Source organism: Xyrauchen texanus, chromosome 3 (assembly GCF_025860055.1).
Source record: "Xyrauchen texanus isolate HMW12.3.18 chromosome 3, RBS_HiC_50CHRs, whole genome shotgun sequence".
Taxonomy (NCBI): Eukaryota; Metazoa; Chordata; class Actinopteri; order Cypriniformes; family Catostomidae; genus Xyrauchen; species Xyrauchen texanus.
This window is the reverse complement of record NC_068278.1, coordinates 12,595,416-12,724,238: the sequence shown is the minus strand read 5'-3', so window position 1 is coordinate 12,724,238 and position 128,823 is coordinate 12,595,416. Positions and strand designations below refer to the sequence as shown.

At 38.4% G+C, this 128,823-nt stretch overlaps 7 protein-coding genes across 8 annotated transcripts; 3 read left to right on the top strand and 4 right to left on the bottom strand.

Moving 5' to 3' along the window:
• Positions 1–1,661: 1,661 nt before the first annotated feature.
• On the bottom strand, positions 1,662–23,059 carry LOC127629802 (serine/threonine-protein phosphatase 2A 65 kDa regulatory subunit A beta isoform-like). The gene is made up of 15 exons (XM_052107055.1): positions 22,923–23,059; positions 21,957–22,047; positions 21,706–21,806; positions 21,378–21,610; positions 19,067–19,214; positions 17,333–17,488; positions 16,777–16,891; positions 14,968–15,038; positions 11,298–11,432; positions 10,510–10,683; positions 10,250–10,310; positions 8,366–8,520; positions 6,955–7,097; positions 6,728–6,819; positions 1,662–2,856 (listed from the first exon to the last, which is right to left on the bottom strand). Exons 1-15 carry the CDS (start codon positions 22,998–23,000, stop codon positions 2,840–2,842), a joined length of 1,770 nt encoding a protein of 589 aa, XP_051963015.1. The 5' UTR covers positions 23,001–23,059; the 3' UTR covers positions 1,662–2,839.
• An 11,704-nt stretch (positions 23,060–34,763) lies between these two features.
• On the bottom strand, positions 34,764–49,515 carry alg9 (ALG9 alpha-1,2-mannosyltransferase). The gene is given in 16 exon segments (XM_052104450.1): positions 34,764–35,926; positions 37,460–37,590; positions 39,738–39,867; positions 39,955–40,102; positions 42,470–42,599; positions 43,123–43,277; positions 43,394–43,516; positions 43,660–43,765; positions 43,904–43,991; positions 44,354–44,420; positions 44,423–44,488; positions 46,224–46,312; positions 46,416–46,486; positions 46,749–46,883; positions 48,463–48,598; positions 49,329–49,515. Coding segments are annotated over 16 exon segments (1,845 nt in total). The 5' UTR covers positions 49,475–49,515; the 3' UTR covers positions 34,764–35,802.
• A 9,748-nt stretch (positions 49,516–59,263) lies between these two features.
• On the top strand, positions 59,264–67,910 carry LOC127631079 (mitochondrial import receptor subunit TOM40B-like). 2 transcript variants are annotated; one of them, XM_052109049.1, is made up of 10 exons: positions 59,264–59,418; positions 59,825–60,024; positions 61,277–61,344; positions 61,512–61,604; positions 61,988–62,089; positions 62,165–62,270; positions 63,578–63,700; positions 63,824–63,900; positions 64,006–64,108; positions 66,802–67,910. In XM_052109049.1, exons 2-10 carry the CDS (start codon positions 59,880–59,882, stop codon positions 66,939–66,941), a joined length of 957 nt encoding a protein of 318 aa, XP_051965009.1. In that variant the 5' UTR covers positions 59,264–59,418; positions 59,825–59,879; the 3' UTR covers positions 66,942–67,910. The 2 variants fall into 2 exon arrangements, with proteins under 2 accessions (XP_051965009.1, XP_051965019.1); XM_052109059.1 differs by lacking the exons at positions 59,264–59,418; positions 61,277–61,344 and having other exon boundaries at positions 59,848–60,024.
• Positions 67,911–68,436: 526 nt separating this feature from the next.
• On the top strand, positions 68,437–75,796 carry crfb12 (cytokine receptor family member B12). Its single transcript, XM_052094154.1, has 8 exons — positions 68,437–68,512; positions 68,765–68,899; positions 69,749–69,878; positions 70,358–70,542; positions 70,672–70,823; positions 71,050–71,197; positions 71,303–71,445; positions 72,446–75,796. The coding sequence occupies exons 2-8, from the start codon at positions 68,839–68,841 to the stop codon at positions 73,037–73,039; spliced, it is 1,413 nt and encodes a 470-aa protein (XP_051950114.1). The 5' UTR covers positions 68,437–68,512; positions 68,765–68,838; the 3' UTR covers positions 73,040–75,796.
• Positions 75,797–75,978: 182 nt separating this feature from the next.
• Positions 75,979–88,272, bottom strand: LOC127620855 (BICD family-like cargo adapter 2). Its single transcript, XM_052094169.1, has 10 exons — positions 88,210–88,272; positions 86,737–87,374; positions 81,921–82,136; positions 81,570–81,686; positions 80,914–81,060; positions 78,240–78,386; positions 77,764–77,838; positions 77,589–77,671; positions 77,247–77,361; positions 75,979–76,373 (listed from the first exon to the last, which is right to left on the bottom strand). The coding sequence occupies exons 2-10, from the start codon at positions 86,995–86,997 to the stop codon at positions 76,191–76,193; spliced, it is 1,344 nt and encodes a 447-aa protein (XP_051950129.1). The 5' UTR covers positions 86,998–87,374; positions 88,210–88,272; the 3' UTR covers positions 75,979–76,190.
• Positions 88,273–97,709: 9,437 nt separating this feature from the next.
• On the bottom strand, positions 97,710–103,256 carry cryabb (crystallin, alpha B, b). Its single transcript, XM_052093496.1, has 3 exons — positions 102,947–103,256; positions 100,211–100,333; positions 97,710–99,686 (listed from the first exon to the last, which is right to left on the bottom strand). The coding sequence occupies exons 1-3, from the start codon at positions 103,127–103,129 to the stop codon at positions 99,483–99,485; spliced, it is 510 nt and encodes a 169-aa protein (XP_051949456.1). The 5' UTR covers positions 103,130–103,256; the 3' UTR covers positions 97,710–99,482.
• Positions 103,257–111,786: 8,530 nt separating this feature from the next.
• On the top strand, positions 111,787–116,240 carry hspb2 (heat shock protein, alpha-crystallin-related, b2). Its single transcript, XM_052109695.1, has 2 exons — positions 111,787–112,056; positions 114,630–116,240. Exons 1-2 carry the CDS (start codon positions 111,963–111,965, stop codon positions 115,043–115,045), a joined length of 510 nt encoding a protein of 169 aa, XP_051965655.1. The 5' UTR covers positions 111,787–111,962; the 3' UTR covers positions 115,046–116,240.
• Positions 116,241–128,823: the final 12,583 nt, after the last annotated feature.

Here is a 128,823-nt window from a genome sequence, read left to right as displayed (position 1 = left end):
CGGCTCTCGGTGTAAACAGGTCATTAAGCAGCATCACTTTTGGGTTAATCCTGCTATGATATTGTCATTTTTTACCAAAATATTTGTTATATTTGTCAAATATAACCAATCAGCCACACTGCTAAACATACATACTCAGAAATGAAGGGTTGAGATGATAACACACTCACAATCCAGAACACACGCAGAACCTGGGCATTAATAAATGGAGCTCTACGGTCATCTTTTGGTCTTTGTTGGCATTAAAAGTAATCTGTTTTGCAGCTGATGACAGCAGTCTGACACACTCAGACATTTGCAAAATAAGTGTTTTCTACAGAAAGTTTGAAATTGCTAAATGTTTACTCTGATTCTTCTGTTTATACTCTACTTGAATTTTCAGGTTTTTGCGGTTCATTACGGTTTCTTGATGATCATTTCTCACATTCTTATGCATTTACTTTGAGTTATTACATTTTTATGTTTTTAATTAATTAGATAAATGCTTATTCTTTGTCTTCTCTTTGTAACACCATGGTCAGGTTTGATGACAAGTATAATGATATAAACTGCAAAAACTGACACATTTTAAAATGTTAAACTTTGACAAAACATAGTTTGATAATGTCTAAATATATATATCAAAATGCATATCTTGTGATTAAATATCAAATTAGGTTACAAGTCCTCAGTCTAGTCCTGGGCATTTTACAGCCCATGGGCCAGACCGGTCCTCCACATGATTTAATGTGGCCTGAGGCTCATTTGCGTCAACCTAATGTGCCTCCACAAGCGTTTAACATGCTCACGGTTGCCAAATAAGAGACGCAACACCCCCAGTTTGAGATATATACAAATTAGAAATATTCCACCTAATGTTATACTTATATTGCTTACCCCTTTGAACAAACTTAGCGATATGTAGTGCAATATTCTGCTCAATGAAAAGTGATATACGGCGACACTGTGTCCATTCTTGAGGCTGCTTGTGATGTTTGGTGCTACTAAGTTTGCAGGAAATCCTTCTCAATGATGAAATTAGATATAAAAGTATATCTCGACATTGACACGCAAGCAAAAGCAAGCCAGAGACGAATATGTATATGTATTTTTTTATTTGTGCAATTTAGAAATGTTGACGTCCCCTCACACCTGGATATTAAACTCTAATCTAACTCTTGCGGTAATCATTTATCATAGTCATGCAGCCTGTTTTTTTGCAGTTCATGCATCATGACCCTTTTAGTGTGTAAAAGGGTAATATTTTGAGAATAAAATAAGTACATTCGCTTTGTGACAAACATAATGTCTATAATTTTTGTATTTTTTATTAAAACAGGCCCCTGATGTAGTGTTAAATTGAATAATAAATTAACAGGGAAGTAGTAGATGCTAAATCAATTATAATAAGCTCAGACTTTATTCAGTTTTTAATGCCTGATAGAAAATTATGTATCTTTGTAGAGCAATACAATACTTTAGGCAATTGCAGAATTCACATTTACACATCAGAAAATTGAAAACTATTTCTGGGCTTAAAAGATACAAAAACCAAATAAATGTGGAGCATTGTATCTTTAAAGGAATACACTGTGCCCCCTCAACAGTAATGATACATTGCATTTTACTGTATTGCATTTATTATATTGGATTACAAAAAGACCACTCACAGTTAAATCAGGTTATATCATGTTTTTTATTGAGTTTCCATTCTATCAAGGGCAATGTGACCATATTCATATAAAACCCAAAGCACATTCTGTTGACACATAACATAGAAGATACTACTATACTGGCTGCCCTCTGAAGCTGAAGAGGAATTGGACAGTCAACATCACAAGCAAAGCAAATGTGTCCGGAAAATTGGGAATCGGGATTACCCATCACTGTTTTATACTTGTCCTGTGGTTAATCGAGGTTCTCCTCAATCTATACTGATGGCCTATGTAACCTGTGTGCAAGAAGCATGCAAAGGACACAAGGTAGACATCTTTAGAAAAATAATAACAAAAGAAAACAAATTCACTGAAAATGTGCAATATAGTCAATGGCACAGAAAAGAGCTTGCCATCTAAAAATACACAGGGCTGTTTAGGAGTACCCATCCTTTGTTATTACAGTTACAGGAAGGAGATTACAATTTATTGTGGTCCCTTTAAGAAAATAAGCTCTTGGGTTTTTTTTTAGGAATTGAGAGAACAGTATAAGAGCATGCCACTGAATGCATGGACATGTGGCGTGGCTAGTGCTTTCAGGAGTCTTGGTCCACCAACAGTCAGTGTAAGACAGAGGGCTACAGGAACAGATTAAACGACAGTAGCAGAAGTGATTCACCCTTCGCCATGCTGTATGCATGCATGGGTCAAAACTCATGCGTACTAAAATCAGCAGTAAGAGCAAACACGGTTCAGTCCATAAGAGTAGGTTGGTGACAGAAGTTATGCATTACAGTAAAATCTGGACAACTGACATCTCAACCATTACATCTAATAAAATGCTTTTTCTAATTCTATGATGCAACAATGGCTAAGCAGTCATTACATTGTTACGCAAACAGTAAAACGCCATCTAAGAGACCCTAAGATGAGGGTTAGCAAAATACACAGAGCAGGGAAGGGTGTTTGGTGGCAGCCTTATTGTGGGGTAAGAATGAAAAGTAAGATGGTGTGTTGTGAATGTTCATTCAAATCTGAGGGTGAAGAGAGTTACAATCTGACAAAACACTGAGAGAGAGAAGCCAAGTTTCCCCAAAACATTTCTCACTGAGAGGAAACAGAACTCATTGATTCTCCACTAACAGTCCAGTGGATGATCCTGGATGTCAGCATGAGATGGGTCTTGTGTTCAGCAAGAAGGTAAATTAGGCCAGGGCAAGAACTGTAGGGAGAAACCAAAAAAGAATTGTTGGCCAGGGCAGATATGTAAAAACCCTCTGCCACGATTCTAGTGTTCTGGTTGTTCTGGCCAGGGCATTAGTCATTAGGTTACAAATATATTTTATGCAAAAAGAATAACATTAAAACAATTTGTGAATAAAGTAGCATTTCCATCTCATGTGTTCAAGAGAATGAAATCTTTACTTCCAGGAAAACTGGCACATAAATGGAAGTTGTAGCTGTTGTGGAAGTGGCTGTTTTACTTGCGATTTAGAACCGGTCTCACAAACCGCACATTTGCTTGCGATTGGCGGCAGATGCCTTTTGTCTGGGAGCGAAAGCGTGTCAGGCATTTTTAGAAAATAATAGTAGTCAATCAATTTGATGACAGGCTTTGCCATTTTAGAATAACCAGAGCAACATCTGAGATGCTATACGTGCCACTGTTGAGAGGATCAAATTAACCCAAATAGTTAAATCACAGTTTTCAAAATGTTCTCCTAACAACTGTTTTATCATGCATAACTAGCCACTCCCTAATTAAATTTAAATGTACTTATTTTATATAAAATGCTACAACTTTACATTAGAATAAATGTACTTATGTACTGTTTGTGTGTGCTTGTGATTGGGTGGGTTGATGCGTGTGTGTGGGTCAGGTCTTGCTTGAACCTAGGGCTGTCACAATTATGAAATTTGGCTGACGATTATTTGTCAAACAAATAATGCAGATTATGATGATTGTCAGTTTTAGGGCTTTTAATTGTCAAACAAATAATTGTGATTATGACAATTAATTGTGAAACAAATTGTCATGCCTTTGTCATAGGTGTACAGTTAGAAAAGGTATCCAAATACATTTAAACTCAAGTTTTTCACAATTCGTGACATTTAATTATAGAAAACTTTCCCTGTCTTAAAGTCAGTTTGGATCACTACTTTAAGAATGTGAAAAGTCAAAATAATAGTAGAGAGAATTATTTATGGCAACTTTTATTTCTTTAATCACATTGATGGGTCAGAAGTTTATAAACACTTTGTTGTTGGATTGGTTGCATTGCCTTTAAATTGTTTAAAATGTTTTGGGTAGCCTTCCACAAGCTTCTCACAACAAATTGCTGGAATTTTGGCCCATTACTCCAGACAAAACTGGTGTAACTGAGTCAGGTTTGCCTGTCATTTCTGCCCACAAATTTTCTATCAGATTGAGGTCAGGGCTTTGTGATGGCCACTCCAATGCCTTGACTTTGTTGTCCTTAAGCCATTTTGCCACAACTTTGGAGGTATGCTTGGGGTCATTTTCCATTTGGAAGACCCATTTGCGACCAAGCTTTAACTTCATGGCTGCTGTCTTGAGATGTTGCTTCAATATATCCTCAAAATCTTCCTCCCTCACGATGCCATCTATTTTGTGAAGTGCACCAGTCCCTCCTGCACCAAAGCACCTCCACAACATGAATGGGCTGGGATGGTGTTCTTCAGCTTGCAAGCCTCACCCTTTTCCTCCAAACATAACGATGGTCATTATGGCCAAACAGTTCCATTTTTGTTTCACCAGAACAGAGGACATTTCTCCAAAAATTATGTTTTTGAATTTTTTCTGGGAGTTTTGGAGCAGTGGCTTCTTCCTTGCTGAGCAGCATTTCAGGCTGTCAATATAGGACTTGTTTTACTGTGGATATAGATACTTGTCTACCCGTTTCCTCCAGCATCTTCACAAGGTTCTTTGATGTTGTTCTGGGATTGATTTGCACTTTTCACAGAATGCGCCTCCTTCATGAGTGGTATGATGGCCCCATGTTGTTTATGCTTGCATACTATTGTTTGTACTGATGAACGTGGTACCTTCAGGCATTTGGAAATTGCTCCCAAGTATGAACCAGACTTGAGGGGGTCCACAATTTTTGTTTCTGAAGTCTTAGCTGATTTCTTTTGATTTTCCCATGATGTCAAGAGGCACAGAGTTTGAAGGTAGGCCTTAAAATACATCCACAGGTAAACCTCCAATTGACTCCTATTAGCCAATCAGAAGCTAATTGCCTAAAGGCTTGACATAATTTTCTAGAATTTTCCAAGCTGCTTAAAGGCAACTTAAGGTTAACTTGGTGTATGTAAATTTCTGACCCTATATTGTGATAGTCAAATAAAATTGAAACAGTCTGTCTGTAAACACTTGTTGGAAAAATAACTTGTGTCATGCACAAAGTCTTAAATTACTTGACAAAACTATAGTTTGCTAATATGAAATTGTGGATAAATGAGATTGAATTACTTCAATCCAAGTTTATGTAAACTTCTGACTTCAACTGTATGTGTGCTTCATACACTTTTAGAAGTAATTTCTTCATATTTAACTTTTATATGATTTCCTTTAAGGCTTTAAAACTTATGAAAGCATTTAAAAATAACATTTTAAATATCAAAACATCTCTCTCTCTTGGCCAATTTTAGTCTTGGTCCATTTTGCTTTTACAATGTTGTTGTTGGAAACCAGCCAACCCCAATAGCTATTATAATATATTACATTAAAGTGTGCAATTGTAAAATATTTCTGTCCAGATATCTTCACTTTCACAAGTAATTTTTAAGGCTCTCTAATTAAACCCACAAGCCTTTATTTTACATCAAGAAAGAACTTTGATACGGTGTTTCTTCATTCTATCATCTGTGACTCCTCTTTGTCACTTCATACCATTAACACTTTGTCTGAACCCACAATGACAAATAACATTTGCCATTACACGATCATTATATTAAAAGTGAAACCGGAGCGCTTTGCCTCCACTAAACTTCTAGTTTATATTTTCGCAGGAGTTTGGAGTGAACCACCCCAGACAGTGCATACATTGCAGTGCTTCAAGTCTTGTTCTAAAGCGATTAATCTTCACGCGCTCTTTGGGAACTGCACTCAGTGCAGATTGGTGCACATCAGTGAGTTCAACTGAATGAGACACTCAAACGCGCATTTCATTCTTCTTTTTGGACAGAAAAATATGATGAATTTCAAGCGCAAAATAATAAAATAACCGCGATCATATGATTATTTAATAATAATAATCCCAACAGGCCTACTTTCTCTGACTCCTATTGTTTTTATTGAGGTAATAATCTTGTCCACCTCAAGCAAGTGTATACATTTTTTTGCATGCATTCTGGAGGTTTAATTTGTATCTTGGTGTTTCCATCCAGCATTTATGCAATATCCCAAAATATGTGGATGGACACTCAGGTTGCCAGGGTGTACTGGGTGGATATTGCTCGAGTCCCTCCTTTAAACCTAAAATGCATACCTCGGGACCTCATTCCACCCCCTATACCTCATCAGTTTTTTTTAGTTATGCCCTTCTTTAGTATTCCTCAATCTTTCTCTTACAAACAATTAACAAAAGCTTATTGGGTCTTTAGTGACCCAAGACATGCAATAGTGTCGCAAAATATATATGTGCTTCCATAATTCATATTTTTTAGATGATTTTATATCTCTACATGTTTACCATCATAAGATATCTATTGCTTTGTATGTCTATCACATGTTATGTATTTTATGTATATGATATCGGTTTCTTTGTTTGTCATTGTATGTCTATTTAGACTTAAGTGCCTGAGAACATACATGTATGTAGCTTGTGTAGCTCAATATGTGTCTGATAGCCAGATGCATCTCAATTTCAGCATGGAATGAAATATGTTCCGTTATTTGTTGCTATTTGTTTGATATATGATAAATAAAACATTAAAATATAAAATAATATATTCCATTATATTAATTTCAAATGGTCTAAAAAACACTTCACCTATAAGAAGTGTCAGATTTCACAAATCTGATGTTTTTGTTATTATTTCAATGTCCTATACGTATCTAGTAAACTCACCACTGATGGCCTCTTGGGCGAAGTATTTGACATCCATGTCTTGATCGGATGCCAGTTTCTCCAGCACTGGTTTCACTTCTGTCTGCAGAGAGCTGTAATGAAAACAATGTATTACAAGCATGACCCTAAAGTGAGTCCCATTATGAGTTTTTTTAGCGATAAATAAATGAGCAATACAAAATCACGTTGAGATTAATACAAATGAGGATGATATTGTAATCACATACTTGCTGTCCAGCACAGGTCCAATCTTCTGAAGAGACTTGGCCACATTGAAGCGTACATTGGCAACCTGGTCATTGGACATCTTCAAAACTACAGGGAGCATGTGTTTGGTGGTAATGTCCTGGCCACACACCTCAGACAAAGCCTAAAAAACATAGGGTCAGTGGACTGTCTACTGGGTGCCAATGCAAGTTTACCCAAACTCTATAAAAATCAATTATGAGTTGGTATCCTGTGCACTTTGCATGAGGAACGCCATTTCGGTGGCTCTTAAGTTGCTGCCTAGGAGTCAGTCAGTTAAGAGGTTTCATTTCAAGCATGTGTGTCTATCTAGACAGCTCACTATATTTTGGAACAGAGCCAATGGGTGGTTGTATTAACTAGGCCTGGTGCGATTATTAAATAACCGCCTGATCGTGGTTATTTGATCTAACCATGGGTATTTGAGATAAAAGCGATTGTTAGGCATTCAAATTCCAATCACATTTTAATACCCAAATGTCATGAACGGTGCATTGGTGTGTCATTCAGTTAAACTCCGAGCATCACTGAGCTGCAACACGGATCTCAACCAGACCAGCTCCTGTATGGAAGAGTGCGTGAAGAGCCTCTTAAGCACTCTGATGCGCAAGCTGTCAGCAGACGCTGGCGCCAAACTCCAGGAAAAATATAAACAAACAACTCTGATAGTGAGCGCAAAGCACCCCAGCTTCACGTTAAACGACCGTGTAATGACAAATTCCATTTCGGGTTCACACATGCAGTTTTAATGACACGCAGTTACAGAGGAGGAGACACATGCTAATTCCATTTCTGTGGGGTGATGAAATGATGAAACAAAATCTCAAAAGTTTTCCTTCATGGCAAATAAGGGCTTGTGGGTTTAATCAGAGCTTTAAAATAACTTATGAAAGTTAAGAAATTAGGACAGAAATATTTTACTATTACATAATAATAAAATATAAGTAAATCAGTGTTTCCCATTACTTACATAGACTATGACTTCTTAAGGTTTATGAAACACACATGCAGGGAAAAAAAAGCACACCTTAAGAAATATGACAATTTATTTGACAATTAATCGTGAAAGCCCTTAAAAAGATAATTGATCATCATAATCGCAATGATTTGTTTGACAATCGTCAGCTAAATTTCATAATCATGAAAGCCGTAGTATTAAGTGTAGATGCTGTTCAGAGTGCAAAAATAGCATTGCAGTCATTAAGACATTCAATCGTTTGATGTAGCAGCCAAATACATCATGCACCATTATAAGATGATATAACACCACAGATTATAATTATATTAGTGTCAAATCATACGTCAAACTGCGCTTTGCCAACTGTGCATTAGCATCATACTTTTCTCTGTGACTCAACAGCAGCTTGTGATAGCTGATAAGTAGTGACTTACATTGATGCAGAAAAGGGTAGTCATTCTGTGCAGATAGTTGGGGTCATTGGCCATGCCCAGGACTTTGGGTACAATGGTGTTCTGTGCCCACTCTGCTCCAAACTTCTCCACCAGCTTCATCAGGTTACAGGTAGCTGCCTCTCTGATGGCATATACTGAGGATCAAACAGACCAACATATTAGTTTACCAACATATTGTACATCATGCCAGAGACAGATGTTAAGATGATAATGCTAAATTTGATGTTAACTAACATTCGTATTATAAACTTTCCTTAAGAAACTCATCATCTTCTCAAAGCAATGCAACAAAGGATGTAATAAGTTAAATAATATCCAACAAAAATAAACACTTTATTAGGGTCTTAGTGATTTAAGTAATCTCTATAGAGAATAAATGGTGATCTGAAGGCAAACACGGCCGGTTTGTTTCCTAATATCGAACATAATTCAAACAGAACTTTAAGGTGATGATGTGTAGTTTAAAACCCACATTGTTTTAGCAAGGGCTGCCCCAGACCAAATATTTTCCTAGTCAGTCATTCATTCATACATACATACATACTATTCATTAATTCATTCATACATACTATTCATTCATTCATACTATTCATTAATTCATTCATACATACTATTCATTCATACATACTATTCATTCATACTATTCATTGATTCATACTATTCATTCATACATACATACTATTCATTCATACTATTCATTCATTCATACATACTATTCATTCATACTATTCATTCATTCATACATACTATTCATTCATTCATTTATACTATTCGTACATGCATACTATTCATGAATTCATTAATTCATACTACTCATTCATTCATACATACATACTATTCAATCATACATACAATTCATTCATATATATATATATATATATATATATATATATATATATATATATATATATATACACACACACACACACACACACACACACACACACACATACATACTATTCATTCATTCATTCATACATACATACTATTAATTCATACATGCATACTATTCATTCATACATACATATATATATATATATATATATATATATATATATATATATATATATATATATATATATATATATATATATCACACACACACACACTATTCAGTCATAATTTGTTTTGATCACGTCGCTATTTTAATTGCCGTTTCCGTTTGGTTTGGAGTGCAATTGGAATTTAGAAATGTTTTGATTGAAGTTTTTCATTTTTTAAATAAATGTAATTTTAAATGCAATTTTTTTTTTAATGCGACCAACCGATCAATCGAAATTTGTTTGACCAAAACTCTTCTTGTTGACTAACGTTTGGTCGACTATTAGGGGGCAGCCCCAGTTTTAGCGCATTGTCCACATTGACTTTCTCAGACGCGGAGGCAACTGAGATTCGTTCTCTGCTACCCAGATTGAGGCAAGTCACTTTGCCACCGCAAGGATCTAGAGCGCATTGGGAATTGGGCATACCAAAGTGGGGAGAAAAGGGGAGGGAAAAAACTAAAAAGTAATGTAATTTTTGTGGCTTGTGTCACAATAACAAGAGAATTCAAATTGAGTAGTGTGAGTGATTTGCTCTGTGCTCTCCTGTCTCTGGAGCTCAAATGGGAAGCCTGTTGGGATAGCACGCGCAACAATCATGTGAAACAAAGCTGCACATGTCCGATTAAAAGCATATTTTTAAGCACAAGATGAATTTGATTGAATTTGCTTCGGCAGATGAATCTAACTGAAACTGAACCTCCTCTACCTGTATATCACACACCACTGTATAGATCTGTAAGAACTCGCAGTGGGAAAGTGCACACAAGGTCAACTACAATGTGTATATCTTGTTATGTACACTAACTTATGTGTAACCTACCATGATCAACGAGCCACGCCATACACAGAGAATTCAGCTTCTCATCAAAGAACTCTACACCCTGGAAGCACCAGAAAAGAAAAGGATACATAAAATTGGATACACATTAGCAACACAACTCATGATGACTTGGAAAATAATAAGCGAATATGATTATCAGTTAAATGTTTGAAAAGACTGAAGAATAGGAACTGGCCAATGGCATTTTTCCAATGTCTAGGGTAAATGTCCTTTGTACGACAGTGAGGGTTCTGACTCACCAGCTGTCCAGCCAGAAGTGGCATGTACTCGATGATCGCCAGTCGAACTCTCCACTTGGCGTCTTCAGCCAGTTCAACGATAGCAGGAAGCAGAGACTGGGAAAGCTGTCGGATTCCAATCACCTCATTTACGCAGTCCAAGTTGGAGATGATGTTGAGGCGGACCTCTGGACACTGAGAGAAAAGACAGAATTTCAGCTTTGGTTTAGAAAGCAAAGACAATGAAATATACTATTATTACACTTGGTGGATTTCTCAACACATGCACACAGAACAGTGTGCCCTAATGGATATAGTTTTTGCATGGCAGGGGGCTGACAACATGCTAAAAATTCAAACCAATACAATTTTTTCCAACATTTTTCTTACAAACAAGAATATGAAACTGCTTACTCTCTTGTCATTAAACATGGATTAATGCAAGCAAGATCTGGCCTTGTTCTATTTATTTTGTTCAGTAATCATAAAGAGACGTTCAAAGACTACTCCATGACAGCTTAAATAAAGAGATCGCAATATAGACAGCAGCAAGCAACAAAAGAGAGAGTAAAAAAAAAGAGATGACAGATAAGTGTGCTACACTCATCAATTCATCTCTCACTTCAATGCGTCCTGCTTTCCACTAAAAGGCCAGCATTAGCAAAGCCTCACCTCATCAAGATCAAAGTGGCCAGTTGCACACAAGTCTCATCTGTGACTGCAGCGTGACGCAAATTACCTCAGCCAGACCTGTGCTGTCTCACACACACACACACACACACACACACACACACACACACACACCTTACCTCATCTTTGAGCTGGGCCAGGAAAAGGGGAAGCAGGTGCTCAACAGTATTGTCTTTGCCCAAGATGGTGGAGAGGCCCATGATGACTGAAGCCAGAGCAGATTTCACATGCTGATTAGTGTCTGAGACAAGTTCCTGTTGACAAATAAAAAACCATGATCAATGTTTCAAAGCAATTCGATCACTATGAAAAGGGGAGACAACAATCAGAATTATATAATCTTAAAATGCAACATAACTAGACCCATCAAGTCCAAACTGATCAATTAATAGTGAAAATGATAAACATGATTATTCTGCTAAAGATTTTAATCATGCTTATTTCTGTAATTTGTATTATTACCAATACTTGGTAAGATGTTTGCATCAGATTTGTCTATAAGAGATGCATTTTAACGTATTATTACTTTCATAATTAATATTATACTGCTATATACAATAGTAATAAACAATATTAATACATGTCTGTAAAAATTTAGCATGCTTTAGATTTGTTTAGAAACTTGTAATTCTCAAAAAACCAAATCAATAATATATTTTGTCAATCAAATTTTGCTATATCGAATCAAAATGATATTGAATCGAGAACACTCATCTCACAATACGGTTCATGATACTGAACTCACGGTCCGAGGGCTATTATTACTTTATAAACATATGCAAAACATTCCTTAAATGTAGCTAAAAGTACTGTTTTTAAAGGGCTAAATGATCCATCAGAGATGCACTGGGACAAAAAACACGCCAATGGTGACACCACATGGAAAAATTATTAGCTAATAATTCTGCTTACTGAAAATACAGAATTATGTTAGATACATATACTGCTTACACACTGTTATTACATACATTTAAAATATACTCTAAAGTAATATGGTCTGATTACATCTAGATATTCTTTTCAAAAATACATATTTCATGGAAGTGTAAGCTTATCCAGTTAAATAATAATTTACTGATGAAATCAAATCAGACATTTGACATTAGGATTATATTCCCCCATAGCATTATTATACATAATATTCAGAATTATATATATAGTAGACTAATATGGCACTCATATTAAACATCTGTAAACTTTACATTTTCTTTCACGCTGTCAGAGCCCTCTCGCGCTTAAATCGGACATTGGATCCCTCGCACCGAAAAGGCCCATCGCACCCGCTGCTGGTTTCACTTTCGGCTGAACCCATCGTACAACACTTGTGGCTGCTAGTGTGCAATTGAATTTTAGAGCTCCTTTTTTAAAATGAAGCCATTTCCATTTGTAGGCGTAGGATGTTGTGTGTATTGGATAGAAAAGACGGCAAGTAATTAAACTTTATTTATTTTATTTTTTTAAATGTCCCATCTCCACAATGCACAGTCAAATTGTTTAACCTTGATGCATTGTGCCATGTTAAACCGTTACACCCCATTGTACATCAAACCAAATTGTGTGATAACCATATCCTCCCACTCCTAATATTAAATAACCAAGTTGCTATGCTGCTTGGGGTCTGAAACCCATCTACAGTTAAATTAACTACATGACATAAGAATTGTTTATTCCGATTATTACTATATATATATATAGTATTACGATACTACTTTTAAACATGCTTTTCAACGTTGCCAACAGTTTATAAAAACAATAAGCAAGAAGCTGTGTTAGTGAACACAGAGTTAAAAGAAAAATCTAAGCAATGTACAGCCTTACTTTGCTTTATCTTATCTGATTAGAAATGTTGAGTATCTAGACAGCCAACAATATTTTGCATATTATCATTGTCATCCTGTTTCTGATAGGAGCCTAATAAGGTGAAGTGTACATTTGGTGAATAAGTTGAAGGAGATCCAAAATAAGTGAGAGTTCCACATACGCGCTATAAAACAATGCAACAAATATCGAGTTCCCATTGTGTCAACTAATGTGATTTATGTGCCTGCTTTCTACAGGGTCCACACAGGCATCACTGAATGAAATCAAGGACTGTCAAGGGCTTTTTCCAGCACCAATTTTTCATTTTCAAGGACTTCACAGAAAAACTCAAGAGCTTTTATATAATTCTGAGTTCCCAACTTGTAATAGGAGTGAAGTGAACAATACGTTCAAGTTGAAATCTTGTAATGACATGAATGGACCATTAACAAATATATAGGAGGCAATCAGTCAGAAAAGGAAATTCACTATATATAGTATTAAAGAAAATCAGCACTTCAGAGCAAGTGTCTTAACAGACGTATTTTTCGACTGAGCGCGCATTAACAAGAGAAGAGTTGCACGGTTTTCACGCTATGTCTGAATAGAATGAATGCTTCTTTTTACCTCTTGATGAATAACTGTAAAGTTAATGAACAGAAAGGATATTAAGAGAGACATTATTCAATGAAAAGGAGTGCTTGGATATCATCTTTGATGGACACATTAAATCTAGCAGGTAAAACTAAATTTTACACTCATAACATGCAAGAAATCCAACCGTCATGTAGCACTCGTCTATAAAGGCATATGCATTAAAAGGGAGAATCTTGTGAAAACAGTCTGTGGTAAAGTTTAACTATGACATATTACGGCTCAAGTGATGGTGACATTCTATGCAGCCAATCCATGAGGTAAATTTCCTTCAGAGTACGTGTTCATGCTACACAACATGTAATGAAAGGATTTTGTTGTTAAAAGTTCTTCACCACTACACAAATCGATCACTGGCTTAGTGGCTACTGACAGACATTTGCCACCTAGTGTAGAATTTGGCTGCACAGGCGAGTTTTAGAGGTCTGTGGACCCACATATGACATTTGGCAACAACAACCCACAGACCGTTGTTGTTTACTCACCCCACGCATCATGTAAAAATCAAACGAGCTGTGATTGGTCACTTTTCATGCCAGTCAGATGGCCCCTTCAAGTCTTGGGTGGTTCAAATATGGGCGCTGTATGCGTTTCTCAGGTATGCTAAATGTATAGAAACGTTCATCTTAAATTTCAAGCACTTTTAAACAAAACATACCGATTTTCCAGGTATTCCAGTACTTCCATTTCTAAAAGCTCAATTCAAGCTCTTTAAGGACCTTGTGCGAACCCTGTTTCTAGCAGCTAGTAGGTCAAATTTAAGGAAACAACAACCAGGGACACTTGGTTTTGCTAAATTGAAAATGTTTTTCACCAGAAACCAGCCAGAATTTAATTTATTCCAAATCTGGCACCAAATTACTACACTTGGAATAAAGTTGTCAATGGATCACATATCCATTTCCATTCCCGTGAAAAGTGTGCAATGCAATAACTTGGGTTGGGCAAACATTTTCTTCACAACCATGAATAAAACATTTACATTAAGGCATTACACCAGAATGTTTGAAGCAAAACCTAGACACTCAATAAAAGATACAGGTCAAAACACTTGATTTACAGTGTGTGATCCAGAGAAGTGTCCTAGTCTCGTTGTAGCCAGTAGGTAAGGCTAAAGAGACAATGACACTTTGCAAATCGTATTTTTTTTAAGCCTTAGGTGCTTGGAGACAGATGCCGAGACAGAGATTTATCTGCCAGTAACTGATCCAGTAGTGGCCCTGCACACCAATTAAATGCGATGAGCACTGTGGAAACTGAAGAATGAAACGTGTTTAGTCTGAAAAGTTACAGGTTGCAGAGATGTTGTTTGACATGTGCACAAAAACAACTTACCTTAACACAAGGAAGAATGTGTGTCATGATGATCGTCTCTCTGCTGTCCTCTGGTAAATTCTCACAAAATTCTGATGAGAAAAATAAAATAATAGTAGGGCTGCATAAGTAAATAACATAACTTTTGGGATTAAATATGTTTAATGGGGCGGTCACACTACACTTCGCTCTCCATTCAAACGTGGAAGACTGGAAACACAACCTCATGCGAAGAAATTTCTTATGCCACTGTGTACCTAAGTTCAAGCTTGGTGAACTCTGAACTGTGAATTCGTACAAATACATATTTTAAAGCTGCGTGTTGTATTGTTGCAGGAAAGCGATTAGACAATATATTTTAAATGCATATAATATTACTTGTTATTTGTGATGCATTATTTACTCACAAGAAGTCCTCCTACATGACATCATATCCTGGTCTGTATGAAAAATTGCGTGCTCAAAGCCTAGTGAACACTCCTTGATGCTGTTAAATTTGACAAATTTTCCTAATTTGGCATTGAAACTACTTATTCTGTTAAAACCTCTTTCTAAAGAATAGTTTGAAGATTTGCAAAAACACCACCACAGGTATCCGGTGTTAAGTACATCAAACAAACCCATAGCCAAGCTTGTTTCTCAGTAAATGGAGAACAATTCACAGAGAAAGATCTTAAGAGCAAATTTATTTAAAAAAGAAATTTTGCACTCTTCACATGGAACAATTACACTGAAATATTGTATGAAACTCAGCATTAATGAGCAAGCTACTGGTCAGATGTATGGAATTACGAAAATCTTAGGTTAAATGTTTTTTTCCTTAGAGCAACTGAACACACTACACTCTTCTACACAGAAGCAAATTTAAATAAAATTCAAAATGTGAGAATGCAATGGAAAAATGGGTAACACTTTACAAGTTAAGAAACAAATTAAGGTTTCATTTGTTTACATTAGTTAAAGGTGCAATACGTAACAATTTTCATGTACTATTCACCTTTATTTGCCAAAGTGTGAATGGCTTGAAACGCATCTTAAAATTGAGCCCTTCCAGGACTTCCTAGTTTGCTTATTAAAGCCTGTAGACTGATTTTCATGTGAAGGCAGTGGGTCGCTTTTGCCGGGAAAATCCAAAGGATGTGACGTTTATGCACACTCCCGAGGGCCTTGCCTCAGTGCTTCTCTTCCGCTATTCAACAGAGATAACTGTCTGCAACACTAGGTACAGTTATCTTATAGATGGAATCCAGCAAACGTCCAGCTCTCAGCACAGCTCCGAATCCTACACAAACTCCAAGTAGGCCAAAAAATTATATAAAACATTTATCTACTGAATCCAGTCTGGCTAAGTGGAAATGTGATCATGGTCGATGTATGCATGAGCGCAAGCACGAGCATCAGGCGGCTGCAGTTCACATAGCGGCCACAGGTGTCATTAATAACAAGGGTTTCTGAATCTTACATACTGCACCTTTAAAAAAAATACATCTACAGCATTTATTCATCTTGGTTAATGCTAATTTCAACAGAGTACAGTAACGCATTTTTTTTTAAATCCATAGTTGTATTAGTTAACATTAGTTAATGCACTATGAAATAACAATGCACAATTGTATTTTTAATAACGAACATTAACAAAGATTAATTAATGCTGTAAAAAAAAACTATATAATATATATAGTTCATTATTAGTTGATGCCAAATGCAACTAATATTAACAAATGGAAGCTTATTGGAAAGTGTTACCAAAAAATTTAATCATGCAAATAATAATAAAAAAAGATTCATTGTGATTACATTTATTAGGGCTGCTTATGGGCCTTATCTCACCTTTGACCTTGTTGGCAGCAGCTGCCCGAACCTCAGCCTCACAGTCTTTAAGAAGATTCTGGAAAGCCGGCACTAGGTCGTTCTTTGTAATCTCTGGACCTACGGCCTTCTGCAGCTGTAAATTCACATGGACAAGCATGTCATTTCACATCTCTATTACACAGTAACACTTCAGTGTTGCCTGCAGACAGTGCTTTACAGGGACAAAGGCACTCCTGACACATGCTAGGATGCAGTCAATTAGTCTCATTTTTCAAAGCAGGCCAAAACGCCTGTGTTCATTACTTTTTCACTTACCAGTGCAGAGCCCTTAAATCATGTAGCTTTTATATAACATTGCTTTATATTGCTAATCTATGGCAATCAAAATTAGAGGGTGTACAAATACACAGGATTAAGCCATAACATTTAACCGTTACAAAATGAACAATTTAAAGATAAGGGTCAATTCCTTAGTCCATTAACAAAGGATAAACAATTAGATGCTTAGTTGCATACCAAGTCTGGCATGGACAAAACATGCATATGATTAAATGGTGATTGGCTTTTTTCTTACATCTGAGAATTTGTCTGCAACCATGTAGCGAACCCTCCAGGACTTGTCCTCTGCTGCCTGCCGTAAGGTGGGCATTACCAGAGCTTCCAGGTCTTCTTGGGGCAATAAAGTGGCAATGCTGACACCAGCCTCCACAGCTAGAAGACGAACAGAGTCCTGCAGCAGAGGAAATACAACAAAACATTGAGCAAAACCATGCCATCTGTTGCAGGATCCCTGCTCTACTTTTATTTGCAAAAGGAACATTTGGGAATCTAATATATCAGTATAAAATCTGATATTTCCTACTGACACATTAAAGCTGAAGATATAAATAAAAAAAACATCAAGACAAATGTGAAACATCTAATGTGCCAAAGACTTTTACACAGCTCTGTATACATGTGTATACACTCACCTAAAGGATTATTAGGAACACCATACTAATACTGTGTTTGACCCCCTTTCGCTTCAGAACTGCCTTAATTCTACGTGGCATTGATTCAACAAGGTGCTGAAAGCATTCTTTAGGAATGTTGGCCCATATTGATAGGATAGCATCTTGCAGTTGATGGAGATTTGTGGGATGCACATCCAGGGCACGAAGCTCCCGTTCCACCACATCCCAAAGATGCTCTATTGGGTTGAGATCTGGTGACTGTGGGGGCCATTTTAGTACAGTGAACTCATTGTCATGTTCAAGAATCCAATTTGAAATGATTCGAGCTTTGTGACATGGTGCATTATCCTGCTGGAAGTAGCCATCAGAGGATGGGTACATGGTGGCCATAAAGGGATGGACATGGTCAGAAACAATGCTCAGGTAGGCCGTGGCATTAAAACGATGCCTAATTGGCACTAAGGGGCCTAAAGTGTGCCAAGAAAACATCCCCCACACCATTACACCACCACCACCAGCCTGCACAGTGGTAACAAGGCATGATGGATCCATGTTCTCATTCTGTTTACGCCAAATTCTGACTCTACCATCTGAATTTCTCAACAGAAATCGAGACTCATCAGAGCAGGCAACATTTTTCCAGTCTTCAACTGTCCGATTTTGGTGAGCTCTTGCAAATTGTAGCCTCTTTTTCCTATTTGTAGTGGAGATGAGTGGTACCGGTGGAGTCTTCTGCTGTTGTAGCCCATCCGCCTCAAGGTTGTGCGTGTTGTGGCTTCACAAATGCTTTGCTGCATACCTCGGTTGTAACGAGTGGTTATTTCAGGCAAAGTTGCTCTTGTATCAGCTTGAATCAGTCGGCCCATTCTCCTTTGACCTCTAGCATCAACAAGGCATTTTCAGCCCACAGGACTGCCGCATACTGGATGTTTTTCCTTTTCACACCATTCTTTGTAAACCCTAGAAATGGTTGTGCGTGAAAATCCCAGTAACTGAGCAGATTGTGAAATACTCAGACCGGCCTGTCTGGCACCAACAACCATGCCACACTCAAAATTGCTTAAATCACCTTTCTTTCCCATTCTGACATTCAGTTTGGAGTTCAGGAGATTGTCTTGACCAGGACCACACCCCTAAATGCATTGAAGCAACTGCCATGTGATTGGTTGATTAGATAATTGCATTAATGAGAAATTGAACAGGTGTTCCTAATAATGCTTTAGGCGAGTGTATATTCGTGTTGCAGCATATAAAAGTTAAACCTCACAAAACTGGTCACGTCATGCAACATGTGCACAGTGTCTTAACTGTAATTACATCAGTGTACAGTTTGGAGAAAAGTATTGAAAGCAGACCTGTTCATCAGATGCCAATGCAGTGAAGAGAGAAATTATGTCACTCTTAACATACTCCAGCTCCAAAACTTTGGCAAACTCGCCCAGCTTGGAGGCTGCGGCACGGCGCACCATGGGAGTGTCATCAGAACAAAGGGTGCGGAAGTGCCTGAGGAGACATGAGTTAACATGCTATCACTTAACCAGCACACAAGAATGAGGTGGTAAAGAGCCCATTTTTTTTCCCCAATTAGTTTTTCAACATTATGTAGTACTTCTGTTAATAAAGGTTAGCCACAAGGCCCCTTCACGCAAAGAGTGAATATTCAAAGGAATGAAGACTTTCTCATTGACAAATATGATATGTTGGGTCATATGTCCAGAACATATATTCCAAAAATAAAGATGGAGCTGAAAGCTGTTGCTATCACTGGCCTCAGAGACCCCATTTACACCTGGTATTATGATGCATCTTGGATGATTCAATTACATGTCGTCAGGCATAAACACAACATCACAACATCGTCTTTTGAGGAAAAGATCTCTGATTTCAAAAAGACATACATCAATCACTATCTTAGTGTGCTACTGAATTATTATAAACCGCAAAAAAGTAACTAAAGACTGTGACTATGGTTACATGGACACTTGCGAGAAAGCAGAGTTCCCATTTACACACACATGCAAAGTACTCTTTACTCCCGTTTACATTCGGATCGGTCAGTAAGCAGCTTTCTCAACAGCAACTTAATTTCCCACGATGCTTGTGTAAATAACAAACATGGCATCCAAGGTAGTCTTCGCTACTTTATTCCCTATTGCTTCGATTTAATTTCAGATATTCCAGAGTTGTTGCGGTGTTTGTTTCCTTACCTTTTTATTGCAACCTGCAGCGGAATTGTACTTCAATAGTGGGGTTTCACTCTTACGTAAAACCACGGGATTAACCAATGTACAAGCGCATAAACGCTAACGAGAGGGACAGTCGATTGTTTATAAATGGTGTGTTGAAATGGGTATAGTTGATTGTGTATGTGCTTTTCTCACTGTAATCCCACAAATGTTGAAATCTTTCAGCTGTGTTGACGTTGTTGGTCTCCATACTATGAAGTTTGTTATTTGGTCTGTTCCACGCACATGCAGACTCATCAAAAACCTATTAGAATGCCACTTATGTGTTTACATGACCCCATAAACTGCGTTCTCGAGGAGAAACCCAGTTGTGTTAAACCGTATACAGTTTTACAACATGAATGCTGCTCAGATTACATAGTTTGTTGAAGAACGATGATGAAGGGTAATTCTTTCAGGCGAGGTCTCATGTAAACAATGGAGAATATATCAATATTTCTCAGATTTATCACTTTTATGGACAAAAAGTGCTATTGGATGTTTTTCAAAGAACGCTAGTCACAGAAAATGTACCCACTGGATTCATCTGGCGATTGCGAAAAACAAAGGTATGAAGTCCCGTTTTGATATTGCATGTTTTCATTTGTACTCCTGGCACAAATAACTGAATTGCTGTTTCTGGAGCATTGCTATCGTGAAACAGAGATCGGATATCAATGTTGAACCCTTAGACCTTTGAAAAGATGTATAATGGTTAACATTAATTAAATTTATAGATGGTAAATTATATATTAAACGTAAGCAGAGTGACGTCACCGCTGCGTGCGGTGGAATTGCATATCAACAGGTTAAGGCTGCTGGTAACCGGCAAAGTTTAAGCTCTTGTTTTAGGGCAGCAGTTAGGACAGGTAAAGGGTGGCGCTTCACAGCTATCTGGGTTGTATTCTGGATGGATGATGTTTACACCTCAAATGTGATGTGATCGCATGCGTTTTTGACTACCTCTACATGTGGCTTTTGTGATCCGATCACAGAATGATTTGCACTCCATTAACACCTGTAATGCTGACCACTTGTGAACGGATCACCCGAAAACGCATCTTAATACCAGGTGGAAACAGGGTCCATATGAGAATGTGTTTATTTATACTTTACCTACCTAGCAACATTTTAATGTAACATGTGTACTTTTATTTCTCACAGAACACCAATATTATTTTCATTACACCATGATATATTCCTATGTCATGCTATCATACTGTTGTAATTTCACTGTACCATTCCATTGCTATATTCTGCATTATAACAAGTGAATAAGGATTATCAGATGGGTTGCATTTAGCATCAAAACACTTGAATGAACAGAGGGATTTTTCGATTCACTCATGGTGGGGATAGGCCTTTAATAAACCTATAAATATGTCCCATCAGAAAAAGTAGCGAAATAGCAAATTATTTTTCACACAGTTGTCAAACTTACTGCCGAATCTCCGCTTTGACTGTGCTTGAAACTCGTGGGTAGCAGACACTGAAGAGTCCACAGGCAGAAGTACGTGATGTGAACCAGTCACCACTGGCCAAACGCTTCACCAGAGGCTCAAAGTGCACTTCCAAGTCCACTGGAGAGTGTTCATGGGAGATCTTCCGCAAAGACTCCACCGCCTTGTCTCGCACCACAGTCTCTTCTACTGTTGCCAAACTCTCCAAAGGGGGCTGAAAAGACAAATCAGATAACGATAAGACAAAAACCATGACAGACTATACTTTATTGGATTTCTGAATTAAATGAAAGTGTAAGTTAAGCTTACAAGGAGACAGTGCACATATTCAGGTCCTCCAACCAGCATGGTGAAGCTACCCAACTGTTCAGCAAGGGCGAGCAGAACTTCATCCTCATCATAGATGGTATCTGTTCAAGACAAATGCACAAATTAATAGATTTACATAAATTCTCTACCACACTTGGACAAACTTGAAACGTTTATAGATCATATTTCCTTCAACAAAATTTTTTATAAAAAAAAAAAAATTACAAACCGGCTGTCCTCAAAGACCTTACCAGTGAGGAACGGGAGAAGTTCAGTGCGTGTCCTTTCGACCCCCAAAGCTAAGGCAATGGTGGACAGTTTCTTGATGCTGTTCAACCGTAACTATTGGCAAAGAAATGTGAGAAGTAAACATTTGATCTAAACACAGATACTCAATAATGCAGAACAGAGAATTAATTGGGGCAAAACAACCTTCTGGTCTCTGTTGACAGCTAATCAAATGGTGTCAACCACTAGAGCTGGCAAATCCCAAACTAAAGTGGAGACAATGTCTTGCTATCCTAATATAATGAGAGTTAGAGAAGATAAAAACATTTATTTCCATGGTGTCCCAATTCTGGTCACATTACTTACTACCTTCATAATCCTACGTTATTATCATGAAGAGATCAGGTATAGCTAACATTAACTAATAACGACTACTCAAAGGCTATTTAGCCTTATTTATTTATTTTTGCATTTAAAGCAGAAAAACGGAAATAAATTCAAGCCCAAATGTTTTTAGCTATCTTTACTGAGTTAATTAAAAATCTAGCTCAAATTAATAATGCGATCAAATGTAAACCAACTCAATAGTCCAGTCATGTTTAATCTCTTCTAGGTTTAACATACTTTTAAAGTACTTAATGAAATGTAGTTTTTATCCAAGTAATCGGGTCAATGAGCTACTGAGTAAATCACACAAAACAGCTAACAGTGTTAGCTAATGTTGTCACTCCTCAATTTAATTTAACCACGGGATGACAGTTTTTTACACACAAGATTATTTTACCCCAATAAATGGGGGGTATAAAAGCTTATAATATCCCTTCGTTTAATATGTAAGATCTGGTATGTCGTAATCGCGGAATCGTATTTTGATCTCTACTGGTCGTTAGCAGGCTGGCTAATCTGGGTCAGGCCGATGTTTACAGTTTCGCGTGACCACACGTGTATATCTTTTCAAAGAAGATATGAATGTCATAGAAACCGATTACCTGAACATCTTCATTCCTTAATTCGTCAATTAATACGGCAATAGGGTAAAGAGAGTCGTCGCTATCCGCTCCTGCCATCTTGAATGCTGAACACTGTTTGTTCGGTTGGTTTCTGCTACGGGCTTTCTCACGCTGCAGACTGTAGCGCGATGACGTAGTGGACTTTGGTGACGTAGTGGATGTTTTGGGTTTAAACGTTCTCTGAATAGTACAGTATATTACTTCGTATTAACGTATTTCAATGACACATTACTTGACATGTTTTCCCTATAACAAGCCCTGTATATACATATGGCTGCTACATGTTAATATTCAAATACAACCAATACATCCCATGGCATGGGTAGGCTATGTAGCCCCTATGTATAGCTGAGAATATGCTAAAATGTGAAGCACTTTATAGTGAGTAGTATGCACTGATCTATATGAGTAGTTGAGGGGGGATACGAGGGGATCCCCCTTGTTGCAAGAAATACCAGCTGTGTCAAGAGGTCGTGTCTAGATGGGATCCCTCTCGCGTCACGTTCTCGCGCAGGCGCATTCTATTATTAAACTTAAATATTGATAATAAAATTAATATTGATATTATTATTATCACGGAGTGACTGTTTGCACTAGGTGTAAATATCTGCCACACTGTGCGGCTATTTGCACTGAAAAATCTTGTGGAAACTATGAAATTAAAGTGTTAAGTGTCTTTGTAATGACTGTTTTAAGACGGTATGGATGTTTTTTTATTCTTCGTGCGGATGACCTGAGTTCAAATCCACTCTTTGACCCTGTTTTGCTCATCTGGTTTCCTCTCTCCACAGTATTAGTATTTTTCTTTAATACTACTATAATAAAATGAATAAATGTTGATTTCCTCGATTGGGTCACAATGAAGGTCGGGGAGTCGAGAGAAAGGTCTGATCCGTTTAAAATTAACCATGGATTTACTCAAGTAATTTTGTAGTAACCATGTTTATGGGTGGAAGCAATAGATTTAATGCAATTAACCATGTTGTTACTACAGAAATATGGTGTTAACACAGTAACCATGTTTTAGTGGTTACTATAAAATGGTGATACTTTGGTTACTGTATTAAAACCATGATTAATTTGTGTAAGAGAAGGTTAGGATTAGGGTCAGGTATTTAATTACGGGTGCATAAAATATGTTGCTATTTAAACTCAGTGCAAATAGCCTCTGCCTCATAAGTCAATCCTTGTTTTGAGGAATGAAGGTTATACAAGAAAAAAAAACTGAAGATTTCATACAAAGGTGTACACTACAGTCTTCAAAGACAAAGGACAGCTGGCTCTAACAAGGACAGAAAGAGATTGTGGAAGTTCAGATGTACAACTAAACAAGAGGATAAGTACATCAGAGTCTCTAGTTTGAGAAATAGACACCTCACATGTCCTCAGCTGACAGCTTCATTGAATTCTACCCGCTCAACACCAGTTTCATGAACAACAGTAAAGAGAAGAATCAGGGGTGCAGACTCATGTGAAGAATTGCAAAGAAAAAGCCACTTTTGAAACAGAAAAACAAAAAGAAAAGGTTAGAGTGGGCAAAGAAACACAGACATTGGACAACAGATAATTGGAAAAGAGTGGATTGGAACATTGAGCTTTTGTGGGATCAACTGGACTGTAAGGTGTGTGAGAAGTGCCTGACAAGACAAATCTATGTCAAGTGCTACAGGAAGTATGGGGTGAAATGTCACCTGAGTATCTGGACAAACTGACAGAATATCAAGGATCTGTAAAGCTGTCATTGCTGCATGTGGAGGATTTATTGATGAGAACTCTTTGAAGTAGTTTAAGAAGTTCTGAACAATTTTTACAAATAGTAATAGTAATATTTCACGTTATTAATGTCCTGACTATACATTGTGATCAGTTGAATGCCACTTTGGTGAATAAAAGTACCAAATTCTTTCCATTAGAGCAAAATCTCTGCATTATTCCTAACGTTTGGTCACCAGTGCATATATATATATAAATATATGTTGTATATATATATATATTTTCACAATGTTAGAACTATTGTATTTCACAAAGTACCTTGTAGTACCTCACTATATAAATACCATTGCACATGAATCATTAAGTACCGTGGTAATATCTGGTTGAAGAAGATCTCATGTATGCTAGACAGAGGTTGGTTTTTTTGGGGGGGGTTTTTGTTTCTACATAAAGTGGTCCAACTCATCCATTAAAAAAATGTGATCTGAGAAATTAAATTTATATTAACTAAAAATAAAAATTTATATTTAGTATTTAAGCATAAGCATTTACATCAAAAGTTCATAAGATAAAAATTCAGTCAAGTGTATCCAGACTGATAGTGTAGAGTAAATCAAGTCTCTAATATTAAACAAATTAAGAAATGAGAATGACGGTTATTCAGCTGTTTAAATAGACATTGCAAGATTTATCTCCTTATATCTAGATCATTTACATCAGATTTGTGAGTAAAGCTTACTGTATTAACTGAAATTCAATTCACACACTCCCTTTAATCAATGTAATGTTGTGAATTTATGTAGCTATTACCAGCTATTATAGCTATTTTATACCATTACATTTTATTTCGAAAAACTGTGTTCAAAAACGTGCAAATTACAAATTAAGTAAATCTTATTCCATAATCGTATTGTCTTTTTTATTGTAGGTAGTATGCATGCACTGTGCAGTATGTAATTGTACGCTAGTATTCTATTCCAAACATAGCCAATATTACAGCACTCTTCCTATATTAACATGTCAGTTACACCAAAACGAAAAATCACATCTATTCTGAAATGTGCATATGTTTGAAAGTCAGTACATATTTCAAATGAACACTTGATCTCCATATAAACTTGTTTCTGTGCATAAACAGCAACACAGGAACAAATTAGAATCAAACCCAGTTTGGGAAATAGAATATAGGATCATGAGAAAATCATAATTGAATATGCACCAAAAAAAAAAAATGATTAAATGGGCCTGTGTCTGGACCATCTGTTCTTCATTCAATTGCTAATTTGTGTTAAATTAAAACACACTGACATCCATTATTCATCCTGGGCCTGCTTTTGTTAGTTCACGTTTAGAAAAAATGTATGTGATCTTCACATGATGCAATGATTGCATTGATCCAGCTTGCCCTATTTAGTGACCTGAGATCAAGCTTGCAGTTTCTTTTGTTGTTATGCATGTTTGGAAAAAGGTAGGAGATGCTGATCATCTATCTGGAACACTGAAAACAGCACGATCTCCATAAAATATTTTCCTGCAACATTCTGTTGCAAGTAGCTGATTTACAAAATAGCATGTCTATTACAAGGGCAAAGACATGCAGGGTCCCATATAATAAATAACATCAAAACAGGCTTAAAAGGCATAGTAATTCTTAGCCTTAGTCCCAACAGGCAGCGCCAGGTGGTTGATCTTGCAGAACGGAGGAGCAAATGGCCAACATAATACACTTGTGAATGCCATTGTGATCAATGTGATGTCACTTGCAACTAGGACCATTTTTATATGAGATTCCGTGCTAACTACAATCCACAAATACGAGAGAGATGTACTTCATTATGTGCCTTAATTGTAAGGTTGTACATTTTTGCTCTGATGATGATACAGCTCAATTCTTTGAAGAATTTTACAGTTCTTTACTAAAAGTGATGCCGCATCATGAAATCTGAAGTTTGTTCAAAATTTGGTTTTGTTTGATTAATCTATATATATGTATATATATATATATGAACATAAAAAGATTCAGCAACTAAGACATAAATTGAACAAGTTTCACAGACATGTGACTAACAGAAATGAAATAATGTGTCCCTGAACAAAGGGGGGGTCAAAATCAAAAGTAACTTAAAAGTAAATTAAGTACTGCAGTGCATCTCCTCCTCATGGACTCATGGACCAGATTTGCCAGTTCTTGCTGTGAGATGTGCCCCCACTCTTCCACCAAGGCACTTGCAAGTTCCCTGACATTTCTGGGGGGAATGGCCCTAGACCTCACCCTCCGATCCAACAGGTCCCAGATGGCTCTTCGTTGGCCACGGCAGAACACTGACATTCTTGTCTTGCAAGAAATCACGCACAGAACGAGCAGTATGGCTGGTGGCATTGTCATGCTGAGGGTCATGACAGGATGTGCCTGCAGGAAGGGTACCACATGAGGGAGGAGGAGGTCTTCCCTGCAACACACAGCGTTGAGACTGCCTGCAATGACAACAAGCTCAGTCCGATGATTCTGTGACACACCGCCCCAGACCATGATGAACCTTCCACCTCCAAATCGATTCTGCTCCAGAGTACAGGCCTCAGTGTAATGCTCATTCCTTCATTGATAAACACGAGTCTGACCATCAACCCTGGTGAGACAAAACCACGACTCGTCAGTTAAGAGCACTTTTTGCCAGTCCTGTCTGATCAAGCGAAGGTGGGTTTTTGCCCAGAGGCGACGTTTTTGCCGGTGATGTCTGGTAAGGCCTACAAGCCCTCAGTCCAGCCTCTCTCAGCCTATTGCAGACAGTCTGAGCACCGATGGAGGGAATGTGCATTCCTGGTGTAACTCGGGCAGTTGTTGTTGTTGCCATCATGTACCTGTCCTGCAGGTGTGATATTCGGATGTACTGATCCTGTGCAGGTGTTGTTACATGTGGTCTGCCACTGTGAGGACGATCAGCTGTCCTTCCTGTCTCCCTGTAGCGCTGTCTTAGACATCTCACGGTACAGACATTTGCAATTTATTGCCCTGGCCACATCTGCAGTCCTCATGCCTCCATGCAGCATGCCTAAGGCTCGTTCACACAGATGTGCAGGGACCCATCTTTCTTTTGGTGTTTTTCGGAGTCAGTAGAAAAGTGTCTTTAGTGTCATACGTTTTTATAACTGTGACCTTACTTGCCTACCGTCTGTAAGCTGTTAGTGTCTTAACAACCGTTCCACAGGTGCATGTTCATTAATTGTTTATTAGCATGGACAACTTTGTTTAAACCCTTTACAATTAAAGACAATTAAACTATGTAGTAGAGAACAGTGCCTGGAAAACTAGCCTCATCTATGTTTCAAAGGGATTTCTGCATCATTGGGTAGATCGTCAATGGACAGGATTTAAAAAGAATCAGAGTTCCCTATAGTGTTGTAGGGCTTAACGTGTCGTCACTGTAGAAAGCTTAATAATCCCACAAGCCACACATTTATTGCCTTGAGCATGTTTACATACACCCACAATCAATCCGGCACGGGATACCTATTTTCTCTTCGGCAAAACCAACAATGACACACAGGGGAAATGATGCATGTTTCTGAATGTTGTAGATCAGTGATGATTTCGAATCTCTATGGAACCCAGAGCAGCAGCACTTAACTGGGATACTGATACTGATATGTTAATGCTGATCTTAGATAGCTTGTGTTTATCCAGTTATACAATAAAAGTAAATCTGACTTCAAACTAGTTTCAGGGTTTACACTTTTATTCTGACCAATCAATTGATTATCATTTTTAATGCACAAGTATCTCCAATAATGTAAAATCCCCAATGAACAAACTGATATTACGTTGTCTTATGGCAAACACCGAAAAAAAGAAAAAAAAATGTGGTGAAGTAAATATGGCAGAAAAGATTAAGTACTTTCTACATTGAATAAGTTAGTTTAAGCATGAACTAGAAAATATAAAGTAAATTCTACATTCAAACACGAATGCTGTCTAGCTTAAAAGTAAACGTTATTTATGTTTGTTACTTTTAAAATGTGTCATCACGCAAGTAGAAAACCATGTCATATTTGCTTGCTAATTGGGGTAAATTTCACTTATAAATAAAATAAGTACATTTTTACTTAACCTTTCGAATCTGGTGTTCCCAGCATGCACTGGGTTTGAATAATTAATGCGCTTGTATCGTTTCATTGTTTGCAAGTTTATTTACATTGTGCTTTTTGCTAATTTTGTTGTTACATTTAGGAACTTTTTGTCTGAAGATCACTTTTTATTTAAAATTACCCATTCAAAAGTGTTTTGTGCGGTAAGTGTTCAGGTCTGCGTGCACAGCTCTATCTCTTTTCTATCACCGGAAATCGACTCGGTTACTAACGTAACCTCGGTTCCCTGAGAGGAGGGAACGAGTATTGCGTAAGTAGCTTATGCTATGGGAACACCATGCAAAACGCCGTGCGTGCTGACTTCGCTCTATAAAGGCAGAGGCAGATGCCTGAGCCTTAAAGCAAAGTGATTATTCAACGAGCCGGCCAACGGCGAGCTATATAATGGGATAATACAGAGCGCCTTTGCCCCAAGGTGGCCCATGGTGGGGCGCTCATTGTAAAAACACATGCACATATCTTATGTACTGATTTTTCTATTTACTGATATGCATAAAAACTCCCTAAGTCAGTCAGAGACGGACCTTATAAGGGAGGAGATAATGCTCAGCATATATGTACTCCAGTCCATACTACAGTCAGGCTGATAGAATGTTGGAATGCAATGAGGGGACCTGTAGGTTATAAAACCTGATAAATGTCGAAGGCGAGGCCCAGCCTGCCGCCGCACAAATATCCTCAATGGGTATCCCACTCGACCACGCCCACGAGGAGGCCATGTTCCTCGTACAGTGAGCTCTGACGCCTAAGGGGCATTGAAGGCCCTTGGCTTCATAAGCCAGCGCTATAGCATCTACTATCCAGCGCGATATTCTTTGCTTTGAAACTGCAAGACCTTTAGTGCGGCCGCCAAAGCATACAAATAATTGTTCCGTCTGTCTGAACGGGGCAGAACGTTCCAAGTATACCTGACCGGGCAGAGTAAATTAGCGTCGCTTTCGTCTGCTGAAGACGATAGCACTGCCAGAGATATCACCTGTACTCTGAAGGGTGTGGAGAGCACTTTAGGAATATACCCGTGCTTTGGCCTAAGGACAACTCTGCAGTCGTTAGGTCCAAATTCCGGGCAAGCAGCGATTGATGACAGCGCGTGCAGGTCGCCCACTCTCTTGACTGAGGAGAGCGCCAGCAAGAGTGCAGTTTTGAGCGAGAGCTGTTTAAGGTGCACGGTTCGGAGAGGTTCGAACGGGGCACTCTTGAGTGCATCCAGGACCGTGGCCAGGTCCCAGATCGGTACCGAGGGGGGGCGAGGAGGGTTCATCCTCCTAGCGCCTCTTAGGAAATGAATGATTAGGTCGTTTTTCCCTAATGAGCATCCTTTATCAGGATTGTGTGACGCCGCTATGGCAGCCACATAGACTTTGAGCGTGGAGGGTGTGCGGCCCGCCTCCAGCAGCTCTTGCAAAAAGGCGAGTACACTTGGTATCTCGCGACGATTTGGGGTTCAAGCTCTTGGTATCACACCAGTCACTGAACACTTTCCACTTTTGGGCATATAAGCGCCTAGAGGGCGCTCAGCGCCTCAGTGATGGTTCTCAACACTCTGCTGGGGAGGTTCTCTGGAACCCGTTGAGGGGCCATGCATGAAGGGCCCACAGATCGGGGCGGGGATGAAGAATCATCCCGTTGGCCTGCCTGAGGAGGTCCAACCTCAACGGAATCGGCCATGGGGCAGATTGCATCATCTGCATCAGTTCTGGAAACCACGTCTGGTTCTTCCAGAGTGGGGCTACCAGGAGCACTGCACATTTCACCTCCCTGATCCGACTGATGACCTGAGGTAGCATCGCGGTCGGGGGAAAAGCATACAAAGGGTGGCTCGGCCAGATTTGGGTGAGCACGTCCGTGCTCTTTGAGAAGAAAAGAGGGCAGTGCGCATTTTCCCTGGAGGCGATGAGGTCGACCTCTGCTTCGCCCAAGATTTGCCATAACCACTGGACCGTCAGGGGGTGGAGAGACCATTCTCCTGGGAGAACCTTGTCTCTGGACAGCATGTCCGCTCCCTGGTACAGGATGCCTGGCACATGCGCTGCTCTCAGCGAGCGCAGGTTGTGCTGTGACCATAAGATGAGCTCCCTGGCCATAGAGTGCAGGGAGCTCGACCTGAGTCCACCCTGGCGATTTATATACGACACTACCGTCATGTTGTCCATTCGGACCAGGACGTGTTCGTTTTTCAGGTACGGAAGCAGGGCTCTGAGAGCCAAGGCGACCGCTTTCATTTCCAGACAGTTTATATGTAGGCGCTTTTCCGGGTTTGACCAAAAACCGGAGACAGGCCTGCCCTCGTAAAGGGCCCCCCATCCTATTTTGGAGGCATCTGTCGTGATCATTTTTCTCCGCGTGTTCACGCCCAGACTCACGCCGGTTTGATACCAGTCGACGGCCTTCCAGGGCGTCAGGGCTTTTATACAGCCGTGATTCGCTCTGATTAAAAAGTGGCCCGAGCGCCACGCGTGAGTGGGGACACGGCTCGAGCCAGCTTTGGAGAGGACGCATGTGCAACAATCCTAGCTGGAGTACAGCTGATGCCGAGGCCATGAGACCGAGCATCCTTTGAAATCGCTTTGACGGGCGTGCGCTACCGCTCTGAATGATGTTGCAAGGCGCCGAATAGCGAAGCGCGCTCTGATGAGAGGCGCCATCATCTGCACTGAGTCTAGCACTATTCCCAGAAAAGAGATATTCTGGCTGGGGATAGCACGCTCTTTGCAAAATTGATTCTCAGACCCAGACATTCTAGATGACTGATAATCCAAGATCTGTGCGTCGTTAACTGACTCTCTGATTGTGCTAGGATTAGCCAATCGTTGAGGTAATTCAGTATTCGCACTCCCCGCTGTCTCAGGGGAAAGTGCTGCGTCCATACATTTCATGAATGTACGGGGGCCAATGATAGGTCGAATGGTAGTACTGTGTACTGGTATGACTGTCCCTCGAAAGCTGAATCTCAGAAATGGCCTGTGATGAGGCGCTATCGGAATGTGAAAGTAAGCGTCGTTCAAATCCACTGATAGAAACCAATCCCCGGGCTGAACTTGCGCGAGGATATGTTTGGTCGTTAACATTCTGAACGAGCGAATCATTAAAGCTTTGTTCAGATGTCTGAGATCTAGGATGGGGCGGAGGCCACCGTCCTTTTCCGGGACGAGAAATTAGCGGCTGTAAAAACCCGCCTCGCTCATAGAGGGAGGAACAGTTTCTATAGCACTCTTCTCTATCAGTTTGAGCACTTCGGTGCGTAGAACATGTGAAACATCTTTCCTCACTTTCGTCTCGACCACCGCTGAAAAGCGGGGTGGTCTGCGAGCGAATTGAAGCGAGTAACCATGTCTTATTATGTTCAAAACCCATTTCGGCATGTCGGGAATTTTTTCCCAGGCTTTTGCTTGCACAGATATGGGCTGAATGCTGGCTGGGGGCGTGTCGCAGTGACGTATGGACCCTGCCGGCGAATTGCCTTGTGCTAACACTGAGCTTACAGCTCTCAGAGGCGCGGGAGCGCGCTGAGCAGCTTTGTTGAGTGCCGAGTGCAGGGGTGCGTGTGAGATTACAGGCACGCATGCTATCTCCGTAAAGCTCGCAGCATGAGCTGGAGAAATGTTTGAAACTGTATAGACAGTGTTTACGGGTGGGGGTGCATACATTATGATGTGCCACTTTCATAAAGCTTCCCGTTCTTAGCGGGGAGTTTCTTTGCTCGCGGCATGGGCCAGAGAACTGTTTGAAACTGTATGGGCAGCGCTTATGGGTGGGGGTGCATATACCGTAGTAGGCACGCACGCCATTTTCATAAAGCCTCCGCCATGGCGGGGGGTTTTGGGCATGCATACAGTGTTTGTGTGTAGGGGTGCATGCATGACAGCAGGCACGCGCGTTACCTTTATAGTATTTCCCGCTTTTACTGGGGAAGTGTTTATAACTGTGGGAACAGTGCTTGTGTGTAGTGGTGCATACATGACAATAGGCACACAATCTACATTTATGGGGCGTCCAGCTTGAGCTGGGGAAGTATTCGGCACTGTTTGGACAGTATTGATATGTGGGAATGCGCACTTTAGTGTGGACACGTGACCTCTTAGTGACACAGGCAGAAAATGACTCTTTTTGTGATTTCTGCGTGTTGCCGTGTGAAAACGGCGTTTGATTGCAGGTGAGCGAGTTCTGTGACTGGCCCATTGCTGTACAGACATTTCCAGCCGCTTGTAAGGGGACTGGGTAATGTTTTACACGTTTTGGAGAGAGTGGTCCGGCTTTTGCGAGACACGCACTCTCTCTCTTTCTTCCTATGGCTAGGAAGGCTTACGAGGCTCCGGGTTCAACACGATCTTGGGCCGAGGTCCCCGTCGCTCAGGCGGCTGCTTTCGGTTAGCGGAACGCGAGCGGCGTCGAGCGTCCATTTCAGGTCTGGGCTGGGAGACAGGAGGCGCCGCCTTGGCTCGCTGCTGCAGCTGAGGCGGTCTCTGGCGGCTCTGCCCCTGCTCGTGTCCGCTAGTGTCGACGGCGCGGGGTCGAAGGCCGAGCCCGGCCAGTCGTCGGATGCAGCGTCAATGGAAAGGCTGTCATCCTTTTCACCGTCGTCCCCTGACGCGCCGAACGAGACGAGACCCAGCGCTCCGGAGGGGTGCTGGTCTGCCTGCGTGAATAGAACTGGCGGCAGGGAGTCCTCGGGTGGTAGTGAAGCACGCGGGGACTGGCCCGGCGTGATGTCACTGAAGCCATCCCCTCGAACAGAGCAGGCTCGTTCGCGGCGAAGGCGGCAAAGCGAGCGCGCAGCTCGGTGAGGCCCAGGGAGTCACATTCGGGGCATCCGCCTCGAGTGAGAGCAACTTCTGCGTGGTCAGGTCCCAGGCAGCGAGCGCAGATAATGTGACGGTCCCCGTCGGGAAGAGGGCCTCTGCACGAGGCGGAGGTCGAAGGCATTTTAAACAACGCCTCGAATTTGCTCTTTACTAAGGACAAAAAAGCGTCGCAGAGGCGAACACTTGAAAAGTTATTGCTTAGTAAAGGATATAAGGTGATGCGCACCGGATGGCGTAGCAGAAGGCTTTGAAGGCGGCTGAAGGCGCCGGCGTCCTCGTAGCAGTCCTGCTGTAGGCTTGTCGACAGCGGGCGAAAAGACACCAATAATCCAGAGGATCCAGCGAAGAGAAGTCCTGTGCTGAAGGAGATTAAATCTAAAGAACTCTCATGACGGGGCGCCTAATATATAGCCTTAGCCACGCCAATCTTGGCGGGCTCTGAGCTGCGTGAGTGTGGCAGCTCATTGGTCGCTGCGTTCAGAGTCGCCCGTCATTGGTTCGAGCAAGTTGCCGCAGCACAGCCAATGACCGAGCTGCCTCGCTCATTGCTGTCTGCTGTGCAGCTGCAATGCGTTTTACATAAAGACTTCAATATTTCTCGAGAAACTGAGTTTTCCCATAGCGTAAGCTACTTACGCAATAGGAGAGACCTCTCGAAAGGGAAGCACGGTGATCTTGTCTCATAAGACTGGATAGCGTGTTTTACAAAACTTTTGTATGTCTTGTAGTACATGATTAAACATGTGTTTGTAAGTCGAATAAAAAAAGGACATATTCTGAAAATATTTTTCCATGTATATCATATTTGCAAGTAAAAGTTACTGATTTCACTAAAAGGTTTCTTTTAAACTTACTTACTAATAAATATGTTGTCATGAAGTTAGATTTACCATTAAGATTTAAGTACATCTTACTAGTCATTGTTTTCCAGTGAGGTTTACTCTTCACAAGCACTCACAAAGAAACTTGAAAAACTTTTTTTTTTTTTTTTATTCTTTCAGGCCTGTAAATAACTTTTTACTCAATAACTCTCTAAATTTTTTTTTTTAAATGTTAGTTTTGTAAAGAAATACATAGACACAATGTATATGTTTCCTAAATATACACATTTTGCACAATTTGGCAAAATTACAGCTTGATTGGAAATGACGCACAATAAAAATATTCTGCAATATTCTACAAGTTAAATTGACCTTGATATAGACAAGATATAAATTGTCTTATACAGTATTTTATCTCAAGCATGCTCTTCACGGACACTTTTGTCGACTTGGTTATCAAGTACACTAACCTTTGAAAAAACTTTGTTGAAGAAATCAAACACGAACCCAGTAATGTGTGTCCAAACTTTATTCCAGAATTGAACCCTCAGAGATGGCATACCCATACTCATTACACCTTTTATTTAACTCGATCACACTTAACACTGTTATGATTAAGATGACAAACATGATTTGGAATGTAAACACTCAATTGTCCTGGTCGGCAACCTGACCACTTTTCAAGTCAATCCCCACTTTTACGGACAACGCAACTGGAGACATCAGAGCATTTTTTTTGGTGCATCCTTTGTCCTGGGATGCTGCTGCTGGCCAGGACCAGTTGCTCAAACAGGACAAATTAAGTTCATGTCTTCTGTTGAACTCTGAATGGATGGCAACAAACTGGATTGGGATCTGCATTTATGGAGTACAGTTCATTGTCCAGACCAGGTGGAATTAAAAGGATGTGGTCATTACAAATGAGGAACTGTAGCCCTTAAAGGGTTGTCTTAACAGAAATCTTCTGAAATAAAAGATGCAGAAAAGCCCATGCAGGCATCAGTGTTTACTCATGCAGCGTAAGGGCATGGCAATGGAATGGAGCCGAGATGATCGGCCACTATTGGTAAAATGGGTAAGGCATCCAGGCTCTCTGCTGGAACTGTCCAGAATAGGCGTCAATACCGATACAGGCAGACACTGCATGGTTTGACAGGTTAACACACACACACACACACACACACACACACACACACACACACACACACACACACACACACACACACACACTCTCTCTCTCTCTCTCTCTCTCTCTCTCTCTCTCTCTCTCTGTGTGACTGTGTCTGTTTGTTTAGGGGAATATCTTGGGGCAAATGATGATTCACTACAGGAGAGGACTGATGGAGAGATGCAATGATGGAAAGTAACAGGAACAGCGGATCAAGGTTGCGTTCTTTTCCGGGTGTGTTTGGGTCGTCGTGGTTTCATGATGACATATCTGCTGTAGGTGGTGTACTGCTCAGACAGAAATGGGATAAAAAAGGCCCTGAAGAATCTGGAGGACCTGTGCGGGAGAGACACGAAAAAGAAAATGGCACCACAATCAGGAACAGCACACAAAGATTCCTGCGAACAAGGAAGGCCACTTGCATTACCTGAAGCTGGTTTACATAATACATAATAGATTACTTTATCTGCATTCATTTCATTACAATCAGTTAGGCAATAAAAACAGTTATACAATATTATATTAAATAGATTATGTACACATGTATATAAATATGGGGTGACTGTGGCTCAAGTTGTAGAGCGGGTTGGCCAATAATCGCCATTATTGCCATAAAGACCATTTCTACAACATTTTCAATTTGATTCATGTGGCATTGTTCAAAATGTGAAATATTTCTTCATTTTATATCATTACTTTCCTAAATTTTTTCAGAAATCCTAAACTTTGGTTTATTTTCAGGTTTCCAGATTTTCAATACGGCCTCAGATTTTTGGACCCTACTTTATCCAAGTTATAGTATTATAATGGCAACAGACACCCTGCTCTCTAGACAATAGTGTCAACCACTAATAAAGACACTCAGACATCATTACTGAGATGTGATTTGAAATTGGGTCAAGGATAATCTCTCTTGGGATGATAGAACAACCAGTGTCACAACAATTTACGATGAGCACTTGTTAACAATGATGCCATAAGTATCTATAAAAGGACAAGAGCACTCTCTAGTGGACAAGAACATACCCTACAACACTAAAAATAAAGGGATAGTTCACCCAAACATTTTAATTCCCTCATTTACTCATCCTCAAGCCATCCCAGATGTGTGACTTTCTTTCTTCTGCTAAATTCAAATGAAGATTTTTAGAACATTATTTCAGCTCTGTTGGTCTATACAATGTAAGAGAATGGTGGCCAGAACTTTGAAGCTCCAAAAAGTGCATAAAGTCAGCAGAAAAGTAATTCATACAACTCCATATCTTTTGAAGAGATCTAATCAATTTTAAGTGAGACCAGACCAAAATATCATTCGTTTTCACTTTAAATCTTGACATCATCAGCCTCCTTGTTGATCCATGATTACAAGCTCAATTATACTTCCTATTGTGCCATCTAGTGTTCTGTGCATGCATCAAGCACTAGGAAGTGTAATCAAGCTTGAAATCATGATCGTTCTGAGAGAAAACAATGGCAAGATAAAGAGGGAAAATTAATTACATTTCGGTCTGTTCCAACCAAAACCGATTGTATTGCTTCTGAAGGCATGGATTAAACCACTGGAATCTTATGGATTACTTTATCTCCTTTTTGGAGCTTGAAAGTTCTGGCCACCATTCACTTGCATTGTATGGACCTACAGAGCTGAAATATTCTTCTAAAAATCTTCATTCGTGTTCAGCAGAAGAAAGAAAGTCCTAAACATCTGGGATGGCATGAGGGTGAGTAAATAATGACAGAATTTTCATTTTTGGGTGAACTATCCCTTTAATGAAAAATTACACATTTAATTACCCAATAGGTCTACGCATGCCAACCAAATTTTCATTTGTTTAAAAAAATGTCTATTGTACACCAATAAAAACTTGCCTGGTAGTGTCTAGAAAAGGCTTGTCAGTGACAATACTCCACTCCTCTTTGTTAGCGGCATATCGTGGTTCTCGAGGGGCCTCACTGTCTGTTGCCAGATCCACCAAGTAATGGCACTGCTTCAGTTCCACCTGAGAGCCAGAGAACAATCACTGAAAACATAATTTTTTTCCCACCTGCTGGCGATGCCAATCAGAGGATGGAGATATAACCAGTGTCTTTTGGGAGTGTTTTAAGATCCAGGAGCTTTGGTTGAAAGTTCAAAGTATTGTGTGTGATGCATTGGTCACTCGGTTTTAATTTTGCCCTAGACTCTGTATTTTGGGCGATGGGGCGGTCATCAATGTTGAGAATAGACACAAAAAGAGTTGGGTCCTAACCATTGTCATGGTCACCAGACAGATTCTTTTAAGGGGTTGAAGGTCAGCTGGAGCACCCTCATTTCAGGAGTGGTGCTCGAAGATGGGGAGGGTGGCGGCCTTTGAAGAAGGGTCATTTAGAAGACTAGGGAAATTGAAATTGGCCAATTGTTGATTCTGTGTAAATATACGTTTTATTTTTCTGTGTTCAATATATGAATCAATAAAATTGTTAACCAAAAAATTAAATTTTTGTCACATCCAGCTACTACAATGACATTTGCAGAGATATATGTCAGGTCAGAGCTCATAGACTTATAGCATCAATGTTATCTTTCTTTATCTTTAGGTTTGAGGTAATTAATTATTAGATGGCCTTATATCGTATATTTGTCTTATCTAAGTTGTATGATGACAGTTACACTACAAGCAGATTACTTAATCTCTAATGATGGACCGATATATCGGCCAGGCCGATTAATCAGCTGATATTGGCAATTATAGGCATCGCCCAATAATGTAAATAGTGTATGCTTCGCTGATTAATAGAAGTGTTGACTTTCCTGTGTGTTAGTTCCAAAATCTACCAATAGATTAATGATGAAATAATTGGGGGGCCTGGGTAGCTCAACAAGTATTGACGCTGGATACCACCCCTGGAGTTGCGAGTCGCATGCTGAGTGACTCCAGCTAGGTCTCCTAAGCAACCAAATTGGCCCGGTTACTAGGGAGGTTAGAGTCACATGGGGTAACCTCCTCATGGTCGCTATAATGAGTGGTTCTCTCTCTCGGTGAGGCATGTGGCGAGCTGTGCGTGGATGCCACGGAGCACAGCCTGGGCTTCCACATGCGCTAGGTCTCCGCGGTAATGCGCGCAACAAGCCACATGATAAGATGCGTGGATTGAGGGTCTCAGATGCGGAGGCAACTGAGATTCATCATCCGCCACCCGGATTGAGGAGTCACTACGCCACCATGTTAGTTAATTAATTAAAAGAATTGTGCATTCCAAATAAAAAAAATAAAATAAAAAAAAAGCTGAAAATTTTGTAAAAACTCTGAATTAAAATATAGCCCAGACCAATAAATCAGCCGATATTTGACTATTTTGCTATAATTGGCATTGCCAAATGTGGTGATGTGGGCGTGGCAGAGCAACATCTGTGGCGAGCAAGGCCAGGAGGAAGAATGGTAAGGATTGACAACTGTGGGAAATGATCTCTAACAGCTGTTCTGTGTTGCAGTGATGGCTGGAGATCCAGCAATCCAGACCACCGGATTAGAGAGAGAGACACATGGTGTCTTCCAAAATCTACCAATACATTTGTCAATGTTTTTTTTATTTTTAAGTTTAAGCAAATTTGAATCAAGTTTGTTTCACTTAAGAAATTTTGTATAATCTGATTTGCTGTTCTTAAATTGTATTATGTTTATCGGCATTTATATCAGCCATCCTCCTCTATAGATATAGGTATCGGCCATTGAAAACCCCATATTGGTTGACCACTTAAAATCTCAGCTTCCCTTTAAAAGCAAATGACAGGAAATAAACAGCATCTCTCATCATTACCATCATGTTAGATAAGAAAGTCATATGGGTTTGGAAAAACAAGAGGGTGCATTTCTGGGTGAACTACATTAAATGAAACCAAAAAGGGGGGTATTATAGCACATATGTATGTGCAGTGGCATCACTGTAGCTTGTTCCTGATTTGACTAAATAGCAGTGTTACAACTGACCCAGTTACAAATGTCCCAAGTCTCCTCTACTTCTGTAACAACTGAAAAAGTGGGCAGTCAATCTTGAGCTCTGTTTTTGAAAAATCATCCTTCCACACATCTAGCTCAATTAGTATGCTTGCAATCAGCCAAAAGGGACAACGAAGAAAGCTCAAGCAAATATGTGCACGGACACTCACGTATCGTGACGGCTCCTCGAGGTTCTGATCATTCATATCTGATGGAAGTATCCAGGTGGCATCAGGTCCCATGGCAAATGGCTTAGGCAATTGACCCCTGAACTCCGACTGGATGAACTGTAAGTGCCAGCTGTAAAATAAGATAAACAGGAAAATATACAGTTAGTATCAGGTTTCTTAATCAGTCTTTGAGCATTCAATCTGAATGCAAACTTACTTGTTGGGCAGCAGGAAACTGCTGGGGAAGCGGTACCACTCTTTTCCTGCACAAACATTGACCATTCTACCATCTGGTACAGTGTGGATGGTGGGGTCTTTAGCAATGCGGTGAAACTCTGGGTACAAATCCAGGGGAGCATGATAGCCTTACACACAAAACAACCCCATGTGAATAAGAGAGACATCAAAAAGGAAATGTTGTACTGCAAAGTCTGCATCAAAGTATTTTTAACAGAGGTTCAAAACGATGGCCTTTAAGATATTGGGAAATAAATTAGCAGCCCACTAACCCCTTTCATTACCGCTTTATGATAAATTCTTAAGAGTAATGTGTAATAAAAAATAAAAAATTTAATTAAAATAAACAAGCATTCCACTTTCTGTATGAGCTCTGCAGTTTAATTAATATTCATATATACATAAGAACATTTCTAAATTGATTATGTATGCCTAATTGGGTCAGTTTCATGCTCTGCTCATAATGAACACATCTGTGGGACTTGAAAAAATAACTTGAAATGTTTCAAATAATCCACACTGAACAACTTAAGCCAACGATTTTCAGGTCAGAGCTTCTTTTACATTTTCACCAGCCAGTTGAAGGGAGACCGGGTACGCATTAGCATCTACCTTGTTTCAAATTATCTCTGGCAGTCGGTGGGACTGGTACACATGACTAAGGCAGTGACCAATGAGTTTCAGTCTAAGTCCAGTTCACAGATAAAGGTGAAGTAAAAGAGCATTTTCCAGAAATTTTTCAAAGGACATGAGGGCAATTTATCATACAACATGCCTGTTTGTATGACAAATTACATTATATCATTAATTTATATATTATATTATATTATATATCATAGATATAGAATTTCTGAGAATGTACTTAATAATAATTGATTGGTCAATCACGACATTCTATTGTCAAATACGTTTAAGATTGTAATGAATCTGTGGAATCAATATTTACAAAATTTTAATGTCTATCAGTTCCATTGGTAGTTGTGTAATACGTTAGTTAGCTGGTCATTATTGCAAAATAAACCAGTCCAAGGTGACTATACATTATGCCTTATTTAAAAGGAATATTTCGGGTTCAGTACAAGTTGCACTCAATTGACAGCATTTGTTGCTGTAGAGTGGAGGAGGGCGGGGCCGGGCTGGAACAACGCATGCCCAGTCCCCAATCAGCCTGATGGGGGCACACGAGGGATAAAGGTGGCCGGGACGACGGTTCGAGAGAGAGAGAATTACAGGCATCTGCTCTGTGTGTTTATGTTTGTGTGTTTTTTGGTTCAGTTTGTTATTAAACTATTGTTTATATCGTCAAGCCGGTTCTCGCCTCCTCCTTTCCCTTATACCTCCTTACAGTTGCATAATGCTGATTACGGAGGTTACAGTGAAGCACTTCCAATGGAAGTGAATGGGGCCAAATCGGTTATAACTTTACACCGTAAAGATTAGTGAGCAATTTTATCACACTAAAATCATGTTAACATGTATATTGTTTATGTCTTGTGGCTGTACTTTGAAACTGAGTATTTGAACATATACGGATTGTCCCCATTCACTTGCACAGTAACCCAGATTTTAGATCTTTTTTAAAGAAGGGACAAAATAATTTTTTATTATGCCAAAAATGCTTTTGATTGAGCTTAACTTGTATTGAACCCAGCATATTCCTTTAACCGTCTATTAATATAGATTTTTAAGCAACTGTTTGGAGCACGTTCTTGCATCCAAATCCTGCTGGAGATTTGCCAAGCCATATCATCCGCTACCCCCCAAACGTGGTCTTGTCCAAACCTTTCGTCGCTTCTTTAGTTTCTTTCCAATTGTAGTTGCTGCCATGAAACACTGATTGTTGGTCATGGTTATATTTTAAATTTGCGCAGTGTTCTTGCTCTCAGCGAGTTCAGGCTGATTGGCTGTGAGCATGGGGCATGATGGGGAAGCATTGAGAAAAGTCAAAGGCAGTCGTTTAGTGTGACACCTATCCTCCGTTCTTAATCAAAGAGTATGACAGGCCCACCACCTGAGGATTGTGACTACCCCCTGAGAATGAACCACATAATAGTGACCACGAGAAGTTTACCCCCATGTGACTCTACCCTCCCTAGCAACCAGGCCAATTTGGTTGCTTAGGAGACCTGGCTAGAGTCACTCAGCACGCCCTGGGATTCAAACTAGCAGCTAGCGAACTCCAGGGTTGGTTGCCGGCGTCTGTGTGGGGCCAGCTTTAACTAAACCTGTCTCAATAAAACAATTTAGATGCTAACAGTTATGAACATTGTATATTAGGGCTAATTGTTTTCAAGTAATGCACCTAATGACATGCAGCTGCATCTCTAAAGTGACATTTATCCCACATAATGAAATGCTAATGTACTTTAATATAAAAGCTTTTAATAATATAATAACATTTGTGATTTTTTTTCCTTGTTCGAGACAAATTGTTGGAAGGTTTGTTCCACATGCACTGAACATGTGACAGCACAGAATATACAATGTGTGTGTACCTCTGAAGAGTGCCACAGAACGGGACAGCGAGAGCACTCCAAACAGCAGCATGGAGCCGAGGGCAAGCCAGTTGGAAGAGACAGTGTAGTGCTCCAGACGGTAGCGCTGGAATATGAAGTGATAGCACTTCTACATGGTTTAACAGACAAAAAAAACTGTTTAGAGGAACTGCGTAAGTTTAAGCTTGACATTCAGATTAAAGGAAAACTAATTCACACAACACTGGGGGAAATTTATCAGACTCATGTGCTAAAACAGCTGTGCAAAAGCACCATAGTAAAACCATGTTTTGGCCATTTACCACTGCAATTCAGTTATGTATTTTCAAACAAACAAAAGTACCATGATAAGACCAGGCTTTCATTTTACATGCACTGTAGTAACACCACAGTATTCTTTCCAGAACTTTGAAATTCCATGTCAATACCATAGTATACACATGAGGTGATCACTTTAATATGTACCATGGTATTACCTTGCATTACCATTCCTGTTATGTTACCACCACAGTGATCTTTTTAAGGGTAGATGATGAGGTTAACTATGACATGTCTAAAGTTCATAACCTGGCTGTAACACATATTTGTTTCTATCTGGTGTAGCAAATGTCTAACCACCAAAATAAAACACGCTTCAGTCTAAGATTTCTAACCTGAAGCGAGGAGAGCGCCACAGCCCCACACAGACAGATGAGAGGGTAGATGGGAAACAAAAAACGCTCCTCTTTATGTGGACGAGTGAAGAACACCAGCATCCATAGGTACATTGGTGACAGGGTTAACCAGTACGGCCTGCCCAGGTTCTGTACTGCAAAACATGCAATGTGCATTTTTAGTGTGTTCAGCAAATCGCAATCACATCCCAATCACATGGTGGGAAGAGATCAACTTTAAAGCTTATCCGTAACAATACTCCATTCTTACCATTGAACCTTTGAAGCAGTGCCTCCATAAGAGCAGTGAGAGGAAGAGAAAACAGGGCCAACACAAATACAATGTTGAAATTCAGAAAACCATTCACAAAGTAGTAATGCCATGGCTCTGTGCCTGTAAGAAAGAAAAACCTTGAGTATAAGCACTGATCATTTCCACTATCTAATGACACTTAAGATAGGAAATTAACATTAATTCCCTCTGCTTAAATATTCACAGGAAAGTAAAATAAAAATAAAAAATGGTTTGAGATTTACCATAGAGATCTGGTCCATGAGGGGTGAATACATTGTAGAGTATTATATTCAGAGGAGCAATCACCAGCTTGCCATAGTAGTAGCTGTCAACCACAACAACAGGAACCTACAGAAAACAAACAATGGTTATAAAAAATGAATTAGACTGACCACGTCATTATAATGCCTTGATTTGGGATACAGTCTTGATTTTAAATGTTTTTTTGTAACCTAAATGGAATGTCAGATCAGTGCATTTCCTAACCAGAAAGAGCAGCAACGCCACCAGAGTCCATGTGATAAAACTCTTCCACTTCTTCTTTAGCAACAGCAGGTCAAAGGCAATGGGTATGCTGCAATACATAAGTCAACATAGCCCAAATTTATCTTGTTAGCTGACAACACATCAGGATCATTCTTATGACAGATCACTTTGGATTATGTGTCTATGTACATACTATGTACATAGTGAAGTGTTTGATACTATGTACATACATGTTGTTGCATTGTACTTACATTTAAAGCACCTGCATTTAATTACATCTGTAGTTACACTGTTGGTCTTAACCCCTAATCCTAATCCTAAACGTAACCCTAACCCATACCCTAAACATGATAAATGTATTGTATTTTAATGTTAGTACATTAAAAGTACACAGTAGTTAAAGACACCTAATATAAAGTGGGACCCAATAGGATGTTGAATGTCACTTACCCCAGCAGAGCACAGAAGGGCCAGCCCACTATGGCCCCCGCTGCAATACCCAATACAGCCAGACTGGGCGCCCCTGGAACCAGCCAGTCATAGCTACCACAGTGCAATACATGCAAAAGGTGCTGGGGAGGAAAGCTAAATATGACACAAGAAGACACACACAAACAAACATTACACTTCAGTGTATACTTATAATTGTGTCAAAGGAGCAGAGCAGCAACAAGACATACTTCTATTATCTAAAATTCCTAGTAATAAATCAAATGATAGATAATACCCAGGGGTTAAATTGGGGCAGATTGGCCTGGAACGATGATTCAAAGAAGAAAAACTAAAATATTTGCAGTTTGTTCGTCACTGCAAGCAGGCTCCAGTTCAGATTTTTTTATGCATTCCATCTCTAATTAGCGAGTGTGCTTGCTCGAAAACACCTTTAAAGTTAAAGGGATGGTTCACCCAAAAATGAAAATTCTTATCATTTACTCACCCTCATGCCATCCCAGATGTGTGGCTTTCTTCTGCTGAACACAAACGAAGATTTTTAGAAGAATATTTTGGCTCTGTAGGTCCATACAATGCAAGTCAACAGGGTCCAAAACTTTGAAGCTAAAAAAAATAAATAAATCATATAAAGGCAGCATAAAAGTAATCCATATGATTCCAATGGTTTAATGAAGCGATATGATAAGTGCAGGTTTGAAACGGATAAATATCCTTTTTCCGATAAATGTCTTTCACATTCTTCTTTTGTTTTTGGTGATTTGCATTCTTCATTCATATCGCCACCTACTGGGCAAGGAGGAGAATTTTGGGTAAAAGGACTTAAATATTGGTCTGTTTCTCACCCACACCTATCATATAAGCTTCTGAAGACATGGATTAAACCACTGGAGTCATTTTGTTACTTTTATGCTGCCTTTGTGATTTTTGGAGCTTTAAAATGTTGGTACCCATTGTGAGAACCTACAGAGCTGAAATATTCTTCTCAAAATCGTTGTGCTCGGCAGAAGAAATAAAGTCATACACATCTGGTATGGCATAAAGGTGAGTAAATAATGAGAGAATTTCAATTTTTGGAACTAAAAATAGATAAGTATACCTTTAAATAGATAAGCATTACGCTTCCGTCTAGTCAGTATCTAAAACTTGTCCGCTACAGAGCGACATTTTTAACAGGGTGTGTTGCACAGGCACTCAGTTGCCCACTTTTGTTCCCATTAGTTCACAAATGAATGTGCAACCAGTGCTCTAACTCCTGGGTGTCATCAATTATTATTGCTAAGTTTTGACTAACTATTGAAGGACTACACTCTTGAAATGGAATACATAGACTATCAATTAATTGCCAACAAACACCTTCATCAACTAACTAATAAGGACAATTGCATCTATATGAACTTCTGCAGTTAATCCAGGATGGACTTCACAGACATTAGTCATTAATCTTACAGTTCATACAAAATCTTTGTTTAAACACTGACCCTTAACACTTACTTAGTTTAATAATTTTAAACCATGACTTGCACTATACATAACTAATATTGGCATTATATTCATGATGTTAGTCAGAGGGGAACTGGCCCCCACAGTGAGTCTGGTTTCTCCCAAGGTTATTTTTCTCCATTAATCAACATCTTATGGAGTTTTGTGTTCCTTGCCACAGTCGCGTTCGGCTTGCTCACTGGGGTTATAAATACAATTATTATTTAATGACTTCTAAAAAAAAATAAAATAAAAAAAAAACACAATTCACAATCGTATTTTTTCTAATTAGACAATGATGACTCAATACAGACATTTAATCTTCTGTAAAGCTGCTTTGAAACGATGTGTGTTGTGAAAGACGCTATACAAATAAAATTGTACTAACCTGCAGAGCAGCAGAACATCCCTGCACTCAAGACAAGGAATGCTAACAGAAGACGTCCCACATGCAGGCCAAACTTCTTACACACAGCCCTGCGAAAGACCCATGACGTGAGATTTGGAAGACATTTTAATTGAATCATGATGGAAATTTCACCTACTTTGGCCCAATGTAAATATAATGTGCTGCACTCACTTGTAGAAATAGAGCTCACACACACAACAGGTAAATGCTAACATGCAACGCAGGAAGTAAAACACCAGGACCTGAATGGGAGAAAGAAATCAGAACAACAACAAATGAGTTGACATGTTTAGTACTTGGTTCTCAAATGAAAAGACACAGGTAACCAGTAAATGCAGGCATTCAATAAATGGTTCCATTTTATTTCAATTTTAGATTTTGACATTCCAGTGAGGTTAAGTAGCTACCTCACTGGTCATAGAAATATTCTGTGGCACGTCAAGAGCTTAAAAACACAAAAGCAAAAGTGGTAATTAATCATGTTGGGATTGGTAACTTGTTTACCTTGTTGGTTTGTAATATTTTGGAATGAAAGCAGGCAGGAAGGGCATGGAGCCAAAGATAGGCATAGGACCGAATTGCGTAGGCCGGAGAATACTCCCATGTCTGCATTCCTGTTCCATACAGCAGGTAGTGAGTCTGGCCAACAAAAAAAGAAAAATTAGCTTTTAAGAATGTCTGGTGTAACTATTTTAAATATCAAAATGTTTTGTTTGCATGAAGAATATTTTTATTCAGTTATACGGCCCAGTGATCGGAGGTTTAACCTTTAATCACTGATCATTAGAGGTTTAAAGTTTTACTGTCCAGGTCAAATTTGACCCGAAATATCAAATGTGTAATTCCGCCCATTTTAAGACATGTAATAATTCTAACTTTATTCCATTAAAAACACTAAAGTTAAGCATTTTGAGGGGGATTTTATGGTATTTATTTCCCCATATTTACCTCTAAATTACTAACTCCATTCATTTTCATATAGAAAAACACATTTTATGTTATCATCAGTTCTATAATATATATATATAAAACTTCAGAAATGTATAAAAAAAAAAAAAAAAAAAAACAACAAAATATCTCAGAATAAAAATAACATGAAATGACAACTATGGCCAGTAGATGGCCTCAAGTGCTCCATGCATTGGCTGATATCTATAAACTAATGTTGTTGTAACAAACTTAATTTCTGATATTATTGCAACATATGCATTGGATATATATTCAGACATTAGAAAAAATCATTACTTGTCAAAGTGTAGCATTTTTTTTTACCAATTGTGTTGAATTTGAACATATTTTGCAATGATGGCCCAATATGTGGTCAAACCTGACCATGCTGCTACAGACAGAGTAATTATTTGACTTATTTATTTATTTCAAACATCAAAATTCTAGCATAAACTTTGTCACACAGGGGTCAGACTCAGACTTAGACCTGTGTGGTACGTTTGGTATGGGTGAACATGTTTGTCAAAATGACCCGAACAGCGATTAAGGGTTAAAGGGACCACAATATAATTTTTCCCGCTAAAGGGTGAACTTATAGGGTGATTCACACATTTTACTTTTACCATTGTTTTCCGTAATGATTTTCATTACCGTAACAATCATTGTTAAATGATAGTCATACAGTTAAAAAAGATGCTGTTGTATAAGGAATTTTTTTTAATTAAAATCAGCGAAAATGAAATGGTACTAAATGAAAAGGGGTACTTCTATGGTGTATAAATATTTTACATAATTATTATTTTTTTTAAACTGCCATAGTGTGAATTGGGGGGTAAAATGTGCATAACGGTCATGAAAAATGTGGCTTTATTTTCTATATGCAAAATATATATTTTTTTATTTAGAGTAAAATAGAACCAGGGCATTACATGACAGGTTTCATTAGAATCACCGTATAAAGTTAGTTAAAGTTTATCACACCAAAAAAGTCGTAATTTCATTTAAGACCATTTCCACCCCATCTCTCTGACCCCTAGTATTAAATGGGCCATTTTAGATGCTGTACCATTAACACTTCTATGTAAACACCCTATTTTTGCATGTGAAATAAATAAACTATATGCAAATGATCAGGAATAGCCAAGGCCATCTACTGGAGACATAACTTAAATTCATACTGAAAAGAACTGCATCTGGACAGACTCATTGCTGGGCAAAACAGTGTCACAAATGAAGTGTAAACAGTGAACTGAGAACATGTGCAACTCACAGGCTCCCAATAATTGTAGGTTTCATCACAGTCAGAGATGTTACTGAGTAATGCCGCACAGAAGCGAGCTGAGACCAAGCACTTGAATGCCGTGGAGCCCTCAGGAGCCCACACCTGTCCTGCCTTACTGGATGACCTGCAATGGAGAGCGGGGTATCGGAGGTAATGTGCTTGCTTATCAGAGACCAAAATAATCCAAGCAGGTATTACTGCAGCCTGGAGATCTCCAGAAGAGGGCGGGATTACTACAAAAGAGGGCGGCACTTCTACGCACGGTTAGAGTCTGGAGATCCCGCCCCTTTTTGGAGATCGGCCTGTAGCAACTAATAAGCAATAGGGGGACAGAGCACAGGATTATTATACAAGGTTGTCATTTTACTTGTTTAATTTAAACCATATAATTGTAAATAAAAGCTTTTCGCGTAGAACAGAATGACAATAATGTCAGTTGCGTGTGATTATATTGATCTGCGCTGTTCAGTTAATAAGAAGATTATGAAATTGGACTTGTACGAATATCAACCGAAATCTGTTGGGCTATGTTATAATACACAGCATCAATTGTCAGATGTTCCCTAGTCCTACATAGTGTCACTAAATAAAATATCCAACACATCCACTTTTATATGATCAGCTGGCTATGAGACGCCGATCAGTTTTCCTGCATACCAGTGAATGAATGAATGAAAAGCGTCATGTTACAATGAAGTAACAGTACATTGAGGTATTTGTATCTCTTTCCGAAGCCTTGGACAGGTTATGAACACTGTATGTTTTACTCTTCTTTATTAACGCATTAGCGAGCTAGCAGTGAGCTGTCAAGAACAGTAAACATTACATTGCGCACGGGCTGCTTGCTTACTTACTCATTTCGTGGGTCACTTGACTTATTGTCCTCAACACATTTGTCGTCTTTTGTTGCTCGGTTGTCAGCGCTTGGTGTGTTGTTCACGTTGTTGGCATCTTGTTTGCTTCCCCGTCTGTTGCGTTGACGGAGTCCCTTCGACGCCATGTTTCTACAGGCCGCGCGTGGCGTTGTGATCACTCCGAACGCAGCCAGAGTGTCTGTCAAGGTAAGTCAGCTCACTCGGCAGCCATCACAAGCGGCATAAAAGTACTAATGCGCACGCGCGTATTAAGAGTTGATTGACAGACGATCTCCGTATCTGTAAGCTGAGTGGCTCTTTTACCTGTAAGGCGGGACTTTTCTACAACCGCATTTTATTAGAGGTGCTCCCGTCTCTACTAAACCATCTCTGACGCAGCGGAACTCAATGGATCTGGCAAAACACTCATGCACTGATCAGCCACAACATTAAAACCACCTGCCTACTATTGTGTAGGTCCCCCTCCTCATGCCACCAAAACAGTGCCAACTCGCTATTCTTCTCATCACAATTATGCAGAGCGGTTATCTGAGTTACCGTAGGCTTTTTTTTTTTTTGTTTGAACCAGTCTGGGCATTCTCTGTTGATCTCTCTCATCAACAAGTGTTTCCATCAACTGAACTGACGCTCACTGGATGTTTTTTTTTTTTTTTTTTTGGTACCATTCTGAGTCAATTTTAGAGACTGTGTGTGAAAATCCCAGGGGATCAACAGTTACAAAAATACTCAAACCTCATCTGGCACCAACAATCATGCCACGGTCGAAATATCTGAGATCAAATTTTTCCCCCATTCTGATGCTTGATGTGAACATTAACTGAAGCTCCTGACCCGTATCTGCATGGTTTTATGCACTGCACTATAATCACATGGATGGTTGTTGGTGCCAGAAGGGCTGGTTTGAGTATTAGGCAGGTGGTTGTAATGTTGTGGCTGATTAGTGTATGCTTGTGGTTTAATTCAATTAAACTTAAATTGGGTTTAAATTAAAACCACGTTTTTAAAAAAAATTAAATGCAAAAATTGTACCAACTAAAAGTACTGAATAGAATGGTAAAGTACAATAATGGGACCAGATTGCACTGAATAATTACCATATTCATATATCATGGTGTAATGTAAATACTTGGCACTATATTATTTGTATTTTGTATTATTTTATATATATATATATATATATATATATATATATATATATATATATATATATATATAATGCAGTAAAAAAAAAAGCCCTTTTATTTAGCATATTTAACCTATTTCATAAAAAAAACTTTATATTTGTAAAAATAGAAAATGAAAAAATTAATGTATTTAAATGAAAAAATAAAATAAAAAAGTGTATTTTAGATATCATAATGTAATTTTTATTTTTTTTTTTACCCGGATATTTATCTTTTTAATCGTCTAATCTAATGATTATCAGAATGATTAATCAATGTTTTGGGTGATTATTTTAATGATTATTCAAAAGCTCTTAACAGCTTGAGCTAAGAGGTTGTATTAAACACCTGTGTACTAAAAATAAAGAACTGAGGATGAAAATATCTTAAAATTACTTTTAAATGAAATTCTCTGAACTAATTTACTCTCTATGATGTTTAAGTCTGTAAAAAAAATATACAAAATCAAAGTCTTTGTCTCGTTTTGTAATAAAAACAGCAAAAAATGTACCTGAGAAGTAACACTGAATAAGATATAATGATTTGTTTACAGAGAATATATATTTTACATAAGAGCATTTCGTCTTATGGCACAGGAAGATTTTCGCCCACTTTGTTATACATGCAGCAGCTTTCTGTCTTTTTTCTGCTTTGCTACCATTCACATATCAGCACCAAAATGCCATTAAACTCTGAGATGTAGTAATGTACATGTAGATGTAGTCGATAGATTTCTTAATTCACTTGGACACAACCTCTTAAATATTAACAGAATCAAAAAAATACTAGGTATGACATACTGACCGACTTTGGCTAAAAATGACTACAGGCAAAAACTGAGCAACACACACTAAACAACCAAATCGATTCAAGTATATTGTAGGTCTCTGCAGAACCACCTGTAGGCATTTTCAAACCAGGATGGGCATTTGTAAACTATGGGTCAGTGCTCCATCTACATGAAAACATTTGTCTTGACTCCTTGGCACAAGAATATTATAATAAATACTGAATAAGTCCTTGCCATTAACACTTTTATTACAATTGGATTCCATAACAACTGTAGGGGAACCATTAAAAGTTCTTGATTAAAGGTATAGTTTAATCGAGCTTGAAATCATGATCATGTCTAGAGACTGCAATTTCAAGATGTACAGTGAAAAAAGAGTTATATTTTAGTCTGTTCTCACCCAAAACCAACTGTATCGCTTCAGAAGACATTGATCACTGGTGTTGTATGGAATACTTTTATGCTGCCTTTATGTGCTTTGTGGAGCTTGAACATTTGGTCCCCATTCACTTGCATTGTTTGGAAAAACAGACATTATATCTCCATTAAAATATCTTAATTTGTGTTCCACAGAAGAAACAAAGTCATACAACTTTAAGACAACATAAGGGTGAGCAAATAATGAGAGAATTATCATTAGCTGGGTTTCCATCCACGTACTTGTATGCGCATTTGGGGATATTGCATAAAAATTGCTGGATGGAAACACTAAGATGCAAATAAAATCTCCAAAATGTGCATAAAAAGCCTGTACGCTCGGCACACTAGCGACTGACGCTAGGGGCTGTAGCCTTTAGCCTCCTCGTTAGCACACGCACCTCCCATGCCGGAGACACCAGTTCGAATCCCGTTCGGAGCGGGTCAAGCAGGACCTGTAACAGTGGTGCTATGACCCAGATGGGAGTGAGGTTTAGGGGAAGGTGAGTGTAACAGTATGTGTAAACCTCACTCCCCTGGCCTCAAGAGGCAGATTAGCGACTGACGCTAGGGGCTGTTGCCTTTAGCCTCCTCGTTAGCGTGCCGCCTTCCATGACGCCAATTCAAATTCCTTTTGGAACAGGTCGGAGCAGGAGTGGTAACACACGCTTGAGGTGGATATATTTTTTATTTGATAAGAAGAAATGTGCATAAACAACGATGAAACACATTTAACGAATACACTCCTATTGAGTTTATTAGGAATACAAGATGCACATAAAGTCATGTGGCTGTGGTGAACATCAGTTAAGATGGTATTCCAGGGACCAGTTTATGGCAGGGCCCCTCTCTAACTGCCGGTGTGGAAGAAGATGCACCACACTGTGATTGGATCCTTGGTGAATGAACATAAACGAATGTTCAGCAACATCAGATAAGATGCTAAGACAACTGCCAGACACCTCTTACAGGGCAGTAAGAGGGACTTTCTGACCCACCACCACCAAGGAGAGGACTTCTCATTGGACAACAGGTTGACTTTAACTCATCAAACTCATTCCTAAGGTTTAGGCAAGAACCGCCATAAAAATTCCTTCAGAACCTCCCAGATGCAGCACAGTGGAGGGCAACAGAGATCTATTCATACCTGTGTTTGCAGGACACTAATAAATAATAATAATAATAATGCATGGGTAAAACGTTAAAGACACTGTTGTAACACTGTACTTTATGCTTTGCAAATCAGTTCCACACTAGGGTGGGCAACACCGTGGCTACTTCAGACACCAGTGGCCAATCACAATCCAGGATCGGAAAGGTGACAGATTTCAATCTCCTCCTTGTCAGAAAGGGTTAAATATGTCCCCCCGGGTAGACACAGCCTTGTTTTGCGTTTCCAACTCGACGGGGAAGGAGAGACCAACAGATACACCACGTCCTGAGTTTCTGACCTGATGAGGAAAGAGACTACAAGATAGTACGTTTTTTATATTGCTTTCAGCTGCACTCTAGCTGAAAAAAGGCCCCAGCATTGAGGGACCTTATCTGACCCTTACGGCTCCTCCAGCAGCCCAGCCCAGTTCACAAAGGACCTCTGCATCGGCAGACATTGCCTTTCCCACACGGCTCCTCAGTGACGCATCCAGCCTGCAAAGGACCCTGTGAAGATTCAGCTGACCCAGCTGCCCAGTCCACTCTTTAAGGACCCGCTTGACGCAACCAAAGTTCAGCATCCTCCTGCGTGGCAACGACTTTGTGCGCCCATCCCACTGCACGTTATCCGCATCACCAGTGGAAGACGTCTTTACTGCCGGACTGATCACCCGACTGTGTGGAACCTGTGTACCTCTTTCTAGATACCTTGGCATTAGTTTATACCTGCAGCATATTTTTCTAATTTGCTTAGATAACAGTTACCTGGGGTCAGCTTGTTACTCTGGCAAAAGGGTGATAAATAATGCTAAGCATTATTTATCACCCTTTTGCCAGAGCCATTAGATGGTTTCCCATAAGGAGCATTCCCATACAATTCTCTCCCATTGCTACATTCAGTTCAGCATTGCATGTATCCATTCTGTGTTTAAATCATTTATTTGTTTTAATGTTTAATTCAGTACTTTCCTTTTGGTTATTAGTTTATTATCCTTTAGCAGTGCATATTCATTATTAGCATATTTAATCGTTGTGGTATTTAATCTTGCATATCTATTGTTAATAAATGTCCGTAATGTTATTACAACTGTGTCTTCATTGTGTTGATGATCAAAGACTCTACTAGTTGTCCAGACTCTCACAAATCCTTCAGATAAATCAGCTGACCAACTCCCTCTAGTTTACCTTAATTCTAGATGATCGAACAGCTCTTTTGGTAGTGTTCTTAAATTGTTAAGATAGTATTCTTAACTGGTGCCCTGTATTGAATAGGGTGAGGGGTCATCTGATACACTCATAACCACACCTTATGTGACATGTGAACAAAAATCACTATGTCATCTGTGAATTGAGTAGAAACCACTACAAGGCTGAATAACTTGTTCATGACTGGATTAACCAGAGGAACACTCATCGCTAATATGTTGCTCTGTTCATCCTGAAATAATGGTGTCCTGAAAATCCAAAGCCTGTATTGAGTTTGCAAAGCAAATAACGAATGAATGAATGTTACAATTATATAGCGCTTTCTGACACTACACTCAAAGGGCGCTGGTTTGAGTATTTCAGTTACTGCTGATCTCCTGGATTTTCACACACAACAGTCTCTAGAATTTACTCAGAATGGTGCCAAAAACAAAAAAAAAACATCCAGTGAGCAACAGTTCTGCTGATGGAAACACCTTGTTGATGAGAGGTCAACAGAGAATGGCCAGACTGGTTTGAACTGACAAAGTCTACAGTAACTCAGATAACCTCTCTGTACAATTGTAGTGAGCAGAATATAATCTCAGAATGCTGTTCTGAGATGCTGGCACAATGGGGACCTACACAATATTAGGCAGGTGGTTTTAATGTTGTGGCTGATCGATGTGTGTGTGTGTGTGTGTGTGTGTGTGTATATACAGTATATAGATACACTCACTATGCACTTTATTAGGAACACCTGTACTTACTCATGCGATTATCTAAAATCCAAGCATGGCAGCAGTTCAGTACATAAAATCAAGCAGATACCGGTCAGGACCAGTCAGTTAATGTTCACATCAACCATCAGAATGGGGAAAAATGCATCCCTTAGTCTAAAGCCATCACCTCTCAGAAAATCACAAATGACGCAGTTATTCCATTTATCTTATCAGCAGATGATATCTTAAACAGCTTTTATATGTAACATTTTAAAGATCACTAAACAGTTTGAGGTATTAAAACATTCAAAATGTTACAAACTCAACCACACACATATCACCAATAAATAGAAATTTATAGATGATAATTCTGCATTATATTATAAAATATGGTTAAGAAGTAAATATATTTAGATGTTAATACTTGCATATAGCCAAGTTTTTCTTGCTTTTTAATTTTTATAATTTGCTTACAAGTATTTTAAAATATTGGCAAGAAATGGTTGTGTTAAAAACGAATTGTTAGTCTAATGATTAAATGGCAACCCAGTCATTGGAGCAACTTTATTAAAACCCTGAGGGCTTCCCTGCACTTTGTGTAATTTAATATTCAATAGACTTAATGTTATTTGTATGAACAAGTTATTTGTCATCCTCATGATGTTTCCCAAAGTACACAAATTAAAATTGTTCCACATCGGTGTACCAGAAATACTAATGAAAAAACATACATATTACAATTAACAGGTATCACATAAACCTTGGCAATATTGAAACAACCATGGCCTACGGTTAAAAGAATACAGATCTATGTACAATTGTAAAATGAGAATGTGTAGTACACAGTTTCTGTGAGGTTGCAAATAAGAAATTTGAAACCTCAAAGACAGCAAGCCATGATCTCAAACAAACTCACAGTTTTACCATTAAGACATAGGTAAATGCAAAACCTGCGACAGTTTTCAGCTGTTTTGCTGATCTTTATGTTGAATTATGCCTTTTGCAATGAGGTCTGGAATCCATGGTCCAAGATTGGGAGAAAACAGAGATTAGTGTTTAATAGATGCAGTAAATTCATAATTAAATGTTTCAGAAAACAAACAGCATAATATTCCAGTTGCAACTTTACTTACTCCCATAGCCATGAGATGAGCCAATCCAATCTTTGGTACATTTCTTGCCCATGGTGATTTGAAATGATCTGTCAAGCAGATTTTGCCACCTTTGAGATAAAAGAAAGATCCTTTCTTAACAAAAGGCTACAAAATATGTAAGAAATGTAAAATTTAAGATGTACCAACCTGTACATCTTGGCTGTCTTCCATCTAGCTCTAGGAATGGCCACTTCAGGCACTGTGGCTGGATATGTAACTGGAATCTGGACATTCGGATGAAGACAATCACTCACATGACCAATTATTATTAAACATGAGTAAAGTCAAAAATGTCTTACATCAAATTCCATGTCAAATTCACATTTGAGAAGCTCATAGATGTACCAGCATATTCCAAACCACCTGAGTATAAAAGATACATTAATACTCAATGATAAACTCTATATGATAACTATAATCAGCAAAAACAGTCAAGAATAGGACTCTGCAGAACAGTAATGGGTGTTTTCAAATCTGTGTCCATTTTCAAACCAGGATGGGCGTTTCTAAACTAACCAATGGTTTGAAAATGCCCACTGATTGGGAAAAGCCCAACTTTGTTCTGCAGAGCTATAAGTCTCAAAACAGCAGTAAAAAAAGTAGAGCTCTTTGTAGGACTCTAGATAGAACCAATCATTGTCAGCTGCTTTGTTATTTTCAACATACTGAAAAACAAAACAATGAACAAAACCTGCATTATTTTATGCAGGGGTGTAGCAATCATTTCAAAAGTGAGGGGGACAGAATGATTAGCACAAGACAAACATAAATATATGATCAGGGTTGGGGAGTAACGGAATACATATAACGGGATTACGTATTTAAAATACAAAATATTAGTAGCTGTATGTATGGAGTGGTGGTGGCGTAGTGGGCTAAAGCACATAACTGGTAATCAGAAGGTCACTGGTTCGATCCCCACAGCTTTGTGTCCACTTAACTCCAGGTTGCTCCGGGGGGATTGTCCCTGTAATAAGTGCACTGTAAGCCACTTTGAATAAAAGTGTTCCAAATGCATAAATGTAAATGTAAATGTATTCCACTACAATTTAAATAATTGGTATTTAGAATACAGTTACATTCAAAAAGTATTTTGATTACTGAAGAGATTACTTTGCATTGATGTTACCAAGCACGATCATATTTTTTTATCAAGAAATTTTTGTTCGATCATAATTTGTTTTTTTCTAGTAAGAACTTTGATATTGGGGCAAAAATCAAATTTTGTATTGTTTTCCTGTAAAATATAAAAAAATCCTTAAAGGTGCAATATGTAACAATTTCCATGTAATATTTGCCTTTTTTTGCTAATGTGTGAACGGCTTGTTACACAACTTAAAAAATGTGTCCTGCCAAGACTTCCTAGGTTGCCTATTAAAGCCTGTAGTCTGATTTTCATACAAAGGGAGCGGGTCGCTTTTGCCGGACGTTTATGCGCGCTCCCAAGAGCCTTGCCTCAGAGAGTAATAGCTTCTCTTCTGCGTCAACAGACAGTCTGCAACACTAACATTATCTTAGAGATGGAATTCAGCAAATGTCCAGCTCTCAGCACAACACCAACACCTACACAAACTCAGCGTAAAAAAAGAACTTTTAAACATCTATCTACTGAATCCCAACTGGCTAAGTGGAAACGTGATCGTGGTCGAGCAAAAACTAGAGTGAACATCGGCAGGGCATTTGATTCCTGGAGGGACCTTCGTTCGGTTTTGGGGATCAAAACCGACCCTGAATTGGCATACTTCTTATTGGACAGGTAAGCGTACATAACTGCAAAGCATTTGAAATGTAGTGTCATAAGTATTGATCTGTGTAACTTTAGCTAACTTGATCTTGCCATGATCTATCATCTTACAATGATAATCTGTAATTATTCAGCAAAGTAAACTACAATAACATGAAATGAATGCTAGACAATGTTCAAGATAATGCAAAAAGACCCATTAATTAGTGTAACGTAACTTATACAGAAAATATATACATTCTATTATTATAAAACAATAGTGCATCGATATATCAGAATGACCAAATTTAGCTAACAGCTATTGATAAATCTGGCTATAGCTAACGCCGACATAGGCTATCGTAGAAATGCAGTCAATGTATCATGCAAAGAAAAGTGATTACTTCAAACTGCACTCTCACATAGTCAGACCAATATCCACACTTTGTTTTAGCCCTGTTCCAGCTCTGGAGAGTCAAATATAATATGCAGTCTCAAAGTTTGTAGTAAAACAATCATAACTGCGTAATTTTAATTATGCTGCCTCATCTGTCAGCATGATGCCGGTGAGTCATTGTTTTGGCCAATGCTCACGTCCCCATGGAGTGTGACCACAAGCGCAAGCACGAGCAACAGGAAGCTGGCTGCAGTTCACATAACAGCCACAGGTGTCGTTAATAACAAGGGAATCTTACATACTGCACCTTTAAAACAAGATCAATTTGATGTAGCTTGTTTTAGAAACAACACTACATAAGATATTTAGGTTTTTCAGAGAATGTATTTTTAACATGTGTATTTTGTCTTACTGTACTGGCAGAGTTTTTAATAGTCAAAACAAGTGAAAAAATCAACCAGTGCTGAAGAAGTAACCAAAGTATTTAGAATACGTTACTGACCTTGAGTAATCTCATTGACATTTTACATCATGTATTCTGTATCTGTAGTGGAATACATTTCAAAAGTAACCCTTCCAACCCTATATAAGATATATATATTTTAGGGCTCCCAATCGATAATTTTTTTTTTTTTTTTTATTGAATTAATTATATGAATGACCAGTGTATTTTAACTTTTGCATTTACGCATTTAGACATTTGCTTTATAAAAGACACAGCGTAAACACATTTGCCCAGTGAAAAAGTGCTTTGGTTTTATTAAAAGTGAGGGGGACACGTCCCCCGCAACCCCGCGTATTCTACGCCCTTGATTTTAAGAAAAGCATATGAAACAACGACTTTTCTTATTGTCAGTCTATTTTGTCTGCTTTACTGAGTAATGACATGTATGTTAATTAATTTAAACAGCCAACCCAGTAGCCAACAAGAATACAGCTTACCTTTATTCATCTGCCATGTTGACTCGCGCAGGAGGAACCCGATTCCACGTGCCACCTGACGTCACAGCCTGTCATTTAAGAAAAAAACGAGGTGTTTTCAATAAAAATTATATCATATGCTGATAATATAACAAGGATAATATGTATCATTGATGTTTCAAATGTCTTATGTGGTTGTTTGCTGTGGTGTGCAGTTTGAGCATCAGTGTGTTTCTGTAGGGAAGTATTTTGTCGTTGCTCTTCTTTCAGCTGCTTCTGACTCTGGATTCTCCAGTTGAGCTGTCCTCATTGCATCCCTCGGCATCATTTCTCCTCTTCCAGCGGTCATTGCATTTATAAATCTCGCTTTTTCTAGTATGATTTCAGGAAATCATTTTTGCATATGACGTTATTATACGGTACACATAGCCCACATTCATTCAGCGTAAGTAGAAACAATACATTTACGAAGCCTAACACAATTTTCCCAAATGCATGTGTATAGATGATCGTTAAGATGCGAATATTAAGCACTGATTAAGCGTGCAAATGTATTCATAAATGTGGAAATAATTAGTAACTATCGCTTACTACAACACTTAAATATTAATTATTTTTATTTTTGCATCATTCTGCAACCATGATTAACAATATTGTAATTTCGTAATTAATGAAGCATGCATCATCCAATGTTGATTATATTTCTTGTATGATTATTATTATGCATGTGCTCGCTTTATTTTATATCTCTTTTTATCTTTATTGTTTATGAATATAACTCTTTTTATTATTATACAGCTGAGATCTCTCTTGTTGTTTACATCATGTCACATTGCTGTTGTCCTACACAGTTCAGAAGATCAGGTTGGAAGTGTGTAGTCCTCTCTTTTTGGCTTGTGAGTTCTCATGGGCAGTGTACTGGCCTTGTCATCCCGCCCAGGGCGTCAGAACTCTCCCTTTCCACAAGATAGACCCCTGTCACGATGGGACAGGAGAGATGGACGACTGCCCAACCCAGGGAGTTTTGATTGCCTGCACCGCAACTGTAAAGGTCTGAAATTATTTTCCATCCCTTTTCATTCTGTATCAAAGTCTGTTCAAAAGTAAAGTAGGGTGAATACAGTTAAAGGGATGGTTCACCCAAAAATTAAGATTCCCTCACCATTTACTCATCCTCATGCCATCCCAGATGTGTTTGACTTTCTTTCTTCTGCAGAATACAAATGAACATTTCATTTGTATTCTGCAGAATTAGAAGAACAATTAGAAGAACATTTCAGCTCTGCAGGTCCATACAATGCAAGTGAATGATGGCCAAAACTTTAAAGGTTTAAAAAGCACATAAAGGCAGCATAAAAGTAATCCATACAAGCAGTGGTGTAGTAGTGTCTGAAGAGGTGGGCATACTGTGAATTTATCAACTACTTTTGTGAATTTATTAGGCTCAGTTAGAGAGAATCTCTGTACACTTTTCACACCAAACACAATTCTCTCAACGGTGTGGCAGCATTGTGTTATTAGATTGAAATAGTTCCAGGTCAAATGCCTACTCATTGTACTGGCGACAATAAGTATCATCACTTATTTCAGGTGGGCATACGCAAAATCCAAAGAAAGATAGATGGGCATATGGCCTAGACTACACTACTGCATTTGAGTCCAGTGGTTAAATCTTAAATCTATATCTTCAGAAGTGATATGATAGTTGTGGGTGAAAAACAGATTCATATTTAAGTCCTTTTTTTTTATAAATCTCCACTTCCGAATTCTTCTTTTGTTTTTGGCAATTCACGTTCTTTGTGCATATCACCACCTATTGGGCAGGGAGGATAATTAATAGTAAAAAAGGAGTTAAGTATTGATCTCTTTCTCACCCACACCTATCATATTGCTTCTGAAGACATGGATTAAACCACTGGAGTTGTATCGATTACTTTAAAAAAAATCTTCAATTACTCACCAAAGTTTTTGGGTGAACTACCCCTTTTAAGTGGGACAATTTATGACATTCATCAATCATTTTCAGTGTATTCTTCCATTACTAAAAACCAACAGTCCTAAACTAGATTGGGATGACATTTAGATCATATTTTTAAAAAAATGCCATTGACAAATGATTAGAAAGTGACTCCAAACCATTGTCAAGATGTAATTATTTCAATGCTTTTCTTTTTAGTTTAGTGCATTAACTCAAAATGTGTCACTGGGACAAAGTGATTCAAGATTATGTCACATATGTCACATTTCACATATAGTTTTAGCTTGAGATCAGATAATAATTGTAATTGCTTGCATCTACCTAGATGTGTTTCCACAGCAGATTGAAGGTGTAAAATTGGTTATAAACAAGACCCTCAGCAGTTTTTTCAAGGTTTGTTCACATATACTGTATGTGATTTCAGTTTCAAGTATGAACACAACAAATAGTTATTTCATTAAGAAAATATCCCTTGTTTAGTCTTATTTATGATGATAATGTTCAGGGCTTGTCAGCTCTGAAAATTTGATTGAAGGACTTGTGGATTTATCTCACCTCAGGTCAGTCATGCATTTAACCTCAGTGCTGTTGCTCCATCCAGTTATCGCTTTCACGCTGAACACTTACAATCAGACACTGATAGCAAAGATACGGTAAGAATCCAGAACCAAATCAGTTATTTTTTCTTTCCTCTATTTTCTTTTCAACTGTATTTCTTCCATTGTTGTTTTATGATCATGTATAAATCAAACAGACACGCCCCCAACCCGAAAAACATAACACATAGCATAACAGATGACCCCAACCATAAGCTATGGAGTGCCCCATACTGCAGCACAGAGTCCCATTAACATTCACAGTTGTTAATGTCACCCTTAACTAAGATGTCAATCAAATCATTGCTCAAAAGTTACATACTAACAAAAAAAGTTGTTTTGGGTTTAGGGGGGCCTTTTGATGTTTGTGGCCTAATGTATATATTATAAATATGTTATAAATATCCTCAGTACAATCCACTGAACTTCTGTCTTTTAAGGGCTCACCCATGCTCATTGGGGAAATGGACTCCTCTGGCAGCTTAAACGCACACTCTTTGTTCCATCTGAGTGAGAAAATAAGAGCTAAAGCAGTATTTCAGGTTAGTCCCAGCATTACCTAATATTGCATTGACATGCAGTTAAATAGATATAGTAACTGACTTATATATTTTTAGACTCAACCGACACAATTTGTCACGTGGCAATTTGAGACTGAATACAGAGGCAGTGACTTCACAGCAGCAGTTACGATGGCCAACCCAGACATCCTGAGTGAATCAGGTACTGCATGATCACATGAGTTCTCATTAAACCGTACGACAGGGTGATTTATAGATACCACAGAAATGTGCTTTATTTTGAACAAAGCAATTACTTACATGATGAACCGGTATTTCGATGGTTGCCCTTACATGCCATGTTGATGAAGTGCTCTGTCTGTTCATTAAGAGAAACTATTACAGGCTGCAATTTATTATTTTGCATTCATTTTTAAAGTTAAAGTGAAAGTTAATTATCATTGTTTTACATTGTCATTAGTTGTCCCGTTATTAATAGTGTACGGCAAGCATCATTATTACTATTACACATACGTAGGCTAGGGATTTGAACTCTAACCCTAAGAATGTAATTTCGCTGTGTACAGTAATAAATGAAACCTCAAATCGGACGACTTGTTGAGGAGAGGTATCCTGTTGTTTTCTAAGCAATCAGACCTGCGATTTTGCACCTGGTGGATGATAAAACAGGCAAAAAAAACTTCTACACTTACATCAAAGGAAGGTCAGAGACAAATCTAGAGCCAGAATATCATAGAGACAGCCTGATCTCATGAAAATAGCGACATTTGCAAAATGACATGGTTCAGTACTAATGCTCTATTGAGTTTTAAATCAATAAAACCTTCCTCAAAACTGAATACCGTCATAAATATCAAATCTGGCATGAAAAACGCAAATGCTTATGCAACCACATTATTTTGTAGTGCTTCTATGACACTGCTGGCTCATGTGTCGTCTCATGTGCTCTTCAGGACTCGTACTTGGTCTTTTCCACCGCAAGTGCAACGCTCTATCAGTTGAGCTATGGCGCATCTTGATCACTTGATTATGTTCAAAATGTTCACCTTACTAGTCATGCACTATATTACAAGTGTTTTGATGTCATAAGATAGCATTGTGTGAGGAACAAAATTATGTGTTTAAGAACTCATAGTTTTTAAAGTTAATACATTTTAAAGTTATTGTTGTTGTAACACCTCTAGTGTTTATTTTACCAGGAAATACGCAATGCGTACAATGAGCCACGTAAAAATCATTTTGCAAAAGTGTAGGTATAGTAATGTGATTCTGTGAGACCAGGTTCTATAGAGACTTGGGGGTGGGATCTTTTTACTTGGACCAGTAAGTAACCACCTAGCAACCACCCAGAACACCGTAGTCACCACATAGTTACAACCATCCCAAACACTCTAGCATCATAGAGGCGAGTTTTGCTCTTCAGAAAATGTTATAATCTATTTAATGTTGATATTCTGCATATCATGGCTTTACCCCATTTACTGTATGCCTTTTTTGTCTTTGCGGCAGTTATCATGGTTGCACACTTTCTTCAAAGTGTATCCCCACAGCTGGTACTGGGGGGAGAGCTGGTGTACCACCGAGGTCGAGCTGAAGAAGGGGGCATACTTACCCTGGCAGGACAGTACTCCGGTGAGAGTGTGCATCTGCTTTAGCTCAGTGATCATCCATCAGTATTAAACATCTGTTATATGAGTGTAACTTAATATCAAACATCCTATGTTTATGTAAAATGTCAAATCTTTTCTATATTAGGGCCAAATTGGGTGGCGACACTAAATGCTGGTAAAGGAGGAGCTCATGCCAGCTATTACCACAAGGCCAACAAACATGTATGGTGATGCTGAAGGAAATGTTACTGTTAGTAACATTTTCAATGACTAAACATATTAAAACTTTAGTTTCTTTGCGTAATCCTGAAGTTTTGATTCCTGCAGATTCAGGTAGGAGTGGAGTTTGAGGCCAGCACTAGGACACAGGAGACTACGTTCTCTTTTGGTTACCAAATGGAACTTCCAGAAGCTAAAATGGTCTTCAGAGGTAAGAAGAGCAGATATACTCTAGTTTAACCCTTTAACCCCTACTTCCCTAACATAAAATTGAGAGTTCTGACAAACGTGCTGCAAACTTGCTGCAAATTTCCCATTCATGATTTTCACATGCAAATGAGCAAATGCTTATCAGAAGTTTGCATGTCTTCACTTGTAGTAGTGAACCTTATGCAAACCTTTGAAGAAAATGAAGAGTTTATTTCAGCAAAGCCAGGGCTGCATTAACCCAATAGGCCCAGGGCCGCCCAACAAGGTTGAGATCAAATAAGAATTTTAACATGAATTATGTAATTCCGGTACCACTGGCACCACCAAACTTTTAGAAAACTTTCTAAACAGTTTTCCAGAACACTCTTGCCACTATTAGTCTACTGTTTTTAGCACGAATTAGTAACATCACAGCTAAACAGCTTATTACAAGTTTTGAAAGTGCTACAGAGCCGGGGGTCTGGGTAGCTCAGCGAGTATTGACGCTGACTACCACCTCTGGAGTCGCCATTTCGAATCCAAGGTGTGCTGAGTGACTCCAGCCAGGTCTCCTAAGCAACCAAATTGGCCCGGTTGCTAAGGTGGGTAGAGTCACATGGGGTAACCTCCTCGTGGTCGTGAATAGTGGTTCTCGCTCTCAATGGGGCCCGTGGAAATTTGTGCGTGGATTGCGGAGAATAGCATGAGTCTCCACATGCTGGGTGTCTCTGCGGTGTCATGCAGAACGAGCCACGTGATAAGATGCGCGGATTGACTGCCTCAGAAGCGGAGGCAACTGAGACTTGTTCTTCACCAACCTGATTGAGGTGTTACTGCTAATTAGTAGGATTTGGGCATTCCAAATTGGGAGAAAAGGAGCTAAAGAAAAAGAAAGTGTTACAGAGCCAGTGTTTACATTCTTTGGAGAAATCAACCTAAAATGTATTGTTACTTTATCATTGTCTAACAATATTTTAACATCAGAAAAACACACTTTTAACAGAGGTATGTTGGTTCACATTATCAAAATACGAATTTACATGCATATCTGATCTGAAGTGGGTCCATACTCGGAGCGCTAATAAATGAATTCACCCTTACTTTTGAAAACCACTGGAGAGAGTTTGATTTCGACGATCAGTCTAATCAAAATTAGCTGATGACATCACGTCAGTGAAATAAAACAGACTGAACTCTAGTTTGCGACTCACTGGGTCATGAGCGAATTAACCGGGATGAGGCTCATGAATATTAATTAGTTTATTGGACATTGGTTAACCTATGCAGAGCTGTAGATCACGTGACATAATTAATATTTATGCACTAGCCCAGGGCCCCTGGGAGGCTTAAAAGGTAGGTTCACCCAAAAATTACAATTCACTCATGATTTACTTACCTTTAAGCCATCCCAGATGTGTTTGACTTTCCTTCTTCAGCAGAACCAAAGTGAAGATTTTTATAAGTACATTTCAGCTCTTTTTGTTTATACAATGCAAGTAAACAGGTGCCATCAGTCTGCTGTCTGTTTGACAGTCCAAAAGGCATATTTAGGCAGCATAAAATTAATTCACAAGGCTCAAGTCAATCCATTTGTTTCTTACACCTACCTATCATTTTGCCACAGAAGACATTAATTAATTGATTGTAGTCATGTGGATTACTTTTATGCAGCCTAAATATGACTTTTGAACCGTCAAATAGACAGCAGACTGATGGCATCCATTTACTTGCATTATATGGACAAACAGAGCTGTAATGTGCTTATAAAAATCACAATTTCTTGTTTGTAAAAATATTCACAGGAAAGTCATACATGTCTGGGATGGCTTAAAGGTAAGTAAATCATGAGAGAATTCTCATTTTTGGGTGAAATAACCCTTTAAATCAGCCCTGCACAAAGCTCATTTACATGTAAATAATGAGTGGCGAAATTTGCGGCAAGTTTCCCAGAACTCTCGATTTTTGTAAGGGTTACCAGACCTTTACTCAAGTACTCAGTGTTTACAACTTTGAAAAATTAAACCCTCACAGCCTTATCTTTATTCACGTCAAATTAAGGCCTCATCCACACCAGCCCATTTTCCTTTGAAAACTCCGTTTTCCAAAGTATGCGTTAATCGAGTGTTTTCGAAACACTCCATGTTTGGTGGATGAAAATGGCATTCCAGTTTTGATGAGAGGCCTAAATATAGCAGATCAATACATTTTCAAACATGTGGATGTGGCTTACATAAGACATCTACTCTGATGACATGCAGTATGTTACCATGTAACACTAATAGCAGCAAGTTGTGTGTTTTTTGGTTAGCGCAAGCTAGGTAGCGTTAGCTCGCTACCTGTTCCTAGCATTATTTAAAATGGGATGTTGTAGCGTTAGCATGAAAGTTGTGGTGTTTTCTGTTAAGAAAATAAATTAAACAGACAATTAAAAAGATTAATTGCTTGTGGTCTTAATCAGCCAGATGTAATAATCAAGAATTGCTGAATAAATGTTTTGGTCGAATGAACAGTATATGATAATATAACTCTGTAGCAGTTACAATGCTGTATTTTCTAATTTCTTCGAAATGCCTTGTGCATTAATTAGAATTTCCATTCCAGTTATAGAACCCCACCTGTCATTTCTACTATACTGTAAGAATGATTTGACTTATGATTAACATTTAATACAGAATTCTGTCATCATTCTGTCAACATATTTTTGATGTTTTTCAGGAATATTGGATAGCCGCTGTATAATCGGGGGTGTTCTGGAGAAGAGACTGTACCCTCTTCCTGCCACATTGATTATGGGTGCCTTTGTCAATCACCGAGCAGACAAGTTGCAGGTCGGCCTTGGGATCAATGTAGGATAGATATGAACCCTAAATCAAGAGGCTCCACTCAAGACTTTGGGAACAACAGACTATGGAAAAAACAGGCAACCTAACCAAACCCTTTGGTTTGCCATAATGGACGGTCATGCCATTCATGGTGAACATGAGTGAGGACTTGAGCTTCCAGCTGAAAAAGACTACACAAGGCCTCTATTATTTCATTGATGTTTGTTCCGTCCGGTCTAATGGGTTTTACAGTTCTAGCCATAAATGGCGAACATTTGATCAATGTAAGTCAAATGGAGATTTTCAAACTTTAATCTTAAATTTCTTAACAAAGTAAAGTTTTAAAAAATCAAAAATAGGAAACACTCTCAAGGCTAACATTATCTAAAATTTAGTTTTTTAATGATTAGGTTAAGTGGTTCCAGCTGTATTTTTTGCAGTAAAAAATGTGGGGGAGAAGTATAAAAATAGATTGTTTGAATAATATCAGTACAGGCAGTGCAGAAATAAAAAAAACATCTCCATTAACATGATCAATGGAAAGATGGGTGATTGTTCCCCCAATGTTCAAGCCAAATCTACGCCCTTGAATGGATGTATCTTGTCCACAATACCATTTTAGTAAAGAGGTCTTTTCTAATTTGCCTTAAGTGGATTTACTCCAACACTTTTAGCATTATAAGGTGGAAACATGTACTTACATTTACAGTATATACAATAGACATTGGCTATTGGCAAATATATGATGAATATTTTAAAAGTTTTAATATTCTATGAATCAACCTTCATTTTCAATGTGGCAGCTGTAACTATTTTATAAACAGAATTATGAATCTATAATTTAATGTTAATCTGTTCCTTTGGATGGTATCACAGAAAGGTGATTTTATATTTTTTACAGATTATGTTATCTAAATGCTAGACTCCAAATGAATTGATCATCAATCCCATTATACGTATTTAATGATTTGTTTATTTAATTGTGCTGTTAAGATGGTTTGAACTTTGGTCACTTGGAAGACATTGAAATAAGCTTCATAATAAAACCCTTCATTCGTATCATAAAGCTTCTTTTTAAATGTCTTCAGGATGTCATAACAATCCAATTTATAATTTTGAGAAGGGAATGTTTATTGTTATAATGTTTGCAGTATTAATCATTCTTGGTGGTGATTAATGAAGTAGACAGGTGAGATTCCACCTTACATACTGGAACAACCTGTTTCTGTGTCAAGGTAACAGGGGAGGAACTTCAAACCAAAATACGTCAGTAGATTTGTAAAGAGGTCCGGACATGTTTTATATCTTGTCAGTGGTAGCCTTAAAATATTCTTCTCTCATACTGTGTGTTGTATAATATTTAGACAAAGACATATTTGTTTTTAATTCCTCTTTTAGAAATGGCATTGTGATATATCATGAATTTGACATCCCCTAAAGATGTTTCTTTAAGGAAAAGTGTGATGATTTGTTGCAGTTTTTTGGCAGTTATTTGGCTTTGATCTTTTGTTTAAACACTCAGTCTGCTGCTGGTACATGCAGTGGATCAGCTGCCTTCATTCATGACTTCATTTTTGATATACAAAGAGATGCGGTGCAATGTGGTAAGTATGATTGTAGCTGTTCTGCAATTGTTACATTGGTATTTTACTAAACAGTTATTATATTTATTATTATTGCATTTTATTTTGGAATAATTCTGTCTAATATTGTAATTGTAAAGCTGTTCCCTTTTAATCAAAATCTGATAGCACCAGAATAATAAGTTTCCTTATCAAAATGCTACTATGCAAATTTCTTTGTATATAATTTTCATACCACTGCAAATTATCTGTTTTTGTACTCCACTTTTGAAGGCTAGATTGAAGCTAAACTTCAAAGCGTCAACCATGGTCACCAGTTTAACTGTTTGATATGGTTTGATGACAAAATGACCTGGTTTATAACCTGCATCTTCACATTGCTCCAAATATCTGTGATTCCATCTAAAGGTAGAGTATATGTAATGTTTAATTTGTCATTATATGCATCAGATTGGAAATGATGGGCAGAATAGTAACATTTAACCTCAACTCAAAACTACACCATTCCACATTGGTATTGTATACATAACACACCCTGTTATTGTCAAGATATGTTGACTTATATATAGTTGTGACTTATTGTCAAGATATGTTGACTTATATGTAGTTGTGACTTATTGTCAAAGATATGTTGACTTGGATATAGTTGTGACTTATTGTCAAGATATGTTGACTTGGATATAGTTGTGACTTATTGTCAAGATATGTTGACTTGGATATAGTTGTGACTTATTGTCAAGATATGTTGACTTATATATAGTTGTGACTTATTGTCAAGATATGTTGACTTATATGTAGTTGTGACTTATTGTCAAGATATGTTGACTTGGATATAGTTGTGACTTATTGTCAAGATATGTTGACTTGGATATAGTTGTGACTTATTGTCAAGATATGTTGACTTGGATATAGTTGTGACTTATTGTCAAGATATGTTGACTTGGATATAGTTGTGACTTATTGTCAAGATATGTTGACTTATATATAGTTGTGACTTATTGTCAAGATATGTTGACTTGGATATAGTTGTGACTTATTGTCAAGATATGTTGACTTGGATATAGTTGTGACTTATTGTCAAGATATGTTGACTTATATATAGTTGTGACTTATTGTCAAGATATGTTGACTTGGATATAGTTGTGACTTACAATGTGCTGTGCTTTAAAGAGTATTTGTTTGCATAATTAAATTATTTTACTTTTTTTTTGCAGTGAAAATTACAATGATCTTTCCCCCACCATAATTTATTTTCAGCAATGCTCTCTCCCCCAAATAACTTGAGTGTGGATTTACTGGACTTTAAGGCTACAATTGAATGGCTTCCTGGACAAGAGAACCCACCTGGCACCAGATATACTTTGGAGTTTATACTTGTTAAAAACATGTATGTATATTCATACCAAGAGACTTAACTGATTTCATATATATTATATTATATATATATTATTGTTTATATATATTTATTATATATTAATGTATAATAATATGTTTATATATATTTAATAATATGCTTTTTTATGATTAATGTAGTTTTCAGATACCAGCAACATAGTACAAATTCACTATTCACAGTCAGCTATAATTAACTTCATTTATGAGTAAAGTGTCCAATAACAGGATAGTTACTGAGATTAAGCAAGTAGTATTAGGCTGGTCATGTGATTCTAACATGGCAGTGCCTATGTAGGGACCCTCACCATGTAGAATAAAACAGCTTTTATAAGGTTACTGATATCCCCCCAAATCAGTGCTGAAAATGCAAAAACTTTAGATTCAGTCTGGGCCTGCTTATTGTCAAAACTTTGACTGGTTGCTCCTAAATGAAGAAAGTTTTTTACATTAATGATGAAATTGTTTGGCTAGGTCTGGAAGAAAGTGGAATCAGTCTGCAAACTGCACTGACACAGCCATGTTGAAGTGCGAGTTGACCTTTGACCGGCAACATGACGACCTCTTTGAGAATTACTTTGTGAGGGTCAAGACCACATTTGAAGGAACAAGCTCCAGCTGGACAACTATATCGAAGTCTTTCCAGCCATATGGAGACTGTGAGTTCAAAATATTATGAGATCCCTTCAGAATAAGTCATGTAATTATAAGTAAATATACAGTACATTGAAAATGTATCTAAAATCCATGATCAAGATGAATGATTCTGGAAATGTGTTGTTCCGCAGCTCGTCTGAGTTCCCCAGATGTAAAAGTCTCAATTGACCAACAGTCCATTAACGTTACCTTCAGTCATTGGCTGAAATTAAAACCAGATATTAAACCCCTCCTGAAATTTTACTTATTCCTCTTTGAGAACAATTCTATCGGCGAATCAAAGGTAAAAGATTATGTAATGAGATGTTAATGATATAACCTGATAATTGATTTCCAAATGTGATTTTTGCAGTTTAGTGGGCATTGCTTAATTTTAATTTTAAAACAATTTTCTTCCAAATTGTGCAGAAGGTATATTAAACTTTGTCTTTCGACAATGGAGGTAAAATTAGATGGATTGATTTTGACTTTGCTGCTGACAAAGGATTCATTTTCTTTGTTTTTGGAAGTTTGTAGCAATGACATCGACCTCAAATTCCTTCTACACTTTTCCTGGTGTGCCTTCTGGCAAGAGCTACTGTGTTAACGTTTCTGCCAGTCATCACCAGGCCACACGTAACGAGAACTTCAACACCACCAAATGTATCTTCCTGTCAGGTAGTGGATATATTTTTACTGAGATCTTTTGACTGGGATATACAGGTACAGTATATGTTATAATAGTATGTGTGTGTGTGTTTATATACACATATGTATTTACAGATTCTTCTGGAAGCTCTTCGGTGGTAAAGGTGTACGTTGTGGCAATGCTGCCGATTATGTTTTTAACTGGAATTGTTTTGACGTTCATTTGTCTTAACCACATGAGGCCTAAAACCAAGAATCTCCATCTTCCAAATTCTCTGGTATGTACTGAAATACCATTGAGCTTCATTAAGCTCTGTGTTTTTACTAGTTTATGATGACTTCAGAATTGAAGTTGCACTTATCATATGTTGTATGTAAAAAAGAAAATTTTGAGCATGAGATCTTTGTTTTTCTTTTCATTTATGTTCCATGCATGGCAGAGTGCGTTTTCATAGTGTAAAGGCCTTTTCACACCAAAATGATTACGATTTTGCGAGACGAACCTCTGACGGAAGGTCTATTGATTCACACCGAGTCCGTAAATTGTTTTATGAAAAAGTATTTCATCCCTGTACAGTAGTTTGCGCTGTTGCTATTCTACAAACATTTATACCAGTTTCCTTCCCAAACCTTTAGCTGTTACAGATCATTATATTAAACGCTGTTAAAGCATTTATTTACTTTGGCATATCTGTTTCATTATGTTCTTTCCATGGTGTTGGTGCATGTTGAGGAGTGTATAATCAGTGTTTTTTATGCAAATTTGATGAGTAATGAGCGCTGTCACATATTTATTTGCACTTGCATTTTGTAACGAGTATTTCCCTTAAACCATAATTTTATAATGTCTGGATAATTTGACACAAGGTATAGCGATATAACAGTAGGCTATTGTATAAAATAGGATGCATAATATAAAAAAATTATATAAAAGGAAACACTGCCTCAAGTCCTTTTCTTTATTTGAATTATTGCAATGGAGAAAGTGACCTTTATATTGTCCTTGCAATAAAAATAGCAGTGTGGTTCTGCAATTTGTTTGTCTACTGTAAAACATTGCATGTAACACATTTTTCATGGGATATTTTACTACAAGCGTAGTATTTATAACTTATTGCTGAACCTCGCTGCTATTTTTAATGCCATGAGAATATACAAGAGCATTTTTCCTGTTAAAAAGCTTAACCGGGACAAACAATCACACCGGAAAAATGAACTTGATGTGAAAAGGACTTAACTTCCATTCACGATAATAAAGTGCATACTGTGTCTTTACAGTTCGTCATTCCAGGAACTAAAAGGGTCCTAACACTGAACACTGTGGAATTCCAAACAATTACACTGACATTGCAGAAGGTTGTTATGAACACAGAGGACTGTGTTTCTGCATTTAAGGAGGACAGCTCTATTTTTTATCACCAGAGAGAAGGCATTACTAAAGTTATAATTTACCCACTGTCCATCGTCAATCAAGAACCTTTTATCTACCTACCCAGTCCAGATGAGGAGGACAAGAATTTACGTCAGCATTTACTAAAGTACAGCCTAGCTACTGATATGGGAAAGATTGAAGAAAATGTCATATCTGATAAATATGATGACAATATTTCTTCAACCTCTAACCTTTTGAGATTTACCTTGCCTGACTTCCCACAAACGATTACTGTGAACAAGCTTCTGAAGTCAGAAATGGATAGAGATCGTGTAGAGGACATGATGATGGAGAATGAGACTTGTCCTCAGTCATCAGGCTATCCCTGTAGAGTAATGTATCTTGTGGAGGATGAGGAGGATGTGGAGGATGACTTCCTGTTGCCCAATTCTTTCTCAGACAGTGGATATGAACCAAGGCCAGATCTAAATTTGTTATAAAAACTGGAGACATTCAGTGACCTTTAGATAAGAAGGCAGACAGTGATCTGAAATGAATGGGTCATCTTATTCCATATATCTGAACTGAATGTTAAAAGACCCTTGAGGGGGATCTAAGTATCCTGAATCAGTACTTCGGAAGGTGGAGCTTGCAACCCAGTAAAATAAGACTAAAACATGTGTCTTACACCTGAGCAACCAAAGTGAAAATTTGAAATTTGTTGACAAAGAGGTTCAGTGTGTAAATCGTACATATTATCTGAGCATCTCACTGCATTGGACACTGACATACTGTACAAACAAGATGTGGAGAAGAGCACCAAGAAAGTAAATTCCAACGTCAACTTTGTGAGGAAACTTGCCGAAAAACCAGTAGGGGAGCTAACGAACAGACTACACACACTGCAACATTGACCCTTGCCTGCTCAGATAGCACAAATACCAAAGTAGATGTCAACTGAAGGAGCATTCGGGTAAACCGAGCTACCTTGTTTCCCACTGCTTGCCAACTTTGTTCCACTTAACATCAGCCATGCACGTTTTCACTATCGGGCCAGTGCGAGACAGGGCTATCAACTGGTCAGCCGGAGCAAATAGCCTCGGGCCTCGAGCAGCGAGACCAAAATCGATATGCATTCCCACCGTCGGGCCAATGGCCCTGCAGGGTTGCCTTAATACACCACCCTGGTGCCAACGTCACACACACCGCCCATTTTACAAACAAGAGGGAAGCTCAAGGTGAAGTATCAGACTCTGGAGACTAACTTGTCCTTAAAATGAACACGGTTTGTTGCCTTATTTTGGTCTTAGCTTGGTGGGAAGTTAGACCTGACTCCGCCTTTGACATTGAACCTGCCTCAATCCCCAGTTGGCCTTCTTTGGCCCAAGGGTAATCGGCAGGCCAAAGGCACTTTGCCATTAGCGCCGAGCAGACACGATGAAGCACGGCTATTTTTTTAGACATAAAGTTGCAGCCATACATTACCTTGAGAGCTGTCGTTGACACAAGAACTCTTGCCCTTCCAGATATTTTCAAATTTGGAACTTCTTCCTACACCTTTTTTGACACTCAGCCCAGCCAGTGGTCTGGTAGAAAGGTGTAGAGAAGTTTTTTTTTATCTCAACCTTGCTGGTTAATTGCCACCTTTTCGCTGATTTAGCATACAGATTGCTCGGCTTCGAGCTGAGGCTCTGAGAGTGGGTCATGTTGAACAGGCCTACCTCATTCATAAGTTGACAGTTGCAATGTCTTAATGTCATTACGTTAGATACAAAACATCAAAGCAAATAAAAGATATATGTATGATCTCAGAACTAATTAAAATTTTCTGTGCTATTTATGTATTTACTTCTAACCGTATGGTGTTAAAATTATTTTTTGTGGATATATGAAGTTGTTTCATCTCATTAACTATGGTCCTATACATTTTGACAACCAGAAAGTTTCCAAATACTTTGTCTTAATTTTTAGCAGTACACCAATGGATTTTATCCATTATTTCAAACCTAACAAACTAGAGGAAGACCGATATATCTGCTTTGCAGATTAATCTGCTGATAGTTGCTTTTTGGAACTATAGAGTTATGTGCAAAAATCTATGCTGATAGTTGCACATTTATGTTGCTCTGTGGCCAGTACTGGGAGAATCTACTGTTAAAATGTCTTGATTCTGCAGTATAACAGCGGCCTCTAGGGATGAAATTAAAACAATCACTAACACCTTTTTACATTTAACTTTCATCATTGACAATATTCATCCATATTTTTCTCTTCACTTCAATGCATATTTGATTAGATAATCATGTGTTCTTAATTGAAGCAAGGATATGCAAAGACCAATGCAACAATATGGAAATGTACCCCTGTCAGCACATACATCAGGTCTCCAACTTCATATCTTGTGAATAATAACCTTATTCCTCATTAAACCTCATCTGGTGAAATATAAAAGTGTTTATATACACATACACATTACTACTTTCTGGTGAATATATAGACTATAAAAAACAAATACAATTATTGTGACAAAGGCAAATCCCTGTCATTGCAAAATAAGAGCCCTTTATATGTTTTGGGATTGTTTACAGTTAAAGGTCCCCACATTATGCACCATATTGTATTTTTGTTTTTGTTATTATTGGGGTTTTGGTTGAACAATAAACTTCATATGGGATTTTATTCATTTTGGACTTTTAAAAATATCTGCCATTTCAGTTATCAGACTTTTCCATCACTTTGGTTATCAGTATTGACAAAACCTCTATAACAAACTTGTTTTTGTGAGAAGTGTGTTTGTACTATAAATCTATAAAATCAATGCCAAAATAATTGTTGTATGATGCAAAAACATTCATACAATTTTAAGTGTTGCTTAAGTGTCCAAATACATGAGCTCACTGTATAGAAGATGAGTGTTACAAAAGGATAGATTTATCAAAGCCTTTGGAAAAAAATACAATTCTGATATACAGTTGTAATGATCTGGGTATTGTGGGGAAAAGCATGTGCAAAGCACACCTATTCATTTCCTAAAACTTTTTTTTTATTTATTATGTACAATTGTTCTCGGTCCATTTAGTTTGCATTCTACTGCAATATGTATATACTGTACATGAACGTATTTTTGAACACACTGTATACGTGTTCTTTGTAAAGTATTCAACACTGTTTTAAAAAGGGTTATGTAAATAAAATGTATTACTATGGGCCATTGTGCTCATGGGTATGCAGATTCGACTTAGTCATGTGTATAAAATGCTGTGTTAAATCGAACAAGAGAGCATAAAGGTTTTAAGTTACACTAAACGCTACTGATTGTTATACAAAATAATGCCTTACTGAATGTTGCCTTTAATGGAGTCAGCACATGGTGCCAAGGTATGGTTAAAAGATTATTATAAGTAAAAAATAAAAAGATCCATAAATGCGATACATTTATTTGTATATGATTTGAGCATTTTCTTGAAAATAAATATTGAGAAACATACATACACAATAATGCCAAAGTGGTGCAAATTTCAGTGATTTGGAACGAGTTATATGTGCTTGGATCAACAGGAGAGTGAGTGAATAATTACAGATTGTTCCTTTTGGTGTGAACGATTCCCGTTCACCACTGTCAATCTCTACTGTACTGTTTTCAGTCTATTGTCAGTCTCCCCCAAATAGCGAAGAGAAAAACCCTTTCCTTCCATCTTCCCCACGTACACGTAGTGATCTGGAGGTGCGGGAGCCTCTTTGAAAACCTGCCCCTTCCTTGTCCTTTTCCTTATCCATGTCCCTGTCTTGTTGTTGGAGTTGAACTTGCTGACAGATCACAAGACGCATGTCCTCCTGGAACAGTAATTCGGTGATCAATACAAGGGAAAAAAAACTAGATTTTTCCAAGTGTCCAAAAACATCCCCAAACAAATAAAACATAAAAATTGTACATAAGAAATAATTACACATGCAAACACAACAATGACTAAAGGTCACTGATTTTAGTAATGAGATTATGCAGAATGAGTTTCATTCTGTGCCATTAGAGTCATCATTGAGTAATATACTTGGCACCATCTCCTAGTGGACATATGTAATTACAGTGATTGATTACATGACTCTCTGCCTAAATATAGAGGACTATCCCCACTGGTTGGAGTAATCTGAACCCATTCTGACTCGTTCCATGATACTACAGCATTTCCGATGATGCCATCTGATCCAGGAAAGCTAACGTGTTTGTAGCCAGATAGCAATATATCAGATAGCAAAATGCTGTGTGCACATTGTGCGGGTTATCTAATGATCTATGTATCCGATTACTCTGTGTTTGGGCTCTTTTTAAGTAATACTATATGATATTGCATGTTCTGTTTATTTTATTTATATTTTATTTAAGTTATAAACCAAAATGAGGCATATAAGCAACACCTGTTCACATGAAACATGAATGTCAAAAGACATTTACTTAGCTATTACTTACTATAGTTTTTGTCTGTGAGTAAAACAAATAGGGTGGTTGTATTCTAACCTTTGAGAGCTTTCCAACAACATATGACACATGGCTATTTGATGATAATGACATTTTTACTGATTACAATAATATGTGCAGTGCACAATATTTTATAAATGATCAAACGGAACTTGAATTGTCTGCAAATTAATAAACTTGAACAATTTATGTCAAAACTGTATTATGAATAAACATGCCAATCAGTTACTAACCTGCCAAGACTCGACTTCCTGAGATAGTGCTACCTTGTGTTTGATGGTGTTCAAAAGCTGCTGATTAAGTGTGTCTCGTTCTTGCCGGGCTAAAATAATCTCCTCCTCCAAGGCACTATGTTAGCAACAAATTAAGAGAGAAGAGGAAATCATTGTGGAAGTCAGATACCACTTATGCAAGATCTATTATGCATGTTACGGATCATAGCAGATCCTTAGATTATCACTTTATCACTGGCATTAAAGATGACACATTGAAAACAAAGCAACAAAACATTTCATGAAGCAATGTATAAGAATGGGGAGTATGACAGATTGCCGTTACGTTGATCCAGTTCTCACCTGTAGGTAGGTTTACCGGGACGGTTACGAAATGGCTTCAACTCCTCCCTCAACACCTCTAATTCTGTTTCACTGGACTGTAGCTGGTGAAAGACAAAACATTACCTTAGATGTCTGTCCACATGCTATTGTGAGGTCATATTTGATGTCTTCATATAAAGAGATGAGGACTAACCTCTTGCTGTAACCTTTGAATCTCCTCCTCTTTTTCTTGCAGAATGGCTGAATGGGCCAAAATGGATTCTTTGGCCTGTTGGAGAGTAAATATAAAGTCATATGGGTTTGTAGCAACATGGGATTGAGTACATTGTGACAGAATTTTAATGATGGGGTAAAATACAGTTTTCTTTAAAGGAGAGCTGGGCTAAGAGAGAAACAAGCACTTTTATTGGCCAACACATAAATCTAAAGACTCACAAAAATCAATTATGTAAACAGGACACTTTAAGTGTAGATTTTTCATTTTCAGCTGATTTGAAGAACCAGCATGCACACTTTTGGCCATATAGAGTATGCTGGTAATGTTTTTCAAGCTTGTAATCCTAAATCTAGTACAAAAATCCATAAACCTAAATCCAACCATAAAATCTGAAAATCTCTTTGGTTGATAATAATGTTTCAGGATATAGCCACTACAAGTATAAGAGCTACCTGAGATTGCTGGATCTCACTCTGTAGTGACATAGGGAAGCAGGTAGCCTCGCTTGGGCTGGCCTCTTCTCCAAGGGCTTCAACCCTTTGCTGCAGGGTCCGGTTGACTGTGCGCAGCTGAAACACTATGCTGTGCTCCTGCTCCAGCTGTGAAAGAGCCAGAGACAGCCACACTGAAACTCTACAAGGGTGAAAGTTGTCTGAGGATACGGCTGACCAGACGTCAAAGCCATGCCATGAAACCTCTCATTTGGCATTCCAACTATCCTAAAAAAGTATGTGGAATTACAATTTGGGTGTCCCTATTGTATGCCAAAGGTACCTGGACTGAATACTATTTTCTGTGGATTTTCATATGCTGTGCATCTGTGTATGCTTTTTCGGCTAATATTTTCCTAAAAAAAATCCTTTGTGCAACAGAAGAGGAGTTTGTGATAGTTCAATTGTTGATCAATTGTTATCATAACTTAAAATGTAGAGTTAGAATAATTGCCCTGGACTGATATTGTTGAGATAACAATTATTTTAAGGTTTTGTTGGTTGAACTTGTGATAAGTTATTAAACTTAAACTCAAGAAAATGTATTTGGATTCCCAGCATGCTCTGAGGCATTAAAAAATTATGCAAATTGCTGTGTAATTCTTTTACTGTTTGCTGCTTTTATTTATGCTGTTGGTTGTTGTTAGTTCACACTTTAATTTATTTGTCATGTAGCAATAATTCAAAGCTCATCTTTTCACTCAATGACGTGTTTGATGATTGTCACCATCACTGTGATTTGCATGTCTCCATGACAAGATTAAGCTACAACATTACCGAGATATCAGATGTTGCTCTCTGATCAACAACTGTCCATTTACCATTAAATGGGTGTTTATTTTACCTCTGACACTGGGATAATGATGGGCAATATCACTTATTTACTTTTTGATGTGATGCCTTAGATACCTACATTAGATACCTCTAATGAATTACATTTATAAGAATTCTTTGGATAAAATTATTAACTTAAATGATTAAGTTATTAAATTATTACCCAAATATATAAAATTAACCATAGATATTATTATATGGCTACTATAACACAAACCATATTACCATATGGATACTACAGGAATGCTGTAGTAAAACCATGGGTTTACAATATTACATAATACAATATTACTACATTAAATCCACGGATAGTTTTCATAAGGGTATCAAGTTTTTTAACGAGGATTAAAGATCATAGCCAATGTTTTAACACCTGAATTTAAATAAACCTGTAAAAATGGACAAACAAGCCCATCATAGTACATGTCATGTCTAAAATTGTCATTAATTGGGGTGAATAACTCCAGATGCTATCATTACCTCAGGAAAGCACTGCTCCTTCTTTGAACGAGCACTATGACTGAAAGTGTGAGCACTGTCTGACTGCTGGTGTGTTTTAGCATTTCTGCACGTCACGATGAGCGGAAGAAAAAATAGTCCCGGTGCCATGCAACACTTCGCTCATATAATTAGTATTTTCCAAATCGAAGCTTATGAGAAGCATTAATATTCATGTTATCTAAATAATAAGATCACTAGTTAAAAAAACCTTTCATATATTTTAATGTGAGGATCGATATGCTTGATACCGCGTCAGTATCGGAAGTATCGATACTTTAGTATCGATCCGCACATCCCTACACTGGGATAGCTCAAACTACTTCTAAATTATAATATTAGTTATCGAACTTCTTTATTTTATTTAAATTAGAATGAAAATGATTGAACTTAAAAAGTTAAGTTTACTTAAAGAGAAATTGAGCTAATTTAAGAAGTTATATTGATTTAAGTCAACTTTATGTTGTGTAATATAGCACACCTCCTATGTGCAGGTTAAACAACGTTCTCTCTTAAGTTGACAAAACGTAACTTAAGGCAGCACAAACACTTTCAAGATGTTTTCAGTGCATGAGACCAGGGCCCAGAAATGTTTGAAAGCAGTAGAAACTAACATCATAAAAACAACTGAAAGCCGCCAATAAGATGCTCCATGAACATACATGCATAAATACATACCATACATAAACATATTGTAATGTACGTTTGGAGCATTTACTGCATGTCAAATCTGTCAATTTTACATCAGTAAGTTAGTAAAAGATTGATTACTGATGATAAAATAACTGTTGGGTCGAAATGTGCAATTTGTGACTGTTAAATTTGTGATTTAACAAGCCGGGTCAAGTGCTGGGAGAGCATCTTAAACCAGATAAGACCGGCCAACCAGCTTGCCTAAGCTGGTTTAAGCAGTTTTTTTTTTCAGCATGGAGACAACTTACACTAGCAAATTATAATATGCACTCAACAAATGGGTTTGTGGTGCCAAGATGCAATTTACTGACTTGTATGTCCCAATATTAGCTACTGTTCTGTCCTAATACGTACATAAAAGTGTGTATTTTCTATTTCGGTAAATAGATACTTTTAGTTTGTAGTAGAAATATGCATTTTGGGACTGATACAGCTTCACGCTCAGGCCAAAAGTCTCAAACATCTGTTTTTATGTTGAATGTATAAAGCAAATTCAAAACATATTTGGCATTTGTACAACACATCTACCCTACCCACAGATTTCCCCTCTCTCCTCCTCTGCCAATCCACTATTCTCCCCCAAATTACAACAACAGATCACTTTACTCACCTCATTTTCTTTTTCTTTCATGCTGGTCTGCAACTCCAACACCCGCTCTCTCAGTCCCTCACTCTCAGATCTAAGGCGGACATTTTCATCCTGAGCTGACTTGAGTCGTTCGTCCATATGAGCACAGCGCGCCTTCATAACCCTGTTCTATGATACAAGAATACTAGTGAAAAAACCTAATGGACAAAATCATCAACATATGTAGTATTATGTAGTTCAAACTGAACTGTGCTACACAACGCTGATGAGTCGAACTCTGATTGGTAGCTGAACAATTCCAAAAATTATAAAAAGGAAAAACAAATGAACATGAAAGGGGTGGGAGACGTCTGAATTATGCAGAAATTTGTAGAGATATTTTGTCATCATTTTGTGGATGCTTTTGACTTTTTCCGCATTTCCTGTGCTGATTTTGGGGGGAAATTTGTGGAATTCTGCTGAATGGATGGTGTTAAACTGAGCTGAGAGTACTAAAAACAAATGGGTAGAGGATGTTTAGAACTTTGAGACACATTTCAGTTTTGTAGAAATTGTGGCCTAGGTTATTATTTCAATGCAACCCTTGACTTTTAAGTGTCTTGATAGATTGATGAGATCACTAATGCCCAAAATGCTTTGGACCACTACTTCTGTGTCTTTACGTGGCTAATTTATACCTCTGCTTGCAGACTGTCCAGTCTAGCAGAGCTTATGGATTTACTGAAACTCGTATCCTCCATTTCTTCCCTCAGAGCACGAAGTTCAGTTCGCAAAGTATGCTCTAGAGAAACTGCCTGAAAGAGAAAAAGCGAGAGAGCGAGAAAAGTATTAGATATAATCAAACATCTTTTTTTAAGACAGCTTGAAACACTACACCTAAACCTGATCTTTTGCATTCCAGACACATATGCTATCTGAATCATTCTTATTGCGTCACTAAACACATTACCTAATACAGTCAGATACTGTAAATCAGAAAATATTTACATAAACGTTTTGGGAATTAACAAAGGCTTCTGACTGGTCACCTCTGCTAGCTGTTCCACAAGTTTCTGGTTGTGATCGGACAGCTGAACGAGTTGTTCGTTCTCCTCACGACGCCGGTCTCGACCCTGAACGTGCTTCTGTTCCAGCTGCTCACGCAACACTGTAATGTCAGCCTGTAATTCAGCTTCCCGCTGACTAGCCTCGAGGTCCCGCACCTCCAGACGTCTCTGCAACATGTGCTTCTCCTGCTGCGCAGTCTGTTATTCAAACACACACACACACTTTGTATATTGCTAAATAACATCTGCAAGTCAGATTCATGATCTCCACGTCAATGTTTTTCTGAATATGTCTTTAGGTCCACCAAATAATAATAGTAGTGTAGGAGCAGGTGTCAACGTGTGTCTGTAATTCACACAGGCCTCTTTTAAAGGAAATGAATTGTTCATTTTAGAACCGGATGTACCCAAACAAGCTTTTAATGCTGAAAGTGTTCTTTATATGATTTCTTTACTCCTGCAGTTCTGTTCTTTATGGAACCTAAAACACATTAAAAAAATATATATTTTAAATTTTCTACCCAATTTGGAATGCCCTATTCCCAATGTGCTCCAAGTCCTCATGGTGGTGTAGTGACTCGCCATAATTTCAGTTGCCTCCACGACTGAGACCGTCAATCCGCGCATTTTAGCATGTGGCTTGTTGAGCACGTTACCGTGGATACATAGTGGGTGTGGAGGCTTCACGCTATTTCCCGGGGTATCCACGCATAACTCGCCACACACCCCACCGAGAACCACACATTATAGTGACCACACGGTGGTTACCCCATGTGACTCTACCCTCCCTAGCAACCAGGCTAATTTGGTTGCTTGGGAGACTTGACTGGAGTCAGTCAGCATGCCCTGGATTCGAACCCACGACTCCAGGGGTGGTATTCAGTGTATTTACACGCGGAGCTAATTTTTGTGTTTCTGATAATGTATTAAATGTGGGGAGATTTTTTATATTTAAATTAGTGCTGTCAGTCGTTTAAAAAAATTTAATCACGATTAAATCACATCATTTTTCATAGTCAATCACGATTAATCGCAGATTTGAAAGTGCTGAATTTGACTCTATATAAACTTATTTCAAAGTATAAAGATAGAAATGCACTAAAATAGCACCACTTCAAGTAACACTAAACATTTCACAAAATCTAACTGCCAATTGCCGTAAAAAGTAAATCGCCACTTTGAACTCCACATGAAAAGTGCTGCGGTCAACGACGTCTCATTCTGCGCTTTCGTAATAGTTAAGACTTGACATGCTTCTGTGGTAATTAAAAAGCACCTTACATAGGCTGAAATATACTTGCTTTTGGTCACAAGTCCCATTTGGGCTTGCTTTGGAAAAGACCTCTTAATGCCTTTTGTATGTACATCGCTGTTGTGTGCATGTTGTGAAGTGTGCATCCATGTAATGACTCTGGGCGGACACATCGACACATTACAAAGGTGTTCCTTCCAACCACAGTTAAAGCTGGTTTATGCTTTATTCGTGGTAAATGCGTTAATTGCGATTTAGAAAAATGAAAGCATTAAACTTTAACTGCATGCATTAACGCGTTCATTTTGACAACTCTAATTAAAATGTTATATTTAATTTAATAATTAAATACTTTACTATAATCATTTAAAAAATGTGTTTATTTGTTTGGTTGTGATAACATATGGAGTGTGTCATGACAGGAAATGTATGTACCTCTCATGCTTGAGGAGGTGTTTTTTCTTTGTTAGAAAAATAAATAATTCTTGCAATACAAAGTCTTGCGATAACAATATAATCTTTCCCGGTGGGATTGGAAATCATTTCCAACATTTCAGAGTTTTTCCATACTTTTCAGTAGTAACTTTAGTGCGATAATTCTCAGCATTTAGTCCACATCAGCTGAAAAGTTTAAATATCTTTAACATTTTGATACAGTTGTGGTTGTATAAGAAGTACTAGTTATTATGCTGTGTTCATGTCATGTAGGAATTAGGGAACAATGGGCACACCTTAAAAGGCACACCTTCAAGGAAAATGAGCTTTTTTCTGGTCACAAAGTGTATCAACATTGAAAAAAAATACAACTCTTTTTGTTGAATACTGATGGATGGAGCAATATATGTGTGAAAAGAAATAATAATGAGGAAGCCTTTTACCCCACATCTGGCCCACTTTCTGTTCATTTCAATCACATTTGACCTCTCATAGCATTGAGTATTCTTTAAACAAATTAATCTCTATTGTGATTGGATCAATCAATTTGAGCCCACGTTGAAAATGTTTTCATAAAAATCTATTCGTTCAGTGTGTTGTATGGAGGTCTTTAGCTCCTGCCACAGGGGGGCTTTTTACCCCAAATTATATGCTTTTAATTTCCTTGTTGGACAGTTATTGGAATTCTTCTGATTTAATCACCTTGAACAAAACTGAAATCAACAAATAACTATTTTGTCTCAAAATACATAATTTCAGGGATTCTCATTAGCTATATACATTTTCAAGGTTTTAAATTATTAAATATTAGATTGTTACCTCAAAATCAAACTTTAAACTTTGCATGCAATGATCTCATGAATCAGGAATATTTTGCAGTGTATAATGACAATCAGGTTTAGGAAAGTACTGTGGTAGTTTTTGATGCTATTAGTGTTTGGGGAGAAAATCAAATCAAATATGCCTTTTAACTTGGAGGGCATTTAGCCCCGTTGAATCCTACTGTAATTACGAGGTAGCAATTCGGAGATTCTAATTGGAGCGGATCAAGTCCTTGGACCTCGGAAGTTACAGTGAGGGAAATAAGAATTTGATTCCCTGCTGATATTGTACATTTGCCCACTGACAAACAAATGATCAGTCTATAATTGTAATGGTAGGTTAATTTGAACAGTGAGAGACAGAATAACAACAACAAAATCCAGAAAAACGCATGTCAAAAATGTTATAAATTGAATTGCATTTTAATAAGGGAAATTAGTATTCAACCCCTCTGCAAAACATGATTTAGCACTTGGTGGCAAAACTCTTGTTGGCAATCACAGAGGTCAGACGTTGCTTGTAGTTTGCCACCAGGTTTGCAGACATCTCAGGAGGGATTTTGTCCCACTCCCCTTTGCAGATATTCTCCAAGTCATTAATGTTTTGAGGCTGACGTTTGGCAACTTGAACCTTCAGCTCCCTCCACAGATTTTCTATGGGATTAAGGTCTGGAGACTGGCTAGGCCACTCCAGGACCTTAATGTGCTGCTTCTTGAGCCACGCCTTTGTTGCCTTGGACATGTGTTTTGGGTCGTTGTCATGCTGGATTACCCATCCACGACCCATTTTCAATGCCCTGGCTGAGGGAAGGAGGTTCTCACCCAAGATTTGATGGTACATGCCCCATCCATCATCCCTTTGATGCGGTGAAGTTGTCCTGTCCCCTTAGCAGAAAAACACCCCCAAAGCATAATGTTTCCACCTCCATGTTTGACGGTGGGATGGTGTTCTTGGGATCATTGGCAGCATTCCTCCTCTTCCAAACATAGCGAGTTGAGTTGATGACAAAGAGCTTGATTTTGGTCTCATCTGTCCACAACACTTTCACCCAGTTCTCCTCTGAATCATTCAGATGTTCATTGGCAAACTTCAGACGGGCCTGTACATGTGCTTTCTTGAGCAGGGGGACCTTGCGGGTACTGTAGGATTTCAGTCCTTCACGGCGTAGTGTGTTACCAATTGTTTTCTTGGTGACTATGGTCCCAGCTGCCTTGAGATCATTGACAAGATCCTCTCGTGTAGTTCTGGGCTGATTCCTCACCGTTCTCATGATCATTGCAACTCCACGTGGTGAGATCTTGCATGGAGCCCCAGACCGAGTTGGCAGTTCTTTTGTGTTTCTTCCATTTGCGAATAATCGCACCAACTGTTGTCACCTTCTCACCAAGCTGCTTGGCGATGGTCTTGTAGCCCATTCCAGCCTTGTGTAGATCTACAATCTTGTCCCTGACATCCTTGGGCAGCTCTTTGGTCTTGGCCATGGTAGAGAGTTGGAATCTGATTGATTGATCGCTTCTGTGAACAGGTGTCATTTATACAGGTAACAAACTGAGATTAGGAGCAGTCCCTTTAAGAGCGTGCTCCTAATCTCAGCTCGTTACCTGTATAAAAGACACCTGGGAGCCAGAAATCTCTGATTGAGAGGGGGTTGAATACTTATTTCCCTCATTAAAATACAATTCAATTTATAACATTTTTGACATGCGCTTTTCTGGATTTGTCAGTGTAATTCTGTCTCTCACTGTTCAAATTAACCTACCATTAAAATTATAGACAGATCATTTCTTTGTCAGTGGGCAAACATACAAAATCAGCAAGGGATCAAATAATTTTTTTTTACCCACACTGTATTTGTTTTTATTGAAACACTCAAAAGGAAAAACAACATTTGTTGTTGATAACAGAGAATATTTATCAGTACATTAACTCATTAATTCATCACCTACAGTATATGTTTGTGCAATATGTTCAAGAACAAAATAACCGCACCAATGCCAACAATGGCATTATAAAATGGCAAATCAAACAGAAATATGTGTTCATGTTGAAGCCGTAGCCATATTTATTCTTACATGACGTCTAGACTGTCAGGTTGAAGTTTTCATAACATGTGTTTTTGTGATAATGAGTTCTACAAATACACAAGCACTTCGTTGTCAGAATTTCGTAAACACGGTAATTTGATGTGAATGCACAATTAATTACATTCATATTATTTGAAAATACAAGTTCATAAATACATAAAACACCTTTTACAGTGTGTAAAAATGTTTGTTTTTTGCATCATACCTCAATTTCCCTCTCCATCTGCTCCAGTTGGCCAGCCAGCTCCTCGTTCTTCTCCAGCAAAGCTTGGCCTACCTCTGCAGCCAGGATCAGGTCTTTTTCCAGCAGTGTAGGGCTGCTGTCATCCTGAGGTGAAGCCAGAAGATCATCTGCTCCCATTGAAGGAGCCATGATCCGATGACTGGAAGAGTTTGATGAAGAGAAGGAAAAGAAAGAATCCTCCAGTATGGGAGAGGGTAAGTTCTCTTTCTTGGATGAGAACATTGGTTTACCCTGGTGTTCCCGGCTGAGATACAGTCCCAGTGACCTTCCTGATAGCTACAGGTTGTGTCACTGTCAAAAGTTGCTTACCTGCATCTCTAATTACTTATAGCACGATTTATAGTCTTCTAGCCTCTAGTCTGGATTCTCCTTATGGTTAACAGGAAAACAAATGTGGTTACACAGAACCTGAAATGCTCTTTCTACATTCTCATTAGCATTGAATCAGTTGGCTTTGTTTATCCCACAAACACTGTTCAACCCAAAGGGTTTGTCACATATAGGGTGGAACTTGAAGTGTATAAAGGTTGAAACTTCTTCCAAGGGTGGAATCGTCAATTGGCATACTGCTTTACCTTGAACCTTGGTAGTAAATCTTCCTGTGGATAAAAATAACATGTCAGAACAGGTATTCATTGTTTTGGCACTCGCCCTCACAAATTCATGAAAGGAACACTGACAATATCTAATCCTCCAGACAATAGTGAAGATCTTAGATTTCCTCTCTACTGTATCGTGTCCTCAAAAACAAGGCCAGAAATCACAGAGCGACACTTTATCCTGGCATTGCCTTGGAGCATTCCTATTGTGGTCAATGGGCTTGATTTGCAGACATGACCAACATAGAGTTTTAGTGTTTCGCCCACATTCCAGTAGTCATTTAAGACTCCTCAGTGGCCAGGTGACTACTCCCCACATAATGGGCCAAACAGGTTTTAAAGGACACAGATTGTTAACTGAGACAGAGGTGGATCTGACCTCACTACCACTGAAACTAAAACGTGGCAGATAATCCACAAACAGTCTATTGAGTACAGCTGAACAGTGTTTTCCTGGAATAAATCAGTCTGCTTCCCTGTCTGTGGCTTTTAATGGAGAAGCAGAGGCATTCCATCATTAAATATATAAATGGATGTCATGTAAAGTAGATCACTCATCTGATTAAGTGCTTATTCTAAGATATTAAGTAGGCTGTTTATTCTAAGATGATGTGATATTCTACAACTGTTAAAAACATTTAAATGGCCTAATGTTTACATCAAAAAACAAGTCATTCATGCATTACTCCTAGTAAAACCTCAATTAAACTAAGTCAGAACTGTAAACTTGTTATATTCAAAAGTATAATTATGTATCTCGGTAAGAAAGCGCCTACTAGAGATATACATGTCCCTAATGATATTTTTATACTAGCATCGCTTTGTTTTTTCCTACCTGAGAAGTTCCTGTTCCAAACATGGCATGGAAAGTGACAGGGAGGTACGACTTGTTTCCTTGGAAGCGCTGCAGTAAAGCTGTTTAAGCCACACCTCCTAATTGCGTCATCAGATGAATGGGAGAGGCCGGGCACAGGTGAGGTCATTTCGAACTACGTTTTATCAAACTTGCAATGCACTACTTTGATGTATGAGTCTTTTGGACCACCTCTTTTATGATTGATCTGAAAATTACATCCTTGATATATATATATATATATATATATATATATATATATATATATATATATATAGGATATACTTTTCAGATATTATATATACAGGGTTTGGAGGGACAAGATACATCAAATTGACCTTGTTTTAAGGATATTTAGATATTTTTACCGGAAAACAATACAAAAATATATATTATCAAGAATACGATTTTTGTTCTAATATCAAAGGTCTTACTAGAAAAAAGAAATTATGATCCAATGTGAATTTTCTTGATAAGAAAATATGTTCATATGAAATGGCTAGAAATAGCATTTTAGCTTAGCATAAAGCTGACAATTTACACAAGATTTCAATTTCTTCTGCTCCAAACTTACTTCAAACTTACTTCTCTGTCTGCTCGTTTGAATGTAACACATCATAAGAAAGTGTTTCACCGCTGTTCAAATGCACTTTGGATCGCATCATTTATATGTATAAATGTTTTACATCTGAAAGGACCAAATATTAAATGAAACAAATGACAACAAAATGCAAAGTAATCTCTTCAGTAATCAAAATACTTTTTGAATGTAACTGTATTCTAATGACCGATGATTTAAATTGTAACTGTAGTGGAATACAGTTACTTATATTTTGTATTTTAAATATACGTAATCCTGTTACATGTATTTCGTTACTCCCCAATCCTGTATATATATATATATACATATGTATACACACTGCCGTTCAAAAGTTTCAGGGTCATGACTGAAATGTTTCTCATGATCTTAAAAATCTTTTGATCTGAAGACGTATGCTTAAATGTTTGAAAATAGTTTTGTAGCCAAAAATATAATTGCGCCACCATATTAGTTTATTTAATTACAAAACTAAAATTTTATTTAAAAAAAAAAAGTTTTTGAAATTGATGACTTGGACCAAATAATTAAGAAAAGCAGCTAATAAGTGCCCAGTATTGATGGGAACTCTTTCAATACTGTTTAAAATGCTTCCCAGGGTGATACCTCAAGAAGTTGCTTGAGAAAATGTCAAGAGTTCATGTCTGCAATTTCTAGGCAAAGTGTGGCTAATTTAAAGATGCTAAAATATAACACAGTTTTGATTTATTTAAAAAAAATGTAGTCGAGTGCAGTAGGTAATTACAGCAGTGCTGATTTAGGGCCATATAGCACGATTGCTATACAAGTACATTTTTGTAAAAATTTGTAAAAACAGAGGACGGTCATAAAAAACACATTTGTGCATGGAACTACTTTCTTACGCCACGGATCAGAATCTGCCATTGCCGATTCAAACCACATGATGCTTCCAAGCCTTTCAAAAACATAACTTTAGAGCTACTAGTATCATGGCTTAGGCTGTTTATAACATGTAATTGGAGAAACAAGTGTGTGTTTCTGTGAGAGAGAGAGAGAGAGAGAGAGAGAGAGAGAGAGAGAGAGAGAGAGATGGAGCGTGTGCCATCACCTGTTGCCACTCTCAAGCAGAGATGCAGTAGTGAAGGGGTTCCAGCATTGGCACACGGAGGGGTAATCACTGGCATGCCAGTAATGAAGACAGAGAAGTAGACTATTTTATTTATATGAAATTACGCACCTGTATTCCAGTCTATATCTTGATGTAATCCTTCCTCATATTCACACAGCATGTTTTCATGAGCTGAATGGGAGGCTAAACAAAATGTTAATATGTGAAGAGACTGCAGTATACCCATCCGTGACATTTCCAACCCAGCATTAAACCATGGTCACACTCAAAATTATAGATTAATTAAATATTAAAAGAGAAAACACAATCTGATAAAAAAAAAATCTGAGTGTATTCAAAATATAAATTAAACCTGAAAATAAAGTTTTAGGATTCTGCAGGTGCAATTCACTGAAAGGGCTAAATATCTGATAGTCTTGTGATGTGCGAATGGCTTGCACACACAGCTCCTGTCTCATCACACTTTAATAGTGTTCAGTCTCCCATTCAGCTGATGAAAACACACTGTGTGATCATGAGGAAGAATTACATCAAGATGTAGATTGGAATGCAGGTGCGAAAAACGTCACATAAATAAAATAGCCTGCTCCTTTTGCTTGTGTACTAGTGATTACCCATCTGTGTGACATAATTTAAGTAATATTTAAGATTCCACACAATTTCGTGGTCAGTAATCAAATAAGCAAATTTGTGTACAGCCAGGCATCAGCACAGCCACTGACCAGGAAAATATAAAATGGCTCTCCATGTCAAAAAGGCTGCCGACCCTGCTAGTGTGTTAGTCAGCTTCCTGGAGATAATGTCAATTTGGTGAAATTCATCCTATTTTCTCAGTGGAACTATAGCCGTTCAAGCTGTGGTATTCCTCCATGTTTCACGGTGGGTGGTGCGCAAGAGTCTTTCCATATAGAAACCGCTATCTCCTCAGCCATTCTGAACAGTGTGTCCTCTCTGATGTGGAAACTCCAGTAAGAGGTAAGCGTCTTGAGTTTGTGTAATTAATCAGTCTGTTGTGTCTCTCAGCTGTGATGAGCCATAATGCTGAAGTTGTTAATTTAAAGCTGTTTAAAGCTATTTCCTGACTTTAGTAGTGTAGTAACCAGTGGCAGCAGGCAGCACATACCCATTAGAAGGGTTCAGTTAACACAGGGTCTATCCATCTGTGTGTTTGTTTGTGTGTGTGTGAGAGAGATTCTAGTTGACTGAATAGTGGACTAAAGCTCAAGTGGGAGGGGCACAGTTGAGGCAAACCCCTCCCAATTTCACAATTTAGACATATAATAACAGAAAAATCCACTCAATGTTCTATATTCACACATATATTAAACAAAAGTGTAAAGGCAGAATTTGAACAGCATTTTAAACCTAACTATCTGGTGTAGTTACTGATTGTGTCACTCAAAATAAATGATGCTCAAAGTAAACTTCTTTTTGTCTGTTATAAAAACTTTTTTACTCTCTTTTTTGTTGTTTTTGTTTTGAGCTGAGGACATGTGAGGTGTCTATTTCTCAAACTAGAGACTCTGATGTACTTATCCTCTTGTTTAGTTGTACATCTGAACTTCCACAATCTCTTTCTGTCCTTGTTAGAGCCAGTTGTCCTTTGTCTTTTTTGCCATTTTTGACCTAATATTGACCTCAAGACATTCCAGTCTATTGCATACTGTGGCAAATCAAAAACAAACACAAAGACAATGTTAAGAGACATTGAATGATGTCAGTGCCAGTGGTTGAACAAAATGTCCTTTCAGAACAGTGCAAAAGTCAACAAACTCACTTTGGTTTAAGGAATTCTTTGTGGTCTGGTTGTTTGCAGGTCTGTGAAGCTGCTCTATCCACAGAGAGGCAGCACTGAACAGGTTATTTAACCACTAAACGGGACCTTTTTATGGCCATTTAATGGGGCCTGTGGTAAATCAAAATAATTACTTTTTATTGAAGGTGAAGAAGGTTTGCTAAAATTAGCATAAAATTATCTATTTTTGTATAATGTATTTTTATGATTTAGTTCTAAATGTGAGTTTAATGATTCACTGAAAATAATTTCCTCCTAGGATCCTATGCACAATTAATTTCCTTGGCCATTGTTCACATATAAGCAGGAAGTATATTTTTTACAGCTGCTTTTATCTCTTGTCAAGCATCAGTAACACTTTAGCTACAGCAAAATATACAACAGATTACAGGATCAAAGAGTCAACTTGTACAAAATATAAGTTCATAAATTATTTATATACAGGGAAAATCATCAAGTCCTTTTCTTGGCCTACTTGATAACAGGTGCTTTTTGCTTTTTGATAACCTATTTGCACAATAAATTATTATTAACATAATACAGTTACATTCACTGAGTTACAGAAGCAAAAAAATAAAAAATACATTAATTATGCTAAATTAATTTAAAGGTGCACTCAGTAAGTTTTTGTTGACCTTGTCTTAAACTTGCACTGACACCTAGCGGCGTGGATGCATCATCATTCAAACACAGATTTCAGCAACTGGTGTGTCATAATGTGTCCCGTAGAGATCAAGGGGAGATGGTAGATAGGCTCAGGACTCAGATATCATCCCAAAGAGGATTTTTATTAAAGGCCAGTGGAGTAGTAGTAGTGTACGAACTCTCAGTGAAGTGTCACAGAAACAATTCCAAAATTAAACCAAAAAAATATATATTTACCAAAAATAAACATACACTGGACTCAGTGCAAATTTTGATATGACAATAACCAAAGAAAACAAATTGCTACAGGCAGCACAAATCTTCATGATACGTTCAGCAATATAACCCCTCCTCTCCTCACAAGGTTCCGTTTAGACTGTCTTATATAGCCTAGAACAGGCTCATTACACTCAAGACCATACCAACTACAGGGTTATCAATACAAAACCTTTGTAGCTTAAATATATGACCATTATACAATTAACTTTCCAAAAATCAAAAATTAAATAAAATAAACTCATTCAGCAACTTAAACTAAATGCAAACACCATAAGACATTTCCCCATGCCTACATTACCAAGGATTAAGTTCCCTATTAGTAGAAATCGTTTAACCCAACCCAAGAAAAAGGAAAGCTGTGGACCCGCCCCTCCTTTGAGGAGTCACAGGAACAGGAAATGGTAAGTAAACAGCATGTGGGGTATCTGTTTGCAATGTGGGAAAAAAAATACAAATTTGAAATAATAAATAACAAAAATGCATAGCTAAAAACTTGTCTGTGTGGTTAATGAAAAAAAAAATCAAAAAGAAACTATAGTAGACATAACATGTTGTCAAGACCACTGATATGTGCACCTATCTGCAATCAACTCCAACAGCATATCTTCAACTTATTATAAATGAGTATTATAGAATAATGAACCTAAGGGACTGCACCATAGTCAACAGAAACACAAAACCCTAAATAACAAATGTAAAGAAACATAAGTCCACAAACAATTTGTAATGACTACAGCAGTGATGACGACATCTTAGCTCCCGTCATCACATGGTGTCATTGTAGAAATTTACTATTTACAATCAGCTATGATTCATTAAATCCCTGAGTGAAAGTGTCAAATAACAGGACAGTTACTGAGATTAAGCGATTAGTATTCGGCTGGTCATGTGATTCAAACATGGACGCCATCGTGTGTGGACCCTCTCCATGTAGAATAAAACAGCTTTTATAAGGTTACTGATTTGACTGGAGTCTTCATTTCATGTAAGTAGTCAGGATTTTAGATGTACCTTTCAAAATTACAATTAATTTCTGTTGAAGTAAACATTTTAAATTAGGAAAAAAGAACTGTGTATCTTTAATAGGAAAATGGAAAAAAGGAGATAAAAAACATAATACATTAGTATGTCAATTTGGCTCAGGAAAGACCTCATTATGACCATTTAGAAATGTCTTTTTAGATCATTTTAAATGTAGGCTACTTAGAGTAGTTCATAATCAGTGTTTCTTGCAAATATTATTTGCGAATCTGTGAAATAAAATCTTTATATCTTTTTACTATTTATTTACATACATACATACAGACACACAACAGTTAGTTCTGGTCATCAAATCTGAATGGACGAGAGACATCCATGAGACCTGATGGTCTCACACATCAGCAGTCGGATGCTTCAATGTGTGTGTATCACTCCATTTGTGTTCGTGCCGTTCTAAACTAAAGTGTAAGAGCAAATGTATCTCTTTACATTTAACATTGTGATATTACCTATGTTAGCCAGCAGGTGGAGGCAAAATATCATTTTTGTGTGTATGGCAGGCAGGCAGATGCCAAAGCTCTCGGACAAGAAGCTATGTGCAATTCAGAATGTAGCCTTGAGCGATGCAAACCAGCATATCTTTAATATACTTTAATTCAATAATTAAATTGATTATGAATTACTCGTTGTGGAGGAACTTTAGAATTGTCATATTGAATTTTTACATCAGAGCTTACTTTCAAAGATTGTTGTTTCACTTAAAAGTCTGTTTCATTTGAGTTTAATAACAAAGAATAAACACACAGTTTGCTTGGGTAGTTGAATCAAGATTCAAGATTTTAGGTTACAAAATATGTAAGGGGACGATGTACACTGAAAAACAATATTTTGTGGTGAAGTAAATATAGCAGAAAAGATCAAGTACTTTCTACATTGCATATGTTATTTTAAGCATGAACTAGAAAATATTTAGTCAAATTTTACATTTGTACTCAACTAAAACACGTGTAAGTTAATAGTATTTCTGATTGTTTGTTATCTTTACAATGCATCATCAATCCTAAAGCAGAAAACCATATTTGTTTTTGTTTTTTTCATTTGAGTGAATTTCAGTTGTAAATAAAATAATTACATTTTACTTAAATGTAATATATTTACTGTACTAATGCATACAATTATTATAATATGTTATTAGAGATTTAGGAAACATTTTAAGTTGAAATACTGGCTTTTCCGAAAACAATGCTACAGCCAGTATATTCTACCTTGAAACGTCTGTTCCGGGCCGGTATTTCTGTTTAGGCCTGTGTGATCCCGCCCACTGTCCACTCACCAATAGTATTCCGACACCCCGGGTTGCCAGATTTGTAACAAGTTTGCGGGCAAACACAGCGCGCTGTACCCATGGAAGGAAGCAATACATCTTGCCAACATTGACAGAGTTATAAAAAATCCACTTGAGCTGGTTTATAATTTGCAAACCATAAAAACATTGCAAACGGATACATTAGCTGATTAACTTACAGCTCGTCAGTTTGCTTGTTCCTGTTGCGTGTCCTCACCCTGGCAACCCGCATGAGCTTCCAGTCTGGGGAGGAGGTGCCGAGGAAACAACCCTCTCCAATATTTTGAATTTGGACTGCAGTACCCATTTTAAAACGCTTGATGTCAATGTTACATATTGCTCCGTTAACTTTTCAAAACTGGTGTTCCCAGCAGTGGAATGGAATAATGAATGAGTTGAGTATGTGTCACTGTTTGCAAGTTGATTTACAGGGTTTTACACGTTTGATATATTTTTGTTTTGTGAAGTCAGAAGTTAATTTTCTAATCAAAATTACTTGTTAATGATAAAAAAAAAAATTACTTGTTGACCGTTACCATCATCGTGTTTTCCGCACAAGTGTTCAGATCTGCACGTGCAGACCAGCATCTTCTTTCTATGCTAGATTATGTTTAATAAACTAAATTGCCAGCTGCACTATAGAAGTACATTTAAAAAAAGCATTCAAATCCCAGTAAACTTGCATTAGGCTAAGCATGGTTAAGCAGTGGTACATTGCTTGAGTAAAATGTACACGAAACAGAGTACTGCAAAGTAAACTTCACTTGATAATTTGTAATTAAAGCAACCAATAATTGTGTGTAGCATTTACTTGAAAATATTATGTTAAATTTACTAGCAATTTCTGGGTGGAAATTGTATCCTAGGGTTTTATATATATATATATATAAACCAAACTCCAAAGTTGTTAGTTCATTTTTGTGAGTTTTTTTGCAATTCACTTAAATCATATTAAAAATAACATATTTGATAGTGGGAAGTTGACCTGTGGTTTGAAATGCTAAACTACATCAAATTTGCAAACTCTTTAATAATTATTATGACTTCGTATTAAGTAAGGGACAACATTACATAATTGTACTTATACAAATTCAAATGTGACATCGCAGGACTCTTTAAAATGAACTAATGAAAGCCAAAAAAAGGAGAAAAAAACTGTCACAGCACCTAAACTATACTGTAGGCCTACACATTCCCTTATACATATGATTTACCCTTACAATCTTGAAGTTAATAAAACAATTCATGTCATGCATCAACTACTCAAGTACAAATATTTGTTTTTAGAAGATTGGTAAGCATACACAGGATAACAGATAGAAGACCAATAGGCAAACAAGAATGCATTAATTATACAACATTGGATAAAGACAAGAACAGAAAAAGATTCAGGAAATAAATTGAAAAAAGTATGCACTCTGAACCCTTGAGTTTATGATAATAATTTGATGGTATACTGTATATTTAAAGCTTGCAATTTCAAGCAGCATAATTTATCATTTTTGTACTGTTAAAATAACTGGAAGTGGCATACACTCGAGATTGAAAATGGATTCGCCCAAATGTTGTTGAAAAGGTGGATAGTTTATTTCCACATTCCAAATCTGGAAATGTAAATAAAGGCCCATTGTGGCAGGAAAATTAAAAGCAATTAATAATTAGAGAGTAATTATTTAGAACATTCATAAAAAACAAAATTGTACTAAAACTACTTATTTCTTTACTTTGGCTCAAAAGAAGTTGCAGCAAAGACGTTGTCCAATAAACGCAAGTGGTTTTCATGGATGAAAACGGCGCTCCTTTTCATTATGCTTCGGGCATCTTTTTTTTTTTTTTTTTTTTTGGCACTAAGCAAGAGACCATGCTTCGGGCATCTGGGCAGTGTGAGGTCTGGTATGATTACATCGACGACGCAATCGTCGCAATTACGGTTGGCGTATATTCAACGAGCGAAGACTGTTATTCAAATGCCATCCTCATTGGTAATTGCGCAGAAGAATGGTCCAGAATTCCTTCTGAACTTTGTGTTGGTCCAGAAATGCTTGTTTGAGGTTACTGCTGCCATGTGTCTGTCTGTGGGCTCGTCACCTGGACCTGGGCTGTAATTAATCTAACAGCTGTCTCTCATTATAGTGATGGTGGAGGGAGACCTGATAAGGCTCGCCAGAGAGTGAGAGTGAGAGAGAGAGAGAGAGAGAGAGAGAGAGAGAGAGAGAGAGAGAGAGAGAGAGAGAGAGAGAGAGAGAGAGAGAGAGAGTGAGAGTGAGAGAGAGAGAGAGAGAGAGAGGCCCAGGGCAGTGGCGGGGAGAGACAGAAACTGTCATTTAGAGAGAGCTATTTTGAGTTAGCCACTAGAGCCGTTTTGCTTTGTGTGTGTATAAACTAAAGTGTGTGTGAATAAACACTCAACTGTTTGCTGTCTTCTGACTCCTCCATTTCCCACGAACTCATCCTTATCGCAGCTTTATAGAAGCAAACAAATCAATCAAAAATAATATTAAAGGTTATTTCCTTACACCATAAAATCTATAGTACAAAATAAACACGTTTTGAAATATTAAGATTATTTTTAGACATTTCTAAATGTTATATATATATATATATATATATATCAGTCCATGGACAGAGTATGAAATGGAAAGTAAATTATTTAGATACAACATATATTTCAGCTTTTATAATTTGATTTACAGGACCAACATTGTTTAAAATAAAACATTTTATTTTGAATTTGAAATAAAAATAAAACAAAACAGATCACGCTGGTTTTGAAATGCCACAGAATTTATTAATAATTATTTAATTAAATCAATACATTAATTCAGTACTTAGAATGTAGAATCAATGGACTATGAAAAACTATTTGAAACATTTGTGCTCCTTCTCACTTATACCTCCTAGTGTTTTCAATGCAATGGTTTCCCAGGCCTTTACTTTAGTGATAAGACACACACACACACACACACACACACACACACACACACACACACACACACACACACACACACACACACACAGAGAGAGAGAGTTACATGTCCATGCACTTAAACATAACCTATGCTCAAGGTTAACTTAGCTCAAGACATACAGTACCTAGAAAAAAACTGTATTTCGTTCTGAAGAATAACATTGAAATGCGCTATGACCGCAAGCTCATATATTATTTGGGAAACATCTGATCTATTCATACTTTGTAGTCATCCTACCATACTTTCAAAACCTTGCATTAATAAACTCTTTTAGTTGATTATAAATGACCTCACTCCTCGTGTACTGTACACAGGACTTTCATTATTGCTGTAGAACCTGTTCTTGGCACCTCTTGGCACCACAATTAACCAGAAACCAAAAGGCTTTACATTTCTTTTTACCCTGGCTTAGCCCAAATGTTACACTTGTAAATTTTAAAGAGGGTTAGAACAGCCTCAAACAAATGTAACAAATCTTTTTAACATATACAGAATAAGCAGCCAACATTTCTCTATTGAGCTCTTTTGGATAAATGATAATGATAACGATAGTGTGCAGGGAATCAAACTCTGGAAATTAAATAATATTGAATATGACAGGCTATGGAAATTGTTTGCCACATGACCCAAAAATGTTGGTTTAAGACATTGTGATTTTGTTCTCTATAAATGAAAAGGAAAAATCCAACAATCCTACACTCAGGACCTCAAATACTTTGTCATGCAGCCATTAGCACAGACTGGTTGCAAAACATGAAAGAGTCCTTTTGTCTGTTCAGACAATACTTTATTGTAACAGTGTATTTCTATGGAATTGATTTAGGTAACAATCATTCAGAGCAGTGATTCGCAACTTGTTTTGCTTCAGGATCCATGCAAATTTTATTGGATGTCAAGTGGCAACCCACAAAAGTAAAAACGTTTGAGTGTTTGGCTTCTAAATGTCTCTTGAATTTCAATGGTTTCATGCACTCAGCACCCAAGAAGTCTCTGCACAAAACACACTGTGGTTGAAACAAACCATGTTTATCCTCATGCAATTGAACCTGAATTTTTGGGTTGAGTTTTCCATGCATAATTTGGTCATGGTTCTTTGAGGATGAGGGCATATTTGCATCTGTCTAACATGGATAGCTTCTACCAAATGACAGAAGAATTTTCACCAAAATACAGTTGAGTTAAATTGGATACTGGCCTTTGATATCAACAACAAAAGATATGGGAAGTATTTTCTCCACCCTTTTAAAAGTGGATTGTTATTTCTCCATTTTTCAGTCACAATCCACAAGTTGAGAACCACTTGTGTAGAAGTTGCATTTACTGTTTGATGATGTCTCAACTGAAGTATAGTTTTTACCAAATAACCATTTCCAACCAAGCTTCTGTAGCAAAGACAAATTAATCAATTGGCATGTCAATAACAAGGGGGGTAATAAGCTATTCCAGTATATACTGGTCAGATTGAGCAGTAAAGGATTATTGTAGCACAAGCATTGACCATACAACAGAGAAAGACAAGGAACATAAAGTTGTAACATGGAAGTCTAGCAGCTTTACTTCTTTTGAGGGCCAGTCACGGCGGGCTTGTCTTCACGGGTGATGGGTATGGTGCGTTCTGGGCTGGTTGAGTGCTTGCGTGGGGCTGTCACTGTCAGAACCCCATTAGAAGACAGGGAGGAGGTGACAGAGGTTGGGTCCACACCAGCAGGAACACGATATTTTCTTATAAACTCCCGTGAGACAAAGCCATGATCGTCCTGCAAAGCAAAATACAACATCTGATCTTTTCTATAAATGTATGAACAGGTGATAGTCACTGATCCATGCATCATTCACTCTAATTCAATGTTTACTTGTAACACAAGGCCAGTTTGATGTAAAACATTTGTTATCTTGGTGATGACATATAGATTTTTTATAATAAAGCCAGTAATAGGACCTGGTTAGGTGAGGTATTGGGTTGCAGATTGGATTAATCATATACACTGAATTTCAACCTGGCCTCATGACAAGTAGTAATAATGTTACGAGATGGTGAAATGGTAAGAAATCATACAAGTTGCCTCATGCAAAAATGTACAACTATTAATCCCATTGAGAAAAATAAACAATGTTGTTTAGAGTTACTAAATGTAACCCCTAACCCAAATACCCCATAACCCAAACCTTAATCTAATATTGAAATTTAACCCTACAAGATCTACCTTGTCATACAAACCAATTTGTACGATATCTCTTTAGCCATCACATACTGTACAAGAGACTATTGGTAAATGTTTACCTGATGATCCTCATGTTTAGCATGAATTTCAAGGAAGTCTCCATTGATTTTCACTGACAGCTCCTCTGGTGTGAAATGTTTTACATCCAGATTTACTGAGAAGCTATCCTTTTCCAATTTCATCTAAGGAAACATTATTGAATAATTCATCAATAATTCAACAATACTGTGTTTTTGCACTGTAGACTCTGAAATAATCTTCCTCTTTCTTGATTAGTCTAATCTTTACAATTATCTCTTAAAATCACAGACTAAAATTAATGAGATATAGATCCCTCATTAGCCTACTGAGAATTGGAAATTGTGGTTAAAGGGATAGTTCACCCACGAATGAAAATTGTCTCACCATTTACTCACCCTCATGCCATCTCAAAAATGTATGACTTTCCTCTGCATAACACAAACAAAGATTTTTCTGAAGAATATTTCAGCTCTGTAGGTCCATACAATGTTAGTGAATGGTGGCCAGAACTTTAAAGCACCAAATGCAAATAAAGCAGCATAAAAGTAATTCATAAGACTCCAGTGGTTTAATCCATGTCTTCTAAAGTGATATGATAGGTGTGTGTGAGAAACAGATCAATATGTATGTCCTTTGTTTAGCATAAATCTCCACTTTCACATACTTGTTCTTTTGCTTTTTGCAATTATTTGTGCATATCACCACCTACTGGGCAGAGATGAGAATTTCTAGTATGAAAGGACTTAAATATTGATCTGTTTCTCACCCACACCCAATCATCTTCTGAAGTTATGGATTTAACCACTGGAATCGTATGGATTACTTTTATGCTGCCTTTATGTGCTTTTTGGAGCTTCAAAGTTTTGGAACCTGTTGATTTGTATTGTAGAGAGCTGAGATATGCTATTAAAAATCTTAATTTGTGTTCAGCAGAAGAAAGAAAGTCATACACATCTGGGTTAGCATGAGGGTGAGTAAATGAGAGAATTAAAATTTTTGAGTGAACTACCCCTTTAATGTCATTTAAGTTGTGCTTAATTTTCATAAAGAAAACATAATTCACAATGCAGATTTAAACGGTTCTAAAATAGGCTTAATTTTCTCTAGGCTAAATATAATTTCTTATTTAGTTCAATTTCTCATATGCTTTCTTGAATACAAAAAATGTGAAGGTTTGTTTGATTTTGTCCACCTTCATCAGAAAAATAGAATTCCGCTTCAGTGCGAATTCATCAAAGCTATCATCGTGGAAGAAATTCTCAGAATATTTATCCAATGGGATCATTGTTTAGAATGAACCAGACTGTTACCATAAGTGAGAAAGACACCTATAAATAATGCTGCTCTCTCTGTCTTTAAAAAACCAAGACATGAGGACAGAGAAAATCTAATAACAGTAACTTCAATTATAAAGTGTCCCCAAAAAGTATTTGTACCTGTTAAGCCACACTTAAAAATGAATGCCATTGAATTTGATGACTAAATATCAAACCAAGTGTATTTGTAAACAAATGACGATGTCAGAGGTTTGCTCAGAACTAACTTTACATAAGTTCTATTTACATATATTTTTAACAACGGGTGTCAATGTGATTTTAAGTGGATGTATGAATTCACTTTAATGTTCCTTTTGTTAAGGGAATATAAAGGGGCTAATAGTTCATTTGCAAATGCCTTATAAATCATATGTATACGGTTATAACAACATGTATAAAAAGGCTAGCGTGGTAAGCTTAGCTTTCACGCAATAATTGCCAAAATGTGAGCAATATTTTACCTCTCATGTTATAAATGCTTTATAACACGTATTCAACATTAATAGTAATCTATAAAAATGTACCTTAATCTCAAGTGAACGAATGTAGAGCATTCACTGAGAAGTTGCCAAAAGTTTTCAAATGTGTACATAAAGGTTCAGTAGGGTTTAATTGTCTTGAGGTTTATATATGCTGTGAATAAGCATGAAGCCCTGAAAGGGGACTTTAGTTAACTAGGACTAGGTTAACCCATTCTTTTGACATCAGCCTGACAAAGGAAGTGACAATGTAAGTAAATCAAGACATTATATACTATAAACATAAAGCAGACTACAGCAAACTGACATTATCCATCTTTATATTCTCATTATAATAGTCTATTCATAAATCATATATTAAGGGCATTTTATGTTCATGATTAATATAGGTATGAATAAGTGTATTACTTGAACATTTATAACATGTTAGTTAAAATGCTCACTATGGATTTGGCAAGTATTGGATGAAATTCATCCTTTTTATGAATGTTGTTATAACTGCATATAAATTAATTATAATGCATTTATAAATGATGTATTAGTCATTAATAAGCCCCTTTATAACAGGCTTAACAAAGGGGACATTAATGTGTGGTGTTACCTTCACTTCACACCTATCTTCACACAGATTTACTATAGCATTAAAGAAATGGTTCACCCAAAACATTTAAGTTCTGTCATTATTCACTCACCCTCATGTTGTTCGAAAGCCATGTGACTTTCTTTCTTTGATGGAACACATACAGAAAATGTAGTAAAATATTTTTGGGTAACTATCTGATTAAGTGTCCAAATACTCGTCCAATGCAACTGTATACATCCCACTGTCCAAACTAACTCAATGCAAATGACAACTGACTTTATTTATAATGCTACAAACGTAATGTAAATGTATCAAAAAGGACTAAATAAAAAGCGGATTCTCAATCAATAGAAGGTTAAACTGACAGCAGTTGCAATAGCTGGAATTTTAGCTCACCTCAGAGAGGCCACTGTCCACCCAGCTTGGCCAGCGCAGGAAGGAAGGTCTAGGGTAGTACAGTGAGGGTATCATGTCACTATTAGAAATGGGCTCCCCAAAGTGCTGATCAAAGATCCGACTTGGAAAGAAGGATGGCCAGAAGGACCTGCGAAACCAGGGATGCTGGATAGCGATGTCCATTATGTCTCTGTGTCCCCTCTCTGAAAACTTGCTGCCTCTTGTGTCTGCGCACTTATATACAGCAACACCAACAGCCCCTGCCAGAGAAGCCAGCTGTGGATCTTTCTGGAATAATGATGTAAACTATTCGCTTGCCATTCCCACTTTGCCCTCCCTCCCATCCCTCCCACTGTCCTCCACTCGCCACACTGTCCCTCTTCCATCTATCATCCTCTGTTTTTATCTGAAAAGCTGATAAAATTTCAATTCACACTGATACCAAGTGGATTACAGGGCAAGCCCCCAATGTGTGCTCAAAGCTCTGGATACTTTACTGTCTGGCCTTGTGGGCAGGATCTGCCAATATCGACGGAAGTTGCTTGGCATTTTGGTGCACTCAACTGGCTCATTTGATGCCAGCAAAGATTAGGGTGCCCATGGCGTGATGTGTCTGTGTGTATTTAGGTTCTGAGCCCCTTTGGAGGGATTGTTTTTGCAGAAGTCCTAGTTTATTTGACAGCTGTCAGTGAGTGTTGCTGAGATAACTGTGGCAGGCGAAGCACCATACAAAGTCAACCCCTCGAACAACCACAGGGCTTACTCAAGTTGGCACACTTATTGGACATCAATATTTTGGAGGGATAGGCATTCGCTGTGTTTCATAACAAAGGCAAATGATGGTGGTTTTCGATATCAGAAATGTTACAAATAAGATCTCAGGTCCCACTTTATATAAACTAGCTTTAAAATACACATAAGACAATGTATTTATTGTGTAACTATATGTTGTTCTGAAAAATTCTCACAAAACTCTCACAAAATTCACATTTGCCGATAATGAGGTTGAGGTACGTGTAGGTTTATGGTAAGGATTAGGGATGGTTTAGAATAGTTTTGGATTTATGGTAAGGGTTGAGGTAGGGTTAGGTTTAGGGTTAGAGTAAAGTTAACATTGTAACTACAGATGTAATTAAATGCAGGTATTTTAAATGTATGTACAATGCAACATAATTATTACATTGTATCAAATGCTTAAGTACATAGTAGTTAAAAATACTTAACATAAAGTGGGTCCAGAACTCATTATGGGCCTTATATTTAGAATTTTTCAATTTCAGGGGCATTTTTGCAGAAGTCCCGCTGGTCTTAAAGAGGCAGTACCATTTTTGCACTTGTTCTACATACATAATTGATTGTAAATAGTACAAATTAGACACGTAAACAACAAACATGTACATATATGTGTATATATATATATATATATATATATATAATGCTATTTCTATCTATTTTACATGCACGTTACCAGGCATGATTATATGTTTTTATCAAGAAAATTCACTTTGGATCATAATTTTTTTCTTTTCTATTAAGACCTTTTGATGTTAGGGCAAAAATCGTATTCTTGATAATGTTTGCATTTGTTTCCAGCAAAAATATCTAAAAATCCTTAAAAAAAGATCAATTTGATGTAGCTTGTTTTAGAAATAACTCTGCATAAGATATTTAGGTTTTTCAGAGAATGTATTTTTAACATGTGTATTTTGTCTTCCTGTACTGGCAGAGTTTTTATAGTCAAAACAAGAGAAAAAATCAACCAGTGCTGAAGAAGTAACCAAAGTATTTAGAATACATTACTGACCTTGAGTAATCTAACGGAATACCTTACAAATGACATTTTACCTCATGTATTCTGTATCTGTAGTGGAACACATTTTAAAAGTAGAGTGTGTGTGTGTGTGTGTGTGTGTGTGTGTGTGTGTGTGTGTGTACAGTACTGTGCATAAGTTTTAGGCACATAAGATGTTTCACAAAAGCATTTGTCTTAAGATGATTATTTATATTTTCAGCTTTAGGATGTCAATAGGAAATATAGATTTTAGACTCACAAATATTACTTTTGCAAATAGAAAAGATTACAATAGAAGAACAGGAAGCCCTGCAACAGATGTCATGGCACCCACAAAGCCTAAATAGATAGAAGAACAGTGGCGAATTCTCAAAGAAACTTGGAACATCTTATCCTCCAACAACCAAGAAAAACTGTGTCCAGGTGTATCTATAGGAGAATCTGTGCTGTTTTGAAGGCAAAGGTGGCCACACCAAATGTTGATTTATCTGTTTTATGTTACTGGAGTTTGTATGTTAATTGATAAATTAAAATTATTTCATTATATTTGAAGACATCCTCACTATGCAACAATTTTCAATTAACAAGTGCCTAAAACTTTTGCACATTACAGTATATATTTCAAGACATATTAATTGATGGAATACATGGACTTTGTGTCACGATTTAGTAGGAATGTCGACCCACACGCACGAGTTCAAGAGATAATATTTATTAAGCATAAAATCAAAACCAGAACAAAAAGTCACACGGGAGACAATCTGACAAGGCAAAAAAACAAAAGAGGGCAAAATAACAAGACAGGAAAAAGCACAATATATACATGCATAGCACAAGAGGAATAGGTGGTGACAATTAACACAATGAGGACAGAACAAGGACTAAACAAGGAGGTGTGGTGAGGGAAACAAAGAGGAGGAGTCAGGGAAGCTCATGGCTGACATACAACACCAAACACAAACATAATTAAAACAGACAGTCATTGAACAGTCTATAGCAGCATTAGCTGAAAGCAGGCACGAGGCCACATAAGGACCAGAGTGGCACTAGTCCACCCAGATTGACAGCTGGTCCACCCAATCATAACTGCCGGAATATAAGAACAGTTTGCAAATAAGAAGAAACTGCATTTTGTTGCACGCAAAATAGCTCACATGCAAGATAGTCATCGTATTCCTGTCATAAATATAGTTAGAAAATGTGTTTTTATTTCAAATATAAAGTTTGATATGATTATGGTGAACTGAAATGGGCTTCTTACCGAGTCGCTCATTTTCTCTGCTCTGCGCAGCTCTCTACGGTAAACTGTAAACAGATCAGCTTACTGCGCTTAGCATCAAGATAATGTATCCACGTCTCACTTCAATTATTATTATTATTATTATTATTTTACGTGGGAATGTGGTAGCTGTTTCTGTAGATGACATGACATGACAGGGGCGTGGTCAAGCGCCCGTCTGGGAGAGAAAAGCGGTAAGGGCGCTTATGCCTGAGCTAGATTATGTCTAACACCTGTGTCTAATTGCAGTAGCATGAGGAGAGCGGCATAAAAAGCAGCAAATGGAGAGCCTCGAGAGGGAGAGCCCGACACCAAGTCAAGAGAACCGAACTGTCTGATAAATTGTAATTCAGTGTGAAAAGTTTAAAGAAGCCTTACCTTGACGCTGTTTCCTGTCCCTTCCTTAGTGGAACGTAATAGGAAAAATAGGAAATTTTTTCCAAGCTATGGAAAAGAGTCGCCCCATAGAGTCCTCCCAGCTGGCGGAAGTCCTCCAGTCCCTCGCTACACTCCATCAGAGCCACCAACAATCCCTGCTTGAGCTCCGGCAAGACCAGGATCGTCGGTTCTTCGAGATCATGCTGGCTCAAGCAGAGGACCGGCTCGCTATCCAGAGCCTCCTCAGCCAGGAGGCCGCTCCAGCCGCAGCCGCGACCCTGGACACCCGCGCCACACTGCCCCCACCCGCGTTACAGAAGATGGGGCCGGCAGATGATCCAGAGGCATTCGTCGATTTATTTGAACGTACGGCGGAAATTTGGGGTTGGCCACAAGACCAGTGGGCAGCCCGCCTAGTCCCTCTCTTGTCCGGGGAAGCACAACTCGCGGCGCAACAACTGCCGGCAACAAGCCTCCTGGCCTATGCAGACCTGAGGAAAGCCATCCTGCAACGGGTTGGTCGGAGCCCGGAAGAAAATCGGCAGCTCTTCCGGTCTATGAAACTGGATAAGTCCGATCGCCCGTTTGCATTCGCCCAGCGGCTCCGTGATGCCTGTCAGAGGTGGCTGCTTGCAGGGGACCGCGACGTCGAGGGACTTGTCGATCAGGTGGTACTGGAGCAGTTTGTTCAGCGCTTGCCCAGGAGAACGGCGGAGTGGGTCCAGTGCCACCGCCCGGCGTCGCTGGAGGAGGCCGTTCGTCTTGCGGAGGACCACATGGCGGCGATTCCGAGAGCGGATGAGCTCTCTCTCTCTCTCTCTCCCCTTCTCCTGTGTCTTCCCCTGTTTTTCCCCCTCCCCTGTTCTCTCTCGCTCTGCTCTCTCCCCAGGGCCCGTTCCTGCCCCGTGCAGGCATGGAGGATACACGAGACCAACTTTCTGGCCGTGGGAGAACCCGCCTACCCCTTCCCCTCCTCAGGTGGGGGCGCCCGCCAGCACGGGCGCGGCCGTGGCGCCTGGGCCGGCCTGCTGGAGGTGTGGAGACCCGGACCACTTCCGGGATCAATGTCCGCTGATGGAGGTGGGGACAGTGGTGCGGGTCTCCGATGTCACGCAGGCTGACTCCGATCGGGCTGGAGCGTACCGGATTCCGGTAAGGATCCAGGGGGGTACATACCAAGCATTGTTGGATACCGGCTGTAACCAGACCACCATCCACCAATGCTTGGTTCAACCCGGGGCTTTGGGCTCAGCTAATCGGGTGAGGGTGAGGTGTGTGCATGGGGATGTTCACAAGTATCCCATGGTGACTTTGGCGATCAAATTCCGGGGAGGAAAACATAGTGTGGAGGCAGCGGTTAGTTCCCGCCTCGCCTATCCGCTAATCTTGGGTACTGATTGGCCGAATTTTAGAAATTTATTAGAGGGAGTTTGTGCGGATGGGTCCTGCATGAAAGTGAAGAGATGTGCGATGTGCGATGCTTTGGCAGGAGAGGCGGAGCCGGGCCATCCTCAGCTGCTCCGAATGACGAGGGAAGGGGCGAGGTTGAATTCTCAGGGAATTCCCAGAGGGGGACTTCCCCTTGGAGCAGTCGTGGGATGAAACCCTTAAGCATGCTTTTGACCAAGTGAGAGTAATCGATGGTCAACAACTCTGGCCGGGCGTCGCTATTTCATATCCATATTTTACGGTTATTAAAGATTGGTTATACAGAGTGACGCAGGACGCTCAAACAAAGGAGGAGGTGACACAATTGTTGATTCCACGGAGCCGCAGGGAAATGGTTTTCCAGGCGGCTCACTATAATCCTATGGCCGGTCACCTAGGGGAACGGAAAACACTTCTCCGTCTAATAGCCCGTTTCTATTGGCCGGGCATTGACGGCGACGTCCGCAGGTGGTGTGCGGTGTGCCGCGAATGTCAGCTGGTAAACCCACCGGCCACCCCAAAAGCGCCTTTGCGCCCCCTTCCATTGATCGAGGTTCCCTTCGAGAGAATTGGAATGGACCTCGTCGGGCCATTAGAACAGACGTCACGCGGACATCGCTTTGTGTTAGTCCTGGTGGATTACACAACGCAATATCCGGAAGCAGTGCCTCTGAGCAACATCTCAGCACGTAGTGTTGCCGGGGCACTCTTCAAGATAATCTCCCGGGTGGGGGTTCCGAAAGAAATCCTCACCGACCAAGGCACTACTTTTATGTCACGAACACTTTGCAAACTTTACGAACTATTGGGCATTAAGTCGATTCGCACTAGCGTGTACCATCCTCAGACAGATGGACTGGTGGAACGATTTAATAAAACACTCAAAAATATGATTCGTAAATTCGTGCACGAAGACGCTAGGAATTGGGATAAGTGGCTGGACCCCCTGTTATTCGCAGTACGAGAGGTTCCGCAAGCCTCCACGGGGTTTTCCCCATTTGAGCTGCTGTACGGGCGATGCCCAGGCGGGGTCCTCGACGTCATCCGTGAAGCTTGGGAGGAGGGACCTTCTAATAGCAAAAATGAAATTCAATACGTTCTTGATCTTCGAGCAAAACTCTGGGGCAATTAACACAGGAGAATTTGCTCCAGGCTCAAGAACGCCAACGCCAGCTGTATGACAGGGGTGCTCAGCTACGGGAATTTGCACCGGGAGATAAAGTGCTTGTATTACTCCCAACATCGAGCTCGAAATTACTCGCCAAGTGGCAAGGACCCTTTGAGGTCACACGACGAGTAGGGGATCTCGATTATGAGGTTAAACGTACCGATAGAGGGGGCGCGTGGTAAATATATCACCTCAACCTCCTGAAATTGTGGAGAGAAGAGGCGGCCTCTGTGACGTTGGCAACGGTAGTTCCGGAGAGGGCGGAGCTCGGACCGGAGGTAAACAAAGCCTGCAATCCAAACACCCTGGTTCCTTGTGGAGACCACCTCTCACCGCGCCAACTCGCAGAGGTTTCCGAACTACAAAAGGAATTTGCAGACGTGTTTTCTCCTCTACCGGGCCGCACAAACATCATACAACACCACATCGAGACCGAGCCGGGCGTGGTGGTACGTTGCCGCCCCTATCGCTTGCCCGAACATAAAAAGAAAATAGTTCGGGAAGAATTGGATGCGATGCTTGAGATGGGAGTAATAGAAGAATCCCACAGCGATTGGTCCAGCCCGGTCGTCCTTGTTCCCAAGAGCGACGGGTCTGTACGTTTCTGTGTGGATTATAGAAAAGTCAATGCGGTGTCTAAATTTGACGCGTACCCAATGCCCCGTGTTGATGAACTGCTCGATCGGTTAGGTACTGCTCGGTTTTATTCGACCTTGGATCTAACGAGGGGTTATTGGCAGATCCCCTTGACACCAATATCCTGTGAAAAAACGGCCTTCACCACGGCGTTTGGATTACACCAATTTGTGACGCTTCCTTTCGGTTTGTTCGGGGCACCAGCCACGTTTCAGCGTCTCATGGATAGGATCCTCAGACCGCATACTGCTTACGCCGCTGCCTATCTAGACGATATCATCATTTATAGCAATGATTGGCAAACCCAAAATTTATAAACCTGTGAGCGGTTGGGCGTGTGGAGGTACGGTATCTGGGGTTCCACTTGGGTCATGGCCAGGTGCGTCCCCAAATTGACAAGACCGCGGCGATTGCGACTTGCCCTAGAACCAAGACCAAAAAGGGGGTGAGGCAGTTCCTGGGGCTGGCTGGCTATTACAGAAGATTTGTGCCTAATTATTTGGATGTCACCAGCCCGCTGACTGACCTCACTAAAAAGGGGGCTCCAGATCCGGTCCAATGGTCGGAGCAGTGCCAACAGGCGTTTACACAGATTAAAGCTGCACTTTGTGGGGGCCGCTTTTGCATGCACCTGACTTCTCTTTCCCTTTTGTTTTACAGACGGATGCTTCAGACAGAGGGCTGGGGGCCGTACTCTCGCAGGTGGTGGAGGGAGAGGAGCGCACCGTAGAGAAGGAGTGTCTGGCCATCAAGTGGGCGGTCCTCACCCTCCGATACTACCTGCTGGGGCGGGCCTTCACCCTCTGTTCGGATCATGCCCCACTGCAATGGCTCCACCGCATGAAAGATACTAACGCCCGGATCACCCGTTGGTATCTGGCCCTCCAGCCTTTTAAGTTCAAGGTGGTCCACAGACCGGGGGGTGCGGATGGCTGCCGCTGACTTCCTCTCCAGAAATGGGGGGGGGGGGGTGGTAGGCAGGCCGGATGACGCCCCGGCCTGAGTCGGGCGGTGGGGGTATGTGGCAGCGGGGGCGTGGTCAAGCGCCCGTCTGGGAGAAAAAAACGGTAAGGGCGCTTACACCTGAGCCAGATTATGTCTAACACCTGTGTCTAATTGCAGTAGCATGAGGAGAGCGGCATAAAAAGCAGCAAATGGAGAGCCTCGAGAGGGAGAGCCCGACACCAAGTCAAGAGAACCGAACTGTCTGATAAATTGTAATTCAGTGTGAAAAGATTAAAGAAGCCTTACCTTGACGCTGTTTCCTGTCCCTTCCTTAGTGGAACGTGTCACAGTATGAAATAAGCAGGTAATTTTCATCTACCCACAACTGTGTGGCAGGCGACCTTTAAAGACTTCTTGGATTGCCTGAGTAAATTATCGGCAAATTTTTATTTTTGGGTGAACCATTCCTTTAAGTACTTCATTAAGGTGCTGATCACTTTGGCAAATATGGCCAGGTGTTTGTCTTCTCAAAATGTAAATAATGTGGAAGTGGAAGTTGTAACTTGAAAGTTGTTTGTAATCTCGTCGAGGCGCCGAAATGTATTAACTATTACAGAATTCAATTAAATAAATAATTAGGGCTTTGGTAAAAAACAGGGTTTCAGATGTTTGCTCAGCTTATAGAGATTAATATTAGAGATGCAAGGAGTACATGCAACGTGAAGGGGGGGGGGGGTCATTGTCTGCATATAGCGGCTCCGTTTTGTGGTCCGTTCTGCATAATGTGCCGGCTTATTTATGCTTATCGCGTCCCATTCAGCCAGTTTCCCGGCTGACACACAAGACCCCTCGGTTCTCCCAATGGCCAGGCCTCCACCAAATGGCCCCAAAGTGCGTTGGCACCCCCAGGAAAATGCATGGTATGCCAGATTACCAGCCCTTGGTGAAGCTCAAACATAATTGGCAATCAGAGGCTTGGCATGAATTTATAAGGGTTTTTAAGGGTTAACTATGACTTAAGGTCATCTAAGAAGGACATCGTGCTTACAGCTATGTCGAGAGAACTGAATCGAAAGGGAACCCATTAAACCTATTCACCATACATTTGTTAGTAGAATATTGTCTATTGGTGCCTTTCCTCCATTGGGCTATGCAGCACCAGAGAGTTTACTACAAGCTATTTGTAGCAAAAATTCTCACCCTCCTGTCGCAAGCTTAAGTGCGCAGTCTCTCTTCTCATTTCCCTTGCTGTTCTTTGCCCTCTCTCTCTCTCTCTTTCCTTTTCTATCTTCCTGTTTCTCTCATAGTTTAAAAGTTGATGTGTAATTGAAATCTATCATTACAGAAAGCCCATTCTCCAGTTATCTTTGTAAGTGCTTCAGAAATCAAAATGGCTGACCGCACCGTTCCTCATGCTTACCCGATGAGTATGAATTATGAGATGTGTTCTCCCCCTCGAATCTATGATCAGAACTTTGCTGAAGGTAAGTGAAATAGCAGTCTGTATGGCAAAAAATAGTCAGTAACATTTTTAGGTAAGACTTTCTATGTGTACTTATATTTGTGTCTTTATTTCTTTTAACCTATGTACACCAGTGATTCATTCTATCTTCCACAAGCTTTGGGTGTCTTGATGACATATTTAAAATGTTGACACTTGACACAAATTTCAGCAGCTCTCATATTTTAAATAAGATTTCAACATCAAGAAGTAGTGTGAGTAGTGTGAGTAATGAGTAAACATTTTTGAGTGGCACCTGTAGTTTGAGTCAAGTGTAGAAAAAATGGCATACTTGCTGACAGTATTCACCTAAGACTGAAATGTGATGCCTGAGCAACGACTTATATTTAGAATTCCAGACATGACATAGAGTTCACCGCTACTGGACAAAAATAACTTGTTGTCCACCTCTTCATAACTGATTATGAACTGACCTCCGTATCAACAAACCACAGAAGCAAAGACACCACCCATTGCTAACCTATAATAGAATTGTGAAAAATGTCACGTGTAGCATCAGATAAAAATAGAAACTGCAAGTGGAACCTGACCCTTAATCTGAAGTTGGCATCACCAATTGTAAATAGACTTGACATAGGAGTTTCCGGTATCTTCTAGAGGTCAGAGTTTTCCATTTTTATACTGTTGTTAAGGTGCAATATTAACGCGATAACGTATCGGAGAATCTAACCAAGCACAGTGAGTGATAAAAGTTATCTCTTCCATGTTGTTGGAAAGGCAGAGCTTAGAGCGCCTGTCAAACAACGGCATTATACAGCAGACAAGGCAGACGAAATACATGCCCATGATATGTGCTAAGATAACTTGTTGTGGGTGCTAAAGCGTGCGTCCATGAGTGACTAACCACACACACATAGACACGTACACACAAGTATAAACCTGTTCAAATACTCTCCTATACCCTCATATCAACCTGACTACCTGAATATGCAACCTGTCATGTGCCTGTTGTGGCTTCTTCAATATAAATAAACCCCTTTTGAATGGAACCTGGCTGTTTGGATCCTATCCTGTGTTCTGACCGACACACCAGGAGGCGAATGGATAATTAGGAACCTCCTTAGTATACCGCCTTTGTTCCTTCCCCAAACTATCAAACACATGTTAAAGGTGAAGTGTGTAATTTCTGTGCCATTAGCGTCACCAACTAGAATTCCGAAAATTATTTTCAAACAAGTTTCCCATACAGTCCCCTGTCTATAATTGGTAAGCTAAACAAAATGAATTTCAAATAAAAATAAAATACAAGAACACATAAGAACGTAAAACATAGAAAATTCCTGAGGGAAACCATGACAAATTAGCCTTCCGAGTTCGCTTACAAATTGACGTAACGGCTGAACAGCTCCTATATGCTGTTAAGGGGGATGCCGCAACACAGATCTACAGTGCCATAATGAGCCGTTTTGATTGGCATCGTGTCATGTATACTTCAACCAAGGATGTACAAGGCTTGAACATTGAGGGTTGTTCTTGCTTGTTTTGATTTCCACCCGGAATCTACGCCCCTGACTTTGTCAGAGATGAATACTTGATTGATTATGCAAAAACCCACTGTCTTTTGATTATAAATATGTATATAAATGTATTTCTGGGGGAAAGTATAAACTCATCGCATCACTGCTCATTTGCATAATGTTCAACTTTGTCAAATCACCAATGGCCGCTGTATATAAATGTATTTTCTAAACTATAAGCACAACCTATTGCTCAAATGGCTTACTTTAACTTGTTTCTGCATATTAAGCTTGCATAGGAGACAAAATTATACACTTCACCTTCAGCGAACAGTAACAGCAATTTGCAGCAACAAAGTCATTTCCAGTGTGACAGACAAATTATTTGTCATTGAAAACTGTGTCTCATCTGATTCACACTGAAAGTGATTTAGTCACTGTATTGTTTGATGTTAATAACTATTCCCATGACTACAATATGCAAATGAATTAAGAGACAGCTCAAATGAGCTGCACTGTTTGCACTCCCATTGGTAGTCCATGCATCGCATCACTGCTCATTTGCATAAAGTTAAACTCTGGTCAACTTTGTCACATCCCCAATGGCCGCTGTTGCTCATGCTGCTAGAAATCGCTAACTATCTTTGAAAAAGACTCCCTGTCGCTGAAAATTGCTGTTAGTGTGAATTCCCCTTAAGAGTTTCTGAGCAGGCTGGATCTTTGAAGATCCATCACCTAACCTACAGTCTGTCCTATTCTCAAGGCTTACACACTTTGTCCCTTTAACCACCACAATCCTCCAGCAAAATACAATCATCTCAATGGGAGTCCGTATGTTCAGGGATTTCACTTGACGGACTTAAATGGCGAAGAATCTTCCCTGGGCAAATTTTATGTGGAGATTACAGCATTCACCAATTTCACATTGCTTGGTTTGGCAGTGACCTCTGTGTGGGTGGTGCTCCGTACATAGCACATGCATTTCACACACAGAATGTCGCCAATGGTCAATGTGACCAAGCCTTTACTCTTTCCTATTAACTGAGATAATGATTTGTTTGTTTACCCTTTTACTCAGCTCTGAGTCCCCAGGACCTGTTGGCCCCTGTCCTGTATCATGGTTACTACATCCGACCTCGAATCAACAAGCAGCTTGAGAGGGGTTTCTCCCAGATAGACAATGAAGATGATTGGTATAGAGTGTTGCTGGATGTGTGCCAGTTCACACCGGATGAGATAAGTGTGCGAACAGTGGACAACTTGTTGGAAGTGACAGGGCGGCATGCTCAGAGAATGGACCAACATGGCTTTGTGAGCCGAGATTTTACCCGTACGTACATCTTGCCAATGGGTGTGGATCCGTTGCTTGTGCAGGTGTCTCTCTCTCATGACGGGATACTGTGTATACAGTCACCACGGAAGACTGAGGACCTGGAGCCAAAGATCAACCAACTGCAGATTAAAGTGGACAAGAAGGAAAGCAAGAGTTCCTAGAGTGGACTAAGATATGTTAGCTATTTAAATAAAAATCGAAGTCCCCTCACAATAAGTGTGTCCACTCACTGCATGCAGTTTTAGAGTGCACAATAGAGCTTATCAGGTTGTGTTCCTAAAACCTGGATGAAAATGTTCATTTTCAAGAGATGGGTTTCCTTGGGAATTTCCAGGGGGTTTTATTATCAGTAAAATAAGGTCTGTGTCTAACATTACTAAAGAGACTTTCGCGTTGTGTTATACAACATAAATTACATTTGTTATGTTATGTTTGGAATAGCATACTATCATGCTACTCTTCATGTTTTCCTGCTTTATCGTTATACAGCAGAAATAGAAAGAGTAATATGAAAGTATGCTAACATTGGAGGACTGTGAAATTTAAGTTGGTGTATACAAAATGTGAAAGTCTCATACAAGTTATGTTATACATAGACCTTGCTTTACTCATAAATTCTATATCCCTCTATTCTAAAATCCCATTGGAAATTCCAGAGAAAACCCATGGTGAATTAGTCTTCTGGATTGGCAACAAATTGACATCATGACTGCTCAACCCTATTTAAAAATATATTTTAATGTAAAATTACATTAGTAGGCATATTTTTACAGCAACATTGGCTGAACCAATAGTGTGATCTATTTGTCCGGCCAGACATTAAGTATTTGGGACATGCCAAATCCATTTCGAAATTCAGTTTGGTGTCAATAGGGTTCATATTCTGTAAATAACTGGATTAAAAGATCCTCCCATTGGAAAGGCAAGTGTCATAAAGATGTTGTTTGGTTAAAATGTAGAGTAAATTCACATTACATACAGTAATTGTTATTATTAGTAGTGCTGCAAACTACATTTCCAGCATTCAATCATTTTTAATTTACGACAAATTGGTTTATGAATAGACACAGTTTTGTGTTATATTGTAACAAAAAATTGACTGTTATAAGTACGTTTCTTCTGTTGTGGTCAGGTTTACACTTGAAATCAGGGATCTGTAAAACAGAACACACTGGAATTCTATGAGACACATAAGTTCCTACGGTTAGGGCTAACCATATTTCATGGAAGAAGGGCTGTCAAAGGATCTGTCAAAGCGTGATGGGATTGGTCAAGGAATGAGAACTGGATAAAGAAATAAAATGGCCATATATACATTTATTGCTTGTTAAATTATGTTTTACAATAAACCTACGAAGAAGATCTCTTGCCTCTCTTTTGTTGCATTCAGATAAAATGTGTTTCATCAACTACTTTCTAAAAATACATATAATTTGTACCTATTTACAATCACATATATGCTGATTTCCACAGTTCTCAATGTAGAGATATTAGGCTGAGATATTTGGAACCACTTTATATTAGGTGTCTTTTCCTACTAAGTATTTAAGCATTTGATACAATGTACTTATGTGCATACACTCACCTAAAGGATTATTAGGAACACCATACTAATACTGTGTTTGACCCCCTTTCGCCTTCAGAACTGCCTTAATTCTACGTGGCACTAAAGTGTGCCAAGAAAACATCCCCCACACCATTACACCACCACCACCAGCCTGCACAGTGGTAACAAGGCATGATGGATCCATGTTCTCATTCTGTTTACGCCAAATTCTGACTCTACCATCTGAATGTCTCAACAGAAATCGAGACTCATCAGACCAGGCAACATTTTTCCAGTCTTCAACTGTCCAATTTTGGTGAGCTCTTGCAAATTGTAGCCTCTTTTTCCTATTTGTAGTGGAGATGAGTGGTACCCGGTGGGGTCTTCTGCTGTTGTAGCCCATCCGCCTCAAGGTTGTGCGTGTTGTGGCTTCACAAATGCTTTGCTGCATACCTCGGTTGTAACGAGTGGTTATTTCAGGCAAAGTTGCTCTTCTATCAGCTTGAATCAGTCGGCCCATTCTCCTCTGACCTCTAGCATCAACAAGGCATTTTCGCCCACAGGACTGCCGCATACTGGATGTTTTTCCTTTTCACACCATTCTTTGTAAACCCTAGAAATGGTTGTGCGTGAAAATCCCAGTAACTGAGCAGATTGTGAAATACTCAGACCGGCCCGTCTGGCACCAACAACCATGCCACGCTCAAAATTGCTTAAATCACCTTTCTTTCCCATTCTGACATTCAGTTTGGAGTTCAGGAGATTGTCTTGACCAGGACCACACCCCTAAATGCATTGAAGCAACTGCCATGTGATTGGTTGATTAGATAATTGCATTAATGAGAAATTGAACAGGTGTTCCTAATAATCCTTTAGGTGAGTGTATGTGTTGGTGCAATGTACTGACATTTAAAGTACCTGAATTAAATTACATCAGAAAATACAATGTTAACCTTACCTCCAACCCAACCCCAACCATTACCGTAACCCCTAACCCTACTCCTAAACATACCAGTACATCAACATCAGTAGCACCAAATGTGAATCTTGTGAGGATTTTCCTAAATAACATATAGTTCCTCAGTACTGCAAATACATTGTATTTGTATGTATTTTAGTGAAAGTACAAAGTAGTTAAAGACACCAAATAATTTAATACAAAACTACTTTCATACTGCTATAAATGAATGACAAACTGACTGAATGACTTCTAAGAGTATATTTAAATAAACAAAAAAATATAGTTAAACATTGGCAACCCAAAGGTCAAACCTCAGCAGTGTGGGCGTTGCCATATGAGGTACAAAGATTGCTTTCTTTGAGTGAAACACTTGCAGGACTCCAGTTACAGAGAAACAAGGAAATGGAATACAAGAAAATTAACTCTGCGCAAACTGTGCATTAAGGACGATCACTGCTATGGGGAGCAATGTAACAAAAACATTGGATAAGTGAGTAGCCTGTCAAATTTTATAAACATGCTAAAGAAATGTAACAAATAGGACGCGGTATATAGCATTCGTGTCACAGATTGCAGTACTGTTCAACAATGGCTCTTTTACTGCGATGGCAGGTAGATTTCACATAACCTGTCCATGGACTTTTTTGTAAAAAAACAATTTTAGCTTGGAAAGGGAAACTATACATCTTAGGTCATGTAACTGGCCACCATTTTTTTATTTATTTTAACCATTTGTAATCATGCTTTTGCCTTCATTTTAAGTAGTCCAGCAGTGTGGCAAATACATTTTAAAAAAGTACAAATATTCCATGTACACTTTCATGTCAACGTTAACTTAAGGAGCTATTTCAACCTGATCTAACCCTTACAAATTGGTTTTGTTGGTGTAACCAAATAAATTCTGTCAAAATGAGATTTGTGTGTCAACCAGATACATAAAAGTGATGTTTCCATTGTTTGGTAATGTTGGGTTTGAGTCTACCTTAGTTGAGTCAGAGTCAAGTCCGAGTCTTTAAACAGTCGAGTCCGAGTCCAAAAGGGGCCAAGTTGGAGTCAAGACTGAATCCATAACTGGCTGAGTCAGAGTTGAGACCAAATTAATCTGAAAATTGTATCCGTAAACTCAACATCAATATTTGAAGCATATTTTAGCCTTCACAACTGAGAGAAACAATTTGTGAATATATAAATGTAACAAAAACTTGACAAAAACAAACATAGACTAAAGTAAGTGAAACCTGTGTTAGTTATTTCAGTTAACTTCTTATTGAGTTATTATTGTTTCAAATATTTATTTAGTTTTTATTTTTACTATATTTTTCATTTGTCCTTTCAGTTTAGTTTAGTTTTATCTAAATGTATCCCTATTTAAAGAAATAATAGTCTACGCTGAGATTTCTTTCTGCTGACTGATTTGGGAAAATACATACAATTGAGTCAACACAGAAGTAATTAGCATTCATTGAGAAGATCCGTCTCACGATTTGACTGCAAATGTTACATCCAAAAACACTGGAAAAGCCCACTGCTAATATTATAGCCATTTAACACACATTGAGCTCTTCAATAGCGAATTTTCCCCTTGCCTACTTCAAAAGTTACACAGTTAATACATCAAGCTATTATGGACCAGTTGAAGCTGACAACACTGAGTGGACCACAAGAGACTACAGAAGCCTACATGTGTCGATACATGAAGCCTAAAAAGACTTAATAAGCCAATATTAAAACAAAGTTTCTGAATTTTTATTTCAAAATGCTGTTTTTAGTAAACTGTCATGATGTGGGCGACTTAATAAAGTTCTTGATTTGAAGACAGCAATGCGAGCACCTTCTTGGCTGCACAAACGCCACATGCGATTTTACCAGTTGTCAGGTCCCGTGCCATACGAAACTGCCTTGTAGTTTCTAGTACATTGGCTACATACCTGTCTTTATGTTTTCGTCGTGCCAGTCACCTCGTTAATCGATGTTAAACAGTAGTCTCTGTAGTAACATTTAAGCGTATTTTGGTTGACTGATGAGAGTGACTGTGCGTGTGCGTATGTGTGTGCGTGTAATTGCTTAAACAGTGAAACAACTCTGGCTACATCTACGACTTCAGGGGGTGCTGCAGCTGCATGCAGACAAAAATGTGTTAACTTATATCTGTTTTGTCATTTATTTTATTGTTTTTTTTCATTGCATCACAAATGTCATGGACTCGTCTGAACTCGGAAAAAAATACTGAATCCCAAAGGCTCGAGTCCGAGTCAAGTCCGAATAAAACTTCATCAGAGTCCGTGACAAGTCCATTAAAATTGGACTCATGACTCGGACTCGACCATGAGTACGAACTCCAGTACCCCAACTCTATTGTTTAGAAAAGTTGAAAAAAAATAAAATAAAACCATTGTATTTATGCTGTACATAATGGAACAATGGAGTAGGAAGTTGGAAACCCTACCTAATGAAGTCTATTAATGATCAACTTTGTCATTTAGAGTTATTAACTCCAGAACAAATAAGCCGATCAATATGAGTGTCGTTTGAAGAGTTTTTGTTGTTACAGTTTTGGAGGGTTACCATTATGGTAATATTGGAGCTTGAGCTTAGGTTTAGGCTCACGTTTAAAGTGTTATCAGTATAATGTTTTATTCGCAGAGCAATTCATTTGCTCATCAAAGCATAGTGTATCTAACTAGCATGTTTTCATCATGCTAGCATTAACCATACAAGTTAGTTAAGTTCTCTTTACTTGAAATATATAAGCTGAGCTTAAATGGTAATTTTAAGTTCAGCCAAAGAGTTACATTTTAAGTTAATTGCCATTACAGTGTATGAGTTAGCTTAACTCATTTCTTGAGTTCTGCTAACTTATTAGGGTTTAAAGTGATTTCAGTTGTATACTTTTCTTTGCTTTTAACAGATGGGGAATAACTCCAAGAGAAATATCATTAAGACAGACAAAAAGAAAAGGTAACCAAACACAAATGTTCAACTTCAAACAATGTGGCAGCCTAAAATCTGAGATACTAATTTTAATGGACAGTCTCAGGACAATGTTTATTACTTTAGAAAGCTTGATTATCAATGGACTGTTGATTGCTATTCAAAAATGTACTTTGTTTACCTCAGGTCCACCTGTGGTTCCTCAACATAAGGTGTGTTGGTTTATTAACTGGTCTCAGGAACACTAAACTTCAATGCAAATGTGTGTAAATGGCAAAATGGAGCATTTTTGTGACAATGACTACTTTCATCCCAGGCCTCTGTTGATGTTCATATATATGATGCCGTGGCAGCTGATCCACTGTATGCGCAGGTGAAAAAAAGACAAAAGCAGCATGATGACAACTTACACTACGCAGACATTGAAGTCTTGCAGTCTGGAGGTGCGCCCAGAAGTGGAAAACCGAGGCAGACTTCGAACTATCACAGAAACACTGAATATGCAACTATAGACTTTAAAACCACTGTGGATACACATACGGCTGCCGAACCTGCTGATCTATTCATTCCACCTGGTGAACTAAAGAGACCAAATATAAGGTCTTCTCACAAGAAGAATGTTCAATCACAGCAAGGATTTGCAGTGTGAACAATTATGTCAGTATGCTATTTTTTACTTTACATACATTTACAGAGTTTGCAAGGCAGCACTTTATTGATAGTCCACAAACATTGTGGTTAGAGGTTTAGTCCAAAACTGCTGCAGACTACACTAAAACGTTTTAGCCTTGTGTGTGTAGATGAGAGTTTAGTTTTTTTTACTTTATACCTTATAAGAAATTTTACGCTTGAGAATCTCTACCAGAGAAAATGTTTTCAAAATGTAATATTTGTACACTGAATTGTGATTTATCTTGTTTTCTTTGCATATTTTTTTAAAATCTCTTGATAAAATGTCCTTACCTACACCATTAAGCGGGAAAAAAGCATGTTTCTCAATTGATGTCCAATCAAATGTAGCTGTGTATTCTGACAAAATAATATTTGCAAACAGCATTTAATGTAAATATAATTTATTTAATTATAGTAGATGTTTCACCAGTGCCTCATCATTTCGAAGGACTCTAAGCACCATGAAATAGACTATCTTTCACTGTCTGCAGAAAACAGTTCTAATATTGAGTGATCATCAGACACATGGCATGTACGGCTCAGACAAAATACACAAATGTGTGCTGAGTGTCTTGAAGACAATGAAAAAGCAGATCATAGCATTTCATTCACACAGGACCAAAGCCTTTAACTTAAAACCTAAACATTAAACACACTTCTTTTGCTGGTATTTCATTTGGGAATTGCAAATGTAGTTTATCCTGCACTATCACCGTATAGCACTTAAGTGTGTAAATCATATTCTTGGAGAATCATATCACTTTGGGTAAAAAAATGTTTTAAATACATTTTTTAAACATGCATTATTTCCCTACTTGTACAGCAAACTGGTTTATTACTTTAATAGACACATCGTTTACAATAAAATAAAACTAAAATCCATTTGAACAATGGAAGTGTGCATCCATTCATGCTGTGTGGGACTTTTAGAGTTTTGCATGGATAAAGTGGCAAGGAATGCAAGTATTTAATATTAAAATGTAATCATTTACATGATGAAGTTAGTTAGATGCTAACACTTACGTGCAATTGCAAACCAGTTTTACTAAAACAAATAGTACACTGGGATCATTCAGAGTCAAAGAATTGTAGCATTTGTACATTTTTTTGCTGTCTGAAAAATTGTGGTTCTATATACGGTACTGTACATTTCCTGCATCCCACTTCTCCATTTTTATTTGATTTATTCTCATAGCCCAGTTCTCCCATTCTTCAAAAAGTTAAACCTGATATATTATTACAAATATTATCATGCTCAAACTTGGTAAAAACAACGTACTGAACATTTCAAAATATTCAATACAAAACACATTAAAAATTACATTTCCACATTACAGGTATTTACAATTGATTACACGCTTTTCTAGATACCTAGTACATTTTCAAAACTCTTCATGATATCAACACACCTCATAAGTGTCTGTGGACTGGGTTTGTTTGATTTTAGATCCCCACCCTTTTAATAATTTTGCATATACTATATGCTGTTTTTAATACATTCATACAAGCAGTGTGAGGTATTTAAGTCTGTGTGCCCCCCCCCACATTATTGCTAAGGTGTTCAACACTTTCTATCATCCTTAAAGGGATAGTTCACACAAAAATGAAAATTCTGTCATCATTTACTCACCCTCAAGTTGTTCCAAACCTGTACACATTTAGATATTTTGAAGAATGTTTGTAACCAAACAGTTGTGGGGCACCCTTGACTTCCATAGAATAAAAAAATAATAATACTAAGGAAGCCAATGGTGCCCCACAACTGTTTGGTTACAAACATTATTAAAACATCTTCCTTTGTGTTCAGCAGAACAAAGAAATTTGATGCAAATGATGACAGAATTTTCATTTTTGGGTGAACTATCCCTTTAATTTCTTTAATTCACTCTTCATTATGTAATATTTGAATAGAAAGAAACATTCTATGATTTTTGCTCTGATACTATTTTTGTTTTCTTTAATATTGTTGTTTTTTTTTTAATGGCTTTTCTTTAAAAGCAACCATTGATATATTCAGAACAAAATTCTAACCATTAATCATTTAACCATATATTTTCCATCTTTTGTGTAGTTTAACTAGTCCTTTGGACTTTTGTTCCTCTCCCTAGTGTTTTCGCAGATGGTGAGACCTGTATTCCAACCAAGGCCACAGAAGGCCACGGTGAAGATAATACATAAGCTACCCTGTCTTAATTATCTAGTTGTAGATTTGTTTATAGCACATTTTTAACATGTGACATAGTGAAATATGTTGGATTTCAGAAAGCGAAGTATTCACAAATAATGGCTAACCTCTGATACCTGCATACAAGTCTACTTGACCCATGATGGGAACTTGATTAATGTTATGACAACCTAATTATTGTTTGCTTGAAGCCGGATCTACAATATGCTTTCATATTGCAATCTATCAGAATCTTAGAAAAACCTGGGACAATTACATTTGGCATATGCCTATAAATCCTTAAAATTAGTTTGCTCCTGTAACCTGTCTTTATTATTGTTGCCATTGGAAATGTGGAGAAACACTTTATCTGCAGTAAACTCTGTAATTTGATTGAAATCCTGACTTTTGAGTAGTTATTATACATTACCCATATTGGGATATGCTGGGATCATCTTGTCAAATATTTGATACAAAATGCATCCAATGACAACATTATTAAAAATACATTAAATCTTTATGTATCAAATTTTATTATTTTACCTAGATAAAAGTTTTCATATCAAATTTAGCACACTTTTATACAGTTTTCAGTCATTTTCAGGGCTGCGTTAGGGTACTGTGGGGCCCCGGGCTCAGCGTTACGTTAGGCCCCTCTTGCAGTCTGACTGGTGTGTGTGTGTGTGTGTGTTTGGGGGGGACTGTGGAATTTAAATATTTCTAATTCATTTTATGTTAAACATTTTTCAATATCCTGAAAATGTAATTCCATGTTTGATTTTGAGTCAGACTCAGACTTTTGAACCCCACTTTGTGCGTTTGTGTTTGCCTGATTCCCTTAATATGCTAATGCATTTTTGAGAGTCCCCATCATTGTTGTTTAAAAAGTGTAAGTGTGAATTTAAAATCTCAAACACACTGATAGCATTTGTTCTTATTTGCACCAAGAGGTTTTTTTAAACCAAAATGAAAAAATCTACAACAAAGGCCAAAATGCACTCAACCGCGCATCGGTCGCGTTCACAGTATCACTGGTTTGTGATGCGCAAATGTTTTGCAAGCGCTGCCCTCGTCTGTTGATTAGTGGGTCTTTTTGTGTCTCGTCACTCATCATCGCTGCATGATCACGAGGAAGGATTACATCAAGATTTGGACGGGTATGCAGGTGCGTGAGGGTCTTTTTCTAAAGAAGATCCATACTCCTCTCTCTCACTAGTGCTGGCGAGCCAGTGATTACCCATGCGTGCTAGCTGCTGTTGCGCAATGTCTCTGCGTCCTTATCAGAGTCTTTGCTAAAAGCCTTTACATTCGCCTTAATATGCGCTCCTCCCGCAATGTTCGTAGGTGGAGAATATGGTGGCAGTGAACATCGTGAATGGGACCCCCTGTGAGTTGGGGGCCCTGGTCTTAAGCCCAGGTTAGCCCCTGCATTAATGCAGCCCTGGATGTTATGTATGACACTGAAGCTTCAAAGCCTGTTAGAGTACGCAGCACAATTTCCAGTGAAGCCCCATATTAGTGCGTGTATTGTTTTCGTAGTGTCATGTGATCGACTATAAACAAAGCCTCACTTTCTGTCCAGTAATGTGCTGTCACAAACTTTTTTTCTAGAGACTCTTTGAATTCACTTTCTGCACTCCATTTCCCAAGAAGCCCAGTCATCATCTTTGCCTGTCCTCCATCATTGTGTTCACCTTAATTTTTGCCCCTATTTATACCTTCATGTTTAGTTTTTCCTTGTCTACTCTCGTCTATAGTGGCATTGAGCTAAGTTGTTCTTGTGATAATTAAGCCTTGTGCGATTTCTATTTGTACTGTTCTTCTTCTTCTTCTTCTTCATCATTAGACCTCAAAATAAACCCAGCATTTTGCCTTCTGCAGTTGAGTCAGGGAAATAGTTCCCTGGAGGAGTACTTTGTGGACTTTTGTGAGTTGGCCAATGAGGTAAACTTTAATGACGTGGCCTGTAAGGACATTTTCTGGATGGGCTTGAATGAGCCAGTGAAGTCCCTTATGCCTTGTGACAAATGCCCTGGACCTTGGCCCAATTTATGGATCGGCGTTGTTGTTGAGTGGATCAACTTTCACTGTAGGAGCGATGGAGAAGGCCAACCCTCTTACAGTGGATTCCACAGCTCCTTGCTCCAGGCCTTCCACGGCTCCTTCCTCCAAGCCTTCGATGGCCTCACCCTCCAGGCCTGCCATGGCCAACTAGCTAACGCCCAATGCTGCCAATTTCAGTGAGCCAGCGTTGCAAGCCTCATCCGTCCCAGAGCCAGCATTGCAAGCCTCGTCCATCCCAGAGCCAGCTTTCATGCCAGCTCCAGCCCAAGAGTAATTTTCGGGAGCCGGGGGCCACTATTGCTACAGTGTTCTCTGGGCTCCCTTCAACGGAGACTACTTTCTCCTCAGCCTCGGTGGTCCTGGAGACTTCCTTCATCGAGCCTCCCATGGCTCCAGCCATAGAGACTCCCATGGCTCCCAAGCACTGCCAGTGCTCACGACCACAGAGGTTGTTCCCCTGTCAATGCCAGTGCTTACGACCACGGAGGTCGTTCCACTGCCAGTGCTCACGACCATGGAGGTCGTTCCCGTCACTGCCTGTGCTCACGACCACAGAGGTCTGTTACAAACTGTTCTGTGTTTTCATCTGTCTTCTAGAGACTCTTGTTTTGAATTCACTTTCTGCACTCCATTTCCCAAGAAGCCAAGTCATCATCTTTGCCTGTCCTCCATCATTGTGTTCAGTTGTTTGTTTGAGTGAGCGATTTCAGACGCTATATATATATATATATATATATATATATATACTTTTATATATGCCATTGAATGTTTTGCTGTGACTTGTTGTTTTATTTTTTGCATGATTAAAAAAATAATCATAATACAATTAATATTTTCACAACTGTTCATTTGTTATGATGATCACAGTATCAAGAGAAAATAATTCAACAACGTGTCATGTTTATGTATATTTCATTTTTCATAAAAAAAACAAACAGATAATAGAACTGCTTACTATATACATGGGAGAACTATGTTAAGCCAAATCTACGCCCTTGACTATATTTGTCATTAAAAATAAAAAGAATGAAAACGCTACTGTCTTATATTTTATTTTTAGATATATTTATATATAAAATGGTAGAAAATTAAACTACCAACAAAAAAAAACACAAGTGCATGAGCACACATTTTCGCGGGGTTCTTCTTATCGGTGTCCTTCACCCGAGTCCAGAGGCCAATTTGACGCAAAAATGTACTCCATCCTCTTGGTTTTGGTTCTGGTGAATTTTATTTTCCTGAGGAGAAGAAAAAGGCATATTACACAAAGAGCAACTACTTTGCAGCATGTGTTGTTAGCTCGTCGACGCCACCCATCGGTAAGAAGATATTAAGACAAAATACATTCAGCTGTAAGCTAAATAACTGAAGAATAGATCCATTGAACTCCTGGAAATATCTTACAGAATATTTAAAAACTTAGACTTCAGTTTTTAGTTTACAGTTGGGTGTATTTTTTCTACATAAGATAACCTAATAAAAAAAAATTATCAAAGTTTGTTAATATTACACTGATATCAGTGTATCATTTATGTATCTTATGTTTATATAAATAACTTTTTTTTTAAATGTCCAGAAGAATAATTTACACATTTAAAAATAATTTTTTCAACATTATTATTATATATTTTCCCCCTTACTGTCGGCTGAAACTACAAGTGCCTGTGCTCAGGTTGTACCTGGATGGGCCAAGTGACCTAAGGCCAGACTTTAGGCTTACCAGACAAATCCTGACCTACCTCATTACCACCCTCTGTGAGGATCGTAACCATGGATGGGGTCAAGATCTCGAAATTCTGGTCTTTACATTTTGGCTGGCAAGTGCAACTTCTTATCGGGTTGTTTGCAGAGCATTTGACACACCCCGTTCGACAGTGCACATGATTGTTCATAGTCAATTAGAAAATAATAAAATAAGATATTTTGACGTTTTATTTTTCTTATATCAAAGAGATATTACAACAAATCAGCACAAATCTAAAACAGGATTAATTACTTTCACACTGAAATGTAATGAGACGTCTTTCAAACACATATTGAGCTACACATAACACATCATCTACATATAAGTATTTTCTCAGGCACTTTTTGAGTCTAAATAGACGCACAATAATTAAGATGCTGGAATAGATTTTCTGTTCATATGATTGCGAACAAAGTGGTTATTGAATTGATCAACAGTAATAAGAATTCCTTCTATTGAAATAGAAGTGTTATTTAAAGAAATAGGATTACACCCTTCATAAACCCTGATTGGCACTCATCAATCAAACCATCAAGGCCATATTTAAGTCGTTTCGCCAGGACAGATGCCAACATTTTATAGTTGTTATTTAATAATGTGATTGGGCGCCAATTATCAATCAGAAGAGCATCTTTTGGGGATTTTTGTACTAGAATAATAACACCCTCTCTCATTGATGGTGGAAGGCATCCATTGATAAATGATTCTTCATAAACTGCCAATAAAAATGTAAATTAAGGGTCACAAAATGTTTTATATAAATCTCTGAAGTCAATCCATCACTCCCAGGAGATTTATTGTTTTTTCAATTATTAATGCACTCTTTAACTTCTTCTAATGAAATGTTTTCAGAACATATAGGATTGAAATCATTGCTAAAAGTTCTTTTTGAAGTAATAGAATTTAGAATAGGCAAAGGGTCAATGACATTAGAGTCAATGTCATATAATGTACCAAACAAATCTTCTATATGAGATAAGATTTGTATCCTCACATACAACACCATACATTTTCATTTTCCTAATTGCATTTAACTCCCCCCTTCTTTTTTCAAGATTAAAGAATTTTTTTATCTAACCTCTGTTTTCTTGACCTAAAAAAGCCCCCCTTGGCTTTTTCTCCATATATTATGTTAAAGGCACTTTTTCACTGCACGTTATGGTTTGACTCGACTCTACTCGCTTTACTTTTCTGAGCTTGCATTTCCACTGCAGTTTAGGGCCATCTCAACGTAGGTGGGATTATAGGCTGATCATCATAGTTGCCCCTCCTCTACTGCCGTGACATCATCTTAAACGCAACACAAACTGACCAAAACAATAACACAACTGCTATCTGTTAGCTGGTAGCTCATTGTGCTGCATAAATCAGTTGTTGCATGGTGATTTTTCACAAGTGTAACAGTTAAATTGGCCTGGTTGTTTTAGAAGCGGGTCAACTAAATAAAGTGAAGCTTTCAAGCAGAATATAGAGTTAACATAACAAAACGTCTCGGTTACCTACGTAACCTCGGTTCTCTCTAGATGAGGGAACGAGTATTGCGTAAGCTAGCTTACGCTACGGGAAAGATTAATCTTTTCTGAGATACTGAAGCCAAAAAATTATCCTTAATTTTGTATCATTTGTCAACGCAGTGCAGCAACTGCAGACCTTGAGCGGGCTAGCTAGCGAGCTCATTGGTTGCTCTGCGGCAACTGCTGCAGCCTATAGACGAACTTGCGTGAACTCGCCCCAATGAGAGAGCCAGCGCTCACTGTCCCAAAGCCCGCCAGAATGGGCGTGGCTAGGGTGCATATAAGCGCAGTTCGTAGGCTGGAACCCAGGTTTTCATTGAATGAAGCGAAAATCGCTCGTGGC

Bases quoted from the DNA above. Each gene is read 5' to 3' on its own strand.
- LOC127620855 (XM_052094169.1), bottom strand. From the start codon at position 86,997: ATGTTCTCATCCAAGAAAGAGAACTTACCCTCTCCCATACTGGAGGAT. The intron at 82,137-86,736 runs GTATGATGCAAA...TTTGAATAACAG, and splicing joins AGATGGAGAGGGAAATTGAG to ACTGCGCAGCAGGAGAAGCA. The intron at 77,672-77,763 runs GTTAGTCCTCAT...GTCTTTCACCAG, and splicing joins TTCAAAGGTTACAGCAAGAG to CTACAGTCCAGTGAAACAGA.
- crfb12 (XM_052094154.1), top strand. From the start codon at position 68,839: ATGACCTGGTTTATAACCTGCATCTTCACATTGCTCCAAATATCTGTG. The intron at 70,824-71,049 runs GTAAAAGATTAT...TGTTTTTGGAAG, and splicing joins ATTCTATCGGCGAATCAAAG to TTTGTAGCAATGACATCGAC. The intron at 71,446-72,445 runs GTATGTACTGAA...GTGTCTTTACAG, and splicing joins TCCATCTTCCAAATTCTCTG to TTCGTCATTCCAGGAACTAA.
- hspb2 (XM_052109695.1), top strand. From the start codon at position 111,963: ATGGCTGACCGCACCGTTCCTCATGCTTACCCGATGAGTATGAATTAT. The intron at 112,057-114,629 runs GTAAGTGAAATA...CCTTTTACTCAG, and splicing joins TGATCAGAACTTTGCTGAAG to CTCTGAGTCCCCAGGACCTG.
- LOC127629802 (XM_052107055.1), bottom strand. From the start codon at position 23,000: ATGGCAGGAGCGGATAGCGACGACTCTCTTTACCCTATTGCCGTATTA. The intron at 11,433-14,967 runs GTAAGTTGTTTT...ATTTGTCAACAG, and splicing joins ACATTCTTCCTTGTGTTAAG to GAACTTGTCTCAGACACTAA. The intron at 8,521-10,249 runs GTAGGTTACACA...TTTGATCCTCAG, and splicing joins GGCGTGGCTCGTTGATCATG to TATATGCCATCAGAGAGGCA.
- LOC127631079 (XM_052109049.1), top strand. From the start codon at position 59,880: ATGGGCAGTGTACTGGCCTTGTCATCCCGCCCAGGGCGTCAGAACTCT. The intron at 63,901-64,005 runs GTATGGTGATGC...TGATTCCTGCAG, and splicing joins ACCACAAGGCCAACAAACAT to ATTCAGGTAGGAGTGGAGTT. The intron at 64,109-66,801 runs GTAAGAAGAGCA...GATGTTTTTCAG, and splicing joins AGCTAAAATGGTCTTCAGAG to GAATATTGGATAGCCGCTGT.
- cryabb (XM_052093496.1), bottom strand. From the start codon at position 103,129: ATGGACATCGCTATCCAGCATCCCTGGTTTCGCAGGTCCTTCTGGCCA. The intron at 100,334-102,946 runs GTGAGCTAAAAT...ATGTTTCCTTAG, and splicing joins TGGACAGTGGCCTCTCTGAG to ATGAAATTGGAAAAGGATAG. The intron at 99,687-100,210 runs GTAAACATTTAC...TTTGCTTTGCAG, and splicing joins CTAAACATGAGGATCATCAG to GACGATCATGGCTTTGTCTC.